This window comes from Siphateles boraxobius, unplaced genomic scaffold, assembly GCF_051911475.1.
Source record: "Siphateles boraxobius isolate OS27281-9 unplaced genomic scaffold, OSU_SipBor_1 1, whole genome shotgun sequence".
NCBI classification, from domain to species: Eukaryota; Metazoa; Chordata; class Actinopteri; order Cypriniformes; family Leuciscidae; genus Siphateles; species Siphateles boraxobius.
The window spans coordinates 29,091,725-29,232,500 of NW_027508699.1; the positions used below are offsets into that span (position 1 = coordinate 29,091,725).

General features: G+C 38.3%; 6 protein-coding genes and 1 long non-coding RNA gene across 9 annotated transcripts in view; 3 read left to right on the forward strand and 4 right to left on the reverse strand.

Moving 5' to 3' along the window:
• Positions 1-32,609: 32,609 nt before the first annotated feature.
• Positions 32,610-33,180, forward strand: LOC143739838 (uncharacterized). The gene is made up of 2 exons (XR_013204559.1): positions 32,610-32,798; positions 32,911-33,180. It is a non-coding gene; the product is annotated as an uncharacterized LOC143739838 (long non-coding RNA).
• Positions 33,181-34,486: 1,306 nt separating this feature from the next.
• map1sb (microtubule-associated protein 1Sb) lies at positions 34,487-46,260 on the reverse strand. Its single transcript, XM_077231995.1, has 7 exons — positions 46,087-46,260; positions 44,604-44,705; positions 43,311-43,393; positions 39,497-39,637; positions 36,181-39,304; positions 35,896-36,101; positions 34,487-35,598 (listed from the first exon to the last, which is right to left on the reverse strand). Exons 1-7 carry the CDS (start codon positions 46,232-46,234, stop codon positions 35,440-35,442), a joined length of 3,963 nt encoding a protein of 1,320 aa, XP_077088110.1. The 5' UTR covers positions 46,235-46,260; the 3' UTR covers positions 34,487-35,439.
• A 4,728-nt stretch (positions 46,261-50,988) lies between these two features.
• Positions 50,989-52,720, forward strand: gadd45bb (growth arrest and DNA-damage-inducible, beta b). The gene is made up of 4 exons (XM_077231996.1): positions 50,989-51,184; positions 51,291-51,392; positions 51,486-51,711; positions 52,044-52,720. The coding sequence occupies exons 1-4, from the start codon at positions 51,141-51,143 to the stop codon at positions 52,146-52,148; spliced, it is 477 nt and encodes a 158-aa protein (XP_077088111.1). The 5' UTR covers positions 50,989-51,140; the 3' UTR covers positions 52,149-52,720.
• Positions 52,721-67,395: 14,675 nt separating this feature from the next.
• Positions 67,396-101,653, reverse strand: gng7 (guanine nucleotide binding protein (G protein), gamma 7). Its single transcript, XM_077231997.1, has 4 exons — positions 101,186-101,653; positions 97,750-97,811; positions 71,294-71,415; positions 67,396-70,380 (listed from the first exon to the last, which is right to left on the reverse strand). Exons 3-4 carry the CDS (start codon positions 71,372-71,374, stop codon positions 70,255-70,257), a joined length of 207 nt encoding a protein of 68 aa, XP_077088112.1. The 5' UTR covers positions 71,375-71,415; positions 97,750-97,811; positions 101,186-101,653; the 3' UTR covers positions 67,396-70,254.
• A 3,945-nt stretch (positions 101,654-105,598) lies between these two features.
• On the reverse strand, positions 105,599-119,713 carry diras1b (DIRAS family, GTP-binding RAS-like 1b). Of its 2 annotated transcripts, none has more exons than XM_077231999.1 (2): positions 119,503-119,713; positions 105,599-109,086 (listed from the first exon to the last, which is right to left on the reverse strand). In XM_077231999.1, exon 2 carries the CDS (start codon positions 109,049-109,051, stop codon positions 108,455-108,457), a length of 597 nt encoding a protein of 198 aa, XP_077088114.1. In that variant the 5' UTR covers positions 109,052-109,086; positions 119,503-119,713; the 3' UTR covers positions 105,599-108,454. The 2 variants fall into 2 exon arrangements, with proteins under 2 accessions (XP_077088114.1, XP_077088113.1); XM_077231998.1 differs by lacking the exon at positions 119,503-119,713 and adding an exon at positions 115,607-115,754.
• Positions 119,714-122,401: 2,688 nt separating this feature from the next.
• LOC143740028 (receptor expression-enhancing protein 6) lies at positions 122,402-129,501 on the reverse strand. Its single transcript, XM_077232059.1, has 5 exons — positions 129,121-129,501; positions 126,265-126,358; positions 125,958-126,096; positions 124,435-124,603; positions 122,402-124,260 (listed from the first exon to the last, which is right to left on the reverse strand). The coding sequence occupies exons 1-5, from the start codon at positions 129,236-129,238 to the stop codon at positions 124,226-124,228; spliced, it is 555 nt and encodes a 184-aa protein (XP_077088174.1). The 5' UTR covers positions 129,239-129,501; the 3' UTR covers positions 122,402-124,225.
• The window catches only part of slc1a8b (solute carrier family 1 member 8b), a 17,571-nt gene continuing 5,519 nt past the window's right edge, over positions 128,725-140,776 (forward strand). Inside the window, exons 1-8 of one of the 2 annotated variants that reach the window (XM_077232002.1) lie at positions 128,725-128,756; positions 129,440-129,535; positions 133,163-133,198; positions 135,217-135,437; positions 137,488-137,738; positions 138,551-138,630; positions 139,021-139,236; positions 140,686-140,728. In XM_077232002.1, the coding sequence (XP_077088117.1) occupies positions 137,496-137,738; positions 138,551-138,630; positions 139,021-139,236; positions 140,686-140,728 (582 nt within the window). In that variant the 5' untranslated portion in view covers positions 128,725-128,756; positions 129,440-129,535; positions 133,163-133,198; positions 135,217-135,437; positions 137,488-137,495. Of the gene's footprint in view, positions 128,757-129,439; positions 129,536-133,162; positions 133,199-135,216; positions 135,438-137,379; positions 137,739-138,550; positions 138,631-139,020; positions 139,237-140,685; positions 140,729-140,776 lie in introns of those variants that run through there. The other variant, XM_077232001.1, reaches the window with a different exon arrangement.

Below are 140,776 nucleotides of genomic sequence, written 5' to 3' on the forward strand. Positions count from 1 at the left end.
GAAAGAAACTCTGCATACCTAAAAAGCAAACCTTCGTTATTAAAGAGCTGTCTAACATGAAATATTCCATTACTGAACCAGTGATTATAGAACAAATACTTATTCTTAAATAAAATATTCCTATTTTTCACCGTTGAGGAGAAAAGTTATGCTTGTAAATGAGAGTCCATGCCAAAAGAACTTGTTGGTGAAAGTTAGATAGTTTGACAGGGAGTTTATAAATATCATAATTACACATTAGAGCAAACTTTGCACCACCAAGTTGCGAGAAGGTAAGCTGAGGGAAAATATTCCATAGAGGTGGGGTTTTTAAGGAACCGATTAAGCCCATTTATTTTAATTGTGTTATTTAGTGAACTAAAATCAATGAAGTTTAAGCCACCCTTTTGATAATTTAGTATCACTGACTTTTTCAAATAATGGGATTTGTTTTTCCATAAAAATTTAACTAAGATTTACAAGTGTGCTCATCAATGTGCAGTGACTGAGCGGCATAAGTCAGGCGAGACAGACCCTCTGCTTTAACCAGCAAACCTCTGCCTTTCAAAGAAAGGTCTCCCTGCAGCCCGCAGTTTTGGGGTTTCGTTGTTTTTATAATAATTGGGTCCAAATTAGCAGAGCATCTAGAGTTATCTTTGGTTATTTATTTGTATACCCAAATATGTAATACAGTTTTTAACTGCAATACCACCAATTGAAGAGATCATACTGATCTTTATCGGAAGTAATTCACATTTATTAAGATTAAGATGTAGGCCCGAGGTGGCCTGGACATCCCTGTCTCACTCCAAGGTTTAAGAAGAATCTGGGAGAGGTACCGTTACTCAACTTAACGGAGCTACTATTCATATACAGTATTTTGACAATATTACAGGAGTCACCAAAGCCAATTCTAGTGCTTGACACAAAAACTCATGTTCTAATGTGTCAAATGCTTTAAAGTAGTCTAAAAATAAAATAAACTTTCTTATGGGAGTAAATATGAATAGTCCAATAGATCTAATATTAAGCGTTATGTTGTTTGAAATATGTCTGTTTGGCAGAAATCCTGACTGTGTTTCATCAATAATTGAATTTAAAACACATTTGGCCAGAACTAAAACTATTATTTTGTAGTCATTATTTTGTAAAGTGATTGGGCGCCAATTATCAATGAAAAGGAGATCTTTATTTGGCTTTGGAATTAGGGTTAGGCCTATTATTCCTTGACATAGGGTGGGGGTGGGGGGCGGGGCATTTTTTATCTATGCTTTCTCTAGAAACCTCAAATAGAAATGATGTTTTTTTTTTTGCTAAATAGTTTATAAAAATCTGAAGTGAGCTCATCAGTGCCAGGAGATTTTCCATTTTTTAATGAATTAATTGCTTCTAATCTCATTCATGGTAAAAGGAGCATCACAAAAATCTTTATTCAATTGCTATCCTAAAGAGACTCAAAGAAATAAGTTGCATCTTGGTGGCAAATTTTAGATGTATATAAGTCCGTGTAAAATTTAGAACAGAATTTTCCAATTACTTTTTGATCTTCATTTAATATTCCACAAATCATGAGTTTCCCCTTTATTATTTGTTTTAGCTTGTTGTCTTTTTAAACGAAAAAAATAAACAGGGCTTTGATCACCTTCCTCAAGCCATTTTCTGCATGATCGGACACAAGTTCCTTCAGCTTTATATTTATATATTTTATCTAATTGGTGATGCTGTTCAGCGAGTTCAGCTTTTTCAAGATCAGTAATATCTTCCACATTTTTAGCTAAAAGTCCAGCAATTTTACAAATAACATTACTCTCATTAGACTTCCTCTTTTTTAGCCAAGTCACTACTGAATTTTCGAAAATATTTACAGACTTCATATTAAGCTAACTCCCAATTACTGCCGTAGTTATCTTCTTCCTTTGCTTTGTTCCAAAAATGTGTAATGTCATCAATTTTGTTTTTAACTTCATTATAGGCGAGAATTGAGTTATTAAGCTTCAAATAGGAGGGAGTACTATCTGAATTAACATTAGTTGAAAGAGGGATGCAAATAGAAATACATTTATGATCAGATAATGGTGAAGATATAATATCAGTTGAAATATTATGCAGCTCTTTAGGAGCAAGCCATAGGTCAATGCGAGATAGGCACGAGAAAGATTTATTATTCCATGTAAATACCTTTAACAATGGATGAGTTTCCCTCCAGTACCTATCCAGAGACGCTTTAATAATGTGCAACGTTAAAGTTATAAACAGGGTTAAACCCTAAAAGTACAGTAACAAAATACCTGACTTAGTTGCTTTGCGTGCATATGTACTCTAGTTCATATAGAAGTCCTGAATCGACAAAAGTGCAGTTTTACTACAGAGTGAAGCAAGTAAATAAATAACGTAGAAGGAAACTCATAGTTAGGGAAAGTTAGGCATTTCTATTGCCAATCTGCAAAAAAAATTCTTACCAATAGCTTTTTTATCATGTGTTTCTATAGGTTTCTAGTTACACCTCCCAATTTATCCACGGCCAAATCCTCGGGGAAACGCCTGGAGAGGCAATCAAAGTTGGGGTGCCCAGGGGGCCTGGGTAAAAATAATGTTTTTTTTAACCAATATTAGCTTTTGAGAAATATACCAGGGTATTCATGTCCCGTATGGAATCGAAGGGGTTGACTTCCTCCAACTATGACGTTAACAGCATCATTGTCTTTCTCCATCTGGGCTCTTGTGATGTCTGTGTGGATAGGTCCCCAACGTTTGTACAACGTTGTTGTGAAGGAGTAATCCTTCAAGCTCCTGGTGAATGGTGTGGTTCAGTGTCTGAACCCAAGACTTATGAGCAGATCTTTCTCGACGGGGTTCAGCAGCACTACCGGGGACGCAATGCTGATCAGGCAGAGGAGGTTGGCAGAGCCATACAGACCAAGATGGATGGGAAAACTGTTCTGGATACAATGGAAACCAAGCACAAGGTCAAGTCATTGGCAAGCCTCAGATCTGCTCCCAAAATCAATGGAGAGAAGCTAATCACTGACTCACTCAAGCTCTTCAACCGCCTCATCATCATTAGTGAGTGCGAAGTCAAGACCAAAGAAGCTCTGCACTTTGAGTTGACGCCAACACCAATGTCTCTATTTGACATAAATCAGAAGTTGCAAAAGTCAGACAAGGCTGCCCTAGCAAGGTTCCTGAAGGCACTTGTGGAGCCTGTCGAAAAAAAACACCTGCACAAGCCAGGTGGTTGATGGCGGTTGGTTCCTGCACAGCGTCAAATGAGAGGCTAACCTCACTTGGAAGGACATCGCTGAGAGCTACCTCCGGTTTGTGATGTCCATGAGTAGCCAGCACCTCCGGATCACTGTGGTCTTTGACGGATATGGTAGCTCCACCAAGGACCATGACCACCTAGTCGTAGAGATGTACAAAGAATGGCGCTGTGACATTCAGATTCGTTCAGACTTAAAAAACATTGTTCCACGAGAAAAGTTCCTTGACAACAAGCACAACAAGGCCCAGCTCATTCTGCTCCTTACTGAGACCTTCCAAAGAAGTAGGATCAGTGTACAACAATGCTCTGATGATGCTGACACTTCTATCGTGTGTGCAGCACTAAATGAGGCAATAGAGTCCTCTGTTGAGGTGAGGGCAGAGGACATAGACGTTATGGTTATGCTGGTCCATCATAGGGCAAACCACCCGGTCTTCCTCATGACAGCTAAAGACACATCTTACAATGTCAGAAATATCTGGGAGGCCCTCCCGGAGAGGTACCGTAAATATCTGATCTTCCTACACAGCTTCTCTGGCTGCGATACCGTATCAGCAATTTCTGGGTTTAGCAAACCTACTTTGCTCACCAAGCTCTGCAAGACTGACAAAGCAGATGGGGCCATGGATGTGTTCAATGACATCAGAGCCAAGAAAAGTGACATCACCAAAGCTGGCTGCAAACTGTTCAAGCTCATATTCTGCGGAAATCCACCTGAAGATTTGGAAGACTTAAGATTTGATATCTTCAGCAAGCGGTCCGCAGTCGGGAGCATCAAGCCTGCGAAACTGACTCCGACTACAGGAGCTGTAGCACAGCACTCTCTGCGGGCATATCTCCAGACCAGAGATTGGCTACTGCTTCAAAGTCCATCACTGGATGTCCTTGAGTATGGATGGAAACAAGGAGAACAAGGTTATGCACCAGTCCCTACAACAGATCCCATTGCACCAGACTACCTTCTGAAGTTTGTCAGCTGCAACTGTGCAAGGGACTGTGAAACTCTCAGGTGCTGCTGTAAAAAGCAAGGAGTCAAGTGCATTTCTGTTTGTGGGAGCTGTCAGGGTAACTCTTGCCAAAACATCAACCAGCCAGATGATAACATGAGTGAGAGAGATGCAGGGGGGTTGGATGAGGTTTGTTCAATTTTAAACTGATTAAGGAAGATTTTTTTTCGTAATTGTTCAATAAAACCACTTTTTACTTGGAGTCATTTTTATTCAAAACTAATGGATGGGATAGATTCAGCACCCCTAAAAATCCGTAGTTAGACATCTCAAAAGCTAATATTGGTTAAAAAAAAAAATTCATTATTTTTACCCAGGCCCCCTGGGCACCCCAACTTTGATTGCCTCTCCAGGCGTTTCCCAGAGGATTTGGCCGTGGATAAATTGGGAGGTGTAACTAGACACCTATAGTAACACATGGTAAAAAAAAAGCTATTGGTAAGAATTTTTTTTTGCAGATTGGCAATAAAAATGCTTACCTTCTCCTAACTATCAGGGGTCTGGGGCCCGTTCTTCATACTCGCTAAGTCACTTAGCTGGATTTGATTGTTGGCGATTTGGCATGATCTTGGATTGTTTGGTTCTTTGACGCTCATCCTGGACTTGCTGTCATAGCAACACGTGCGTAAGCTTAAACCTCGGGCTTTAACAACAGCACAAAATGTTTGAATTGCCCTAAAATTATTTGCGAGTGGCTCTTTCCTTACACCATTGGAGATGCGGAGAACTTGATTAAAAGTGCTGTCTGTCGTACCATTCGCAAAGTTTACCTGGCGCTCAAGCAGTCATTAGGGTTTTTTGTGGCATTTGCAAGCCAATTAAGACCCAAGATTGTAAAGCGGGGTTTTTTTTTTTTTTTTGCCAACGCAGGCATATTATAAATTTTAATTAAGATCATGCAATCATGACCATGCCGATTATGACTTACAGTATGTCCCTCAGGCTTCATTAATGTGATTGGTGCCATAGACCAGTGGTTCTCAAACCTGTCCTAGGGACCCCTCACCACTGAACATTTTGTATGTCTCCCTCATCAGACACACCTAATTCACTGTACTAATGAGCTGATAAGTTGAATCAGGTGTGTTAGGTGAGGGAAACATGCAAAATGTGCAGTGGCGAGGGGTCCCTAGGACAGGTTTGAGAACCACTGCCATAGACCATAGACTGCACACACGTTCCCTTCAAGGCCTCAATGAAGGGGATTTTGAGAACAGAAAGAAATCTGTTTGCAAATTCTGTTTTCTGTTTGCTAGCTGATATGAAATCTGCTTGCAACTGTAACTCTTTCTCTACGCGGATGATTCAGCCTTGTTGTTCTCTCATAAGGACATAAAAGTAATTGAGTACCATTTGAGTGATGAATCAAAGAACATAAGTGAATGGCTGATAGAGAACAAACTGTTTTTACATCTAGGGAAAACCGAATCTATTCTATTTGGTTCAAAAATAAGGTTGAGTAGGACTCCTGAGCTCAGAATTTATGTGGGTGATACCCAGATCGAAGTTAAAAACTGTGTTAAATATTTAGGTTGTGATTTAGATAGTTCTTTGAGTGGAGAAAGTATGGGTCAAAAGTTTATCACTAAAGTGAACAAAGAATACAATTTCTGGCACGTAAGGCAAATTTTTTAAATAAAGAAACCTTAAAAATGTTAGCAAATGCTTTAATTCAGCCACACTTTGATAATGCCTGTACTACATGGTACAGTAGCACCCCCAAGAGGATAAAAGTTCAACTTCAAAGGCACAGAATAAATTAGTTAGGTTGATTTTAAACCTTAATAAAAGGAACCATGTCGGCTCCTCTGAACTTAGGAATTTGAAATGGCTGACAGTCGAAAATAGGGTGAGACAGTTGAAACTGAGGTTAACACGAAAGATTTTGTATTGGAATGAGCCAAGTTATTTTAAAGATTATTTTAAGCGTATTAGGAACTCTCATAGCTACTCAACTAGAGGCAGTGCCACAGACATAGTACCTTGTAGATTTAAGAGCTGTTCTGGGAAAAACACCTTTTTGTACTTAGCAGCAATGGAATGAAATAAACTCCCAGTTGAGATTAAGTTAAGCCAGTCGGATTGTTGTTTTAATCGAGCATGCAGTGAATGGTTGCGTACTACTAATTTGATTTAGTTTTTATGTAGTCTTAAGGAATATTTATTATTTTAGTGTATGTATATGTTTTGTATTTGGATGTGGTTGAGTATAAAAGGTACTTTTTAGTCAGCTGTAGCTTGTCTGGCCATCTTTATCAGACTACAATGAGCACCACAATGGAAATAAGTTTGTAACTTTCTTGTGTTATCCTCGACAGTTCTGATAAATGTATAATGTTACTGTGATGCCATCTTGCTATGCATTTATTTTTGTTACTGTCTAATAAATCAAATCAAATCAATATTTACTATTACTATTACGATTCTTAATATTCCAGATTAGTAATATCAAATTTTAAAAAAGGCAGTTGACTGACTAAAATCTCTTAGATGGTGTGTGACTATATCCATATCACAATTGTGAAAGCAAAATGGCCAGGATCTGTGCATGACTCAAGAATTTTCAGAGATTCACATTTATGCACATTATTTGAACGTGGTAAGGAAAATTATAAAAATCAAGCTCACTGTATTACATACACTTATGCTGATCCTAACAGAACTGCATTTTTCCATTATACAGGTGATTACAACAGGCAGGATCCTGCTTGGAGACAGGTGTTTTATGACCCCATTCCCTGACCCAAACCGCAGACCAGTTACAATGCAACTCTAGCCAGGACAAGGGCACACAATGAAATGAACTTTGACCAACTAAAAGGACGATTTCAGTCTCTGAAAAGCCTGAGGGCTGCACCTGACAGGGCCTGTGACATTGCATGTGCCATATTACACAACATTGCCAACATCAGGAAAAGAAGAAAAAAAACCTGTTTCATTAAATGTTTAATAAAAAGACAAGACAAATTTGCTTAGTTCCTTGAGTTTTATTTCAATTGTTCTTTGTAATGAAAAGCCAGTTATCAAGTCATATTTTGCCTCCAATAAGAGATATTATGCAAGGTCAGCAATAATACTCTGTGTGAAATAGTGTATTTGCGCTTACTCTGAAGTTTCTTATGAAGCAACTCTATCTCGAGTGCCATTTTTTTCAAGTTCTATTTCTCCCCCTGATTTTTTTTTCTTCAAAATACTCTATTTTCTGTTGAAGACTCCTATTATACAGGGAACAAATATCACCCTGTGTCATTTGTGAGATGTTTGTGTCACACATGCCTCATGCAACAAATAAAAAGGAAAAGTTGGCTGTACACTGCCCACCTCTGTATGCCTCCTCTGTGCAGACTCTTCTGTAGGCCTTTCTGTATGTGGACTCCTGCAACTCATATTACAGTCAGAAATAATAGGCACACAAGTATAAATTACCGGTAAGTAAAGTTATTTATGCACTTGCAGGTAGTCTACTTCCTCCAAAGGACATTCATCTGAGAAGGTTTCTTCACTGTCCAGTAAAAATGGAAACAAATGGGTATTAAAGTGTTGCACTTTCTTCCCTTTTGATGTAAAGTTAAAGTCCACTTACTGCAAATGCCTCAGCCAGCACTTGCTTGGGAACAGATAAGAGTGTTGGTGTAAAACTGCACAAAAGAGAAAAACACAATGTCATTACAATGAACTACACTGGGAAAAAATGTGATCAATAACTCATGGCAAAATATTTTTACATTAACATAAGTTTATCAGTTTTCACTTTCACAAGTCAAAGCAATGTATCATTACTCAAGATTTAACCGTTGAAATGACTATATCAGCCAATTTGGATTATAGGCCTACTTAATTTAATGCAGCAACAAATTATTTTACAGTGTACTAAGACAATTTAAATCTCATTTACCAGTAATGAATGGAGTTGCTGCTACTGGTCCCTGGATGTGGGTGTGGAAGAGCTGAACGCAGTGATGCCCTTCAAGTGTGTGTGTTAATACACAGGGTGTGTGTGAAGCGCCTAGTGCAGTAGTAGAGTGGTGTTGGTAGTTAGTACATGCTATGCTGTGCTCTCTGCTTGTTACTCTCTGCTTACAGCTGTTGCCGCTGGCTAGCCTTCTTGATAGAGGGTGAAAAGAGGAGCCGAGTGCGTAAGCCTCCTTCTGCCAGTACAGAGCCTCTCCACCACCAAGGCTCCTGTAGTGCCTCCTAGGGGCCACACACGGAAACTGGGTATCATACGGTCCCAGGCTAAACTACAGGGGATCTCGGAGCAGCAGTGGGCCCCAGAGACGCGGTGTGCAGGCCCACCACTGTGTGGACAATGCCCTGGCGCCCGTCAACCACTGTCCCAGCTATGGGAAAATAGCCCCACTGCCTTGTTGGTAGTCTGTTGAGATAAGGCTAAGGGAGCATACCCTGACAGGAAAGCAATGCGCTGGAGGTGCGCAATAGGCGGGCCTTAACAGACGAAGGACCCGGCAGCCTCCTGCAGCCAAGATGGGGGACCGGTTGTCCTGGGACTACCCTTGCCATCGGGACTTACCTCATCATGGTGAAGATAGTGCTACTGGGGATGGCGCACCTCCTTTGGCGCTTTAAAACCTTCCTTGCGCAGGTCTCCACCTCTGACCACGGTGACAATACCTCGACCTTACATATGGTTAAAAGTCTGACGGCGATGGGGAATCTGACGACGGGGGCAGGTTTGAATAGACTGGGAGCTCTTAGTCAGAGCCCTGCACGGCAGCGGCACAGGGTATTTGGTCGCTATCAACTGGGATTGAATGGCAGGTGTTTCGGCAGACCCCTGTGCGATGGAGCAGCCCTATTTAGGGACCGCACTGCTCTACCTCATTGGGGAAGGGCCTAGAAAAGGTGGCCTAAAAATTGCCCATTCAACCATTTACCTGGATAGATTACCGCGTCTATCGGGTTATTCCACTACTGCGGTCGAAATAAGAAAAATAAGAAACAATACAATATAAAATTGGCAACATGGAATGTAAGGACTCTCCTGGACTTGCATGGCATCTCTGACAGACCACACAGGAGAACAGCCCTGATCGCTGCTGAGCTGAGCCGCTACAACATCGACATTGCTGCCCTGAGTGAGACTAGGCTTCTGGATGAAGGATCTCTAACAGAGGAAGGAACGGGCTATACCTTCTTCTGGAAAGGTTTGCCCCCAGGTGGAAAACATCTTTATGGAGTAGGACTGGCCATCAAAAACACGCTTCTACCAAGTCTCACAGAAACACCTATTGGCATTAGTGAAAGGCTAATGACCCTCCGTATCCCCCTGGCAAAAAAGCGTTATGCCACACTTCTCAGTGCATATGCACCAACTTTGCCATCTGAAAATGAAGCCAAGGAATGATTTTATCAAGCACTGGATGAAAGTCTTCGCCAGATCCCTAAGAGTGATAAGATCCTCTTGCTTGGGGATTTTAACGCTAGGGTGGGACAGAACTACAGGATATGGAGTGGAGTACTAGGTAGACATGGCATTGGCAGGGAGAATGCAAATGGTATGAGGTTACTTACTCTTTGCTCTGAGCATAACCTTACCATAACTAACACCATCTTCCGGCAGAAGGCAAAATATAAGACCTCGTGGATGCACCCTCACTCTTAACATTGGCACATGATTGACTTCATCATGGTGAGGAGAAATGACATCAAGGATGTTTTCATCACTCGTGCCATGAGAGGTGCAGAGTGCTGGACTGACCATTGTATGATTGTGGCCAAGCTCAATATGGAAGTGCGTACCCCTTTGCGACGGCAAAAGTCCAAAAATAAGAGGCTAAATTGTAGACGCTTTGGAAACATAGAAGCAAGAACTGAGTTTCGACGTCTCCTAGCTGAGAAGCTTATGGAGTCTGAAACTTGTCTGAGCTCAGAAAACACAATGGAACAACAGTGGAACTATATTTGCTCTGTGCTCTATGAGGCAGCAGCCAAATCCATCGGCTATAAGAGCAAGAACCACCAAGACTGGTTTGACGATAACTCAGACATCATCCACAACCTGCTTAAGGATATGCGGAAAGCACACCGGGAAACATTAGATAACACTTCATCCATTAAGGCTAGACAGGATTGGCAGGCAGCTCGGGGGAAAGTGCAAAAGGATATACGGGCCATTCTGAATGAGTGGTGGACTGAAAAGGCACATGAAATCCAATTCTTTGCAGATAAATATGACATGCATAATTTTTATAATGCTATCAAATCCATCTACGGTCCAACAAATCGCTGTGTCACTTCCCTGAAAACAGCTGATGGGCAAACACTTCTGAAGGATCAGAATAGTATACGACTGAGGTGGGCTGACCATTTTGACACCCTGCTTAATCAGGACTCTGATGCAGACCCCACCATCCTGGACGAACTGCCTGAACTTCCTCCCATCCACGATCTCAGTCTACCACCAACCTTCCAGGAGGTTCTATCATCTGTCCGTTCCCTTAAGAACAACAAGTCCCCTGGTACTGATAACATCCCTGCTGAGCTACTGAAGGAGGGAGGGTACATATGTATGCGCACGCTCTACCAGTACATCACTAAGGCCTGGACTGATGAGAACATCCCACAGCAATGGAGAGATGCAAACATTGTAGTCATCTACAAGAACAAGGGTGACAAGGCCGTATGCGGCAATAGCAGTGGCATATAACTCCTTTCAGTTGGTGGTAAGGTCATGGCCAAAGTGCTGCATAAGAGGCTTATTAATAACATCACTGAGTCAATGCTGCCAGAATCACAGTTTGGGTTTAGAAAGAACAGGAGCACGATCGACATGATCTTCACAGCCCGGCAGCTTCAGGAAAAGTGCCGGGAGCAACATCAGGACATGTTTATGGCATTTGTCGATCTCTCGAAAGCATTCGACACTGTGCAAAGAGAGCTCTTATGGGATGTCCTCCTCAGGTTTGGATGTCCAGATAAGTTTGTTAACATCCTTCGCCAATTCCATGATGGGATGACTGCTCGGGTGACCGTAGGCGGACAAGAGTCTGAGCCGTTCCCTGTTCGCACAGGGCTGAGGCAGGGGTGTGTGTTAGTGCCAGTGCTCTTTAACATTTTCCTCCTGTGTGTCACCAAGCTTCTCCACAATGAGATTGAAAACAGCAGTGGTGTGGCAGTGGACTTCAGATTAGATGGCAACTTTTTTAACATTAGGAGGCTACATGCAACAACAAAAATCAGCAGAGAGCAGGTCCTGGAGCTACAGTATGCAGACGAATGTGCTTTTGTGGCCCATACTCCGGAGGATCTTCAAACTGTCCTTGCTGTGGTGGTGAGGGCGTACAGCAGGATGGGGCTGACTGTCAACACCACCAAGACAGAAGTGGTCTGCCAATGGAGTGCCAATGTCCCACCCACATCTCCTGCCTTCACTGTTGGAGATGAACAGTTGTCAGTAGTGCCATCTTTCAAATATCTGGGTAGTTTTCTCTCTGAGGATAGCAGCATCGACAATGAAATCCAGAGCCGAATTAAACAGGCATCAGCTGCCTTTGGGAGACTTCGATGCAGAGTCTTTCATACTAAGAACCTTCATCCCTCCACAAAGGTCGCCGTATGCCAAGCGGTCTGTGTCACCACCCTCCTCTATAGCTGTGAAGCATGGGTAACCTACTGCCGTCACATCAAGTCCTTAGAGCAATTCCACATAAGCTGCCTTCAGCGCATTCTGGGAATTACCTGGCGTAATCAGGTACCTCACACTGAAATACTTAAAAAGACGAACTGCAGAAGTATTGAGGCCATTATTACCCAGCGCCAACTGCAGTGGTTGGGGCATGTGATAAGGATGCCCCCATGTCGTCTGCCCCGCAGAGTACTATATGGCCAGTTACATCATGGTCGACGCTCAGCTGGGGGTCCGAATAAGCGATATAAAGATCAGATGAAGAACGCCTTGAGAAAGTGTAAGATCAGACCTGAGGATCTGGAGGATGTTGCTTCTGACCGCACCATCTGGCGACAGCTATGTGGAGAGGGGGTTTGTACACTAGAGATGGAGAGGACAACCAGAAAACAGCAGAAGCGAGCCAGGAGAAAGGCAGCCATAGCTGCCAATGTGACCACTACCACCATCACATACATATGCCCCACCTGCAATAGAGCTTGTGGGTCCAGGATAGGACTGTTTAGTCATCAAAGATCTCACCGTTAAAGGCGTGGACGTCATCATCGGATCTCGATGGACAACCGAAGAGATGCCCTTCACAATAGGTCAATTCACATTCAACCCAAGGGCCAGCTCTTCTGCCAGGGTGCAGGAGTACGGGTTTTTTTTTTTTTACTCAGCCTTTTTCTTGGTTGCTTTTATAAACAGACAACCATTTATTTAACAGTGCCTTTTTAAAAGAGACTAGTAGGCCTAGTAAAAATAACCATTATGTAGAATATTCTTATACTTCACATTCACCATGTTCTAATGTGGTGAATCTGACATGACAATGAACAAAGTAATTATGAAATTATTCAAATACAAAAAAATAAACTGTAATAAGTTATAGAAACATCTAACGTGGCCTCTACAAACGCAATTAATTTATCTGCTACTTTTTGCGGTGTTCTCTCGCATTTTAATAAAGATTTCAAATTCAGCATAACCTTCAAGCAATAACTCTTGCTCTGCTGCGGAGAAAAACTGAATGCGCTTTGGCCATGGTGAGAAGTAGGGATGGGACGGTATGAAAATTTCATATCACGATTATAGTGACCAAAGTTATCACGATTATCAGTATTATCAAGGTTTTGTTAAAATGAGATGGAAATGTTCAAAAATAACTGATACACACACTGAAAACATTTCAACAAGTTTTATATTTGAAAATCAACTAACAACAAATACAATTAGCAGCTATATGCACTTTTTTTAAGCATACAATTAAATTAACATTAACATGGATCACTGAGAGTGATAGGTATAAGTTTTCCTAGAAATGGCATCATGTCCTTTGCAATGAAATATGAAATAGCTGCAGTGAGGTCTTGTGCATTTTTTGATGTGGATGCATAAGCAGTCTTCCTTTTAAATGCTTGTTAAAGTGTCTGTGTCACAACTGTAGATGAGGAGGGAGTCGAGGGACCAGAAGCATCACTGGGTTTGCCTGCTGCACGCCCACTCTCTAAATAAAGGCATAGCGAATGTATTAGTATTATTAATAATGATAATAATATTCACTCACTTATCCGTGTGTGTGTATGACTGAATATTAATAATATCAATAATTTTAATAATAAATCACTTTTTCTCTCTCTCTCAGACACACATCCTTTAAATGATCAAAATATGTTGGTTGGGTCAGGGTGACTAAACTACTGGAATACTTATAATGACTGTTGTCAATAGCAACACATTAGCAACGCAAACACAGCACACATGTCTCGGATCACCGCGGGCGCGATCTCTGGTTTAATTCAAATGTGCATGTCTTGTGTTTCAGTTTTGGATTTTATTGAAAATGAAATCAGAGTAATTTAGTATTAATACTAACTTTACTATAATATTGTTGTAGTGATCATATTGTCTTGACGATTGTTTTGTACACTGTAAGTTAACTTACATAATTTATAAACCGGTAAGATTTAAAAACATTAATCACAATTCAATATTTTATGTCCCTAAAATTATTTCTGTGGTAAAAAAAAAAAAAATCGGTGTAATAAGTTTACTATGAATGAATACAATACATTATCATCTAAATGTCACCCTTCTGAACATGTTCGTTCGTCTAACGTTATGGCTCAAAGCCCTTGCTGTAAAACTTTTTCTTCGTGGAAGCTTTGCGTTAATTACAAGTGAGATAATGAAATATTTCACATCTAATCAATATTTTTTGTCCAATTATTTGCCCAAGTTAGTTTTGGTATTGAGGTAAAAGTTAACTTGCCTTGCATTCGCTATATAACAGTGGGTGGCTGTCACTAAGATGATTTAAGTTAGCAGATTTGACGTGTTTCCTTCACCCTTTTGCAGCGACTTTCCTCTTGCAAGATCTGCAGACAGGGTACCCATCCTCGATTAAATTGCCCTCAGGACTATTGTAATAGCCAAAATATGACCACACCTCAGATTTTGTCCTCTTGGATGGCTGAAAAATCTCCCGAGCGCCGTCACTGGCTTCCGCCATGTCTTCTCGTGCAAAAAAAACAACGTAGCAGCATGCACGCGCAGCATCGCGCCTGCGTCTGCATCAGACTGATTCTGGCTGTACAGGATTTACCGCGAGTTTTCAAAATCACGATAATCAAACGCGGTTTTAATGATAATTAAATTTTAAACGGTAATACTAACCGTTAGGACATCCTATCGTGGTTTATTGCGAAACCGGTAATCGTCCCATCCCTAGTGAGAAGCCAATAGCAGCGTTGCTGATCAATGTTTCGATCTACTATCGATACATATCCCCTTTTAAACCAGCGCATGAACACGGAATTATCTCAGATAACTCAATCCAGCTATACTAATCATAAACGGCAGGTGTGTTTCGAAGAACCCAATTAGCAAGATCATGGGTGCTTCTCAATATCCCTCCTTGTCTCCTCGCTCCTCTGTCCTCCATCCTATGACCCGGGAACCAATCAAGCACAGCCATCTTGAAGGACATCTCAATTCTCTAATTGCACAGCGAGGAGTCGAGGATCGAGGAGGCTTTCAGAGGAGTCATGAGCGGGGATACACAGGTGTATCATATGCGGAAGTGTTTTATTGACTAAACGTGACGCACGTATACATTCTCCTCCCCCTTCAAATCGGTCACAATAATTTGAATTTACACTTTACCCTTGCAGTTTATATAAACCACATATCTCACATATTTCAACAGGGTATCTTGCTTTATTATTATTCATTTTGAATTTCTTAAATAAAAAAACTTCAACAACATAAGGGCAGATCCTTTGAGCGCTGCTGATGACGCTATGAAGTATTCCAATGTATAAAAAAAGCTTTCATTCGATTCCTCAGTCCTCATTTTCTTTCCTTGAGTCCTTCCCTCGCATCCTACAGGGGGAGGAGCTGAGGCGCTAGGAAAGGAAGCGAGGAAAGGAAACGAGGATGCACAAATAAGAAATGAGAAGCACCCACCGATTAGCCCGATGATATCATCATGGATGTCTCATTTGATCTTGGATGTTTTAAGCAACGTACGAAGAACGGACCCCAGATTGCAAAGATTAAATACAACACTGGGTAGAAAGTCTTCTTTTAACAGAAAAGATCTATGTTGAATAAATTCAACATAATAGTGCAATGACATTTTCATATTTTTGTTTTTGTTGAAATCTCATTATTGTTTCACCATTAAATGTGGTTGCAAACGAGATTATAATACAACATCACTTCATAACATTGATTCAGTGACATTACCATTGTTTTATCTTATCATGGTTTCAACATTAATTCAGGGCTCTCAAGTTTTATCAAAAGTTTAGAGTGAGATTTAGGGGAGGAGCCACCCAAATATTTGCAGCAGCGGTCCCTCGACCCAACCAAATTCCCTTCAATTTTTGCTAGCAGTTCAATTTTGCCTATTGTTCATAATTGACCAGCACAAATGGAAATTATAACAATTGTTAAACCTGATAAAAAGACAAATTCATCCAAATATAAATAGTTATATTTAAAAAATACAAATTTATTGAAAAATAAAAATACATTTGACCCCAAACAAGTCACCTGAACATCAGTGCTCAATGTACATAACTTTGTGTCATAACAACTTGCCCTGAGCATGTATGTCAAGACCTAAACCGGTCACCTTTACAGCGGTCATCGGATGCCCATTTTCCACAAGTTGGTATGATTCTTTTGGGTCTTCATGTAAAGGTTGTAACATACTTTGGTTACATTTCTCAATGGTTGTGTAAAACAACACCCTTTTTACCTCTTCAAAAACAGCTCTGTTCACAGTGACCCGTTTCGGTGCATGTATCTTTAAATGATAATGAGCAACAACTTTTTGGCTTTTTGAGGATTAAAAAAAAGTGAATGGATTTTTTGCATTGCATGATCATTGTGTCGACACACTGCAAAGACACATTTATTTGCAAATACCTTATAAAAGTGTATTTTGCATCCGATGACCCCTGTAGGATAACACATTTTATTTAAATGTTTAATTTAGATTTCCAATACAATAGTATTTTATATTGAGAAAGTTTATAAATGATGAGACCAGGAAATCTCTGCAAACGGTAGAGGTTCATTGTTTTACCGGGTGAAGAGTCATGCTGAGCAAGTTTGAACACCTGCTATTTTATTACTGAGACCATTTGTCTTGGAGTTCTTATCTCAGTGCGAGAAGTCCTGCACCGTTCTGTTCTCATGTTTCAGCTCATTTACATGCTTTGTTCCTCACAATGTAATCCCTACCCCTTGAAATGTATATAAACTACAATGTAAAGTTCCCTTAGTTAGACGATGTTGGAAAGACTGCAGCTACCGACAAGCAATAAAGAACTTCTGCTTGGAAAACTTCCGTCGTCTCCTGGTCTGAGCTTCTAACTTTTCTACAAAGAAAAAGATCACTACACCCCTTTAAAAGCAGTTGGAGAGTTTTTGAATGCATCAAAAATAATTTAGCACGAATTTGGCTATACTCCTCAACATATGCTGATCACTGTCTTTGATCACGGGCAAGAGATATCGTGCAGGAATCATAAAATCAAAATGCTTAAAAAAAATAAAAAATAAATGAAGATGTCCGCAAACCGCATTCATCAGATCGTGCTCCTTCAACTTCCACTCCGTGTGAGCGCATGTTTTCTAGTAACGAACGTGCTTGCAGCGGGAACACATAATTTACCCGGAAACAACTAATTCTAATTTCTGATTGGCTGGTAGCTAGCATTTAAAGGGGTCATGAACTGGCTTTTAAAAAAAAATTATATTGTTGTCTGAGGTCAACTTATGACGTTCGCTTGGTTTTTACCATAGACAGTAAAAGAAATGGACACAGCGACCCCGTTGATTTCAACGGAGAGAGTTGAAGCCAAACATGGGCACTCACTTCCTGATAGCCAAGCGTTCTGCGCAGGCTCAAACTGAGCTTGATGACGTAGATGTCACGTGAGCAACCTGACTGACAGTTGTAAATCTTCTAGTAGCTGTGCCAAGAATATGTGAAGTGTATTAACAGTAGCATTATGAGCAGAACACATGGGTATGCAGTATGAACAATATAGACAGATATGTGCAGTTTAATAACAGTAACATTTTAAGAGTAGTGTGGGTGTGTGTGGTTGACCCTGTCAAAGCAGCCCCATGGACGTGGTTATAATAATTAATTTAATATAACATATTACGCTATATAATTACAATATGACATGATAAAAGAAGTGGCTAAAATCGACTTTAAAATAGCCTACTTTAGGATTGTAATCGTTTGAGTAGCCTATCTGCAGTTCTAGTAATTTTAGTTAGTTAGTTTAGTTTATTTTGAACATGTTTATGTATATATCCATTAGATTTAAATATTTGGCTAGTACACACACACACACATAATACAATCAAACATAACAGATAAATAAATGCATGTAGGCTACAGCACAATCTTCCAAAATTATTAAAAATGATTCAAATATAGGCACATATGCAAATAATTTTTTCCCTTCTTTTTCGTTTCCTTCTACATCAAACAGAATAATAACCCATCCAAAAACTACTTCTTAGTATGAGCCCAGGAACCATATAATAATGTCCCCTCGAGTCATTTTCGTATCCATTCAATATTACATGACCATATAATATTCCAATATATAAAGAATTGTGAGCTAGGTGTAAAATCATGTAGTTTTGGCTAATAAATCACGGTCACAAACACTTGAACAAAACCGTTTTTCTTTATTTCACGTTATGTAGGCATTTTGTACATATGGCTTCCGAACGGGATCACATTCATCTTCAAGCGTAGATGTGTAAAAAAATAAAGGAACCCCGCCCCTAAACATACCAGTCACTGGGGTTAAGACCAATCAGGGATGAGTTCCCTAATGAATATTCATGAGTCTTCCCCTACCATCCTGTGAAAAAAAATATCGCCCCCCGGAGGCAGCTTCAACTTCCGGCTGATGGATTACCCCCTTGGTTTTTACATTCAAAAACATCAAAATGAATAAGTAATAGGCTATTTTCTACCCTAGTTTTGAGCCTAGCTCAAAAACGCTCGGTTTTTATGGGCGTCTCGCATTGAAGACTTGGAAGTAAACGCCCACTGCTGTGAGTGGATAACAGTTTTGCATAATAATGAGTTTCAACTCACTGGTCAGTGCACGTGGGGGAAATTGTTTTGAAAACTTCCAATGTTGTAAAATGGCAACCGGAATGATTCGCCCATACATGTTCGACCCAGAGTCCGATCCCGAATCGCAGGACAATGAACCAACAACACCTCAAATACAACGGATACTTCAGCCTGTGACAGCGTGGTAAGTTATTTTTAATTGTTTATGCTACTTCTAATGTAGGCTATCTTTAATGTTTTTATAGAAATTTTACTCAAATAAGTTTGTTGCACCATTCCTGTCGGATCCAATATAGAAGGCACAGCACCGTTTTTCAATCTTAATCGGTCTGCCAATCCTGTCTCGACCTGTGTCTTGTTTACAAAACAGTCCTCGGCGAAATGAAGCGAACAAACGGACAATGTTTTACCCACATCAGCTGGAACTAGGGATGGCTGACGCGAAACAGTCGTTCCGAAGCTTTGGGAGATCCCGAAGCGCAGATGTTTCGAAACGAGGGGTGCTTCTCAATATCCCTCCTCGTTCCTCTGTCCTCCATCCTATGACCCGGAAACCGATCGAGCTCAGCCATCTTGAAGGACATCTCAATTCTCTAATTGCACCGCGAGGAGGCGAGGATCGAGGAGTGAGGAGGCTTCCAGAGGGGTCATGAGCGAGGATACACAGGTGTATCCTATGCGGAAGAGTTTTATCGACTAAACGTGACGCGCGTATTCACTCTCCTCCCCCTTCACATCGATCACAATCTGTTTTAATGTATACTTTACCTTTGCAGTTTATATAAACCACACATTACACATATTTCAAAAGGGTATCTTGCTTTATTATTATTTATTATGAATTTCTTAAATAAACAAACTTCAACAACATAAGGGCAGATCCTTTTAGAGCAGCTGATGACGCAGTGAAGTGACGCTCGAGTGATCAAGTATTCCAATGTATAAAAAAAGCTTTCATTCGATTCCTCCGTCCTCATTTTCTTTCCTTGCGTCCTTCCCTCAAAACCTACAGGGGGAGGAGCTGAGACGCTAGGAAAGGAAGCGAGGAAAGGAAACGAGGATGCACAAATAAGAAATGAGAAGCACCCACTGATTCGAAGCGTGATTCAAAACCCCCATGTCACGTGACTATGGCCAAACGAAGCCTTGAGTGTTTCACTAAGTGTTTCATCAGGTGTGATCCGCCGAATCAGCGTTTGATTGACACGGTCGGAAACAGACCACACAATCGCACATCTGTATAAAAGTGAAATCAACGCATATTGACCTCGTGGGTTATTGTGAGAGGAGTTTGATTTTGAGATTGCGGATTTTTGGTGATATAGTGACATTTATAGTGCGATTTGTTTAGTTATATTTAGGCTTACATTTAAATTTACACAACACATTGACTGATAGGTTAGAGACACAGAGTATACATATAGTGACACATTAATAGATACATAGATATAAATATATATAGACAGCTAGATTAATAGATAGATAGATAGATAGATAGATAGATAGATAGATACATATATAGATTAAAGATAGACTACATATATAAATACATAGATAGATTATAGATATATAGATTATAGATACATATTTAAATACATAGATAGATTGTAGATACATATATCTAATTACATATAGGGATGCACGATATATCGACCATATATCGATATCGGCCGATAAATGGTCTTTTTTGATGTTATCGTTATCGATCCGATAAGAAAATTTGGCCGATATATCAAAGCCGATAGATAATAGATTATTTACTTCAGTTGAGAGATTCGCGCTGTTCGCCATGATGGTTCTGAATGATTGGATTCACTTCGAAAAGGAAGATACAGTTCAGTGCAACATGTGCAGCACACATCTGTCACATAGGCTTCATAACACTATAATAAAAACGCCTGTAAAAGAATGTTGTGAATTCTTGTTCGCCAGTGTTTCAGCGCGACGAGCGCGTTGTTTTGGAAAGAGCGCATCTATGGAGTTAAGCCTTCATGACAAGCATAGTCAAGTTCTCTTGAGCATTCGCAGCATTCTGTGCCATTGTAAGTTGTAATATGTTTATTTTGTGTATATATATCTGTATTATTATATATATTATATATAATTATATATATTATCCTATATTATTAATCTAATATAGGATGCGTTTGGTTGAGTTAATGAACGATGCAGTAGCGCTTCATTGTACCGGTGATCATCTTTATAGCCTATTTAGCGTGCGCGCAGCTCAAACAGCTGTAGTGTTTGGAGTTTTCCTGCAACTGTTCCAGCAAACTTTTATTTGTTCAATAATTAAATTGGTTAAATAGAATTCAAAATAATTACTTACATCATCAATATAATCTTTATTTTGTTCTGCAAGACAGGGAAAATATGTATTTTTGGTTATAATTAATATTTTGAGTTTGTTCTGTGAATGACGTCATCGGTAATGGACCGGTCGCGCGCGCGCGCCTGCTCTCTCTCAGAACAGCCTGTGACTGGAGAGAGTCAGCTGGAAAAGAGTGAACCTTGAAGGAGTGTGTGTTGATTGTCTGTCCTCTGTCAATAAACTGCAGACGTGGTCCACCGAAGCCAGTGGTGTCGTGGGAGTTTTTTTGTGGGGCGAGACGAGATCCGCTACAAATTGGTGCCGTGACCCGGATCAAGGGATCAGCCATCGCAGATCACCGGGAAAAGTCATCGACATCACCAGTCAACAGAACTTTTGTGGTAGATAAGCAGTGTGACTTAAACATGGACAGTTACGGATTTACACACAACAAAACACCAGAACACATGTCAGATGCAGATGTTAATCATGCAAACGTGACACCTATCTGTGTTAGGGATGGGCATTTGATTAAATTTTCTTAGTCGATCGTCGGGAGAATTAACGATCGACTATCAATTAATCATTAACATTTTTTTATTCAAATTCATTATTTATTTAACTTTTTATAAATTAAAATGGCAATGAAAATACAAAAATACAGCGTGTTTTCCTCGATTAGATCTTTATTACAAGATGATCAACTTGTGGCAGTAAAACTGGACGTTCGGTTAGGCTAAACTTGAAGATATATATGCGCTGCGGTGCTCGAAAGCAACGGAACCTGCAGCTGCGAGTTGGCGTTCTTAAACAGAGACCCTTGTTTGTTCCAAAATAATAAATAATAATAAAAAATCATGTTAAACAATAACTTAACCAAAAACATAATAATACTTAGATCTGACAGGTTTTGTCAAAATGTAACTCAAAACTATCCAAGAACGAAGTCGAGAAAGAGGGTGAGAGAGATTACTGTAACAATCAATTAGGCTAGGCTACTTAACAAAGCCTCATAAAAAATAACTAGTAACTCACATACAACTTCTACACCAGTCTACTGATTTTTGTTGAGAAAGATAAGCATGTTGATGACATGATCTGGGGTAAGACGCGACCGCAACTTGACCGTCAAGCCTCGTTTACACTTTCGCCTGGCTCTGCAGCGCGAGTCTCCGCAGACTGCGCGCGCACCTCCCCAAACAGACGAGGCGTTTATACTCGACGCGCTCGCCTGTGAAACACCGAATACCGCAATGACGTCATTTTTGCCGCGCTAACCTTCGCGCTCGTGCGGACGCCTCGAGTGTAAACAAGGCTTCAGTCCAGCCGCTGAAAACACCTGCTCTGAGGAGACTGACGTTGCCGGGATGCACAGGTACCTCCGCGCTAACTTGACCAGCCCGGGGAACACGTTCACTTTCCGCAGCAGCATTAGTTTAATGATAATCGATAACAAATTAACGTGATCGACGAAATTCTTAATGATCAATAATCGATCGTCGATTAAACATGCCCATCCCTAATTCACGCTGAAAACTAATGCTGCCGCTCATTTGCCAAAGACTCCGACCGACGGTGACGTCACGCGCACACCCTCTATTCTGATGAACAAAATCAAGTCCTGTCCTACATTTTTCTCGTTCGGGTAGCAGTTTCACTCAGACATTAAAAAGGGAAGAAAAGACTATCACAACTTCCGTTTCATTGCGACTTCAACTAAAGCAGAAAACAGTTTAGAGAATTTCATGACACATTAAAAAGAACCAGCTCGTATGAGTCATGTGCTATGGAGCCCTGCATTAAACACTTTTTGTATGCATAAAAAAATATGAAAAATGATTTGGTTTGCTTTTCAATTATATAGGAAAAGTTTCCACAGATGAAAAACAACCGTCCTACTCCTAACAAGTACACAATAGCCTTACAATTGGGCTCTAGTTGTTAATCACTACAATAACTAGCACATTATCTGGATAAACATCCCACAGTTATTGGTTCATTAGTCATGTTGAGAATTAAGGAGAGCTGTAAAAATGAAGACTAAAGAGCCTCCCAAGAACGGAGTCGAGAAAGAGAGTGAGATTACTGTAACAATCAATTAGGCTAGGCTACTTAACAAAGCCTCATAAAAAATAACTAGTAACTCACATACAACTTCTACACCAGTCTACTGATTTTTTTTGAGAAAGATAAGCATGTTGATTACATGATTTGGGGTCAGACGCGACCGCAACCTGACCGTCAAGCCTCGTTTACACTTTCGCCTGGCTCTGCAGCGCGAGTCTCCGCAGACTGCGCGCACACCTCCCCAAACAGACGAGGCGTTTATACTCGACGCGCTCGCCTGTGAAACACAGAATACCGCAATGACGTCATTTTTACCGCGCTCACCTTCGAGCTCGTGCGGACGCCTCGAGTGTAAACAAGGCTTCAGTCCAGCCGCTGAAAACACCTGCTCTGAGGAGACTGACGTTGCCGGGATGCACAGGTACCTCCGCGCTAACTTGACCAGCCCGGGGAACACGTTCACTTTCCGCAGCAGCATTAGTTTAATGATAATCGATAACAAATTAACGTGATCGACGAAATACTTAATGATCAATAATCGATCGTCGATTAATCATGCCCATCCCTAATCTGTGTAAGGAGTAGTGTTTTAAGCTCACAGAGGTTCTCTACTGGAATGGGGAGGGGGGCCCAGTTAAATAGTATGCTAGAACAAAACAGAGTAGCTAGTCCAGTACGTCTAGCCACTCCAGTACGTCCCTCCACTAGTAGCCCAACTATGCAAGGCATGAGTAGTGACACAACAGTGCCTCATGGAGAAAGACTATACAACTCCCCAGTGGGCGAACAAGTAAATCAGTGGCAAACAATGGCAGATTTGATGAAGCAACTGGGTAGTGAAATAGGGAACCAAATTTCTGCAAACCTGAGATCTGCAGGACCAAATGCTCAGAGAGACTATGTTGATGCCAAACAGCCTTCACCTCAAATTCCTGATTTGTCAAATTTTAACCTAATCGTTAGGCATCAAGATATCAAAGAACCACCAACCTTTAGAGGTGATAAGACAGATCGATGCACCATTAGTGAATGGCAAGAACTGATGCAAGCTTACTTGAACAAGAAGGGCTTCAGTGAATCTGAACAGGGCCAAGAGATTCTCGACAAGCTAATGGGCCATGCCAAAGATGTCGTGAGGACATGTATTCGCAACAATCCCCTGCTTGATGTGGCTAGAGACCCGCATGTCATATTTTCAAGTCTGAGGCAGCATTTTGGAGATGCAATTTCCTCCACAACACCTTTAAGAGACTTTTATGAGACCTTGCCAAAGCAGTCAGAGAGTGGCTTGGATTACTGGATCAGACTAAATAAGGCTGTTGACCTAGCTTATGAATGCCTAAAAAGACAAGGGAAAAGAGTTGAAGACCCTAGTCACGAAGTGACAATGATGTTTGTAAGGCATTGCCCTGAGCCTGGTCTGTACACCGCCCTTCGGAGTAAACCATTAGAAGGTTGGAATGCACATGAAATTCAAGCATTAATTGACAGCCACCACAGAGACAAACAGTCTACAAGAGTAGATAGGGAGAGAAGGGTTGACGAAACCTCATCTAATGCCTGGTGCATGACCCAACAGCAGTCCACTACTGTTAATCAGGCAAGTGGTACAGATTCTGTTCTCCTCGGGCGAGTGGTTTCTCTTCTAGAGCAGTTCCTTGTCAAACAGAAGGGGCAAGAACAGAAAACTGAACAGGTCAAGGCCGTGCCTGAAAGCTCTGCAGTCCCCTGCAAAATATGTAGGGCTCAAGATCATACTACAAAGACTCACTGTTTTAAGGAGGGACTGTGTTTTAGGTGTTTCAAGACCGGGCACAGGGGTTTTGAATGCCCTGACAAAAGACAAGTAAAACAAGTCACAGCCAGCATAGCCACTAGACCTGAGCACGATTTAAACTAGAAAACCTGCACTGTGGGGGGGACAGTGTGGGTGTTAGACAAGCAAAGACCCCAGAAAACCCATTAGCTGTTCATGTAACTACTAGTGACCACTTAAGTCAAAACAGTGCAAGTGAAGTAACTGCAGTTAAGCAAAAGACTCTCTGTGAGGCTCCAAAAGCTACCTACCAGAAAATTAATGATGAAGATGATCTGTTCTATGCTCCAGTATCGGTTGAGGGGAAAGTGAAACTATTAGCCCTCGTCGATAGTGGATCCGTTACCTGTACATTGAGTGAAGCAGCTGAACAGACACTTAAAGATTGGAACTTGATCTGCACAGATTCGAGTAAACCCACAAAAAAAGTACTTACTGGCTGTGGAGGGAATGAAACAAAACCAAAGTGTACATATGAGTTGAGTGTGGATATGCTTGAATGCAAGATGACAATCAACTTTCTAGTTGTCCCAGGTCAAAAAGATGAAATGATCGTTGGATCGAATGTCATCAGGCATGTGACTCGGCAGATGAGGAAAACGGAGTGGTACTGGAAAAGCTTATCTCAGCCAGTTCAAGATAATGTTCAAGAACCCTTGCTGAGTGTGCTTTCTATTGTTGACCGCTGGCATGGAGATAAGATACCACAGAGAGTTGGCACAGTAGTATTGAGACAATGTCTCACACTAGAGCCACAACAAGAACATTTGGTTTGGGGAAGATTAAAGGAAGAAGTTCCCTTGTCTGTTGGAAGCACTGTAATGCTCGAACCCTCCACTTCCCGTTCTGCACCAAGAAATGTTATGGTAGCTCGCAGTGTTTGCCCACTCTGGGGTGATAAGTGGATTCCTATGAGAGTGATCAATATGATTGACCGCCCCATTGTTTTGCGCCACAATACTAAAATAGCTAACGTTCACCCATGCCTCGCGCTAGAGGAACTAGATCTCGCAGGAAAAAGTACAGAATACCAGCAGGAAGGGGTTCAGCAGAATGTTGTTCAAGTTAAGGAGCTTAATGAGAAAAGCAAACTGCAGTCTGACTATAAAGTCAAGCTGAGAGAATTGGGGCTGACAGAAATTGACATTGAGTCTTGTGAAGTAAGTGATTACTGGAAAGGAGAGCTGACTGACCTCATAGTACAGTATGAAAGTACCTTCTCTCGTGACAAGCTAGATTGTGGTGAAGTAAAGAACACTGTTCATCGGATACGACTCAAAGATGAGAAGCCTTTTCGACTGCCTTACAGAAGGGTTCCACCCACCCATTATCAAAAATTGAGACAAACATTGGATGAGATGGAGGAGCGCGGTATCATTCAAAAATCAAACAGTGAATGGGCGTCACCCTTAGTCTTAGTTTGGAAACCATCTGGGGAGTTAAGGATATGTACAGACTTTAGGTGGCTCAACCAAAGGACAGAGAAGGATGCATATCCTTTGCCCCATCAAGCTGATGCCCTCGCATCATTAGGAGGAAATAGTTATTTTAGCACCATGGATCTAACATCGGGCTTCTATAACATTCCAATCCATGAGGATGATCGGAAATATACAGCATGCACAACTCCAGTAGGGCTCTATGAATATAACCGTATGGCTCAAGGTTTATGTAACAGCCCAGCAACGTTCTCGCGCATGATGACATCTATCTTTGGAGACCAGAACTTCCTTTCGCTTCTTTGCTACTTAGATGATCTACTCATCTTCGGTAAAACTGAGAAGGAAGCGCTTGATCGCCTTGAGATGGTGTTTTCCCGGCTTAGAGAGCATAACCTGAAACTGGCACAAAAGAAGTGCTATTTCTTGAGAAAAACTGTCAGTGTTTGGGTCATATTGTAACTGAGAGTGGCATAGCAGCCGATCCAGCAAAAGTGTCTGCAATCAGTGACATTAAATCCACTGATCTGATGGAAACAGACGGAAAGACTCCTTCACCAACCAAAGTAAAGTCTTTTCTTGGGATGGCAAATTATTATTCCCATTTCATTGAAGGCCTCTCGACTTTAGCGAAACCATTGTTTAAACTGACTGCCGGGCAGAAAATCGGGAGGAGACATGGACAAAAGAAGCCCTTCGTTTCCAAACCTAGGTGTTTAAGACCTGAAGACTGGACTGCAGAGTGTGACACAGCTGTAGAAAATATAAAACGTGCACTTTCTCATACCGTTGTTCTTGCCCACCCAGACTTCCACAGACCTTTTCTTTTGTCTACCGATGCATCTATGGATGGTTTTGGTGCAGTCTTGAGTCAGATTCCAGAAGGTGAGACAAAACCTAGACCAGTCGCTTTTGCAAGCAAGACCCTGTCAAAAGCCCAGTCCCATTACCCTGCTCATAGGTTAGAGTTCTATGCACTGAAATGGGCAGTTTGTGATAAATTCGCCCATTGGCTGAAGGGGACTCAATTTACAGTGCTGACTGATAACAATCCCCTGACGTACATTATGTCAAAGCCAAAACTAGATGCCTGCGAGCAGAGATGGGTATCTAAGCTTGCCCCTTTTGATTTTGACCTGAGATATATACCCGGTACCAAGAACATCCCTGCTGATCTTTTGAGCCGCCGACCTTTTGCCAGAACATTAGAGGTCTGTGATGCGCTTGAGATTAAATCTAAACATGTGAGTTCTGATACCATACAGGAAACTTTCCGGTTATCAGTGAATGTGCACCATCAAATGGGTGAAAGCAGCATGGATTCCCATGGTGAAAAACTGAAGGTGGTTAGTAGTGAAGGGGTGAGAGCTGTCTTTGAGTCCTGTCTCAACTGGGAAGCCAGCAGTTCAGTTCATAGTGTTCATCTAGCCCAGAATAATAATTTTGTCCTTGGAGGTGTCAGCTCTCTTCCAGTTTTCTCTATGGAGGATATACGGATGAAGCAGAGAGCAGATCCCACGGTGTCCCGTGTCGCGTTCTTTATCGAAAGAAAAAGGAGACCATCACGCAGAGAGAGAGACAATGAAACTGCTCCAGTAATGGAGCACTGGGAAACACTGGGAAAAGCTTGAAGTTAAAGATGGAGTACTGTACCGCAGGTCCAAAGATCGGGTCGGTAAAGTCAGGTATCAGCTTGTACTTCCACTGTCACTGAGAATTGTTGCTCTCAGAGGAACTCATGACGATGCAGGCCATCAAGGACAAAGCAGAACCCTTCATCTTGTACGCCAGAGGTTTTTTTGGTCTGGAATGGACACAGATGTTAAGAAGTATGTCTCGCACTGTAAACGATGTGTTGTCGGAAAGACGCGGGAACCTGAGGCTAGAGCGCCACTAGAGTCTATCAGAACGAATGCCCCACTTGAGCTTGTGTGTATAGATTTCTGGTCTGCAGAAGGAACACATGGAGAGAGTATTGATGTTCTGGTCATAACAGACCATTTCACAAAACTAGCCCATGCGTTCCCCTGTCCCAACCAGACAGCCAAAGTAGTTGCTCAGAAATTGTGGAACAACTTTTTCTGTGTGTATGGCTTTCCACAGAGAATACATTCTGACAAAGGTGCAAATTTTGAGAGCAAATTGATCGCTGAGTTGTTGCTGGTGTCTGGTGTTGAAAAGTCACATACCACACCATACCATCCTATGGGCAATGGTCAGACTGAGAGATTTAATCGCACTCTTGGTAGCATGATCCGCTCTTTGCCTCCTCGAGCAAAGGAGAAGTGGCCACAAATCATTCAGACACTCACGTTTTCCTATAATTGTACTACCCACGAAACAACAGGGTTTGCGCCTTTCTACTTAATGTTTGGAAGGATTCCAAGGTTACCTGTAGATGTCATGTTTGGAAGTGCCCTCAGAAATGAGGATGTTCAGACTTATGATGAGTATGTGAAATCTCTTCAGAAAGATCTCAGAGAAGCTGTGCATATTGCTAAAAGCAACACTACTGATGCACAGAGAAAACAGGCAAAAGGGTATAACAAAAGATCTAAGGGCGCTCCTCTGGAGGTTGGAGACCGTGTTCTCTTAGTAAATAAAAAGGAAAGAGGAAAAGGGAAGTTGGCAGACGTGTGGGACTCAGCAGTTCATGTAGTGATATGGAAAGATCCATCAATGCCCATCTACAGAGTTGAGAATCCTACAACAAAGAACAGCAAGGTTGTCCATCGTAACTTCCTCCTCCCAGTCAATTTCCTTCCATTGGAAGAGCCGGACATCGAATCGACAGTCTTATCAACAGTGTCGGAAGACGAAAGATATCAAACAGAAGACCAAAGATCTTTGCTCAGCATGGAAAGAGAATCGAGGATCAGTAGAACAGCTGCATGGATTTTTCAAGGTGTAGGCCCCAAAGCACCTCAGAGCACTGGAAAATGTGCCATGAAGAAGACCAAAGAACGTGTCACAGAGTTGGAAAAATCAGTCTGTGAAAGTCAAACAAGAGAGAAGAATCTTTCTACCAGAAGTGTATGTGAACACACTGAAAGTTCTAGTGATGAACATGAAGCAAGGGATATTAACTCTGACAGTGGAGCAGTCTGATGATGACAATGGTGTACATGAATTCGAACCAGATCAATTGTGCTGCAGGAATGGGGAAGGGCTCCAAGAATCTGTGAGCAACCAGAGTGTTCCAGCTGAATCAATTGTCATGTCAAATGATGCCAGTTCAATGAGCAGATCAGTCGGAAGCTTCAAGCATCCAGCCTCAAGTTGCAAAAGTGGACACGCACAGAGAAAGTCCCCAAGAACAGTGACTTTAGCAGATACTGCCTTGAAACCAAATGAAGGAACAGTGAGAACCAGGGCAGGACGGCTAGTGAAACCTGTCAGGCACCTGCTTGAGTGTATGAGTATGATATTGACTGAGTCGGGGCAGAGAGATCCTCTTGCAAAGTTGCTAAAAATTCTGTCAAATTTGGTAGAGTGTTGAATTGATCCTTGAAGTCAAATATTAAGCTGACCTTGAGAACCGATCAGAAATAAGAACTGAGTGAGCTTTAAATAGGTTTGAGAAGTACTTTTTGTGGGAATGTATGGTAATATGTATAAGGGCATATTTCTCCCGAGCAAAATGTTTTGCTATTCATTTGAATGACTATGGTCTGGGTAAAGGAAAATGTCTCTCCTACAGCCTTAAAGTTTGCTGAAATTTAGGAGGGGAGAGTGTAGTGTTTGGAGTTTTCCTGCAACTGTTCCAGCAAACTTTTATTTGTTCAATAATTAAATTGGTTAAATAGAATTCAAAATAATTACTTACATCATCAATATAATCTTTATTTTGTTCTGCAAGACAGGGAAAATATGTATTTTTGGTTATAATTAATATTTTGAGTTTGTTCTGTGAATGACGTCATCGGTAATGGACCGGTCGCGCGCGCGCGCCTGCTCTCTCTCAGAACAGCCTGTGACTGGAGAGAGTCAGGTATGTCCCTACCTTGCTCTGCATTTAAGAGCGGAAATATGCTATATTAAGTGAAGTTTTAAGTTGACATTTATTATAGAAGTGTCATAAAACGGGAATGAGTTTATGTATGCATTTTTCTGCCTACAGTTCAATGTATTTTCAGAGTTTTATAAACGCACGTGTTTGTTTTATGTTGCCGCCTGCGCGCCAAATTAGAGTGCAAATAGAGTTTTTTCCCTGTTAATAATTTTCTCCACATATCATTTTGGTGGATTGAGTCTGTGGAAATGTTGTTTAGTATATAAAATGTATGTTTATAGCCATGTGTGATCTGTGTATTAAATGAATTGCAGTTGTTGTTAGGGAGGACGGTACTTAACGTTTCTTTTCTCATACATCCTTCAGCTGGAAAAGAGTGAACCTTGAAGGAGTGTATGTTGATTGTCTGTCCTCTGTCAATAAACTGCAGGTATGTTTAACAACAACAAGGAAAAAAAACACTATACGATCTGACAAATTGAGACATAGGCTATTGCTATAATATTAATGTAAAAACATGTACTTTTGATGGAATTTAATTGCTTTAATTTGATTTGTGTGAATGTGAATTGTCATAAATGAGACGCAGAAAGAAATTAATTGTTGTAATACAAGACTTTATTGTAAAAACTGCTCTCAGAACAGCCTGTGACTGGAGAGAGTCAGCTGGAAAAGAGTGAACCTTGAAGGAGTGTGTGTTGATTGTCTGTCCTCTGTCAATAAACTGCAGACGTGGTCCACCGAAGCCAGTGGTGTCGTGGGAGTTTCTTTGTGGCGTGAGACGAGATCCGCTACACAGCAATGCACATTCCTAACTATAATTGGGACTGTCATATACATGCCATTATAATGAGAACACTATTGTAATAAAACGTTGTGAATTCTCTGGGTTTAGTTGCCGTGTTTCAGCGCGTTGTTGTGGGAATAGCGCGTCCAGAACAGGGATTACTACAACATTGTGACCAGCACAAGTTCGATTGTGCATTCACGTCATTTTGTGCAGATAAGTCGTAATATAAAGTTGATGTAAAATAAATATCTGATTAATCTCACATATGATGCGTTTCGTGGATTTAAACAGCCTGCTAGAAAAGTTTTTCAGTTTCCCGGTGCGTTCTCTTCAGCTTAAGCACGCGCAGATTGAACAACAATGCAAAACATTAAAACCTATGATTGGGACTGTCATATAATTATAATTGTATTCACTATTGTAATAAATTTGTAAATTCTTTGGGTTTGCATTCTTCAGCAACCGTTGAGTTGATTAACCTTCTAGCAAAGCGATTTGGTTTAACGTTCGTTCTCATCAGCTTCAGCGCGCGCAGCTCACACAGCAATGTCATTTGATACAGTAATTAAGCTATTCAATATTTTTACTATCACTGTAATATTAAAAATGTTAATTTTTTTTCAAAAACATTGTGTTATAATTAATAACTACCATTATTTGGTTCTCGTATTATTTTCATCAACGATATGGTTTGATAAAAATAATTTCCTTATTGTCCGTGCAGAGGCGATTCCATTTTATTGATCCATTTTGTTTCTTTATATGCAGCCCAATGTTATCCAATGACTTGTTTGCATTATTTAGGTATTTTATTTTTTGTTAGGCAATAGATTTTTTGATAACACTTTACAATAAGGTCTCATTTGTTAATGCATTAACTAACAGAGAGCAATAGCCTTTGTTATAGTAGTTAATAAAATGTGTGTGTTCATGTTAGTTCACAATGCATTGACTAATGTTAACAGATACAACTTTCTTAAAAATGTCTTATAAAATTGTTGGTTCATGCTAACTAATGCTAACAAAATTAAACCGTATTATAAAGTGTTACCATTTTTTTAATAAAGAAAGTTGCCCTAGGAGTGTAAAATTTATTTTAAAAGTTAAGGAATCTTACACTGGTTCAAACTAGGCTGTACTGTATTGTATATGTTTGATTTATGTTAAAAGTGTTTGAGACAAGGCTTTTAATGGTGAGCCTTTTGTTTATGTATACAGGCTATCAAAGTATATACATTTTTTTAATTAAGTTTTATCGGCCAATATATCGGTTATCGGCTTTCAAATGTAAAGAATTATCGGTGATCGGTATCGGCCAAAATGTTCATATCGGTGCATCCCTAATTACATAGATAGATTAGAGAAACATATCTAGATAGATTTGGATAGATAGATTAAATGCTCCCCAGAAGAGATGCCGTACATCTGTGCTGTGGGAGCATTTCCATTTAGAAACCCCAAATAAAGTTGTGTGTGTGTGTGTGTGTGTGTGTGTGTGTGTGTGTGTGTGTGTGTGTGTGTGTGTGTGTGTGTGTGTGTGTGTGTGTGTGAGAAATGCAACGCAGGAATCAACTGTACAATTAGGTAGGCCACAATGACCATACCCATGTAATTGGCCATAACTGTCATATTATTGTCATTATTATTATTTTTTTCTCCTGTTTTGGCTCATAGGCTCACATCTAAAAGAAGGTCTGCAGTCCAGATGTGGAGGTTATGAGAGTTTTAGAGCCTTGGCACTGGCTACACTGCTGGACCCAAGGTTAAAAAATATGGCATTTGGAAATGCTGCCAAAGCCCAGGTCGCTGAAAAGCAAATGACACTGGAGTGTGCTTCACTGATGCGTTCAAACACAAATCCTGGTGAGCAGTTTCAGTCTGTGTTATGTTATGTAATCTGATTCATGTACTATATACTTCATATATGCCGTCAGTTTAGCATTTGTTACTAATTGCTGTTTTCATTTTTATTCAGAGCCAGAAATGTCAACATCATCACCATCACCATCAACATCAACACCAGTAGAAACACAGGACAGTTTATGGGAACTTTTTGATACTCGTATCCATCAAACTCAGATGATACACAATCCTACAGCTGATGCCACAGTGGAAGTGAAAAAATTCATCAACGATGCGTATTTGCCCATAACTCATGATCCACTAACTTACTGGAAAGAGAGAGCAGTAATCTTTTCTCATTTGTATGTCCTATCTAATAAATATCTTTGCATGCCAGCAACAATTGTCCCTTGTGAGAGGATTTTTTCAAAGACTGGAGAAATTATCTGTAAAAAAAGAAGTAGGCTAAGTCCTTCCACAGCAGAGAAATTAATATTTTTGAATAGAAAATATGTAAAAAAGTGAGACATTGTGGCTTGATTTATTTTAATAATATTAATTTTGCAGGACCAAAATAACATTATGCACAGTGAGGAGCCTATAGGTTACACGATTCACATATTAGAAAAGTACAATAATAAAAAAACAACAAATTTTCATGGCTCGTCAAGGTTGTTTCAGAGCAACACCTGCAAGTGACCACTAGGTGTCACCGTTGAGAAGGGTGTCGGATTGATTCGAAGCCTCGAAACAATATGGACCATTTGGTTCAACTGTTTCATTGCTTCACGAAGCCTCGATCTGCCCACCACTAGCTGGAACCTCATTAAAAATCAATTTTAACCATGCATTCCTATTGGAATCCAGAGGAAGCTTATGCAGCGACTGTCTTCTTCCACAACCAGGCACTGCACAATATTTAGTAAACGGCATGTTTACTGCTCGGTAGCTCAATCCGGTTTGTCATCACGAGGTAGGCCTATGTTATTTAGCTATGCCTGTAATGCGCGAATCGATGGGCGGGGCTAAACCGGCCGTGTTGAAGTAGGCGTTGATCTTCTTCTGCGGGGGTGGTGTTTTATCCTCTTTGACGTCATAGTTCCCCAGTTTGAAAAACGAGTCGTTTGCTGAGCCTGGTGTCAATAAAAGCATTTATTGGACTAACAAGGACGTTTTCAGTTCTGAAACTGACAGGATATTCTTATAATATGGTGACCTCTTAGATGTCAAAAGCTCAAGGAAAATTTGATTTCTCAGTTCATCACCCCTTTAACTCTGTATAACTCGAGACAGATGCTATGAACTCGGAAGAGAACTTCGCTCCGTTTGCCTGCGCCTCGTCCATTAATTGTATAGCGGGACAAGTTCCCTTACTCCTCCGCGTGAGAAATACAAGGTGTGGCGTGTGAGCGTGTGAACGGGTGGAAATGCGTGTCTCACGCCCAATGCGTGAGACTTGAGAGCCCTGATTAATTGCGGGCAAAAAAGAAATATTGAACAAACATCACTTTTTAACTTTTATTATGAATAAACGTTGGCGCGTTAACTTTGTGTAAACATTGTATTAACATTGTTTAAATGATTGCTTGCTATCTGGGATAGTCCAATTTAATCATTTCTCTCAACTTTTAGCAATCTTTTCCACTAATGATGTCTGTGCATTCTGGGATTGTTTTATCCTATCACACTGACAAGGAATCAACACAGTATTTAAAATGACGTTTAAATGTTTTAATTCATATAATTCATATTACATACAAGTAGCCTATATTGCATACTTTTCTCTATGAGTGTAGCAATGCATGAATTCAAAATTATTTTGTGCCCCACAAACCTACCATACACTTTATAGTGCTGAATTAAGGAAATGCATCTAGAAAAATAAAGGAGCAGTATGCACTATGTCAGTAACAGAAGCACAGTAGGCATACAGTAGATATCATAGGCACTGCAGTTACAATTTATACTTGGTGTTACACAGGTGCCACTTCTACTCATCACATTTCCAAATGGGATAAACTGAAATTGTCACTTACATTAAGTCATATTTATACAGATTTCATAGTGATTTTCTATTATAGTGCAGTACATTTATACCATATCTGTGTGAATTGGTGTGAAGCTACTGGTCCTCCTCATACAGTCAAAGGGACTGGAAAATTGTATAATACTATCCTTTTCAGAGCAATGCAATGGTCTACATGCACAATGGCATAATCAATGCAATTCTCTAGCTCAGTCACCCGCATTAACCAAAATAATGCATTTTCCAAAGAAGTGTGTATACCTCTTCCATAGAAAGATCTGAACTCGGGATCTATGTTAAAGTTTGCAGTATGTTATTACTACTGTCTACTTTTGTGTAGTGATAATCTATTAAATACTCTTCTTTAATAACAAATCAGTGCAATTATACTCCTAGAGTAAATACATATATTGGTGTTGATTTAATACTCGTGATTTTACTGTGTATTTTAGTCCTTAGCTACCTGCTTAGGAATCCTTCACGAACACAACATATTTTGGTTTGTGAAGCATCTGCCCGAGAACATGCCGAGAACTGTACATATGAATCTATGGTAGTGAAATTTGTGTATGATGCCTTTAAATAAGCATGAGATACAAAGATGGAAAATGTAAAGCATTAGTTATCCCTGTCCATCTAGCAGAACTCTACTTTACAAGCAGGGAATGTTTCCTCCTGCATAGCCACAGTACTGTTGCTGCCTAGGACTGTAATGCCCAGTTGCCGTTGTTTTTCTTGAGTTTCCCGATACCACTCATGCATCATCAGTGATTCAAACGTGGGAATCAGGGTCACCTAGAAGGTTACACAAAGATAAAACAGACAAAAATATGCTACATTATCCCCACAAAAATGTAGTAGCTTTTAAAGGTGCATTACAGAAGATTGTTTTGGGTCCACTCTGATATGGTGATCACAGGCAACTATAGGTATACCTATCCGTGTAGAAGTGGCATGACAGAAAGTGGCATGACAAAAAACAATTCAAGTAACTTGCAATTATATGTTTAACCACAGATGGCGATAGAGAGGCCAAAGTTTTGTGGAGTTTCTTTGAATTGACTTCTTCTGCATATATCTACTCATACATACCGGCGCATCCTCAGGCCATACAGATTTTCCCTCCAATAATGCATCCAGAATGGACCTCATCAAGCTTTCTTTGAGTGTGTCGTCTCCACTTATTATGTAACAGGATGATCGCAAGCGACAGAAAAACTCGACATCAACAGTGGAAGCTCCATGGCCTGACGGAAGGTAAGCCAGGTCCAAGTATACTGAAGCGCCAACCTTGCTACCTGTTGATGTATTATGACTCCAGTCAGTACCAGATAAATATATTTATACAAAAATAAACAATGTGAAATCAGTTCAAACCTGCTGTTGTCGATCGTTTAGAAGCAGAGCCTGTGCTACGACTAGCCATTATGTCTCCTGCCGAGCTGCTTCTTGAGCCGTAAACAGAGGTACCTTGACTGTCAGCCCTGGTTTTTGTGCCTTGTGTTAAAACACTAGAAGATGTTAACTGCTGTGTAACTCTTGCTGCTTTTCTGCCTTTTGTTGCACCAGGCTTTATGTTTCTGACAGGATCAGGCATACAAGCACCAGGCTGAGGTGGTAGAGGAGGTAAGTCTTTCAGAGGTGCGGGTGGGGGATCCTTCGGCAAAGGATGATTCCCTCTGCAAGAATTCACACCATCATTTAGGTTCTGGGATTGCAGGTTGACATCCCCTTCTTCATCAGAATCCAGAAGTCCGTCTGCAGTAATGGATGGGCAGTCCTCTACACCAGGATGTACATCTGGGTCTGTTGCCATGAAAAAATAGTCGCTGGCAGAAGTGAGAGGGGTCTCCTGAGCTGGATGAGTGGCCTTGTTACCTGAACATGAAAGTGGAAGGGGCTTTGCTACATCTTGGGAGTGGTCACTATCATCAGAAAGGTTCAATGGGCTGGTGTTACTAAAACCTAGTGACAGTGGATCCTCTTGATCGCCAACCTGCTTGAAATGTTTGAACTCACATGGAGAGACCAAGCAAAGGTCAACATCGTGGGTACCATCAAATACTAGACAATGCGGTCCAGATGAACACCCTTCCGGGCCATTATGAGGTGCCCTCTGGGTGTGAGGCTTCTTTAAAGACAAAGACAATCCTACTTTGAAATCAGAATTGACATGGTATCCATTGGAGTAAGATGTTTCGTCTTCGTTGGTGGACTCGCTCACTGTTGGCAGCACTTGTTCAAAAGACATCGACAATGATTCATCAACCTCAGTGGACTGTGGTGAACTTACTTCTGCAGGCATTGAGTGTGTGGTGGTGGTAAAAGTGGGAGATATATCAGGCATTATATCCTTGAAAGAGCTGAGAGACAGGAAACTAGAATGCTTTTCTTTGGAGGAAGTTGAGATACTTTCTTGGTTACTTTTGGGGCATCCGGACTCTGAAAACTTGGACAATCCCATCTGCTGGCTCTCTGAACCAAGACACATCTTAATGCCAAAACTACTATGACCTTTTGAGGCCCAGGTCTCTTCAGGTGACAAGTGATAAGGAGTATGACCAGCACTATTTGGACGTGATCTAGGAGATGTTAACTCTAACGTCTTTTCATTGGGACTGACACAAACTTCCTCATGCCCATCTTTCAAAGCCCCATTAAGCAAAGTATACTCAGTGGGAGTGAGGTCTAGATTCACACAAAGCTCATTTTTTATTTTTACAAAGGGTCTCGCAGATGCTCCGGACTTGCTAGGGTTTACTATGCTACTACACATAGACTGCAGATTACCTGTTGAGATATTTTTCAGGTTCCCAAAGTCAACAGTTTGCCTCTTCACAAGTAAATCATGTTGTTCTTGATCCATTTCCAGAAAATCTGCCGTCATATCTTCTGGTGAAGACATAATGGAGCAATTTATATCTTCTGAGTCTGTTGACAACTTCTGATTCTGCTGCTCCTTGTTAGATTTAAAGTTTTCAGCTTTGTCCGTAGCCTGTTTGTGTAACTTTGCTTCGTTTTTTATGTTTCCAGGCTTATTTGAGTTCAGTAGTCCTGCAGAGGTTTTCTTGATATCTTTCCCAAGAGGCTTTGTTGCTTTTCTCTCTTCGGGTTTGCTCTCTAACCTTGGTCTTCTCATTGAAGCATTTTTGCTACCTGACATTTCTCTTTGTCCATTTTCTTGTTTCTTTGTATCTGATATGTTTATTTTTCCATTGCTCTTGTCCTTCAAAGACTCCTTCCTTGTAACTAGTCTGGGGTGTTTATGTTTCACATTGCTTTCTACAGATTTCAACTTTTCTTCACTTTTCAGATCATTCCCATTCATGCCTTTGGTTTTGTCTTTTAGCTCTAGATCTCCACAAACAGCTCGGTCTTTTGAAGCACCATTACTTGGTCTGGATTCATTTTTGACAGATTTGGAACTGTCCTGACTCTCTGCAACTTTTGGATTCTTATCTGATTTTGATGTTTCAAAATCTTTTGAGCACACTACAGGGCGCTTAAGAAACTCTAGATGCTTCAGTCTCTCCAGACCATCCATTATCTTTCCTTGTGGTGTAGAGCCAGGGAAGAGAACTCTAATGATTTTCTCCATTGGGTTAGCAGGATGCCAAACAAGCAAAGCACATATAGAGACCAAAGAGGTTAGGTGGCCATCTAAACTCTTTGATTTGGAGCTATTATCTGGCCAGTTATTCATGAAAGACTCTACTTCTTTGCTACGTTTGACTGGATTTAGGATGTAAAGCTCAAGACACCCCACTCCCATTTTCTGGAAAAGAATAACTGGTTCTATGGAGCCACATGAATTGCGAAAAAGCGGTTCTGGTGAGATCTTTAGTTTTTCCAAATGCTGTAAAATAAGTGCTGCTAGATCACTGCTTCGTAGTACATTAGGATCACCCTGAAGTTTTTTAAGTCTGTTTGGGGCATTTAGGAAAACCACACCAAGCTCTGGAGAGATTAGATTCTTTGCCCATTGCTCCTTTTCCTGTGAGTCAGTTTTATTTTCCTCAAGCTCTGCGACCTTCCTCTCCAACAGACTGTTAACTCCCGGCAGGTTGTCTGTTCCAAGATGTGTAAGCAGCACTGAGTCAACACGGTCCAAATGCCTGACAAGTTTCCAGAAGCAAGAGCGTGGATCTGCTCCACCATTTACCAAAATATTGAAACCATTGACCGCAAAAAAGGCGCAGTCTCCTCTCCCTCCTGGAAAGACATAACAGCACGGACGACATAGCTTGAGAAATCCTACTGTGCCAGGTGGCTCTAAGAGATCAAATGGAGACTGTGGCTCTATGGACTCAAAAATGTGGTCGGTGAACTCTTGAAGGCCCCCCATTTTGGGTAGTACCATTAGAGGATTCACCTTAATGTCGATAATGTCATGTATGTTGTGCTTCCCTAGCACTGAGTTTTTCCATTTTCCAGTTTTTGGGCAGCTTAAGGTGAGGTTTGCTTTGCCATGTATGCTTATAGAGTTTAAGAGAGCTTGAATCTGTTGGAAATGTACAGAAAACAGCATTAATTCAAATGCATGAGAAAACAGCTATTGCAATAGAGTACAACATAATCATTTGTAATGCTCAGAAGAATCATTATATTCAAATATAGCTACTTTTTCAAATCCACAACTAATGTGAGGAAAACACTTTAAAATATTGGCATACACATTTACAGTCTGGCAAACCTCTTCATCTGAAAAGATCTGGATGAAATCATTTGGAGCGAACTCCCCCGTGTGCAGGACCAGATCCCCAGAGTCCTCAAGAGACTGTCCCGTGAGCACCAGCAATTTGTGCCGAGGTATGGATGATATCAAGCTGTGGACCTGAATTCCAATATATATATATATATATATATATATATTTATATATACCAAAATTCCCATATATATATTCCAATATAATTCCAATATATTCCACAAAAAAAAAAAAAATATATATATATATATATATATATTAGGGTTGGGCGGTATTTCGGTAATATCGTATACCGCGGGGTCTTAAAATAGCAACGGTATCAGTTTCAATACCGTCATTACCGGCACTTATATATAATAAATAAATATAATTTATTCAATGCCTAAAAATGCTTATGTAGTTGTCATCAAGTGACAGTGTGGAGGAGAGAGAGAGAGAAGGGAGAGGCGGTAAATACTGACTAGGCAATTTGTAAATGTTGCAATAAAAAAGGTGACCGCGAGAGATGGAAACACCTCTAACCTAATGTCGCATCTCCGAAACAACCACCCACTCAGTGCTGCGAGGATGCATTTTGCCCCGAGTTCATTAAATAAGCGCATTCGTTTATATTTGTTAAAATATTATAATGTTATTTTTTTTTACGTTGATAATGAAAACTGAACAGCACGAGTAAGATGGGATGCATCGGGAGTCAGACATTGACCACTTAATTAAGTTTCATTTTGTAAAAGGCCTTTCTTTAAAGTGAATTTCGTTTTGTATAAATTGTATCCTAATTTTTTTTTTTTTTTACCAACCAATAATAAATAAGAATCAAATATAGCAGACAACATAATCATGACATGATCGTTCGCTGGCGCGCCGCGGTCACTTGCATTGAAATCTCATCATAAATTAACCGAAACTCACATGTATGTCTCACAGACATGACAGATATCTAAATAAAGCTTGAAATTTCATTAAACGAAACAATTCAAAATGAAAAGAAATAGGCCACTCGCTGATTATTTAATCCATGATGTGCATTTCTCTCTATGCGCGTTCTATACGGAAATGGCGATCATCAAATTAAACGAAACCATTCCAAACGAAAAGAAATCGGCTAGCCTACTCTCTGATTATTTAATCCATGATGTGCATTTCTCTCTATCGTTCACTATGGAGATGGCGATTCGTCAATTTCTTTAAACGAAACAATTCAAAAGGAAAAGAAATATAGGCAGCATACTCTCTTGGCTCGTTTCCACTGAGCGGTACGGTACGGTACAGTTCGGTAGGGTACGCAATTATTTGCGTTTCCACTGTCAAAAGTTGTGAATGGTACCAAAAAGCCGAACCGTACCGTACCACTTTTTGGGTACCCTTCCGTTGGGGTACCTAGCACAGTGGAACGGTACTAAAGGGTGGAGCTAGACTCACTGCAGAACGCTGATTGGTTGACAGAGTATCGTCACTTGCGCGAGCTACAAGGGGAATGACAACAAAAGCAGCGCCATTTTTTTAATATACAGTTGGAATATAATAGTATGGTTATTCTTTCACGAAATGTAGTTTTAAGAGTTTTTCAGACGAGAATGTAGTTGTTTAAAGCTCAAATCTGTGGTTTATTTATAATGTTTTATGATAATTTGATCCATTCCAGGCGATCACCGGGCGCTCGGCGCTCATGTTCCCCGCCTGGAACAGCCTTTCCTCGGCTAGTCGTTCTGACGTTTGCCGCTGACTCTGTAGTGGTAATTCGTCTTGTGTATATCTAACGGGTGATCTTTGGTCTCGTGAATCGATAATTCGTTCCCTGGCCAATCGTTTTGGCTGAGGGTTAAGTGAAGTTTCATATATTTAGGCTATTTAACTTTTCCGTTGTAACGTTAATGTTAGACCAGCGCTGAATTTGTATATTTGACTGAATTTTTTGCTTTATCTCTTATTGTATAGCTTCTTGTAACGTTACCTTTTACTTATACTTTTATAATGGCTATTATTGCTAAAACTGAAATTTAACTGGGTTGAGTTTTGTCATTTTTTATTTTATTACAAGATTATCACTGTAATGTTGTTTATTGCAACATTTGTACAAATGCAAATATTGCCAGGAATATGTTTAATATTTTTAAAATTTAAACGAAAAGATGCAGGGTTGTGTTTTATATTTCGTTTTGTTATAAATAGGCTAACGTTAAACATGCAGTAAATAATATAATCAGGTCTATACATTGCCTGAACCACATTTGTGTGCCTATAATGTTTAAAATGTATTTAAATGAAAACGAAAAGGGACAGAGTGGTGTTTTATAATATATTTCGTTTTATTGTTGCCTAAAATGTACATGAAGAGCGAGCTGAGTGCCGCTTTCACGAATGCGCTGTTCCATTTGGAGAATTACCGGACTCGCGTCCTCGGGAGTCATTCTGCTGAGAACTTTGCGTACTTGTTATTGAGAAATGCCTAATGTCGGCGCTTGTCTTCTTGTGACAAACATGCCGAGAAGCAAGGACAAGATCTGCTGTATGCCATCCATTAGTGTTTACTTTGTCGCTTTCTTCTTCGCGCGAAAATGACGTTGATCGCTTCTTTCCTGCAAACACCACGCCTATCAAGTAGGGTACTGTTGGCGATGGAAACGCTAGCCGGATCATGGTTTACTGACCCGACCCGAACCGTACTGTACCGTACCGTACTGCTCAGTGGAAACGAGCCATCTGATTAATCCAGGATGTGCATTTCTCTCTATACGCGCGTTCACCACGGAGATATCAATCGTCAATTTCTTTAAACGAAACAATTCAAAACGAAAAGAAAAAGGCTAGCCTATACCTTCTGATTATGTCATCCATGATGTGCATTTCTCTCTATATATGCGCGTTCACTACGGAAATGGCGATCGTCAACTTAATCTTTGCAGCACTGACAGAAAAGTTGTATTAATAAAAATCAATGGACGCGTGTCACCGGATTTACAAATGCACTTGTTGCTTGTTAATTTAATTTAAATGAATTAATAAAATGAATACAATTGTCATAATTAAAATAATTAAATATTATTAATTTTCCCATTTTTGCTCATTTATAAATAGTATTTATATCTACAACCCCCTCAGCACCTGGGTTAAACAATTATTTGGCGCCACCATATTATAACGGCCCACGTATTAAAAATAGTCGAGTCTAAATAGGGCTACGGCTCATATTACATTTAATGCCGTCAACAGGGATCAGACACAACGTGCACGGGTTGGCCTTGATTTTTTTTGTGTGTTTTTTTATGCCCGATCTGGTATTCAGTTTCTGAACGGTGTAGACACAAGCCAACAGTTTGGTGACGCTGTCTGAGCCTTATGTCATAATTTTTAATTAGTCACGGTAATACCGTATACCCCGGTAAAATAGGGAGGAGGTTTGACGGTATCAAAATTTGGATACCGCCCAAGCCTAATATATATATATGCAAAAACGATGTGATCATCGCAACTGGCCCACCATTACAGCCATATTATTTATATATATTTAATATATACATAAATAAACATATGCATATTGTCTCTACAAAGTGAACAATGAATACAGCAAATATGCAGGTAACACATTTGTGTGTGTGTGTGTGTGTGTGTGTGTGTGTGTGTGTGTGTGTGTGTGTGTGTGTGTGTGTGTGTAATATTTGTTACAAATGTTTACGTTAAAAACCCACTAAATTTAACCTTAACATATCTAATGTAACCCTTGTCATTTATTGAATATTGTGTAATACAAATAAATAGAATTGAGGAAGAGAACAATAGATGCCTTTAACAGTCACACACCTCAGAGTAGAGAAACTCTTCAGATGGATTTACTACAACTTTAATGTCCAGTACATCTGAACTGAAATTAAATGTCTTCTGACCTATGATGAGATTGTAGGGAGAGAGAAAAAATGGGTCAATAAGGAAATAATCAGAATAAGTAGACAAAGATGGCATGCATATATGGATTTCTCAACAGCAAACATTAATGCATGGCACAAAAAGAATGCAAAATTAGGTAAATCAAAGCAAACTGCACTAAACTCGAAAGTAAAAAATATGCACCCTGTGTAAAAACTTAAATACTTAGCTATTCTGTAATATTTCTAAATCATGAGTCAAATTTCAAAACGTTTTGATGCAGCCATAATCTAAAACAGAACCAGAGCAATGTAAAATAGAAGAACAAGTTTTCCCTGAGTATTATTATGCAAATGTCTATCTATGGTTTGCCGGCAAAATCACTTTCAAGACTAATGCAAGAGAATGTTCCATTGCTGTTTTTTCACTAGCAGCCAAAGTCTGAACAATTGGTAGAAAGCACTTCCTTCCTGTCTTTCTGCAGTGTGTACGGAAATAGAAAATTAGGACCAGCACGCCAACCTAAATACCACATTTACTGAATAATAGAAACGGGAGGTACAGAAGTTGCGATGGTGCACAGTACACAGATTATACAGTCTTCATTACACAATATAAATATTAAAATTATAATTAATTAATGATTCCCAATAAAGCAAATAAAACATACTTCTGCATTTTTACATCAGACAGGCTATAATAAAATATACACATATTCTAAATAGTACATAAATATCCGCTATTCTCATAATTCTTTTAACATAAGAATATGCAGTAGTTGTTTTTTTATGTTTTAGATTATTTGAAACTGAAATATTTTCATAATCATATTATGGTAATGGATTTAATGAGTTTACATAACTCATACACATTGAAAATATGACCATTTTTCATTATAAGTGGAATAATATTGTGCATGTCTGATACCTTATATGGGGCTGTACTGGGGCTGAACTACACAGTTGCTTCTTTGTTAATTCATAAGATTGCATGCCACACGTATATCATGTGCTCCAAATGGGCTCCAAAATATTCCCAACAGTGTTCTTTAAAAGTGTAGCTCATGTCTTTCACTGCCAAACCAAATTTGCTTCTTTCTGTATACCTCAAAAACGTATCTCTACTGTATGACTTTGAAAAAGACCCCCCCCCCCCCCCCCAAAATAAATAAATAAATAATTGCATTCATAGTCAGTGAATATTAGAAAGCAGAAATAAAGTGTTCCTTACCTCTAATGTCTTTTGATTCATATGAAGAATGCAGAGAAATAAAGAGCTTCAGCTGCTCATCCAAGTTACACACTGCCAGGTCCACATCCCATGCACGAACACCTATGTAAGAAGCTGCAAATATCTTTACGAATTCAAAGCATTATCAAAACTCCATGAATTAAAACGTGCTGATGTTCTTATTGACACTTACTGTACTGGGTTTACAAAAACAACGTTGATTTGAGAGCAAGCAGGCTAAACCCACCAGCATGTCATTGAAATATCATGTGAGACACATTGTGGCTTTCAGAGACAACTGAGCTGGTTGGTTGACTGACCATTAAAAAAGTATTGTTTTGCGGCATTGGTCTCCAATAATCATGAAATATAAACGCCTCTGAGATATGTTCTCATCTAATTATGACCTTAAAAAAGCAGACTCATCACTTCTTGCACTGAAATAAATAAACAAACAAACATTTAACAATGTCGGCATAACCAGCAGTAAATTCAGGAATATTTCCTGATATAGATAGGAAAAAGGCTGGACTAAAAGCCATACTGTAATATTGTAAGAAAGATTTAAAACCTGACATATTACTTCTTTGTGAAGAACAACTTAAATGAAAGCAAATATGAAAAAGAGCTTTTATTCTTATTTCTTTGTAAACAGATTTCCATTTTTGCCTGCTCACCATGGAGACAAGCTCTTCTCAGTTTTTGATCACTCAGACATCTGTGGTGTCGAAATCTGAAATTTTGTTAATGCCTCATGTGACTATGGTACCCGTCTCTGTTGTTGAAATGTTGATGTGGGAAAATCCAGCTTACACTGGCAGCATGTAGGTGTCTAAGGTGACAAGCTATTTTAGACCAGCTGTTCCAAAACACAACTCAATTAAGTTGGCTTTCTCATCAGGGTGATGGACACTAAAATGAATTTACATGTAACTGTTAAGCAAAAAACGACCGCTGGTGTGGGTGTGAACAACACATCATTAGCCTACTTAAAATACGAATTCGTTTCTATATAACGACTGTCACATACTAACAACTATACTTCAGCATACTGGAAAGGATGATGCACAAGGTGGCTATTTTTTTGTTTACTGATGTCATAACACTGCAGTGCAGGGAACAGCTGCGCGAATCTTGTACCAGAATAAACATGGTATTATTGTTTCAAAAGCTATAGTAGAGGCTACAGTATATGAGAGCTTGTTGAAATATGCGTAAAAATGTAGGCTGTTGCTGAACGCGAGAGATGGTGCCTGGCGCAATGAGTCGCACTGTGTTGATCGTGTTGTTTCATCCATCTCTAGGCTATTCACCAAAGAACGCTGAATAACAAAATCAAAGAATGGAATATCCAGATGCTCAAAACCAGAACAAAACACATATATCAGAGATAATGATAATATCAAATAGCCCACATATTATAACAGCTTGGATTACCACAGTTATTATTATTCCTAGAAATCCAACATTTAAAAACGAATACCTCGTTCAATCTCCACCACAATATAGTCCAGTATGTGCGGTCTATAGAGCGCACCGATTACAATCAACATCGAGTATTTGTCATTGCTGAATCCAGGATGGGCTGTCAGGTCCTCTGATTCCATTGCTGCCGTTACACCCGACGCCATGTTGGAAAGTTATTCTTATGATGTAATACACAAGCATTCGATTCAAGCGTTATTGAAGGAACAGGCGGATCATTTGAATGAAACTGAAGCTGACCAATCGAAGCATCACTAGGCTATTGCAGCAATCTACAACATTGTGTTTGCATTTAACTGGAATCAAATAAATACACGAGTTCAGTAAAATGCATTCATTCAGTTCAATAGTTGATGATGAACGAAAAACAACTCAACCATTCAGTAACTCTTTATTTTGAATTTGCATGTCACTTTACACAGCAGTAATAAATGGGGGGGAAAACATCATTTAGCAATCTTAAAGGGTTAGTTCACCCAAAAATGAAAATTATGTCATTAATGACTCACCCTCATGTCGTTCCAAGCCCGTAAGACCTCCGTTCATCTTCGGAACACAGTTTAAGATATTTTAGATTTAGTCAGAGAGTTTTCTGTCCCTCCATTGAAAATCTATGTACAGTATATTGTCCTTGTCCAGAAAGGCAATAAAGACATCATCAAAGTAGTCCAGGTGACCTCAGGGGGTTAGTTAGAATTTTTTGAAGCATCGAAAATACATTTTGTTCCAAAAATAACAAAAACGATGACTTTATTCAGCATTGTATTCTCTTCCGGTTCTGTTGTCAATCCGCGTTCACGAGGCCAGTGACGCTGCTGACGTAAGACGCTGCTGATGTGTTATCTGGTGCGTCCGTGTATTCGGGTTCAAATAAATATGTCTGGTTAAAAAAAAATTCAAGTCTTCCCCTGTGTCGAAATCCTTAGACATGTTTGCAAAGATTGTTTTGTTTACAGCGTGCGTCTCCCTCAGACTGTAAACGAAGCTCGGGCGCACCAGATAACACCTCAGCTCGTTTTACGTCAGCGGACTCATGAACGCGGATTGACAACAGAACCGGAAGAGAATACAATGCTGAATAAAGTCGTCGTTTTTGTTATTTTTGGAACAAAATGTATTTTCGATGCTTCAAAAAATTCTAACTAACCCACTGAGGTCACATGGACTACTTTGATGATGTCTTTATTGCCTTTCTGGACAAGGAAAGTATACCGTACATAGATTTTCAATGGAGGGACAGAAAGCTCTCGGACTAAATCTAAAATATCTTAAACTGTGTTCCGAAGATGAACGGAGGTCTTACGGGCTTGGAACGACATGAGGGTGAGTCATTAATGACATAATTTTCATTTTTGGGTGAACTAACCCTTTAAGGCATTTTAAAATAACAAAGAGTCATCCTTGTGGACAGCCACTTACGGCGTTATGTAGGCCTACTGCACAATGCTCACATGTAGGCTATCACACTTAAGATAAAAAAGAAGACTTGATGGAACGATGGTCAATAATAAGAATGCAGGAACAATACGAACATTGCAGTGCATGATATCATGAGACTACATCTGAGTATCGCTGTAAAATCGTTTCAGCTAACTTGTAATAGCCTGTCATTTTGTTTTCAAAACGTTATCTTCAGCAATTAAAATCAAATTGGTCGAAAAAGTGCTCATCACTTATCACTGCAGGACAGGTTGTCCTTTGCACCATTTGAATTTACTTTAAATTTAAGACAATTAAACTTAAGATAGAATTTTAAAATGCATTCAAAGCTATAAGTGAATTTACTTTGTCTCAATCACAATCATTTCTATATGAATAGTTAAGCATATAGTGTAAAAGAGTGCCACGACATTACCGAAGGACTAAACTTTTTTTCCAGTTTCCAAGTTGTTATTATTCTTTAACTTCACCAGAACCTCTTGCTGTTCCCCTATCTGTAAAAAATAAAATAAAAAATGTTTTATCTAAATATGAGATTATTCAAGATGGTTGGTTCTCTTCGTTTATTTTTTCCAATTTCCCATAATGAAAGACAGAACTTTAAATCATTTTTAAGTTACATTTATGTAGCGCTTTAATGGGTAGCCTACTCAAAGTGCTTAACATATGGAAGGGGAAATCTCCTCAACCACCACAAATGTGCAGCATCCACCTGATGATACGACAGCAGTGCCAGAACGCCCACCACACACTACCCTATTGTTGAAGAGGAGACAGAGTGATGAAGCCAATCAGTACATGGGGATGATTAGGAGGCCAATGGGCAAATTTGACCATAATGCCGTGGACCCCTACTCTTTTTTCGAAGGACATCCTGGGATTTTTTTATGACCACAGGACCTCGTCTGACTCTCTGTGGTCATAAATGAGACATCTCATCCGAAACAAGGATGGTGCTTTTTGATAGTAGTGTCCCCATTACTATAGTGGGGCATTGGGACCCACACAGACCACATGGTAAGCAGCACCTCCTGCTGGCCCCACTAAGACCTCTTCCAGCAGCAACTTAGTTTTCCCAGGAGGTCTCCCATCCAGTTACTGACGAGGCTCAACCCTGCTTAGTCCTGCAACCAGAATTGGGCTAGATGCTGATAGCTGCTGACCATTCAATATGGAAACTATAGCAAACTTTGGTAACACTTTATTTTACAGTGTCCTTGGTACATATGTTGCATGTAGTTAGTAATAACAGTAAATTATGCATAATTACATGCAACTAACCCTCATCCAAACCCTAACCCTATATATAGTAAGCACATGTAGTTATTAAATATTACTCAGTACTTAAATATATAATTACACTGTAACAATGACACCTTAAAATAAAGTGTAACCGAAACTTCGATTCACTGTTTCTGTTTTTACATTTATACGCTGATCTGTTAAGCATGCATGTTATAAAAGGTTATTTGAAGAGTTACTGAATTTCTGAGTTATTTGCACATTTTTAAAGAAACGTTTAGCCTGTATTTAGTATTGGCCTATCTGGTCTCTGAACCCTGCAAGACCTTCACACACCGCCAGGGGTCGACCTCCGAATGACTACTAAATAATTGTGTAAAAATCCAAAGTAAAAAATCTAAGTAAACCATTTAAAAACATATTGTTTCATTATAATTTTAAATAAAATATCAAATCACAGAAATGAATACATAAAATGTATCTGTCTATCTATCTAGATATAAAAGTTTGTCACAGCACATCAAAAAGCATTCAAAGCTTTAATGCTTTAATGTAGTACATAACTGATATTATAAGATGTGCCAAACATGAACGGGAAAAGGGGTTTTAAAGCAAAGCTAAGAAATAGCCGAAATAGTTTTGATATAGTTAAATATTTTAATGAAGTGTATGCATTGCCTATAGATGTTATGGAAATCAAAAGAATTAACAAATATCAAAATGTAAAAGTTAAATTGTGTACAAGGCTATATAAACTAAGATTGCAATCGACAGACTGGCCATTGTGCTATAGGCTACAATTGTAGGCTACAATCTGCTACACCTATAAAACGTTTATGCGTTTATCATTTAAACTGAGCTATTAACTCTATATGTTTGCAAGGCCTATGGTATTGATGCCACCTGAAAAGGATTAAGATGATAAACACGTTTTCAACAGATGATTTATGGTGCAACAAATTTTGTCCCACTATAATCTTAATGAACTGATGTAATCTAATCACAACAGCCCTGGTTGAACTGATTATCATGCAAAATGGCGAACATCTGACAATAAACCTCCGAGCGTGTTTCGATCCGCAACTCATCTTTATTTTGTTATAACACATTATCACCACCTGACATAACAGTAAAGCTAAACGATTTACGTTAATTATATCTGACCATAAGCAGCGAAACCAACGAAATCGCGGTGGTTCTTGTAATTCTCAGATCTAGTTCTGATGTAATCAGAAAATGATTAGGCCTACCTGATCAACTTAAGTTCTGGCTACGTGCCCGCACATGCCCTGTCCCAGTGCTCAGGCCTCCAGTTCTCGCCGCCAGATGGTGCGCTGTACAATCGAGAAAGTCAGGGGCCCATGATGACTGTTGAATAATGGCTGTTCAAAATAGTAATGCGAATTGGGTGACTTTTGCATCAAGCAATACATTATTATGATTATTATTATTATTATTATGTAGATTATTATTTGAGACAAATGAAAACCATATAGATTAGTATCAAGGTTAAATAATGCGTAGGCCTAATGTTTCATATAGCCTATTTTATTACATCCTTTTAATGAGCAATTTCGATCTATTTTACAGTCTGAATGCAACCGTTTTAATGTAAAAGTGCACTGCATTAGTTGACATTATAATGTATATTTTTTGATGAAAGCCTATGTAGGCTTTTATTATTATCATTCCTTTAGCGAACTTTTTGCAATGCCATTGCAAAATAGACAATTCTGTGAGAATGCAATTGAAATGCCAACTGCAAAATAAACAACATATAAAATAAAATAATACATAACTAAATGTAAACACAAAAAGTGAAAAATGAACATATAAAATAGGCCCATATATTATATCAAATATTATACAATGTATTTTTTTCTTTTGAAAGTTTAACAATAGGTTGAAATCTCAGAGGGTAGGCTACTTCATTGGGGTATCTTTAAATCCATCTATCAGCAACCATTTATCAGTATTAATGAGTTTTCATTTTTAACAGATTAGTCTGCAGGATTTCATTATGGAAAACAGCTCACTGATCGTTCCCTACACAAAGACAACTGTACATGACACAATACTTCACACACAATAGGAGACTCCATAGAAACCTTCGTGGGCAACTAGCTTGAGGTTTCGACTGCAGTTTCAACCACGCCTACTACTCTACTCCTGCTATAAAAACCTCGGCTCCCTCCCACAGCTCGAGACGAGTCAAACACGAGTCGAGACAGTATCGGAGCATTGCGAGAGAGAGAAACCACTCGAAATCTCCGTGGATTACTACCCCCTTCAAAGATCGACATATTTTTGGGAATTATATTATTTGGAGGAATTTCAATTTCTGGATTATACTATAATTTAAGGACAAACATGACTCTAGAGGAAGTTGTTGGATGCAGCAGCACTGACAGAAAGTAAGTTAGGCTACTTGTTACGTATAACTAAGGAGGTTCAAAATATTTTTTTCTTCTCATTATAACTTTCATAAATTAAAACTGACAATTGTTTTTTCTTTTAAAGAATGGAGACAGTACGTGAAGCTCTCGAGGAGCTGCTAGTGGCTGCGCAAAGACAGAACTGTCTGACAGTTGGAGTCTACGAGTCTGCACAACTCATGAATGTGTAAGTATTTTACTCAATTCAGTGACATGCATTAGAGCAAATTGGGAATACCGAATAGCATATTAAATTAAATGCATTTGTTAACTTTTACAGTGACCCAGACTGCGTGGTCCTGTGCGTTTTGGCGACCGATGAGGAGGACGAAAGTGACGTTGCGCTTCAGATCCACTTCACGCTCATCCAAGCTTTTTGCTGTGACATCGATATCAACATTGTGCGTGTGTCCGGCATGAGGCGTTTAGCACAGGTTCTCGAGGAACCTCTCTCCACTGATAGCAACGCCAATGAGCCAAGAGACCTCCACTGCATACTTGTAACTGTAAGTATTTTTAATCATATGAGTCTACAAATGCATATTAACAGAAACAGTGTGAGAAATTTAAAAAGTGTTCCGGGGGGATGGGGGGTGCAATTTGTTCATATCGCTTTTTGTTGTCGTTAACTAACTTTTTTAGCGTTATTTTGTGATATGTTTGTTATATGTGAATCTTGAATGAATTATGCAAGTTTTAACATTAAGTGCGTCTGATAATAAGTTTGGCTAAAAAAACGTGTCCCGAAGCAATTTGCACCCTTAACACAAATCAGGGAAGTGCAAAACAAGCTATAGTGAAAGTTTTAATACTAATCATATTTCCTTCCTTCTTATAGAACCCACAAGCTGAGCATCTGAAGCTGAACGAGGTGGGGAGTTACTGCAAGGAAAGCCGTTGCAGAAACCAGTGGGTGCCCTCCATTGCCCTGCAAGAGCGCTGAGCTATTCTGCACTGAAATGTGCTGAAGAGAAAAGGAATATTGATGTCGTCCTTCTACTGTCATGAGGACACAATCATCAATTAAAGGGGACTGTCTAATAGTCCATTCCAGAGCTTCCACTTCCATGTTTATGGAATTCGAAGTGTCAGAGGATACTAGAGACATGCGTCCACGTTCGTCATAATGCATGGTCGGTGTTATCGGCCTTTGGAAGGACCAAAGGAGTACCAAGGGTGGTTGTGGACTGTGTTGTACCTCTAAAGGGATGCAGCAAGGATGCTACGGGATATTTCCAGATGGCGGCGTATGGCTTGCACTTTGCACGCCACGTGGGGAATGAATGAATAACACGTGACTCAGATCTGACATTATTGTGACAGGTCTACAGAGGAAAAGAACGTCTGCTTTTTACAAGAGACTGCTATTTAAGGACTGAATTTGTCTTACCATAATGTTTTATTTATGCACAACGTTGATGTCATTCAAAACAGATAATATATTTGGTTATTTATAAATTTACAAATGTGTACTTTTTCTTATGAAATAAATTTTATGCCTAATGGTTCAAAAAATTAACAGTTCCTGTTGTGTTTTTTATGCCAGATTTTAAAATCAGAAAGTGCATATTTTTGGACATTGGAGCAAAAACTCTCACAAGGACTGACATGAGTTCAGTTCAGAGCTGGTCATAAAAAGACAAATTAGTTAAAAATACTCTTGCTTCCTTGTTGGAATAGCCAAGTATTATCATTTCAGATGTTATTTTAAGGACACAATAAGGAAGAGAGGGACTTAAATTGTTCTGTGGGACAACAGACAGTTATGATTAATAATAAAGAAACACCATGCCCAAGAATATTGCTGTTCACATATTGACACCTGTTTTTTCCCCCCTGCCTGCATCATAAATCATGCAGCCTAGATGCAGCTCTATGTGTACAAAAGTGAGAGGTTCCTTATCTGTTTCTCAAACACGGGGCTTTGTTTGCAAGAGGTGCAAAATATACATGAGAACACAGCACTGGATATAGACATTCTACACTTGTTTTTTAATATCTTCCTGCTCAAGAGGATGAAGGAGAAACTACAGTCAAATAAATCACAATAAACTGCTTAGCTATTTTTTTACACTGATTCTAATATTGTCCTTCAGCCAAAAAAAACAAATTGTCACAGTCATGTAGTAATATATTGTTCAAAGAGAACAATCAATGTCTTTATACATTGGACATGAAAACATGCACAAACATATTAGTCACAGACTTGTGCTGTTTTCAGAAGACCAAAAAAAAGGGGGAAAATAGCTTGATCCCTTTGACTTCACTGACCTTTTCTTTGGTGACTGTGAAAGGTCAGACTGCCTGCAGGCCACAGTAAACATGCAGGAGGGGTACGTTGATCAAATAGCCTGTGATTTTCCCATTAACTTTGCAGACAGCTAAATGGACTGGTTGAAAGAGGCTGCACGTGACAGACCCCACATCTTCAACACCATGACTTTCCAACAAGACTAATGCACTGACTCACACCATATTCCTTTAAAGATCAACTGAGACATCTGGGCATGATTCCTCTACAACTTTAGTAATATGAAGTGAATAATGTCATGACTCATACATCAACATCTGCAAAGGCAGAGTATCAACCTTTTCTTGAGAAAATATAATGCTGTACAGAAGGTTTGAATGGCATGTCTGTATTTTCACAGGGAGCTCTGTTCTTACATGTGGCAGTGTTTACAGTTCCCTTGTGCCAAAAAAAGTTAACTTACTGGAGAGGGGTTAAAAAAAAACAATGGCACAATTCAAGAGGGGTGATGAGAAAGTTAGTGAGCAATAATCACCCACTTTATGAAGTCATCAACAGGGGCCATTGTTTAGGTGGGGTGGATCAGTAAGCAACTGACAGATATATTTGTGTCTTCATTGTAAAAGCCCAAGAGAAAACAGTGTTTTCTGACCTGGGGCACTTGTCCGCGCACAAAGCCGACGTTGATGGGCTCCTCTGCAGACAGACATGACTAAACCATGGTGCGTACCCTGGGCGGCTGCTGGGCTGAGCTGCGCACTTCAGGACTGCGCTGACGTCAAGCCGGAGGGAGAAAATAGAAGAAAAACAGGAACAGAAGGCTCTTATTTCCATGGCAGCAATAGCACAGACCTTTAACAACGATACTCGCTATACTGAGGTAACAGCCACTGCCATGAATACTGCACGTTCTATTCTTAGACTATGAGGAGCTATATTTGAGCATGTCACTGACTCAAATATTCACTGAAAAGCAAAAAGTGGAGCATGGTGGGGTTTTTACATCAGACATAAACACTATAGTCTGAATATAAACACAGCATAGTAGAATTATGATGTTTGCAGTGTGCATATTCAGAGGGCAATCTATTTAAAGATTATAAAATGAAGAAACTCACAGGCTAAAATGCAGGTTTAGACATCCTTTTCCATATTTATTCCAACAGAAAACATCTTTGAGCTTCAGAAATATGCATGATTAACTTATCCAAATGAAGCCACTGTTGTATGGAGCTTGATAATAGTCAAGTCGCTTTTATTTATATAGGGCTTTATACAATACAGATCGTTTCAAGCAGCTTTACAGTAAAATAATGATTCAATGATGCAAACAGAATTTAATTCCGCTCTAAAAACACAATAGTAAACAGTCACTATTTATTTGAAATCAGTTCAGTGTTGATTCATTTCAAGCCAGACGTCAGATTGTGGATCTAGCATTCAAAATAGTTCTAAAATAGATTATTATTTAGAATTAAGAATTTGTTTCCACTTGATTCATGGCCATGTTTTATTAATTGCTTCCCTCATCTTAATTAAATCATGACTATTTACTAATTTGTTCCCTTGATTTAGTTAAATAATGGCAATGTTGTACTAATTAATTCCTTTGTTTAATTTCAGTTCAATCGTGCCTGTGAAATAACTAAAATGAGGGAAAGAATTATTAGGCCTACATGTCCGCTATTTTACTAAAACGTGGGAATGAACTCTTAATTCGTGGTCATGGCTCTGTACTGTTTATCAGAAAATATAAAGAATAAAATCCCACACTGATTTTTGAAATTATTTCAATAAATATTTGTAAAAATTTTTGTAATAAATGAACACCCCTCACATGCCTGAATGGTTGCATCCAATACTAATTGAACATTTAAACCTTTATAAATAACAATAAATATTGGATTCAACTATTTAGATGTTGCTCGTAGAAAGTCATTATAAAACATAACAGGTTCACACGTGCTATGCATGCTTAACTGGGGTCATGGATGGCCATGTGATGAAATGAACGAGAGTCATGTGCAGCTGGGTCACCCCTCTCTGTCTGACACACTAATGACTTCATGTGTTCTGCTGAGCCAAGGTCAGGGGCCGCGAAAAATAAGACCCTCTCATCACTCCGTTCCTTATGAAGTCCACTGTTGTGCAGTAGCAAACAGAGCAGTCACATGACTTTTAAGACTCACAAGACATTTCATGTCTGTGAGTAGTTTAAATTAGTTCTGACTGAATGCCAAGGTCTGTTTAACTATAACCTAAAGCAGAATAGTACATTTATACATTTGTACAAATCAATTCATTAATTTCATTTGAATGTATATTTGTATAATGTTTGGTAACATTTTATATTACGGTGCCATTGTTACATATGTAACATGCAGTTACTATGGTAATAACTAAAAATTATGCATAATTACATGCAACTAACCCTAAACCAAACCAAACCCGGTTACACTTTATTTTAAGGTGTCTTTGTTACATTGTAATTATACTGAGTAATATTAAGTAACTACATGTACTATAGGGTTAGGATTAGGGTGTGGTTTATGGTTAGTTGCATGTAATTATGCATAGTTTATAGTCACTACTATAGCAACTTGTAACATATGTAATAATGACACTGTAACAAAGTGTTATCCCAAACCCTATTCATAACCCTATGTAATAAGTTCATGTAGTTAATATTACTCAGTACTTGTATAATGTATAAGGTTACAGGTTAAAAAAGACACCTTAAAATTAAGTGTAACCTAATGTTTTAACCTAAATAAGTTTCCTGAAACACAGTAGCATAGACAGAGGGCATATAGGACAAGCCTATATAAGTTCAGACACACTTGTTTTAGAAAATTCAGGTGATGACAACAATCAATCGATCAATCTTAGAATAATTTTATTGCTTTTCGCCTGCTGGATATATGCATCCTTTTTGTTTATTTCTTGCGTCACATTAATCGTGGAATCCAAATGCTGCATCCACCCACCGTTGTTTTTGACGCAATGGGACCTTGTTGTCAAAATCTGTCCTATGGTAAATAAACTCATCAGCAAGTCATTCACAGCTTTATAGCCCACATTTCCTGTTGTCACCAGAGCATGTTTCCTTTTACGATATTGGAGATTAATGATCTGCAAATACGGAAGAACCAGCAAGAATAGCAACACAAACATAGATTTTTGCGACTGAAGGGCACCAGTTCAAAATCAATACAAATTACTTTCTTCATTCTCCAAAAACAGAGTTCATATCGATAACAAAAGGTGTATCGTCAACTTGTCAATTAGAGCATACTTCAAATAAATTTCCCATTCTACAATGTATTTTGTGTATAATTTGCTAAGTTAATTATTGTCTGTGTTGTGCGTGTAGACGATATTTTATGACTACTACTTTCTGTGATGCCAGTGAGTGCAGACCATACCTTGATAAGAGCACTCAGTGGTTTCTCCACTTCCTCCACAGTCTGACAGTCAGGAAACACCATATCTGTCTGACTGAGGGTTACCGTTGGTAACAGAGATTCATTCATTAGTCACGTTAAACTGAAGGTGGGAACACATGGACTCCCCCCTGGGACTGATTGATTAGCAGAAGTTAAGTGCACCGGAGCCAGTGGGAAGTCAGGCACGCGCCCGTCAGCTCTGAGTCTGTAATCTGACAGCACACATTGCACAAAGACAATGCCACACACAAAGCCCTGATCAGATGAAGTGGGCCACAAAACCTAGCAGAGCATGTCCACTTCACAAAGACATAGAGAGCGTTTATTAGCTTTAAACAGTGTCACATGCTCCAAATCTTCATTTTGTAAAAATGTCTGTTTGCATTCTCCAAATGCAGGGCCTTATCAAACTAACCTGATTTTCATTTGAAGTTGTATTGTCACTTCCACTAATAATCGGATCTAACTTCAGTGTTGCCCGAAACTAATCAATCAAGCAAATATTTCTAAAGCCACGTGTTGTGCTCATATGTGAAAGTAATTATTAGGCTCCTGTTTCCTCAGCAGAAATCAATCAGTCTGGGGCAATCAGCAGTGGCGGAGAGAGACGACCGCTAATGCCAAACCTAATATTTCTGCAGGGCTCGGGGTCAGAACCACAGTGGCAGAAGGAAAGGCAGTCACAGGTTTTAAGAACTACTCCAAACACATGGCCTACATTGCACAACAGTAATTATGGACAAAAATATCCCTTTCAATCAGATCTGAAATGCAACATCTCTAGATCAGGATAATAGCATATACTTCGATTATGCATCCGAGTCTAAAAACATGCTATTCCGATAATTATAAGTATAACTTTAAAGGTGGGGTATGTGATTCTCTTTTTTGTCATTTTTTTCAAAATAACTAGAAATCCTATTCCTAACCCACTTACAGCCACTGAGTTAGAAGCACTGAAATGAAAATTAAGCAATTTAATCAAAAGGACTCGAAAAACTCCAGCCAATCATTTCCAAGACCACCTAGAATCATTGGACAGTAAGTTCGTCAATCAAACGGTCGTACCACACCCCCCTCCCCCCAGCGCGCGTGACCCCCTTCGTGCGCATACTCAAAGCTTGTGACGCATGCGCATCTTGTCAGTAAAGCTTTTTACGAGTTTTCGCTCGTGCATGATTGCGCGTCCATGTTCTTCGAATGGGTGGAGTCAGGGCCAGCGTTGGAGGAAAGAAGGTAGGACCATTTGAATTGTGTTTTTTTTTTAAATCTGCGGTTGTTTTCCAAATCACATACCCCACCTTTAAAATATACAAATATTTGTAGCTACAATCATATCATATAATAATACAACACTGTGAATATTTTTATGGTAAAGTTCTGAACCATAGCTTCTAGATGTTTTTTTTTTTTACTGTAAATGTAACAAGAAAATGTATCTAGAAAAAAAAGGCATAGGAAACACATTTACACATTTGCTTATTTAGCTGTTAGCAAACCTATTTTTTCTCTTCCTTGTCTTCTTTAAGCACTGAGGTCAAAGGCCACCTGATCACTTTAGGTCATCAAAGGTCATCTTATTCAATGAGTCTCTCCAAAAGTCTGTGTGAGCAGGTCATTTTAACAGTGCTTGCTCAGGGGAGACAAAACAAGAGGCTGGCTTAACTTTCACTTCCTGCAGTTGAGTTCTCTGAATCGTCTCTAAACTAACTGGAAGTTCAAGGGTCAGTATTTTTTTTTTTTTTAAACAATAATGGAAACAAACAGGCAGCCAGATGCAAACAAACATATCTTGTACCGTACTATTCCACGAATGCTATTGGATGGCGGACTAGAATCATGTTTACAGTGTTTTCAGATTGTTTGATGCAAGTACAAACACGTAGATAGAGAAGATAGAGACACTTCCAGCAAAGCATATTTTATCCAACGACCCATACAGATAACAGACTGTTCCAAACAATCACAGTGACCCAATGCTAAAAATCAAACGCTAGGTTGGTAAAAGCTAAAACCTGTTTTCACCATGCTGAGAGTGTGTTGAAAAGCGTATTTACAATGTTCACAGCAGGCCGTCTGAACCTCCCTGACTAGCTGGCTCGCAGCCAGGCGTCTGTGTGCATCGGTGTCTGGGAGACTGCATGATCCGCAACGGTTACAGCCCTGATCACGCAGTCATCACAGTGGCTTAACAAACCTTCAGCGGCCCCAGCTAACTGTCTAAGTCTGGCAGACTCCAGCTAACTGTCTGGCTATGCAGGTAGTTCTTGCACTCAAGAGACAAATTAGGCAAACAGGCTAGTAATAATAATTGTAGTGTGTACTGTCTGTTCTTTTGGTGTGAGTGTGTGTGTGTCTGTCTAGTGCATGTGTAAATCAGACACTGACACAGATATAAGAATGACTTTGTGCTCTATCTTGCAGCTATACTGACTCACAACACAGTGTTCGCTTTGAAGGTGCCAGAAGATAAAAACAAAGTATGAAAAATATATTGAAAGCTTGAGTTAAAGTACCAGGTGTTATATTGTGTGATTAGATTGGTTGTTCTTTAGTGTAGAGATCTCACTCTTCCCAAAATGGCATAAACAAGTAGAAAAAAGGATTACAGCTAAAGAGACAACCAAATTACATAGTTGCTTTCTCTTTGTCTGAGCTACGTAGACACTTTCTGACAATGTCATTCCAGAACAAACAATCTGAGTAATTAGACACTCCTCGCATTAGGACTTTTTCTGTGATTGCATTTTTTTTCTTCACATTTACACATCAAAGCTATTTTTGTAAGGATTTGTTTGCATGCGGTACCATTCAAAAGTTTGGGATCGGTAAGACTTTGTAATGTTTTTGAAAGGAGTCTCTTATATCCTCACTAAGGCTGCATTTATTTAATTAACAGAACAGTAAAAACAGTAATATTGTAAAAAGATATTATTACAATTTAAAATGCTGTTTTCTATTTTAATATATTTTAAAATGTATTTTTAAAACAGCATTTGTTTATTAACATAACTATATTTATAATTTTTTTAACTGTCTAATAGGGCTGAGCTGCATGATTGTTACTCAGGTATAAAATGTCTATCGTTAGAGATTTTGCTATATCGCGGTATGTAAATATATAGCACTCTTGACACTTCATATGAAGAAATGCATTATAGAAAATATAAAGAGCAGGACGTACTTGATGTTAAAAAGAATAATAAGCGACATCTCTCAGTAAGCGATTGAATTCAGTTCTCTTTCATATCTTATTTTGCTTGAATAGTCGAATACACATGCAATTATGTCAAAATGCCCATCGTGTGGAGTATTCATGTAAACACAGCCGGTTATGTCTCAAGTGAAAGTAAACAGTTGGTTGTAAACCAGATGTATCAGTATAATGGATTTGTGCATTTGGTCTTAAAGTGACAGCATCCTAATAAACCTGCATGCTGCTCTGTGTCATTAATGTTAATCAAACAAAAGTAAAAATACCTTAGGCACCACTCTTGACTGAATAACTTTTTTTTAGCTTTAATAAGAATAAATTTAACATAATAATTTAAATAAAATATAAATATAATAATTTTAATAAAATTAACCTCTACTGTCTGAATGTGCACTCTGCCTATCAACCGTATATGAAAATACAGTCATATTGCAATTTCATTGTAAGCCTAGGGATTCTCCAAATGTACACTCTGAAATACAAGCCAATGACACTTTTTCCAGAAACTGTCGCTAATACCACGTCATTGAGCTAACAGGAAGTGGTCTTTGCTTGCTGAGCTGCAAGGGTTCCAGATAAATGGTGACAATGCACAGAAAGAGGGAAGTGGCTCTTCTCGCTTCTTTTGTATGAGAGGTTAATCCTTGACTTAATACAGATGGCTAGGGGGTGACCAAATCTGGCTTGGCATGGGCGTCAAAGGCTCCACCGCACACTACAAACATACAAGCTTCATTATAGAGTTACTGGCTGCACAAATCCAAGTTAAATGCATCTTGGTAGCAAGATGCAAAAAAAATCATCAAATTAGACCCCAAAACTAGATCTAATTATGTTTAAGACCTTCAAAGACACACATCAAAGACAAAATGTACGGCTGTGGTAAATTCTCTGAAGTGACTTAATTTATAAGAAAGAGGGAACCCTTGAGGTCAGAATTCCACATCACGCTGTCAGTAACACACGGCACAGATTGCATTCCAAACATTCCACATTCCAAGGGTCACTGCAGGAGGCCGGTATACAGTACTGACTACACCCTGAACAAGTAACTGCTTGATATGCTATTGTACAAGTCAGGTTGCCTCCAGAAGTTTGTGCAACGTGTTCAGCATTCCTGTCATACATTAGATGACTTTGACCATGCTAATTGCCTAATTTCATGAGTTTAGATGTCTATATTTAAATCAATCCTAAAAGGCTCCCAAAGCCTTGATAATTGTCTTGTTTTTTATCTCTTTTCCCAAGGTGTGGAAGATCGGCCTCTTTTTATTTAGCAATGATCATGTTAGCAAAACTGCAGTCCATTTTATACTTGACTTTTTTTACTTGTCAACTTATAGTGGTTTAATACAATCAAAGTGCACACCCTCAAAATGCAAACAAATCATTCACCCACCGCGTAAATACACACATTAGGCCTTAAGAAGATTTCCAAAGCTCGGTGTAAAAGCTGCAGTTCTCTAAAAGGGATAATTCACCCCAAAAAACTATTTACTCGCCTTCAAGTCCTTCCCAACCTGTATGATTTTATTTCTTCTGTGTAACACACACACACACATTTTATATATTTGAAAAATGTCTGTTTTTTATAATTGTTATTAATTAATTTTTTGACCACACAATGAAAGTCAATGGGGTCCAGTGTTGTTTTGAACCCCATTGAATTTCATTGTATAGATAAAAGCAGTTGAAGCATTCTTCAAAATACCTTATTTTGTGTGTTACAGAGAAAAGGATGTCATACAGGTTTGGAACAACACTTTCAATGATGAAAGAATTTTCATTTTCAGGTGAAACTATGAACTATGCCTTGCCGTACAGACAGTTTGTACCATCATATGTCAGTAATTCATAGACATACACATAAATGAAATATCCGGTTAAGAAATTTTCAGGTATTTCTACTTGTTCATTCTTATAATTCTTTATACATGCCATTGATGCGGTTTACTCAGTTTAGACACATGCCGTTACATGTTTTACTGAAGCATAATTGTTAACAGTTACCCATATATGGGTGTCATTTATAACAGAAACTTCCTGGTATTTTATCGTCTATGTTAATAATTGACTGTGCGCAGGATGATGGAAATACTTTATCCCTGAACCTTTTCAAAACATGCTATAAAACTGACATGAGCTTCGGAAGAACTGCCATCTATGGCAGTTAATTTTAGCCCTCGCTTATTGGGGCGAATGTGTTTCCTTTTTAAAGCATTTTAATTATTGCAGAGAATATGGAAGTGCCCTTTGATGGATTCCAGTGTAAAAGACTGTTGATTATTGAGCAGGCAGAAGACACTAATGTAACTCAGTGTCAGCAGGGAAGCCCACATGATCAGCTATGAGAAGACATATTGATCATTTATGTAATCTTCCATGTGCAGTGACTGGTGTTAGCAAAGTCTGCTAATAACACTGGAATTAAGCATCCTAGCGATTTATTGTTTGCTTTGATTATCATAATGATGCCTATAACATGAGTGGAAGATTTTATTGCTCTTTCACAGCTCAGCCGATGTGAGTGTGTTCTACACTGTCATTGATCAACTTCGCCTCTGATGTTTCTCTTCAAATGTGATGTTTGAAGCAGGAGATATAAGCCTACACTAAGAAATTTTTTTTTTTCACTGGCCAGTAGTGGCACAAATTTATAATGGTTGTGACTGGTCATGTGATCAAATATGTTGGCTCCCTATCGGGAGACCCACTCTATGTAAAAGAAAACCTTTTAAAGTCCCCCTGTATTCAATCATTTTATCCCTTAAAATTCATATTTGAAACGTTTTTTCCTTGAAAAAAAATCTTCATGCATTAAAGCTTGAATGTAACTCTACACCCTTGCCTCATTTAGTATACATGGTTCTACGAATACGCAAATTATCCCCGTCTCCACTCACTCACACCAGCTTAGAGATCCACTTGTTGACGATCAAACGTTGACATGATCGGTTACAAGGAAGTTTGTGACGTCAGAAACACCAGCGATTTCAAACCGTGTTTTTGAGACTGTCTTTCACTGCAGTTTTAAGGAGAAAATATTCAGTAATGGTGATGACTTATGAATGTGCACATGGTTTGTCTTAAAGCATATTAAAAACGTTACATAGACATATAAAAAAACATTAAAAAATGGATTTTCACCACAGGGGCATTTTCTAGTACATAATTGTACAAACATTATATAGAAATTATGCACCTTTAAACAAACGTCTCCAACAGCACTCCATCTTGCTGCTTTTAAAATATAAAAGAGATTTACTTTGATTTTCTTTCTTATTGTTGACAGCATTAACACATTGTTTAAAGGGATAGTGCTCACAAAAATGGATGACTTTCCTTCTTCTGCAGAACACAAAGAAAGATGATATCCTGAAGAATGTTACAATACTGGTCCCCACTAAGTTTCAATGTGTAGACAAAAAAAAAAAAAAAAGATTTATTAAAATATCTTCTTTTGTGTGCACAAAAGGAAGCAAGTCATGCAGGTTTGGAATCGTGTGGGTGATTAAATAATGAAGAAGAAAAAAAGTCATTTTAGAGTTATCTATCTCCTTCAGTAAGTGTGCTTTATTAAATTATACATTGACATTGACAGACTTTTTCCACTGCAGAGTTAGCATTTTACAGTCGGTTAAGGTAAAACGTTATTTTGCCAAAGTTATGAGAATAGGATTAGTGTTAAGGAGAAAATCAGTTTGTATGGGAGAATGTGCCTGCATGCCAACTAAGGCCTAGTGTAAAAGAAATGTGATAAAAACAAGCAGAACTTGTGGAGAAACAGCAAGCAAATCGAAATTCCAAAGCTTTTTGTTTCCAGCATCTACCCATGCCCATCCTTTACTAATAACGTTAGTAATGCATGACTTGTTAAGGCTGTAGAGGATAGTAGCCTTTCCTGAGGAGCCGGGGCAGGACAGCGATGGGTGCCAGGAGTGCATTTTTGTCATGAGACTAAATGGATTTTATGGGGAGTGTCAGAACTTACAATGTAAAATATTCATAACACGTCCTCTATAGGAAACTGTAGGTGGAGATGGAATGTGGCATGACAGAAAGCAACCGTCTTTCTCTTTCTGTCCCCCCATTCCCGTCTCATCCGCCCCCTCCACCCTCAGGTTTGTGCAGGACAGACAACAGGCTCGGGGAACGTCTGCTTTGATTGTCTGATATCGTAATAAAAGCGTGTTCTGTGTATGGCTGACGTAAAGCCATTCAAAATACCACCATCGATAAAATCATGCAGAATGTTAACCGAATGATTTAGTCAGGCTGTCCAACTGTCCCCTTATCTGCGTATCGCAAGCCAGCACTAACATACTGTACACTCTGCTTTGCAATGAAAGTATATGAATCACCATCACTCTTTATACTGTTGATACACATGCAACCTTTTGAGTGATGTACTGAACATTTGCAGTGAGAGACACATTGCACAATCCCATCTTTTGCTGTTCTGTAAAGTGTGTATTTGCATTGTATAGGGAATCACTGTTATTAAGTTTGGCCAAAATTAATAATCTGAGAATTATTATTATGAATAACAGATAAATGGCTGATATTAATGACTGGTAAAGGCTACTATTTTGTCAAAAATAATAATAAAACATTCTAAAAACTCAAACATTAAATGCTATAAAGTGATTATGCCTCACAAGATTATAATGTGCAGTATGAAAAAGACATATTCATTTTTAGATGTGCCAAAAATTACATTTAACAGTGTTTTTATATTCTACGCATTTTTAAAGATTATAAATAAGTGTAAGATGACAGGACTAAAACATCTAATATCAAATGAAATTTTCAGTCAGTTTTTGTTTTTGTTTTATTGTTGTATTGTTGTTGTCTTTTATCTTTTAGAGCACTTTGTCTATTTGCATCTGTAGATTTCAATTACAGTATAAAGCCGTTTTCTCGAAGTTAGTTTTTCCTCCTACATTGAGCCAGAAATCTCCACTTCAGTAACACTTACATACACCAAACTTTACAGTTTCATTCTTATCCATATTATGAAGGTTTTTACATAGGGGTTTGTTCATATATAATATTCCTGATTTTCTACAACATTTTATTAAAAAATGGTGAATATTTAATTCTTTTTGGCTGTTGACAATATTTTCTGATTTGTGGAATGATAAATAGAGATATCTATAATCCTCTCTGTAAAAATCTTTGGCTCTAATATATCAAATAAATGAAACAATTTTAAACCTGACTTTATCCGATGTTCAGATTTTTGTTCTAGAAATGTTTGCAAATGAGTGCATATTTAATTAGACACCTCATTTGCATATTTAAACATAACATTTTAGAAAACTTGTATTGCAAAAAATGTTTGCTATTATTAATCAATCAACTGGTGAAGTATGGTGATATTTTTTTTACCCTATTAACCTGCGGTGTCTCGCCTTAAAATAGAAAACGGTTATTTTAAATTATATTAATATTTCACTATTTTTATATATCAAGAAATGTAATGTAATGTTATTGCATTAAATGTAATTTTAAAAATCTATAATATTTTATATAGCATAATAACTAGATTGGCTAATTAGCAATATGCATCCCTAGCATTGTACTTCATTATTAAAATGCAATTAGACACATCATGAAATATTTCTCTCAAAACTGCTAAACTATTTCTAATGATTCTTATTTCTGTTGTTGTTGAAGTTTAAATCAAGTCAAAATGCGTTTTAGAAATTAAGAACTGTCAAAAAAGTTATACAATCCTCTACTTGGCTGAAACTTTGTTTTGCTCTGTTTTGGCTGCTCTGTCCGACAGGCGGTTTTTCCAGTGTCTGCAGCACACTAGCCGTAGTAAACAAAGGCAAGCATGCATACACTTGCACATGCTCACGGATCAGTCTTAAGCCCTTAAGACGTTAACTATTGCTTTGCAAATGCGTGTTAATGATACAGACTCAATCCTAAAAAACCAACACCTTTGCTGTGTGCAAAACAACAACAGCTGATGGTGGTCACTGTCATTTTTCCACCACAAAAACACTCTGTCCCTCATAATCCCCCCTGTATTTTCTGCCCCACCCTGCTGTATGTTTTCTCTTCAAGCCTTGTGCATAAAGATCAGGTATTTTTTGCACCGATTAAAAGAGCAAAACAATACGGAGGACAAATGTCCCCATAGTTGACCTCAAGAACACTTTTTCTTTCTCTCTGTCCTATGGTCTGCACCTATCAATGTCTGCACACACACACGCCACTTATGTAACATGCCCAGTTTCATGTAGCACCCTGAGCTTTGTTGTTCTCCCCTGAAAAGAGAGGTGTTTTGGCCCTACCCAGAACTTTCCTTTAATGTGTATTTGACACATGCTCAGACTCCACTCCCTTCATACTCACATGTCAGGGAAGAATACTACGTGAACAGTCACACTCTCTCACATGCTGCTCCTGGTTGTTTACCATTTACCAGCTGCTGGTTGGCTGAGTCACTCTGGCTTTATTTTAACAGACTGTTCCAATTTTAATTTTGCACCTCTCTTTAATGTCTTTTTTTTTAATAGTTGTGCTGTAGAACAGTGACTTACAAGGTGACCTACAACATCTAGAGCAGAAAAACAGAGATTGGCAGATTTGTTGTAGACGCTGTCATTAGGAATATCTGTGCAAGTCTAAAATGAAAATCACAAGTCAACAGTATTATATAAGATCTCATCTATTCCAAGAGGTGCATAGCATGAATGACAAAATGCATTGCAAAGCATGTGCCCTTAAATCTTAAATGTGCCGGCTTATTTATTTTGTAGATAAATCGATAATATTTCAGATACTGCATTATTGGTTCACAACATTGCCATCTGGTATGTCTATAACCAGAGTATCACCATGAAGCATCATTTTACTACTGTGTTGAACAGGAAACTAAAAAGTTCACAGAAATTCAAAAAGTGAATTAATGTAATATTTCTATGGAATTATGTGATTTGTTACATATCCATTCATGCTTAAATTGTTATAGAAATAGTTGACATATTTGAGCTAAATCATTATTCTTATAATTTGGATGGATGGATGGATGGACGGACGGACGGACGGATGGATGGATGGTTTGAAAACAATCATTACTTTTGCAAATTAATTTGGTTATTTACAATAAAAATATATTTGAACAACATATTTCATTATTAAATAAAGTTCATCTGTTTTCATAATTGTACCTTACCACACTAAGGTCAGATAATCGTTTTGTGTGACACCATTTGCTTAGAACAAATCAGTCAAGCATGTTTAATGAACAGATCCACATCAATGCAGTGTAACATTTTGTCTTTATTTTATTTCATCTACTTTTTCCGATATCATCATTTTTAAACAGCAATATCCACAAAATATTAACATTGTGCAAGAAAACATGATTTATGGCACATCCGAGAAGAACAATTACAAAAAATAGATATATTTCTTCATAATCAAGGCAGAAAGATACATATGCATACACAGGAAAAAAAACACAAAGTAATGGGACAGGCTGAGATTGAAATCTACTGGCTAAGGACTCAGCTACAGATATTACCCACACAAAGCCTAAATCTCACCTCTCATGGTCATGAAAGAGCTTGATGGTGTGTGAAGTCGAACAACGTTAGGGGACGAGGAATTGAGGTTAAGGTATCACGGCCTTCTCAGCACCTTAAGTATTCTCGCTGCGCGCAACGCTCACTTGTCCTAGCGCTCGCAAACAACAGGTCTCGCAGCGTAGCAAGACGTTTTCTCAGCTAAATAATTGCAGGGTCTTATTAATCCTAACTGCGGGGAGTTGTTAGTGTACTTAAGGTCAGCGCTATACTTCGGAGCACAGTGCATCCCGACACTGGGACAAGAGGGTGGAGAACTCAATTCTTACAAGCTAACTTAGCTTAACTGACTTTCACAGTGTTTGCTCCAGTGTAATATTATCAAATGTGGCACAGCGAGTTTGGTGGTTGGTCAAAAAACCACTTCATACTTTGCCTGAAAGATTTGTTCCTAAAGCGGACTTCAAAATGGCTCTTCCTTTGCAATAACATGGTTAGCAATGAAAAGTCTGGGACTTTTGAAGTGATTAAATTATAATCCTTCATTATATGATATGGCGCTTTTTCTCCTGAAGTACCCATCTCTCTCAAATTATTTTGAACTGCAAAAAGTCACTACACTGCTCTGTTTTGTATTGACAGGAAGTGATGTCGCCGGAGCAGCTCTATCCACTGAGCAACTCTGTTGTCCGCTGACCTGCTGGATGACACACAGCATCTCGTGCCCTTCCTTGCCCTTAGTCATTCTTAATACAGGAGCCGATGATAGCATCCCGTGGACCGCAGGGAGCACAAACCCCCTCTGTCTGACAACGAGACCCTTTTTCCTGCACTATGTTGTTATTTTCCAGCATACGAAGCGGGACAGTGGGGGAATTCTGTTTTTAGCACTTATCTGAACACTGTGAGTGACTGTTTGGGGATCATGTCACATGCAAGACCGTCACTCTCGGTGGCCCAAAGACTCTCAAATGCCTGCGAGCATCATGTGCTGAGTGCACATTGGACAATCAGAGTTGCGGGTTGACCTTGCCACTCATCTTTTGCATGTGACTGCTCAAGCCGAGCCAAACCGAGGACCTGTTGCATAACACTAAACATCTTGCCCTTTAGATAGATTTAGCAACACGAACCACCTCATGAAATGAGCCTCGAACAAAGCCATAAGCACCTTGTGTGGGCATTGTGTCAACAATCTGTTCCACATTCCCTCACAGGAAGCAGGTAACTCATTTACTATCACATGTACAAGCACTGAAGCCGTCCATCAAATCCTTCGCTCGTGTCTTTTGCCTCGCCTGAAAGAGGACTAACTCAATGGTTAAATATGAATGATGGAAGAAACGGAAACATTACACAAAAGATTACAAAAAGATCCACAAAAAAAGAAAGGATGAGCTTTAGTTATCAAACACTGTACAGTTTCATACTCAATGACCAGATTCCATGTTTCCATAGAAAGAAGAAATTGGAACAAAAAAAACCAAACAGCTATTCTCAAACTTAACACCTCTGAAGATATCCAAAAGAAAGTTTATACATTTTTTTTCCTTCTGTATGGATTTTACAATCAAGTTTGGTTTCAGAGAAAAAAAAAAGGCCTTTGCAGGGGCTTTGACTTTAAAATTACTCAATTTTATGAGGCATTTCCAAGCCTCTGCTATTAAGATTGTAAAAATGTATTATTATTTGACAACAAATTTTGGCCTCCACAGCAAATGTTGCAACATTTTTTTGTATATCTCATTAATATTTCAAATAACAGGGCTTAATTTCTATACACAACTGCACTTTAGGAGCGGGCTGGGAAGGATAGTATTAGGTAAATATATTTTCTCCATTATAGAAAATCATTCCTTTATAACTTAGTGATTGAGAATTCTGAAATATAGTATAAACATTAGAAAAAAACAAAGCATTAAGCCTAATGAGTTTTAAAAGATAAAAAAAAGAAACTACAGCTCACAAACGGACTGAGAGAAAAAAAAAAGTAAAAATATTGGCAACTCTGGTTAATGTCTTGAATCCCTTTGTAAAACATGAAATGTGCTGTTTTGATAAAGGTAAGCATACCTGGATTCAATTTTGGCCATACAAATCTAAAATGAACCTTTAGCTTGCAGATTCGACGTAACAATGCAGGGTTAATACGAATCAACCGTTTACCACAGTGTGACTGGGCTAGCCAGCTAGTCAGTCAGCATAACCATGACTGTCTTCCTCTACTCTCCTCCATCACCTATGGTAACAAGGTCAGCCGCTGCACTGAAAAACATGCTGGAGTATCTCTCAGTCTCGGAGTAATCTTTTAAAACAGTTTAGAAATTCCAAATCTGCCACCTCCAGTTAAGTGCGTCTATATGCATGAATGTAAACAGGCGTGCTGTGCAGATTCATTCATCTAGATTCACTCAACGCCGGGCTACATGACGCTAGGTAATACAGATATTGCCCCTTTTTGTTTTTACCGAGAGAGTGTGGCGTTTATTTTCTGGAGAATACCAGGTGAAAATAAGTGTTGGACTGAATTGCCCATTGACTGGGGATAGGCATCGGTTAAAGTGGGACTGGGATAGCTGGGCTAGACAGGGTAGCTATAGGATGATGCAAGGCTTCTTGTCTTTGAAAGGATTCTCTGAGGTGGGAACCCCCACCAGCAGAGGGTCGCTGCGGGCATGTTGCTCACAGTAACTCATGAGGTCTGCAGCAGCCTTAGACACCTGAGAGAGGAAGAGAAAGAGATGGTGATACAGAAAGAAAAATCATCTAAATCTGAGTACAAGTGATAAAAAAATCTTTCTTCCAATTTTATTTTTGTCACTTTTACTTTGATAAGAATAACAAAATGACTGGAAATGAAAGAAGAGGGGGAGGATTTCTTGTCATTTTAACAGAAAAATACTGTTAAAAATGCTGCAGTAAATACCTGTTATCTGGTTACAATATAGAGTGAAAAGTTGTCAATGATTTAATATCTCATATGTCAAATTTATGGTTTTAGTTAACGGTAAAAGGACACTCCTAAAAGCCCTACATGACTCTACACATTTTTTCTTATTATTTTTATCATCAGTAATGTACATTATGTTTTTTTGTGTTCCATTGTTTTCTGTTTATTGCATTATTTAGTGTCATATTTGTCAACACCCTTGTGGAATTTTGTATTTGTGTGCATGAGCCTGTGCATGTCTATATGCGAGTATTGCTCATGTGTTATGGACAGGCCACTTATGATAAACTCTGATTCATCATGTTGCTTTCTATTGTGCCACCTGTATTATTGTGGTGGTAATCAGTACATATCAGTTTCATATAAAAAGCATATTTCAGTAAGGTGATAGTTGAAATACACAGTTATAAGCTGTAAGAAAACAGGCATCCCGTAAAATCAAAATACATTGTCACAGAATTTTATATAGTGAATTTCTGTCAACCACAGATGCTCTCTTATACTGTACATTTAACAAGATATTTTTTTTCAATGTAGTATTCAAACAGTTTTTCTCATTTGAGCACCACAGTTTAAGGTAGTAACCACTATGTCACATCTCCAATGCATCAATAAAAAGCAAAAAAGCTTTTGCTATTGGCTGGACGCAAACATGTTTCACCGAATAATGAAACCTTGTGTACCTTAATACGTTCGAAGCCTGCCTCGATCCTCAGCTGCTCCACCAACTTCCTGGCCTGGGCTATGTTATTACTCGTCGACATTCTCTGCCATCGGTTATCGTCCCAAGTAAAATTAGAAAATTCTACAAGAAAACAAAGATGAAACAATATTCAAATGGAAGCAGCATTTAAAGCACATACAGTATGACCTATGGAAAATCTATGTAATAAATTAGATAACACGCCCTTCGAGGTGCTTTCAAACTCACTACATTTAGAAGACATTAACAAAACCTAAAAATGGCATGCAGGGACAACAGGGAGTACAAATAAAAGTGTAATAATTAAAGGGATAGCTCACCCAAAATTAAAAATGGTCATCATTTACTCGCCCTTGTTGTTCCAAACTATAATGTATTTTGCAGAAAAGATGATATCATATGTTTTTTTTTTGTCCATACAATGAAAGTCAATGGGGTCCAATGTTGTTTTGAACCACACTGACTTTCATTATATGGGCGAGTAAACAGAATTTTTATTTTTGGTTGAACCATCCCTTGAAGTTACAATCATATCTTATAACTTGAGAAAGTCAAGCCTCTAGAAAAGTTCACCTATATAAATTATATGTAAATCAAGATATTTGTCAGACAGCTCCGACCACACAACTACCTAGAAACAATAGTCCAGACCACCCAGTTCAGGGGGCCCATCAATCAGACTAACGGTACGACTGAAAACAGGTGCGGCTGTCCTCTGAGGCCAAGCACACCGGCTTATCTTCTCCCTCCTTATTTTAGGACCAAACATTCTGAAAACAAAATGCGTGAGGAAAGATGAACGCACACCCTTAAAATAAAAAAGGGATTAAAAAAAATAAAACATTTCGATCATGATTTCTCAACTGTTTTTCAATGGGATCCAAAACAACATTGAACCCCATTGACTTCTACTGTATGGAGAGAGGATCTTATTTTGTGTTCCACAGAAGAAAGTAAGTCATACAGGTTTGAAACAACATGAGGGTGACTAAATGGTCCCTATTACTTTAAAGCATAAACTGTTTCTCTTATCATGCGATTTGCTAAATACAAATTTCCTTTCATACAGCTACAACCTCCAAAAGGTCATTTTAAGAACCACTTAGCAGCATCGAGTAAATTTTAGTATCAGCACACCCACAGAGAGGTGACTATCAAAGTAACCGCAAAAACAGAGGAAACTCTGGAGGCAGTGAAAGGTTTGGTTCTTTCTGGAGACAAACACACTCCTTATACGACCCCCTCCCTTTGCTCCATGCACTCGCTCCCAAACCAGCGCTGCACCCCTGGCATTCCAGGACGTTCCTAGAAGGGGCCGTAGTTCTAAACACATGTTGCTTAGTGCCTGGGCTTTGTCTTCTCACAGCAAACACAGTCTCTTTCACGGCTCCGTGTGCTGCATTCCAGGAAATATGCACAGCAGCCCTGCATACATAATTGCAGCACTCTAGAATACATTGGCATATTCATTCAAACATACAGGACTCATAAAGGACGATGTCTCCCTTCACAGTTTTTTTTTCCAACCACATCTTCCTTTTTAAAAAAGAAAACCCTCACAGGAAAACTGCCAAAAGGCACAAGCTTTGGATACACAGAGCAATAGTGTGTACCACGTAGGCTCCATGTAGGCTGCTGGGATTGAATCTTATCTACTGGAAAGTTTTACATTGACAAAAGCGACTAAATACTTGGTTATTTGATTTTAATATTCACTGCAAATTTCAAATTGACTAAGACTGCCACTGTTTTTGTAGTTGGCAACCAGAAATGTGCTAGAAATTATGATTCTACACAGATGCATGCATTATACTTTCACGTTATGTAAGCATGTTTACATTTTCAGCTTTTATCAAGCTACAGCTGTTTTTTGCGTAATCAAAATAGTCTTCATCTTACAAGCATACATGACACGATGCGTAATCAAATATGTGAAGGATGAAATACATGTCCGACGTGCAATCGCATTGCATCTAGATCTGTGATTTCACTACCCTTGTGAAAATGAAATGTGTTTAATTGTATGTAATGTGCAATTGTAGTGTTCTTCAAAGTATACATTTCTAAAATTGCATATAATCTAATATTAGTGAAATAAATACCACTTAAGTATCCTTAAAGAGAGTACACTTTCAGGACTGAGTATTACCACAACTTTTAAAAAGTGCAATTTTAATAATGTAAATTTAATTCTAAAGTATATTTTAATTCAATATGCTTTAAAGTACACGTATTCTGGTGTGTTGATTAACATATTGAGGCACTGTAGTGGGTTATGAAATACTGCATATAAAATATACTCTAAAGCTATTTGCATTTAATATCAATATAAACTTTCATATATTTTTATTTAATTGCATTAACATTCAGATGAGACTCATTTATTTTCTTAATATATTATTCATTATTTTCTTAATATATTATTCCTTATTTTATTAAGTATATTATTTCCAGAATAAGTACTCTTTAAAATTATCCTAAAGTGTACCTTTTTCATAAAGGGTTGCCAAAGTGTGGTCACAGATTTGCATTTATTGCCATTTTACAATACAGTTACTCTACAAAAAGTGGTTTAAATCCAAAAGGTTTAAACTATGTCACAAGGCACCACTGAGTTTATTTTCTCCTCAGAGTCAGTCTCATTATCCATCACACACACACACACACACACACACACACACACACACACACACACACACACACACACACACACACACACACACACACACACACACACACACACACACACACACACACAAACTCACACACACACACACACACACACACACACACACACACACACACACACACACACACACACACACACACACACACACACACACACACACACACACACACACACACACACACACACACACACAGACACAGACACACACACAGACACACAGACACAGACACAGAGCTCATTCTCATTCTCTCTCTGAGCTGAAATTAACCTCACGTGCAATCAAACCATGCTCTTTCGCATAACTGTGGAGAGTCTCTAAAACAGGCATCTCTTTCTCCACTCTGTGGAATTCTGATCCAGTGAGGAAGAGGAGGAAGGGACACTGGAAAAAACTGCACCCCACCCTTGAGTCCCCATGCTCCATTTTCAACCACATTGAGGTGTTGCATATTCAACAATAATAAAAATGTATTCAGTAAATAGATACGTTTAATGAATTGAAATAAGTTAACTAACACTGAACAACACTTTTACATCTAGGTAAATGTAAATTTTTATATATACACTAATGCATTTTTAAATTCATTGTTTATTGTTCATGATTTCTAACGCATTAGCTAATGTTAGCAAAATAATTATGCATGCTTCTAACCCATTTGAAATGTCCCTGAAGCATCTAAAAAGCAAAAAGCACTGATAAATCAAGGATACAGCATGTAAACAGTGGTCAAGTGAGAATCCGAAGTATGCATCATTCTGTTTGGTCACAGTCTGTTCTGATATGTGCAGCATTGCAGGCAGACGTTTTTCTTGAGTTCAGTTCCCGCCAGCTTCACAATCAAGCGGTAGTGTTAAATCAAAAAGCCCTTGCCTCTAACGGACACCTGGTGGCAACGTGCCAGCTCTCTCAGTAATCTCACCAGGCTCCAGATGCTTCCTATACATTCCCGCTCTTTGAGTGCTCGGCGGGAATTCCGTATATGACTGTTCTAAACAAGGAGAGTGAGGGAGGAAAAGAGGGGGAAGAGAGAAGAAAATAGCGAAAATAGTTCTGGCAACAAACCCTGACCAACGGTCCTTTGAGTCTGGCAGGGAAAGATGCCTCATACCGACAACCAAAAGAAAATTTGAGCCTGGGTGATTATGGCCACTGGAATTTGTGCCTGCTCATTGCTTAAGCATGTGCAAATAATAGCTGCTCCATCATTGCTAATACCAGTTTATGATGTACTTAAACAAGGAGTTATAATAATATTTAAAATAGCTTAGAACAAAAATGCAATCAAATTCATCATCTTTTCAATGAGCAGCAGTAACCACTATGGCCATTCGTGAGCTAAAGCTGATGTTTAACGTACTGTGCAAAAGTTTGGGGTCAGTGCGTTTTTTTCTCCCTTATACTCACCAAGGCTGCATTTATTTTAAAAAATTAAAAAATTATATATATATATATATATATATATATATATATATATATATATATATATATATATATATATATATATATATATATATATATATATATGATTAAAAAGTGTCAAGAGATAAGCCAGAAAGCAGAAAATCTAAAATCTGTGTAGTACAGTATGAGTCATCAGTATTTTTGGTCAGTTTCCTGTCAACACTAGCAAACTGATTTGCCTCAATGCTAACACACATGGACAAAAAGCAGGCTAACCACCAACTAGTAGTCAATGTTGAAAGTATGAAGTTTTGCACATCCCTATTATATGTAAGCCAAAATGGCATCATACATTTTTGTGTGCGTGCTTCAGACGTCTGTTGCACACAAAAAACTTCTCACACAGCGCATGGGTATTGAATCGAGTTCTCTTTCATGTCATTTTCCGCTTGAATATTTAAACTGCAAAGGCTTAAACACACGAGCAAATGACAAACTTTTACGCTGGCCACAGGGCATAGGGCAGTCCTTATTGTCAAGCCCTCTAAAGGGATAGTATAAACCTATAAAAACCTATTCAAAAACATTTATTATTTATGCAATTCTGTTTGGTGACAACAGTGGAGTGAGAATTACACTATATTTTATGCACACTATAAGAGCAGGGAGTTCATGGCAAGATCAAAATGTAGCCGTGCTAAACAATTGACTCCAAATGACTGTTACGTTCCACACCCTTCGACGAAACTGGCAGGCTCAGTCAGCTGCTGCAAAGCTTCTTACAAGAAAACACATACAGCTTGATCAGCTGCCAACAGAAATGCCAGAAGTGTTTTCCTCAGCTTACAGGACTTTCCAGCATAGCAGCACACTTGAAGGGGAGGGAAATGAGGGGCATGGAAGGAAAACGAGGAGGAAATGAATGGGATTTCTCATCTCCCAGCTGAGATCAAGTGAGGGAGTGTTTTCTCACGTCAGCATGTATGTGCACAGAGGGGTCACAGAAAATGTGTGTGCTTGCGCCTGTGTGTCTGGGTGTGACCAGTGGGGACGGATCTGTAGAGAGACACCGAGACGGACAGACTCATGACCAGGCAGACAGAAAAATAGACAGAGGTACAAATGACTGAAGTGGGTGGAAATTGTTTGGACAGGCTTATACAACGTGTTCCCTGCAGAACAATTACTTTACAGTCCTGGCAGACACATGGGCCATGCAAAAATACAAAGACCCGACACTGTAAAAATGAGCATTATGGAACTGTTCTCAGTGGCCTTTTGTTTATAAAAAGTTTCCAAGCATCAATATAATGAGCTTACAAGTGAATTATAATGATGACTATGTTGAACTCTTGAGGTCAGGGACCGGTGCAACATCTCCAACACCCCACTGAAAAGTTTGATCAGACAGGTGGAGCTGGCATTGCCGGTGTGTGCATCACTCCGTGGTACCTACACCACCCTGTTAAAAACTTGTTTGACAAAAAGGCGAACAAAAGAGAGATGTGAAAATGCCTGACTAGCTCAAGTCAAGCCACTTTATGATAATAACTTTAAATGGTCATACAGTGAAAAATGGTTGCTAATGAATTCCTTAAGCATTTGTTTAAACGTTCAGAGGAATTGTAGGAATGCGGTCCGATGCAATTTGTGTTGAACGTTACAAGAAGCAATTGTGGCCACAAATCCAGTTTTCACAAGACATGTAAGCCATAAATACTCCTAATGGGATGCTTAATGCAACATACTAGTGAACATACTTTAAAACAGGGGTCTTCAACATTTGTAGGTCCATTGGTGTATAGAGAGATGGAGCAAAAAAACAATGTAGCATTTTGAGCTTGGCCTTTTTCTTTTAGCTTTGTCTCTTATGCTCACCAGGGCTGCATTTATTTGATCCAACATACAGTAAAACAGAAATATTGTGAATCTTTGATGAATTTTAAAACAAAAGTTTTCTTATATACAAATATATTTAAAGTAATTTATTCCTGTGATGGCAAAGCTAAATTTTCAGCTTCATTACTCCAGACTTCAGTGTCACATGATCCTTCAGAAATTATTCTAATATTGCTTGATTTGGTTCTCATGAAACATTTCTTGTTATGATGAAACATGATACTTTTTTGATGAACAAAGTTCAGAAGAACAGCAGTTATTTGAAATTTATTTGAAGTTTTTGTAAGAAATCTTCTATAACATTATAAATGTCTTTTTTAATGGATTTAATTGATCAAAGTTCAACAAGGAGAGTAAATTTATTACACACACACCAAAAAAAAAAAAAAACTATTTAGAAGCCAAATGCAAAGACAAAGCGTTTGATTTACATCGTTATGTGTCGGCCTAATAATTTTGCAGATTAAAACCATTTGGAATATTCTCTTAGATCACCAGAAATGGAATGGAAATAGAAAATAAAAGAGAGCAAGGCCATTTGTATGCAAAACTAACTAACTAACCGATATATGCAATATGCTTATTTTTTTTCAAACTTACAATGAGAAAGTAAATTTGTAAGCAAAAACATGCAAACCGACAGCTTCTGTCAAATTGCACATTGAAAGATTCACTCTACCAATGACAGATACTGAAAACAGATGCAAGGTTGAATATGCACAACGCCCCGTGTCTGGAAAAACGTACTCGGTTCTCTCTAGAGAGGGAACGAGTACTGCGTAATATCTTACGCTATGGGGAAAACCTCTTTTCCACGAGATATTGAAGCCAAAAATTATCCTTAATTTTTAATCAATGTAAAACGCTTTGCGACAGCATGCAGACATATGCAAGGCAGCTTGCGTGCCTATTGGCTGACCTGTGGCAAAAGCAGCAGCCTATTGACAGAGGCCCTGTGAGACATGACACCCAATGGGGCACTTCGCGCCCATACACGTCACGTCCCGCCAGAATAGGCGTGGCCTTGGCCTATAAATACAGATCGATAGGCTGATACAAACTGGTTTTCATCGCTGAAGCGAACCAAGCTGTAGTATGCACGGCAAGATACGCAGTACTCGTTCCCTCTCTACGTTCTCTTACGAGAGTATCTCTCGTACTGCGTAATATCTTACGCTATGGGGAACACAATGCAACACGCCGTGCGTACTGGGATCCGACACTAAAGTAGCTCGGGGCCCATATAGTGCATAATCACCGTAGACTCACAGAGAGTCGGGGAAGAGAGGCTGCAAGCATCATTCCCCATGAAATAGCATCCTACAGGAGCTAGTTATGTTAACAGTGTTCCAAACAGACAGGGTGAACTTGTTCACCTGAACTGGGTAACAGTACGGGTTATTCAGCACCCATGGAGCTGTTTTCTCGATCAGTGTGCATAAGCAATGACTCAGTATTCTGCGCCGGCAAAGCGGGACAGATAATACTGAATTCTAGACCGACAGCAGCTTAGCCTGTAAGGCGAGAACCTCTAGGTTATAACACCTTATAAATGTAGACGGCGAAGCCCAGCCTGCCGCCATACAGATATCTTGCAAGGAGATCCCGCTAGACCATGCCCACGACGAGGCCATACCTCTCGTGGAGTGCGCTCTGACAACCAAAGGACACTACAGGCCCATAGAAGTGTAAGCCAGCACTATGGCATCAACTATCCATCTGGATAGGCTCTGTTTTGATGTGGCCAGTCCCCTGGAGCGTCCGCCAAACAAAACGAAGAGCTGCTCTGTCTGTCTGAAGACCGACGAGTGGGACACATAAGGTCACAGTGGGATCAGAGGAGACTCGCATCCTCCTCCTCATCACGAGCCGGGAGGGCGCACAGGGATATAACCTGGGCCCTGAACGGTGTGTTGAGAGATTTGGTTTGAGTATGACTTTCGAGTCATTAGGCCCAAACTCCATGCATGACGCGCTTACTGAAAGCGCTTGCAAGTCCCCTACACGCTTCACTGAAGCGAGAGCCATAAGGAATACCGTTTTGAGAGACAGATGTTTCATGTCTGACAAATGGATTGGCTCGAATGGGGCACCTTTCATGGCTTCCAAAACCGTAAAAAGGGTCTGGGAGGATTTAGCCTCCGGGCTCCCCTGAGGAATCGCACGACCAGGTCGTTTTTCCCCAGTGGCTGGCCAGACGTCGGTTTTGCAAACGCCGCTATGGCCGCCACGTACACTTTGAGCGTGGATGGGGTCCTGCCCTTATCCAGCAGCTCCTGAAGGATGGAGAGCACTTCCGTAACCCCGCAGTCTGCGGGTGAAAAGCCCTGAGCTTGACACCAGGCAATGAATACAGACCACTTCGAGGAATAGAGCCGTCTAGTAGACGGGGCTCTAGCCTGCGTGATTGTATTTAACACTCCCTGTGGGAGGTTAGCGGGTACCCGTTGATGGCCCATGCATTTAGGGACCATAAATCCGGGTGAGGATGCCAAATCGAGGCGTTCCGGGGGCCTGCATCTTCTGAAACCTTTTGAGCGGCACTGTAGAGCCGCGGTGGAATGATTTTGCGGCGCGCTGAATGCCCAGTTCTCGCTCTGGCGATAGACGTGCTGTCATAGACAGCGAGTCCAGCACTGTTCCCAGAAAAGAGATTTTCTGGCTGGGAAACAGCAAACTTTTCGCCCAATTGACTGTGAGACCCAGATTCTCGAGATGCTCGAGCAATGTGGTCCTGTGTTCTATGAGCTCTGAATGTGATCGAGCTAGAATCAGCCAATCGTCCAAGTAGTTCAACACTCGCATGCCCCGAAGTATCAGGGGTGCGAGAGCCACGTCCATAGCTAGGGGTAGAATGAAATCCGGGCTCTGGCCGCGGCATTGCAGCGGTTGCAGAGCGACGGTGTGCTGAGACATAAACACTGTGTTTACAACGTGCGAGGCGGGAAGCGCACCGATCACGGCGGGCAGCCTGAACGCGCTCGAATTCTCTATGACCGGTTGTGGAGAGAAAGCGAGCGGGACAAACCCCGTGGGGATGAGCGTGTCTGTGAGGGAATGTGGGCGCGGGACAGCGGGCACATTCACTGCACTTATAACACCGTCGGCTTGTGATGACTGAATGTGTGTCGGTTTCGTTTTTACAGAAACCGAGGGACACGCATTGTGTAGTGTTTGTGGGCACTGTGTTGTGGGCACATTCACTACATTGTTTGCACAATCGACCTGAGTCGATTTTATTTGTGCTAGCCCTGCGCTATGGCGGGCTGTGTCTGGGTGTGGGAATGGGCACTGGGACGTGGGCATTCTTACAGCACTCATAACACCATCGGCCGTGGCCGGAACACCAGAAAATACACTCTTTATTGGATTTATCTGGATAGCCGTAAAAACGGCTTTTGTGTGCAGGCAAGCGGGCAAATGAACCGGCTTGTTGACTGCTAAATACACTGGAACAGTCACATTGCATGGAACTGGACGAGCGAAATGTTTTGGTGAAAACCCGGCCGCAGCGGGATTTGAACACCGTCGCTTTCCTAGAGAGGCTAGGAAGGCTTTGAGACCTCGTGCTTGATTTCGATCCTCGGCCGGGGCCCGCGCTGAGGGGGGCGGCGTCCGGTAGAGCGAGAGCGCGGTCTCTGTTCTCAGGCCTGGCGGCGTTGAGAAGCGGCGGGTGGTGCAGGCTGCGGCTGGGAGCTCCGGGCAGGCGGCTGTTTAGAGCGACCTGTTTCGGAACTAGAGCGCTTCGGGAGGAAGTGCTTCATAGCCTGCGATGTCTTTTGAACCTCTTGGAATCTGACCGCGAAATCTTTGACGCAGATCGGAGAGTTGACGAAATGGGCGCGTCGAGAAATACAGCGCGCTCCGCTTCAGTCATTTCAGACAGCGTCAACCACAGATGTCTCTCAGCCACGGTGAGAGAGGCCATGTTCCGCCCAATGGCCTGTGCAGCTGATTTCGTAACGCGTAGAGCCAGGTCTGTAGAGCTCCTTAAATCCGCAACGCTGATTGATTCAGCGCCTTCCTCATCCATTTTTCGGAGAAGGTCGGCCTGGAAGATCTGCAGGATGGCCATTGTGTGTAGTGCTGACGAGGCTTGCCCGGCGGCGGTGTATGCGCGACCGTGCATGGATGACGTCACTCGGCAGGCTTTAGATGGTAGCGTTATCTGAGCTCGCCGACCTGCAGAGGGCGGGCAGAGATGGGAAGCTACCGCTGCTTCCACTGGGGGAAGAGAAAGGTATCCTCTGTCTTTCGCACCGTCCACAGTGGAGAATGCAGCAGAGGCAGAGGTACGCACCCTGGCCGAGAGGGGGGCGTTCCAGGACCTCGCGACTTCTTCGTGAAGTTCAGGAAGAAAAGGGGCGGGTCTGGATTGTGCCGGCGAAGCTGGCGGGCGAACCGGCGAGCTTTGGCGGGCAGGAGAAGGCTCGGGGCCACGCTGTGCACGGCGCTTTTTACGGCGCGGCGCTGCAGCGGGTTGAAGTGCAGGCTCTGAGAAAGATGCCAGGCGAGTCCTCAGAGTCACCATAGGCAGTAGCTCACAGTGATGGCATCCGCCGTCGACGAGAGCGAGAGCCGCATGATCCTCACCCAGGCAGGAAACGCAGATGACATGGCGATCCTCTTCACTGAGTGTGGCTCGACACGAGCCGCAGGACCTATGCATCTTGAGAAAGACGCAGCTCTTTCAGGAGGGAGAGAAACAGTGAAAAAAGCGTGTGTCGCAGCGGCGAACACACACACACACTTGAATGGAAAGGATATGACGCCGGAAAGCTTAGCAGGTACGGCGGCTAAAGGCGGCGATGCCAGCGACTTCAGACTCAAGGCTCGTCCCGCTGTATGCTTTTCCTCAGACGGCGCGGCTTCTCACTCCGGATCCAGCAATGCAGATGCTTCGCTGAAGAGATGAAAATCAGTTTGTATCAGCCTATCGATCTGTATTTATAGGCCAAGGCCACGCCTATTCTGGCGGGACGTGACGTATATGGGCGCGAAGTGCCCCATTGGGTGTCATGTCTCGCAGGGCCTCTGTCGATAGGCTGCTGCTTTTGCCACAGGTCAGCCAATAGGCACGCAAGCTGCCTTGCCTATGTCTGCATGCTGTCGCAAAGCGTTTTACATTGATTAAAAATTAAGGATAATTTTTGGCTTCAATATCTCGTGGAAAAGAGGTTTTCCCCATACCGTAAGATATTACGCAGTATGAGAGATACTCTCGTAAGAGAACAGGCAGTTAATGCCAGAAAAGCACAGAAAGATGTTTCTCTATTGCCTTGGGAGGAGGCCCCTATTTTTACAACTCGCCAAAGTGAGGTTGAGGTTAAACCTGAGCGGGAGGAAAAATGAACGATAACCTTGCCCCTACAAAACCTGAAATGAAGGTGACAGGAGGATGAGGTCAGGAAGTGCATCTAGTCAAAACACAAAAAGCGTGTGTGGGAGAGCCATGTCCCCTCTGCATCTACTTCATAGGTGCCTTTTTTTCCAGTCATGGATGGAAAGAAACTGAAGTATACTTTACCAAATATTAGATTGCACCAAAACCGGATCTAGAAACGCGAGAAACTCTACGTGACTCAGGAAGGTGCATGAGCTGATAAACATCTGCAGTGGAACCAAAAAAAAATACACATCCTATTCTAAGAATTGGGTATTTACGAAATGGCACAAATCATAACAGCCTTTTCATGATTCACTGACCTCCAGGAGAATGTTAGGCGGTCAGACCCTTTGTGATTGAGTGACTCTAGAAGTGGGAGACTTGGTTTACTCACAGGGTCACTCATGCAAATATGTGGTTCTAGCATGATGTGTGTGCACATTGGACACAAACAAGGCCTTTGAGGTTGGAATCAGAGCCAGGTGCATAGTAATTAACCATTGTAATCAGACAGTAAACAAGCATACAGGGCAGAACAGAGAAAGTGACTAACCAGCCTCTTTCACAACAACAGACTTCCTCCCCCAGTCCGCTTCCTTATAAGGGCAAAGGAAGCTGAATAGACGGAAATGGGGAACTCCTAGGGGTGCAATGCAGCTTACAGTAAGTATGATTGGCTCTTATCTGGGGATTCTGGAGTTGACTTGCCCATTACCAAATATAGCATTCTGTCTGTTTTCCAGCTCCTTGAAGTCAGCAGCCGTTTACACTGGAAAGTCTGCAACATGTTGAGCAAATATGACACTTTGATCATTATATCATTTTGAGCTGTGAATAAGGACGACACGTGGAGGAAATAATAGCCATGTTCTCCTCAATGTCTTTCAGAGCTGTGCCACCTACGGAGACACTGTGTTTGGACTGAAAGAGACTAGATGGGACAGCGTGGTTGGGTCTGTCCTTGTGGGAATATACATGTGTGGAGGTTGGGAGATATTTGAGATGACGCGAGACATTTGCGGTCAAGGCAGCCTGTGACGCAAGAGCACTGAGAATGTCTTTCCTCTTTTACCCTCTGATAAAACTACAGCACTGTTGGGAACACCGATAACTTAATGTCTCCATGAAATCAAAATTGAAAATTCTTATTTCTTATGGAATATAGTGTTTAGCATAATTAAACCGTGCACATTTTTTTTTTCATTTGTGCCCTATCAATCTTTTAACAAAAACATCAACTTCACTTTCCCTTCACAATCTCTTCATGGGGGCGAGACAATAATCCCTCCCCTCCAGCAGCAATTAGCAAACAACAACAATCCAATGATCCAATCAATTCCCGATAGAAAAATAAAGTCCAGCCCAACATTTCTGTGCTTTTAAGGGTGTATTCACACCTGCCTTGTTTGGTTCGATTGAATCGAACTCTAGTTCATTTACCCCCTTGGTGCGGACCTTTTGGGCAGGTGTGAATACAGCAATCGAACTCGGGTGCGGACCAAACAACCGAACCGAGACCTAGCTGAAGAGGCGGTCTCGGTACGGTTCCAATGAACTCTGGTACGGTTCGTTTACGGTGTGAACATGAACCGACCCAATTGCAAGAAAGCACTGCGCCTTTGAGTTAACAGGCTTCCGCTGTCTGGCCACACGATACTGTTGCGCGTCTTTTTGCGTGTCGTGTGTGCATCATTGGAATGGAATGAATGAATGAATGAGTGACAGGGCTCTCAAGTGTCACGCATTGGCGGGAGAGCGTGACAAAAGACCGAAATGAGTGACTGTCACGCTCTCCCGCCACACATTGTATTTCTCACGCTGAAAAACTATTTGTAATATATTTAATATGCCGCGGCGCCCAAAACTCTGGCCGCGCCGCTCTCACTGTGGAACCGGCAAGAATCAAGGGCGTCTCCTCTGGTGTTGTTAGCAAATCAGAAAATAGCACTATTGTATCTGTGTAAGATTAAACGCAACAACCAATGACACCGAGTCGGCACGACACACGTGTGGTTTTGTTTACAGATTTTGGTTCACTTGCAAAAAGAGCAGTGTGAAAGCGAACCGTACCAAAAAAAACAAAAAACAAATGTATTTGGTCCGGACCAAAGCAAGTGAACTATCGGACTTTCCTGGTGTGAATACACCCTTAGATTCCATTTTGACGCGGATAACTCAGAAGAAAAGATGATCGCAATTTTTGGTTCATGCAGACTTCAAAGGAATGACATCATCCCATCACTCAAATGTAAATATGACACTACTTAGTGGGATAGATTAACAATGCACGACGATATAAAAGTTTTGTCAGATGCTGGTAAGCCAAAAATTATTTTCATGTCATGGTCAATAAAAAAAATCTTTTTAAACAATTTTAAGTTTAACTTAGACATCACAACATTTTTAATGTACAGTATGAAAATCCATTAGAGCTGCACGATTCTGGATAAATTGAGAATCTTTCTTCTTTTTTTTTAAATAAATAAAATAACTTTTTAATTTAGTAGAGGTTCTGACAAAATGTTAAAAATATAAAAGAAAAAGAAAATTAAAATATTTTTTTAAGTATGCACAATGAAACATATGTCCAAAAACTACCTGGAATTATCCCCACCCTGTTACAGCGCCCCTTTGCAGAACACCTGCAAAAGGCTTAGTATAATTTATGACTATACAAACTGTCCAAGGCTACAAGAAAGGCCAGTTTCATCTTTGATCCAGAGTATTGCATTCTTTCTGGGAAACCCTTCCTCTTCTTCTTTAATCTGATAGTATAACTCCAGGAAGTGACCGTGTTTTTCTGCAGTGCCCACAGAGGTTGTCTAGCTCTCCAAACACCACACTAGATGACCTTTGTGATGACCTCTGTGACATCTCACAAGTGCCAAAGTTCTGCTGACACCCTCCCCCGCTGACCGCTGTACTGCTTTACTTGAATCTGCACTCCATGACGCACATTACACGCATCTCCCTCGAGCTCCATGTATAGAAACAAGAGACAAATTAGCATGGTTCAACACGCGGTTCAGCTAATGTTCTCCATTCCTTCTTCAAATATAAATACAGACCTCTTCAATGACTATGGCATGGTCATAGACAACAAACTCTTAGTGCTTTATTTCAGCTTGGCCCACTCGTTGCAATGAAAAGCTGCAATGAAGCGACTCAAGGAAAGCATTCTCCTATTGTAAACATGCACAGGTGATTTGTGATTTTTAAGCACATATGATGACTCAGTGATGATTACATAATTTACAAACAGTTCAGGGTAATCCAATGCCAGGAGAACCCACAAACTACAACTGAACAGACAAACGGAGGGTCTAAGGATTTTTTTTTAAGATTAAATTTTTTTTGTACAGGGATGTGAATCGATAATAAAAAACTAATAAACCCCATGGTTTTATGTACACCAGTGATATTTTTGTTAACTATTTCCCCGCCATTGATGGAATTTTCCATCATTAATGACACAACGCTTCCCCGCCATTGACAAAATTTTTCGGCAATCCATGTTTCACTGCTATACCTTCTGAAAGAGTACAGAATCTCTGGATCAAAACACAGGCGAAGAAGCAGCAGAAACAAGCGATCGAAGCATTGCTTACGCACATGTTAGCTAACGCAATCATCAAACATTAGACGGCATATAAATCAAAACTGTTTTGATCATCTTTAAGATCCGGACGTAGTCTATGAGAAAAACAAGATTTTCTCAACTTTTTGTTCACATTCAAGTGTTGATTAAAAAAAAGAATGCATGCTAGAATAAATGTGTGTTTCCTTTTTTGTTTAAAAGCAGAGGCTCTGTTCTTTCTTTTGACATATTGTATGATCAGATATTCATTCAACAAAATAATATGGTGGCCTTGAAAATGTTGTGAAAATTATCAAATTCTGGTGCTGGCTGGCAACTTAAAAAAAACGCTGACAGGGAAAGAGTTAACTAAAACTAAAACCATTTTTAAAAACACTAAGAAGGAAAGAGTTAACTGAAACTATTATTATACTATTAACTATTATTAATTGAAATAAAGCTGAAATAAAATAGTAAATATTAAATGAAAAAAAAGTTGGAATACCAAAATTACTAAAACTGAAATAAAAATAAATATTTAATAACTAACATATAATAGTATTTGTTACTATTGCATACTGCAAAATGACTAAAAAATAAACAAAAAATTTGAAGGAAAACTAAATATTCAAATAAAAGCTAATTCAAAATATTAATAAATACTATAATAGTATATAAATAATACTAAAGTAAAACTAATGTGCACAAACTATGCAAATGTATCTACACATTGAATCCTAAATTACTAGGATAATTTATAAAACTGCAGTAAAACAAATCACGACAACAATAGCGGTGCAAGATTATTATAATTACTGTCATTTACCTAGACTTTTTTATTAAGTTAGCAGAGAGTTCATTGTTTTTGTACCTTTCGAAAAGCATCCATCTCACGCATGTGTAAATGGACCAACTAATAGCTAGGGCTGGCGGTATATCGAGTTTGTACAATATATCGATATTTTTTATCCCCACGATATGGAATTAGGCAATAGCGTTTATATCGATACAGTAGTTTGTTACGAGCACATCTGAAAAATAGCGGAGGACGCAGTGTGAACTCATGCAGTGAAAGTACATGGTAGCCTACAATTTGTCCTAAACATGACACAAGCTTATATTAAGCGCTTTAAAATAACTGGTAAGATATAGTTAACAAGTTTAAAGCAGCTTGCCCTTTCAGATGCTCTGACAGAAACTGTTGCTGACTGACAGATAAATAACGTTACTTGCGCTGTTTATGCGTTTGAGACGTGGTACTTTCCTCAGTGCTTAACTTACATTTCACATGTATATTCTCCATCTGTAAATTTTAGAAAATCAAACAAATATGTCCATTTCACTGTCAGGAGAGGACGAGCTTCTGCAAGTGAATCTCCGCTAAAATTCAAGCTTCCGTTAAAGAGCACCGCCGCGCGCATGCGCGCCAAACAGACGAGCACAATAGAACAGTAGCGCAATAATTCTGACTAAAATATACATAGGCTATTGCTAAAATATTTGTTGTTGGAGACAATAAATGTGCCATATGTGGAATTTTAAACCTACAAGTATATTTTTATGAAAGTGATCATTATAATGGGGTAATCAAATGCAGGCTAATATAATTAGTTTGTGCTTTTGTTTTTATTTTCATTTTTAGTTTAGCCTTTAGTCATTTTAAAAACAAAAAAATTATATTTGTTTTTAGTTTGTAATGTTACAATGTAATGTGATTTTAACCACCTTTTTGCACATAATATATTGCATAGCCTACATTACATTCACTATATTTGTTTCCATATCCTTCAATATCAACATTGTTTGGAAATCATTGAGCAGGATGTGAAATTTTTTTTTTTTAAATAAATACAGATTTTCTTTATCCAAATAGAAAAACGTAGAAAGTACCGAGATATATATCGTATATCGCCATTTAACCAAAAAATACCGAGATATGATTTTTTGGCCATATTGCCCAGCCCTACTAATAGCACAGTTCCCATTCCAGAGTAACTGATTTATCTGTCATGCAGTCAAGTATAAGTCACAAAATGATTAAAATGAATACGCTTAGGTAGAACAAGTCATTATTGTACGAAAGACGTTTCCTAACTGAAGCACATGGAATCAATTGCACATGACTTGTAATGGAGACAAATCTTGATAATTACTATGGCAGGAATGGAGGCAGCTTTAATAAAGTGACCATTCACTAATGTCACACAGTTTTATAAATGGTGACCAGGGGGGAGAAAGAGAATGAGACGGAATGTTTAGAGTCGGTCTAGGGTCGCTCTCTGCGTCTGTCGCTACCTAAAACAGCAGGGCATTAGGGAAATATACGGCAGGCCGTTTCACACCTCTGTCGTGAAACTGCGTAAAGCAGGCGGTTCACATGCATGGCAGAGGATTTCTGACCTGGTCCCCATCGGACTCCCGCTGAGAAGGGCTGTTGCAGATATCAGCTGCATAGGTGTCAAACCTCACTCCTGCTTTCCCAAACAAGCCACCCTCAGTGCAAAGGGTGTAACTGACTTCTCTATCCAAACAGGCGGGTGCATGTGGTAGAGCACAGGGAACCAGGACTGTTTACATGCAAAGGACCTAAGTGGAAAGGCTGCTAGGTTGATCCAATTAGATATGTTATCAGGACAGGTGACTAGGTGTGAAGTATTTTTGTTGTTGAATGCAGTCAGAAAAAAACTCTTCCAGTAAATGTTTTTTTTAAAAAGTCAATACACATTTTATTGTGTATGCAACATTTCCTTGACCGTAAACAAATGACAAACCGTCTTAGAGGCGCTTCCTTTATTGCAGAACTACCTGTAAAGGCCTGGTCAAGTGCCTACAATGCTGTTTTTTTTTTCTCTAATGCATGATACTGAACTATTCTATCTTAAATTAAATATCCTTTCTCTTGCATTTTGCATTGATCAAACTAGGGCTGCACAATTAACTATAAAAACAACAATGCTAAAAGTGATAAAGAAAACAGCAATAATATAATGCAGAAATAAATTTAACAATCATAATTGTTATCATAAAGTATTCTTTCAATAATAAATTCAATGTAATACTAAATTACTAGTAAATTGTTAAATGTATTTGTAAAATATTTTAATTAAATAGAAAATTATTATAAATTATTAAATGTACCACTCAAATAATGCAATAAAGAACATACTACTCAAGGAGAGAAAAAAAAAAAAATATATATATATATATATATCAATCATGCAGCCCCAGATCAAACTGAAACCCATGAAAACTGTTTTTTCCTGAGTATTTATGTATGAGTGCTGAACCTTTGGCCCTGTATTGCAGGACAGTACTCAGTGTTGGGAAGCCACACCTCTTCCCTCAAATCTTCCACATGTACAGAGTGTGGAAAGGCCATTAAATTAGGTCAGTCACGCTCTGGGAGCTTAACCTACTTGCTTAAGTTCGAAAGGAAAAACTGGATTTATCACCTCACCAACATATCTGCCCAGCCTATAAAGGTGCTGAAAGAAAAGGTGTATGATTAGTAATTTCATATAAGAGAGCCATACAAGAGAGTTTGTTGTTTCAAGTGTTTGGCCGTGGGACTGAAAAGTGTGTTGGTGGCAAAACACCCAGGTGTCAGTTGCAGCACCCCGTACCCGTGACTGTGCTCTGGTGGGGAGAGTGCGCACTCAGCCAGGATTCCCTCGTCTAGTCAAGGGAAGGGTCAACTTGTGTCAGACTTGGGTCAAAGTTGAGTCTGGTGTGCCAATGGTCACGGGTTAGTCACCGCAATATCTCCCGCTGCATAACTAGCCTCGGCACACCTGTGAAATTTTCATTCTCATTTTTAAACGCCTCAAATGTGAGAAAGTTTGCATTCATAAGGGAATCTATGATCACTTTTAACCTCAATTACAAATTCACAACTGATTTTAACCAGCTGAGGAAATTTCCCTGAGAGACACTGCAAGAGTAACCTAAGCTTTGCTGTCAGAGGTTCATCTGTGCTGGACATTCATACTCCTTACTGTACATACTGTATCCTGCTTTTTGTATGAAATAGCACATGAAACCGTATCCAACAATAAATATTTAATAATAATTAATATACCTAATACAATAAATTATACTATGTATTACTTGTTATTTTAATGTAAGGAATAAGAATAAATAAAACAATATAAATTTATATTATATACATTTTAATATTATATTATTATATAATACATTCATTTAAATGTATTAATTAAATTTACAATAAAAGTAAGATTAATTATTAATAATACTTAACACTAATAATATTTTTATACATTTTCCCCTTTTTTGTCCCCAAATGTCTGAACTCAATGCAGCCGGATCCAATAATGAGAAAGGAAATATATATTAATACATAAATAACAATTGACATCACTTTCACTTTGCTACACTAGCAGTGGAAGGTCAAGCAAAGCACATTGCATTATGGGATACAGTATTTTATGGGTTGTATGCACATTTTGGTATAATCCAGGCATTCTATGCATACAGTAGGCTAAACATAATGCAATAACATAATGAGTTACAATATATGATGGTATGCAATTTTGAACATCCCCCATGCTCGTAACATGCAGCATAATGCAAAACAGTTCCGAATTCACATGAACAGTGAAACACTAACAAACAGCATGTGTTCCTATATTTGGATATCAGCTGACTTGCGCATTATACAGCTGGCTTACTCGGAAAGGTAACAGATAGCAACATGAATGCTTAGGAACTTTGAGTTCAATGATGCTGCAGAATCCTTACATAAAGGATTAGAAAGCAGGACAGACAGTAGCTTAAAGCTAGTACACCAGACAAGACATTTAAAACACTGATTATGCTATCAAATCAGCTAGAACATGGAGAGAATAATAGGATAAAAACAGTTTGTTATGTTTCTAATGTAATAATCAACTTTGAACATATAATGCACCTCCTGGACGATTCCTTTCAGTTGTGCAAGCCAAATCAAACAAAAACTAACAACTGGCTAAGCTTTAGTTTTACAAAGAACGAATGAATAAATTTCCAGTAAGAGAAACAGTGAAGAGAATTACAAATGAGAGCGGCATTCCTGCAGCGCTTCAGTAGTTCATTGGAACTTAAAGCTATTCAAACTATGCGTCTTTCCTCTAACCAGAAGTGTAGCACGGACATGGATGAAACCTTCCATGCAAATTATTTTTTGCAATGCAAACAGAGCCTGGGGCAAGTTATGACAGGAAACATTCAATTATTTGCTGTAACACTTTATCGAAATACTAGCATACTGCTGTTTTTAACTATTCCAACAATAAATGCTTTATGATAATAATTCATATAACACTTAAATAAGATAATGCATCATGTTTATCATTATTATTATAGTTTTATTATAATTTTATGAAGCTTATTTTTTTAATAGAGTTGGCTTTGTGACGAATCCCATTATGCTACTAGAAAAGCATCTGCTAGTGCTTAATGCATAAATGCGACTTAAAAGTAAGGGTGCTCCGATTGATCGGTTGCCGATCATAATCGGCCGATAATTGCTTTGGGATGTGTGATCTGCAGTCTCTATAAAGGTCGATCAAGAAAAGCTGATCAGATGACGCAAAACTCGCGAGACCTGGTAAAAATGGCTTCACCGGTCTGGCAATTCTACAAGGTGTGTGAAAAAGACAATTCATTAACAATCAATCTGTAATGTGTGTACCATGCCGCTGCCCGCTTGTCAAACTGTGCAGCCTCTCCGTTCAACCCGTGAATAAATCCATCGATCCGCAAACTACGTTTAAGTTCTTAAATGGTCTAGTAGTAGATCCTTTGACAAGTGTGTCAGAGGTTACGGGTTCTAATCCGCACTCAAATAGGTTTTTTTCTCTCATCAAAACTGAATATGTTCATCAGTGGTTACAGTATATCTAGCAGGGACACGTTTGTGTGCTTTTTATTTTGTGATTTCGCCGGAATGAATAAAGAGTCTCCACAACGGCGATAGATTGAAGCGCGCGTCCGAGTGAAGACTGCGAAACTCGGAAGAGAAGAGCCACAGAGAAAACTGTATCCATCCATGCAACTGATCGCCGTGGCAACGAGCGCTCAGCTTTAGTAAAAAACAATACATTTTAGCGCTAGATTTCACATTTTATAGCGAACTAAATGAATCCTCTGCTAGTTAACTGGAGATGTTTTATTTATTTGTATTCGGTACATCCGTGCGTGCCTCAATGTTACAAAAAGTGATGAGGGGACAATATCGATCCTTAGAAACAATGGTGGGATACGACTTCACTGAATCTAAACAAATCAATCTAACCATTGATGTGAGTGTGAAAAGTAGTGGTGGCTTTCTTAATCTGTTTAAAATAATTGTTCAAGAACCTTTGCAAGGTTCGTGCAAAAAAATAAATAATAATAATAACCAAAATATTGATGCTTAGGCTAAGAAGTATTTTTATTTGCATTTTCTGTTTTTGCTGTGGACTTTACTAACTGTGGTCCTTTTAAGTGTATTATAAAAACTGATGGCTGACTGACTCAAAACATTAGTTTGGCTATAGCCTTTATGTTGCAGTTTTTAGTTTAAAGTAGTCTAAAGCTAAATTTAAAGACTCATATGTTCTGTCTTTTATCTTTTTTTATTTTATATTCTACAGGAAAGTTGTATTTGTCAAGTCCTAAGCTGCTCCCAATAACCAAGCACAGGCTGCTAAGTTAATATGCTGGACATGTTGCTTGCAAATAAATACACAGGTGTCAATTCAGGATACGTTGTCTTCTCTTAATTGTAATACTTAATGTACATTGATGTTAAATATACTGTTGTTTAATAAATAATGCTACATGGTAAATAGAAGGCTTCAAATAGACCCTGTAATCGGTGATCGGTATCGGGTGATCAGCTTCCAGCAATCGGGGATCGTGATCGGCCCCAAAAATCCTGATCGGAGCACCCCTACTTAAAATTAATAATGTTATAGAAAGTAATGTTGTATTAGTCTCACTGTTAATAATGCAACTATGAGATCCCTGCAAATGTGCATAGCAACGTATTTTGCCTACTTAAACACCATATAGAAGGAGGAGGAGTGATGGAGGCGGTAGTGCGCTAGTAGTATGTGATGCATGAGCTAGAGTGGGCCGCACATGTAGGTGAGAGTGGGAGACTGATCTATATGCTGGGGAGTATGTGAGCGCAGCATGAGAGGCAGGAGGAGGGAGTGCATCAGCGACCGTTACTCACATTCCCCTTTCAATGACAAAAATGAAAGCGAGTACAGAGCAGCAGGAATGCAGCCAACTGTCGAGCTGAATAGGGATTACTAAATGCCGAGGAGATTGTGAGAGGCAGTGGTGAACAGAACAACGGACTCTTAATGCTACAGAATCCAAATCCCACATATTAGTCATTATTTTTGGATGAGCTGCTTGGATAAGATGGTTGCATCTCCAGCACTTGGGATGCCACTCTTTGTCTTAGATGCAAACCTATTATATAGCACACTATAAAACCTGCTACATAATCCTGCCACGTGAGGCTGCTACAGGGATGTGATATAAGCTGTTACAAGTTGAGTGAAATCCCAAGAGATCCACAACCGACTCGTTATGCAACAATTACCGGCACATGCCATGTACCTGAGGAATATGAAATGATGTGCATGTCAGTTAGTCAGTTTTTCATCCACTCGGCTGGAAACGGGGAGGAAAAAAGCTGAGGTGCTGACTCATATTTTGAAAGCTCACTACATAAATAGCACAGTCATCATGACCCAGCACTTTTTGAACTGTTTCTCTCGCCAAGCCTTTCATAACACGCTCAGCTCTTTCACAACACAGACAGAGAAAAGGACTTAAGTGTGGGGTATTCACCACACATCCATCTGTTTGAATAACAACCTTGCAAAACATTACAAAATCTATCACAGGTTCTAGCTATTTTCAGCACTGCCCTTTCTCATATTTTGAGCAATCTGAAAAGTTAGAATTGAATTTACTGCATGTATTATATCACATGGTAGCTGGAGAGTTGTTATGTTCCATATGGAATTATTCAATAGCTCATTGTTTAGTCTGTAAGTCCGAGCAAGAAATGCATGAACGACAGTCTATCAGTCACTGACAGGCGTCTAGTCACCGGATGGCAAAAACAGAAATTACCACAGTCCCTATACAGTATATTTCCAGTCTGCCTCAAAAAAGTCATCTCTAGTAAAAAAAACAGACACCGTGTTTGTGTAAAATTCAGACTGAAGTCTCGGAAGGTGTTTTCCCTGAAGCATGTTGTTTCCAAACGGGACCCCATACTTTCCCCCCACAGTCTGTGAGTCAGTCAGCTGACGCAAGACGGCAGGAATCTGGTCAGGGGTTTTGTCCCGTCTAGACCGAGCAGGACGTAACTAGAGATTGAATCACAGTGGAAAACAAAAGCAGAGCCTCTGCAGTGAAGTCCTATACTGCCACTCTGTGGTGTAGTATATATGTGACACTCTTTATCCATGACTACTGAACTCTGTGGATGGTATTTATATAATATTAGCATAATTCCAAAAAAAATTGTTAAATGTGAATTTACAACTGCAAATTTACTCTAAAGATTTTCAAGATATTAGGACCAAATTATATATACAGTACAGGTCAAACGTTTGGAAACATTCCTATTTTTAATGTTTTTGAAAGAAGTCTCTTATGCACATCAAGCCTGCATTTATTTGATCAAAAATACAGAAAGAACAGTAATATTGTGAAATATTATTACAATTTTAAATAATGGTTTTCTATTATAAAATTTAAAATATAATTTATTTCTGTGATAAAAGGCTGAATTTTCATCAGCCATTACTCCAGTCTTCAGTGTCACATGATCCTTCAGAAATCATTTTAATATGCCGATTTATTAATGTTGTGCTGCGTAATATTTTATTTCAAGATTCTTTGATGAATAAAAAGTTAAAAAAGAACAGCATTTATTTAAAATAGAAATATTTTGTAACAATATACTTTCTAAAGTTTGGGTTCAGTATTTTTTTTTTTTTTTTGGAATAATTTTATATATCTATGGACTATTTTCACAGACTCTGATGATGCGTTTTAACTGTAATCAGCATCGTAAATCCTGCAAAGTTTTTTATATTTCATTTTCTTTTAATTTATGTACATTTGTAACACTATACTTATTATATTACCTTAGCATCAAATTACAAAAAACTAGTTAACGCTGCTGTGAAGGTGTTTCTAATACAGCGGCTGTGTAAAGTAGCTATCTCTCTCTCTTCTAACTGCCGTTATCCTCTTTTTCCTCTTTTTGAAAGTTGTGAAAACACTATTGTGGAGTTTTTCTTTTGCTATTTGAGCAAATTAGAACACAAAAATATATGTTATGTAGTCTCTCATTCACCGCTATACTGTTTTCTAAGTCCATTTTAAAAACAACTACCTGCTATAGTGGTTCGTTTTATGGACTATTTCATTATTCCAAAACAATTAAAACCTAAGGAAAACTGGTGACTGGTAATCATTAATGTGCATGATAGCAATGAAAGTTTTCTGAGGGGGCATTTACACGACACCGAAACTTTTTAAGCGTTTTGGCTGTTCATTTACACGACGATGGCATTTTGGGGGCCTGAAAACGCAAACTTTTGAAAAGGGGGTTTCAAAGTGCAAGTTTTTGAAAACGATTATCATCTCTATGTAAACTACAAAATGCTCATGCGTATTACATCGTCAGTCTATAGCCGCGTAGTTTTTCCTTACCAACTGACAACGCCATCTACTGGCCTGGCATGAATAATACAGCATTTTTAGTCATTTTTGTGGATCTATGTGACTGGGGATCGTTTTGACAACAGTGCCGTCTTTACGCGAAAAACGTAAAAGAAAAACTTTTCTGTTTTTAGTACATCATTGACCTGTAAACGTACCCTGATTCTACAAAAAAAACGTGTAGCTATACATACAAAAAAAGCAGTTGAAGTATGGTCAACATAATGAAAATTCAAAATGATTGTAGCTCTCCTTTCATTGTTTCATTTCTAAAAACAAAATGACAAGAAATATGCAATATGCATATAGTGTTAGCTATCATGAAATCAGTACCACTTTACAATAAGGTTTCATTAGTTAAATTTGTTAACATGAACTAATAAAGAACTGCACTTCTACAGCATTTATTAATCTTAATAATATTAATGTCAGCATTTACTAAAACATTATTAAAATCAAATGTTGTATTTGTTAACATTAGTTAATGCACTGACTGTGAAATAACATGAACAAACAATTAACGTGTACTATTATTAACTAAGATTAACGGTAACACTTTATTTTGATGGTCCCTTTTGAACATTCTGTTAACTATAAGTAACTTTGCCACTACATGTCAACAAACTCTCATTAGAGTATTAGTGGACTATCTGCTTCATATCTGCAAACTCTTTATTGTGATGGTCCTCCAACAGACACTCTACTAACTATAAGTAACTTTGCAACTACACGTCAAATTATTCTATCCCTAACCCTACCAGTCTACTAATATTCTACTAATACTCTAATGAGAGTTAGTAGACATGTAGGTGCAATGTTACTTATAGACTGTACAATGTGTTAAAGGGACCATCAAAATAAAGTGAAACCAGATTTACAAATACAGTAACAAATGTGTTGCTCATGGTTAGTTCATGTTAGTTAATACAAGAATAATAAACAAATCAACCTTACTGTAAAGTGTTACTATGAAATCAAAGATATAAATTCCTTACAATTTAGAGTTGGACATGGACTTAAGATTTCATTTCACTAGATGTATTTCCCCAACCTAATAACACTTGCCTTGGATAAAAACGGATGACTTTGTCAGACTCAGAATGCGGCTGAAATCGAGTTATACTTTTATTTTAGTTAAGCCTAACTCGCATGCTGCCGCAATTTTTACAGTAGCATGGTAGGATAAATGCAACTTTTCCATATTATCTTAACGTTACCTGCTGCTCCTGTAGTTTGAAGACTGCTGCATACATAGCGCTACAAAGGAAACTCCGCCTACTACATCTCCGCCAAAAAAAAATGTATATACGGTAATATTTTTTGTATTATTATTGTAAGTGGCAATAGTGTATAAGTTTATTGTTATCTATTATACTATTTGTAATAATAATATAATTATTATTATTTACAGTTATCAGAGAGGGACACAATACATTTTGAGACAAACCGGGCATGGGCTTGAGCCCCCCCCCCCCCCCCCCCCCCCCCCCAACCCCCTGTGCACGCCACTGATCAAAACTGAACTGTGGACTGGGTGGTTGCTATGGACACAGCTCAGAGAGAGTATAGGACATAAAGAGTATATGCATGAATCAGTTAAATATTGTTACATTGACACCCCCATGTGGTCAAGATGCATCAGATTACCTGTATGCCAATATATAAAATTCCCTGTCAGCTTAGTACAAACATAACCTGTATCTGCATTCTTAGTTATAACTTTTATTTGGAATTTGTCTTACCTGGATTATGGAGAGGCTGTAGACCAAAGCTGGCTCAGGTACTTGCAGGTAAGTTTGCTTGTCTAGAAAACACAATACACAATACTTATATCAATTATTGGAACAAGAAAATATTAATGTAACATGTTATTTACCCATTTGACCATCTATTTGAGTGGTCCATCCCTACATAATCTTACTCCATATTAAAATTTGATGTGAATAAAAGTAGGTATTGCTACAATAATTGATATATTGCAAGTGTGATATAATAGCTACGGAACAAAAAATGTTTTTTTTTAAAAAGCACATCACAACCAACATATCAACACGTACACTAAAAACCATAGCAAAAAAAATATTTAAAAAAAATAATAATATCACATTTCATAAACACTTGTTCGTTAATACGTTAAAAAATGACTTAAATATTTTCAATTTGATTCACTAGAGGGCAGTGTCCTGATCACTAATAAACTTTATATAATACAGATTAGGAATAAGAATTAGCAGAATTATTGAAATTTTGATCTGCTTTTAGTAGCTATGCAGAATTAATCTGCCCACCACCGTCTGTAAGGTTTTGTTTTTATCCCTCTCTAATCATGACACAGGAACATACTCAGACAGGCTTTATCTAAGCAAGTGTAAACATACTGTAAATTCTACCCTTATATTCAAATGGGTTACTGACAGTGAACTGGAACACTTTGGTTTACACAATATCATAATTGTGAAAACCTTTACTTTATAATCCTCTTGTTCTTTGCAACTATTAATGACAATTAAATGTTGAATATCATTGACTTAAATTATATCACTATGACCAAAAATAAATAAATAAATAAATCCTATATATTCCACACTAAAAAAGTATGTACTAGTCTAAGGGACTTTTGTATAAATAGTTAAACAACATTTAGCAATTAATCAATCCAATGAATATGCAATACTGCATTAAAAATAAAATAACCCAACATAATTATAGTCTAATCATAACTGGCCGAACTTTCATCATACAGTTTCAAAGTTGTACACGAAATGGTGAAATAATGTGCGTTCCAGCTATAACCATTATTCATGTTGTCAAAACAAATGTTTCCAACCAGGGCAACCAGAGTAGAAAGAGAGCGAGAGAGAGATGTGAAGCACCAAAATCAAAACCTATGAATTATTAATCTCATCTAATTCAGTGGAGCTCTGAGTATGATCCTAGCCAAGCAAAACAAAGTGGCTGGACCAGTTGATAACCCTACTGCATTTCACTAACCATCTGTTACTGTACACAGAAAATGTATCTACTGTCTAAAAGAAATTTATGTTTTAATTAGGGTTCCTGTGGAATAAGTGAGTGAACCGGTTCTGTAATTAGTGCACAGTAGCAGGTCCAGCTGTAATTATATTCATGTCCCTGGAAGACTTCATACTGGGAAAATATAGGTCGCTTCAAGCCATCTGATTAGCTTGAGCTAATTGATTTTAAAGAATTGGTATGTTTGGTAATACCATCAATATATACACTACACAATTTTTTTCTGATAATGTGTATATACTGTGTATACATATATATATACATACATATATACACACACATACAGTACATTCACACATTCTGCACATTACCAGAAACTTTATCAGATCAAATAACCGTTCTTTTACAAAGCATGAGTTCCGAATGAAAACAAAACCATTACGGGCATTTGCCTTTATATAATTATGTGTTGTACATACAAAGGAGGAGGAGGTGGTCCTTGCACCTGCACCTAGACAATGCGACATAACCGCCCTGAAATACATTTAGCATCTGTCAGGAGAGTATAGAGCATTAGATACATTGATAAGTCATGGCAGACTGGACTTTGTAGTGAATCTAACCAGGCCAAGTTCACTGTGTACTAACACACTGTGAATTCTGTGGCTCAGTATGGTAATATTGCCAAAATCGTGATAATGGCTCACCATGAGGTCATTTTCTATAATAGGCAAACAGGAGCGATACATCAGCTCTGCAAATGTAATACATTCCATTGCATTGACCAGAGCAAATCAAATACTTAATCTGTTGAATCTACTTGCCCTTTCGGTTTGCGGGGAGTCTAGTTATTTAAACCCACTCTGAGGTCTCCCTATGAAGGAGAACTGTGACAACAAAATAACACTTCTTGACACACAGCACAAAATAAACATTAGACCAGTTGAGAAGTGTTGAATGTAAAATAATATTTTTCATTAGGTACAAGCACAAACGTATATATACAATGTATGATCATATATATATATAAATCATTTTTAATAAAACAAAATGCTTTATATTATATTTTATTTTTAGAGATGCTTCTCTGACCACTGCCTATAAATTATTCATTATCTTTAAGTTATCTAAATGTGATTAAACATGACTAGTAAATACCATTACCACTGTGCAACTCATTTATTTACATTTATGTAAACTAAATATTTGTCATATGCACACATATTGTAGGAGGCTGGGCTCAGCGGAGTCTGGTTCTTTTCAAGGTCCAACCTCCCCCTTCACCTAAACATCTTATGGAGTTTTTTGTTCCCTTGCCACAGTGGGTTCACTAGATGACATTCTGTACAGCAACTGTGAACGAGATGTTTGGTGAAAAGTGATATAGAAAGAAAACGCGCGTACCAATTAAATTATGCACGACCTTATAAGTGAACTACAGCATGAAAATAAGGAAAAGCAGGCCTGTGGAGCTGTAACTGGTGCTGCTCGGCTGTTTCTGGGGTTTTATGTAAAGTCCAGAACAGTATAAACGCATTCAGCCAATATCATGACATCGTCACATTAAATCAGCCCAAAACGATGCAGAAGTGCAGGCAGTTGCACATCTGCCATAACGCACAACATTTTGCTCCAGAGCTCTGTTGCTGTTGGTAGGCCTTGCTCACAGTGATGGAAAGACAATGCGGGCATTTTGACAAACGGTACACAATGTACGCCTCCTTGCCTATAGCTCTGAAGACTCCTTCCAAACGATGTATACAATGTACAAACCTATAATGACCCGGCGCTGCAAATATCTGCCACAGAATTAGAGAATATAAGGCGTAAAGGTGTTGACAGGAGGCGCAGGAAAGCTTCTTCTCGCCTGTTAAGCTTTAGTTTGAGCCAGAGCGCAAAGATTGATTCACGCAAACACCGAAATGCCAATCTTGCCCTCGCGTTTTTTAAAGCAGAACATATAAAACGCACAGTCTACTAAATATTATTGATGCGAAGCCCACTCCCCACCCCACCGGACAACGCTCAGAAAATTCAAGCGGTTTTGGATTCGTGACACCGGTGGAGTGGAGCGCCGCGCGCCCTGTCTTTAACGCAAACGCGTTGAAAAACACAGGCGTCTAGGTAAAGCAAACGGATGCTCGATTACAAACCTGAAGGAAGGAAGCGAGCAAGGAAGAAAATAAGAGCTTGTTGTATACTCACCTCGTCTACAGTGATTGTGGAGGTAATTTAAAGGGCCAGGTTCGCGCAGATTGTTACCCCCCCTTCCAAACAAACACCACCCCCTCCGTGCACCAGTGTCCACCCAGTCAGTCCCCCCACTACCGGTGACAGCGTTCTCGCACACAAACTTGCTTTTCTCTCCTGGGAAAAACCTGAGTCGGTTGTGAGTCAAATAAGGCGGCTCTTCGTTAAAATCGAAAACCAATCAGTTTCGCCAGCTCTGCCCTCTCCACCCTCATCGGGTGCCTACGGGTTTGGTTGCGTCCGTCGGTGAACTGTTTCGCTGCTCGATGGGATTTTTGGGGGTATTGTGCTACCGAGCGGTTTAAGAAGTACACTTTACGCAGCGGTTCATCGACCCAGTCTTCATTAGCCAACACATTTGAGCGCACCGAACTCGATCGCGTTTTGCACCGCAGTATGCAGTAAAGCCTACTGGCCCAAGAGGGCGCTAGTGGGCTATTCAAACTCTGTTCACACATTTAAGAAGAACGACGAAATATATGAATATTTCATCAATCTTCTTGTTCAATTTTTATTAACATCAACGCAGATTATTGTATTTTCTGCTTGCCTATTGTTTATTATTAGGCTACCTATTTACTTAGGATTTCTTTAACAATGATCAAAATATGCAAGTCCTTTATCTTTTTCTTTAATATTTGCTTTAAAAAATTAAAAATTTTAAATTCTGTCATCATTTACTCGCCCTCATTTCATTCAAAACCTCTATGACTTTCTTTCTTCTGTGAAATAAAAGATGATATTTTGAAGAATGTTGGAAACCAAACTGTTTTAGTTACCACTGGCAACCATTGTATGGACAAAACCAGACACATTTCTCAAAATATGTTATTTTTAATGTTCCACAGAAAAGTAAGTCATTCAGGTTTGGAATGACACGAGGCTGAATAAATGATGACAAAATGTAAATCTTTGGTAAACTATCCCTTTAAAAAACTCTCAGAGTTCCCTTGCAAATTGCTATTCCATTGCTATTATTGTTGCCTACACAACTGCAAATACAGGCTTCAGTGGGATGTATTCTGCTTCTTTGAGTAAGCCCTATGTGTTAGAAATAGGCTACTGTAGGTGGATCTGCACTTCCAGGCAAATTTGGCACTTGGAACTTGATCAGAGTCAGCCAGCCTTAATAATAAAGCCCTACGGTTCCCATCCGAACTAGGTCTTTCAAAGGTTTTAAAATGCAGTCAGGGCAGTTTAAGAGACTGTACCCTGTGGCAGTTCAAAAGACATTATTATAGGCTGCTAATCACGTAGTGGACTGTTAATCTAACATAATACCCTTTTAAGCACATAATATTGAAAGAGTGTCCAATGGGAGTTGCATTTACATTCACTGTCCAATCAGGAAGCAGGTTTGAGTTTGTGGTTACCTGTTTACTAAGCCATCTGAAATTTAAAACAAAATCAATTTTTAATTATGAAATACATAAAAACTGACCCATGTACCCACCTGAGTTTTGTGCTCGTAAATGTTAAAGACGTTTACCTTTATCTGTTTGCTTTGAGACACTCTACTGTTTTATTCAAGGACTGTGCAGACGATTTGTCTTTTCTTTCTGCTTCACTTCACAGCCTCCCTTACGGATCCCCAGGATTCTCAAAGGTCCCAAATGAATTGTGCTAACATTTGACTTGGCACAGCATTGCTGTATTTTTACAGTTGGATATATTAATAGTAAATGGGGATGGTAGATAATTTATTGCATTGTGTCCTCTGGAACAAGAAATTTTGCTGATGGCAGTATATTTTCTATCATATTCTCATGCATTGAAGTCATGCAGTTCTCTCTCCTCTCTCTCTCAGAAAGCAGCAGTCCATCTAACAGTCTGCATGGAAACTGCAATACTGCTGAGAAAGGAATGAGGTGGTGCAGTTGTTGGGACGCGGGGAGAGAGAGAGAGAGAGAGAGAGAGAGAGAGAGAGAGAGAGAGAAGAGAATGAAGCAGTGGATCACAGTCAGGAGAGTTGATTCATGCACTATCCCTGCATGGCAGCCATTGTTTTGTTCTGTGCTGCTGGTTTGATTCTCAAAACATCTTGAAGCTCTTGATTCAACTTGCCATGTTTCTCCTCTCTCCCTGCAGTTGCGTGAGATACAAAGGCAGTCGATCATTCAAATCTTTCGAATCAGAAAGAAATTGGCAACTTTTTACATTTGACATTTACACAGTTTACATTTGACATTAATATAGGGTTTGCGCCCAAGGCTATAAGACGGTAATTGCTTGTTGCTTATGAGTTTTTCCCCTTCATGTTGGATTGTCATGCCATACTATTAATTCACGAGTTCACACGTACATGAAATCAGATGTAGACATTTATGCGTATTTGGCGTGCTGTCCGGGAGAGGGCCTGAGCTCGAAATTTGGCCCGAACCCAGAGTACTCCCCCTGGGGTGGTGGAGGGATGCTGTGAAACTGTCATGGGACAGAGGTGAGGGAAGGCTATTTTTACATCGGCTTCCTCTTGTGCTGATTTGTTGATTACCTGAACGTGCTCCTCCCGAACTTTGTTTCATAAAACTTCATTTATTAAATGATAACCATTTTTTAAATTACTTTTCCCCTGAAAGACTAAAGTAAGGGATTACTCTTATTTTTTCTATATTTTACTTCTGATGTAATTGCATTAAATACTGTATAGACTATAGAATAATTCTATATAATGTTAATTTAATTTAATAATTTAATGTTAAAATGTATGTTTTTAATGTAACCTCTCTTTAAATACTTTGGTCAGTTCAAGAATAATTTATGCAATTTTATATTATCTATTTAATAGAATTAAAAGAGCAGTTTCATGTCTATCCTTGTATTGTTCAACTGGTCGAGGTTGATATTGTTCTTAATTAGTACAGTTATCATTGTTATATATATAGGCCATTCTACAGAATTGGTTCAAAGTCAGAGTTGGAAACGTCTTGAAAAAAAGTTGTATTTGCCCACAATTTTTTTATGTATGCAAATTTATATTTTGTTTACATCTACCTTGTAAATATATGTTTTGCTATTTAAAAAAAGGTAAATCAATAACAATTACAATTTTAACAATATTTCAAGTGTAATTTATTAGATTTGTTGTATTTGAACCCAATCTTTCTTTGTAAAGGGCATTAAGTTAATCATACTGATTTCAAAGTTAAAGTGCCCCTATTATGTTATTTCAAAGTTTCCTGTTTTGGAGTCTCCTACAACAGGTTTACACATGCATCAAAGGTCCAAAAAATGTTTCTTTTCCTCCTATAGGCCTACATTTGCAGATTTTGCACATCACCACATTTTCATATGATTCTCAAACGACTCGTCTTATGAATGGAACAGAAACATCAAGATGGCTTTGGTGTAATAGTTTAGGATTATTACTGCTGTGGTATTGTGGTAACGATGAATTTTAACCACTGATTCTTCACATGCTCTTCCTTGGGCAGTGAAAAAAAACTGTCTTTACCTTCACATTGTGTAGAGCACAGCGTCTTCTCGACTTCTCGGCTATTCAGTATCCACAGGAATCAGCTGCAGGTTTGATGTTCAAGTTTTCTGTAGTGACAGTAATGTTTTGGTTGCGACCACATCACATTACAGAATTTTAACTCGCCTTCAAAAACACTACTAAAACATACTAAGATACTAATGATTTGCATAACTGTACAAAAAATGTGTTTATTTCCCCCAAATAAATGATTATGTGTTCCCTTTTGTTACTACCAAAACAATGATGGCATGTTTCGGTAATGACTGTTCGGCAGTGACAATTTAAGATACTTTTGAGCCTAGTTCAAAGATGATAACCAGCAAATGGTTACCTAGCACAGTTCTGTACAGTTGTACACACATAAAAACAAAATTTTATGGAATTAAACCCAAAAAAGTTTCCTTAGTTGCAGAAAAAAGGGTGTTTGGTAGTGACGTCCCTTAAAGTTACACACAGATTTTCAGACTTTTGAACACATTTCCCTCAAAATGATGGTACCTATCTACAATGAAAGAGAGGCTATGAGAGAAAGGCACACATAACACTTTTGGAACCTATATTGAATGATTATAAAAATCATTTTAGGTTCCTTAAATTAACTTTTGCCTTATAGCATGCATTTCACGCCTTTCTGCAGCACTTACTAGAAATATAGGACACTTTCAGATTTCAACTTTACACTGACTATTCAGTCTTCTTTGTCCCATAAAATTGTTGACTGCATGCAGCACAGTTAAGGCTTTACTGAATCAGCCTTTATGCATTACTGCTTTGTAAATTCCATCATTTGTGTATCTGAGCATGCACACCTGGGTCAGCTGTGATGTTGCCATGGAAACCAGGTTTAGCACAGGGGGTTACAATCAGATGTTTTGAAGGAAGGAAACAATAGCTTTGCTTTAATTTTTTTATTATGAAAATCAATTTGCAGATTTATTAGAGAATATTTGCAGGTATATATCTACACATATATTAGTATATGTACACAGTATTTTCCTTCATGTCTTAGGAAGACTATTGCTAGGGCATATCATATTAGTTGCTAATAGCTATAACCAAAAATTGCTTTTGTAAAATATTGTACAAAAAAATAAAATAATAAAATGCAGAGGATTTAAGTTGAAAAGTCACTTCACAGTTTTGTAGCTTGCCCTCATGCTGGCTAACATCAAGTGGGACCATGCGTAGTCTGAATTATGAAATGGAGGTCAACATTTACATACGTTTCACAGTACATTCCATTACCCTTAGGCATTTAAAGTGCTCACTGTGTAAACCGGATTTAGGATAGCAACTATGCATGAATGAGAATCCAGATAGATGTACAGAAAGTCCCCTGGGACTCCAGCCAAACACATGAACAGTGATTAAAGAGCTTTAAAAGGAATTGTGTCCATGACTCATGTCTTTACATGTAGTGTTATATTCTTTACATACAATTTACAAGTATTTACAATAAAAAGTGCATGATAAAATGTGGTTCACAAACTGATTTTATACAGGTTTTGAACTGGTGGGCATTGGCATTGCGGAGGCAAGTCCATGTTGTCAAGCCAACCAAGAGGATCACAGGTAGCTGACACTCTTCAGAGAGCGCAGACTTCCCGTGCATGTAAAATGCAAGAAGCTCTGCAATTTTTCTCTCATGCAGCTTGCAGTGCCTCTAATGGTATCAGCAGTGTGACTCATGCACCAGCTGAGTGGGCTTTATAGAGATTGGACACACAGATTCGGTTACAATGGATCTAAATACAGTCTAAACTTCAAACAGAAGATGGATGAGGCGTTGTCCCTAAATTAGAAAAATCGGCAAAACTGATAAAAGTGCAAAGTGATAAAGATGGATTTATGACTCTATAAAGCATGCAGAGCAGAACTACTGTCACCAGTAGGGAGGTGGTAAATTATAGCACCATTTTTAAGGGATGAATGTGTTGGTGGGGCATCCAGGGAACGTATATTAAAATATTAATCATATACATCAGTCAGAGGCAACAAGCTGTCATAATATTAGCTGACAGTAAACCGGAAACTATATATGAATTATGTTTTCAGTTCTATTGCAATGCATGTCACAGTATATCAGTAGATATCATTAAAATTTGAATTTAGTTAGGTGCATATAATGTTTGATATATACTTATTTTTAATAAGTTACTTTTTTTCATACATGGTTGTTGTTATTATAATAGCAGGTGTCATTCAAAATGCTTTATTTACAGGACAGTTCAAACAACTAAACACTTATCTACACACTTCTGGTGAACCCTGTTCAAAATCTAGCTTTTTACATAGCATAGCATGGATTTAAGAAAAAAAAAAACGTTTGTCTGCCTTTAATGCACAACCTGAAAACATATTAAAGGGGCTCTTTAGCGCATTTTTTGTACGAGGCAATCAGCTGGTTAAATAAAAATAAAATGCTATACAATCAAGGCCCATTTTGAACTCCAAGGTTTCTTTTGTCAAAGGCTGATTTGCAGGGTGATTGCATTCTCTTACTGAAACTGAAACAAGTTGGCGGTATTCCTAAGGACCACGGACACAAAAACTGAATTTGTTTCGATCCAAAAACTCCTGTAATGTCTGATACTGTGATATGAATAAAATGGTTCATTCTGGAAAAACAGTTAAAATCTTTGAACAATAAATGCTTCTTTATTGTTAAACTTTTTTAACTCTCATATAACACTCTATCTAAACTTCAATGTTCACATAGTCTCTGATAAATTGGGTGAGAAGACTTGCTTGTGTTAGGAAAGCCACAATTTAGTTTTGCAACCAAAACACACCTCCTCCAAATGCATTCATTTCCTGATTGATTTTAAGAGAGCTACATTTGTTATTGTCTCAATTATACTTGAAAATATGAGCAGTTCATCTTGAGAAAAATTGGATGGAGATTCTGGCTCACTCTAAACTAGTGGGGAAGCCGTCTACATTTTGAGCAGCTGAATGCCAGAGATGATGATAATGAAGATGATGAAGATGATGATGAGTACTTGCTGCTTTACATAAGCATGAGTGCATCTGCATGAAAAGTGAAGTGTCTTAATGCTTTCAGATTTTAGAACTACCTTGATGTCACTGAAGGTAATAATTTTATAAAGCATCAAACATTTCTCTGGCATTTTGCTCATGTTTAACAAAATTAGTGTCCTAAATATTGATTGGTATTATTTAAGAAATGAGGACATGTAAAAGTAATCATCAAAATGTTATGAGGATAACGAATAAAAGTGGATTCTACACAACCTGAAACAAAGGATTAAAGGGTAGTTTGACTATTATTGTTAAATACTGACCTTATTTCCTCAATCTGACAAGTTAAGCAAAGTCTTATGTATGGAAAACATATAAATATAAAGTCTGTATCTGCTTTAGCAATGCAGTTGGAAACCATTCAATAAAAATATATGCAACATGAACTCAAAAAGGGCTGTGTAGCAATCGATTGCCGTCTGAATATTTCTCAGATGTGAGAGATGGTGGTGATGCTCTGTAAAATAATAGAAACAGACAAGGCAATGTGAATGAGATAGGGCTTGTTAAGGCCAAAGACTGATAGTGAAGAATGAAATCTATGAAGTCAAAGTGAAATCCTTGTTATCGGAAATAAGCTTGAAATGTCAAATAACACCATCTCCATTCATTTTTCTCTCCTCTCTCAGTTCCTCTCCTTTGTCATTTTATCACTCTATCGCTCAGCTTTATCTCACTACGTTCCGGTTCTGCCTGTAACAAGCGGTCTACATGATGCTGCATTTCCCTTTCAGCTTGTCAGCCCTACTTTGCTTCCCAGAACGCTTGCCGTCGATGTTCAAACTCATGTTCCTCTTCTTCTCCAAGTTGAGAAGCTCCTGGAACAGCTCAGTGACATTGTGGTTAGTCTTAGCCGAGGTCTCCATGAAAGCACACTTCCAGGTCTTGGACTGGGCCTCTCCATCCTCGGTCTTGACTTCCCGTTGAGTCTCGTCACTCTTGTTCCCCACGAGCATGATTGGGATGGTCTCTATGTTGCCTTTGATAGCGAGAATCTGCTGGTATATGGGCTTTAATTCTTCCAGGGACTGCTTACTAGTGATGGAGTAGACCAGGATGAAGGCGTGACCCTTGGAGATGGACAGACGCTGCATGGCAGGGAACTGGTGGCTGCCAGTTGTGTCGGTGATCTGCAGGGTGCAGACGCTTTTGTCACAGCTGATCACCTGCCGATACGTGTCCTCCACCGTCGGGATGTATGTGTCCCGGAAAGTGCCTTTGACAAAACGGAGCACCAGTGAGCTCTTCCCCACACCCCCTGCTCCAAACACCACCACACGGTAGTCGTTGCTCTGCTCGGGCATCCTGAGCTTTCAATTGAGCCGCTCGCTTTTTAGACCTATTAGAGAAAAAATAAACATTTAGATGATTGCGTATTGAATAGCCTGGGTTCTCAGACTTTTTGATGCCAAGGATCACCAAATATGATCCTCTTCCTAAAAAACAAAAACAGCTATTTAATTAATATCTTAAGTGAATATGTTGATTTTGAAAACCCTACAAATAAATTTCGAGATTTTTTGGCCCCGGCCCCTAAAATTACGTTGTAAAATACTATGGCTGCGTCCGAAATTGCACACTTCCCTACTATATAGTAAACGAAAAACAGCATGTGACAAAATAATTATGTCCGAATTCACAGTACTCATAAAAGTCTAAAAAGTACCCGGATGACCAACTTCTGCTGAGAATCTGAAGTAGTATTTTCAAACAGAGGCTGAAATCACACTATCTCTTGAGCATATGGTATTTATTTTGAATAAGCAATTACTTCACAACTGCTAAAAAGTACGTTCTATATATTATGAATGTGTGTAATATGAATGTAACGTATAAATCATCTCCCGTGGCCTCGATAGTAAAGTGTCCATCGTATGCATAGTTCAGGTTCAAGTCACTTTCGTCAGAGTAAGATGGTGATGTACCTTCTTTTTATTAACCACGAAAAAATACAACAAGGTTTTTAACTACATAGGTACAATTTAACATCTAAGTCATTCCTTAAAAAAATAATAAAAATAATGCGGAATTGAATAGTAAGTGCTAAACTGCTAATACATAATTTTTTTAATTTTTTTAAATAGGGTCCTAGAAATGCAGTCCTGAAACTGCAGCCTTGCAGTATTGCAGGAATGCCTTAAGTATGACACGCAGACAGTTGTATTGACTAATCAGAGGCCAGGACCAGAAGGACAAGAAATAAAAGCTAAATTCTTCATAAGTCACCCAACATTTTGTCAGTTGTTTATAGTTCTGACGATGAGTAACCATCCCCACTATGAAACCTCACTCCTAAAAATCATACATCATACTGTACATCACATTTATTCTGATAGGCTGTGAATGTACCACGTCACAGCATGTTCAGTATACAGAAGAATTGCTAGTGACTAGAAACACATCACAAATATTTCAAACACACTATAGTCCTATTTAAATCTATCATGCTTTAAACATTTAACATGATCGTAATTTATTTACTGGGTATTTATCTTTACTTCATCAAAGTTACAGGTATGACAGACAAGCACATTTAGTAATATTTTGCTTCTAGACAGGACTCAAGTGGCTTTTCTGAAGAAAGAGACATGAGCCTTGTCATCCATCATGCTATGAAATCACAATGCAACTCATCATAATGTATCTGTGCTCTGCCCTTAGACACTCTCTTGCTTTCACTGCAGTTTATAACAGTGCATTATTTATTGCCTTAGAGCCAAAACAATAATTCTAAACAGTTTTCTGCTCCTGAGCACACTATCATTCAGATGGTGGCACTATCTATCTGTCTGAGTGCAAAATGGGTTTTAGATTTTTTAAATGACCTTTTATATGTGCAATTTAATGTTCTCATGAATAATTTACCCAAGACACATACCATATCCATCAGTGTCGAAGAACCGCAAACATAGAACACACATCGAATCGTGTAAAGATTATGCAGAAGCAAGCAAGAACCCAATTTCCAGGCTTTAAGTTTACACCGATTTTATCCTCAGTAATCAATACCTCAATTTCACACTAGCAGATGATGGATACTGAGACAACTTCAGTGAAACTACCACACTTTTATCAAGATTGCTGCTGGACTTCCATCAAGAAGTTCAGATTAACCTGGAATGTGCATCAGACATACTATTCAAATGAAACTGTCATGATATGTGGAAGGGTCAGAAATCTTGAGCTGATTATATAACATCTGTGGTGGAGGGATTCTTGTCCATTTACAGTTTTTAACAATCGCTGTGGCACTAATATCAGAATCTTGATGTGATTTTTCAAAGCTCTAGACACAAAACTCACAACTAGTGATCAAAACGCATTTTTTTTTCCAAATAAAACACTTTTTTCAATTGCTTGAATACAAAGTTAATTTGTTCATTGAACTAAAATCACGTGTTCAAATGACATGACATAACATCAAAATATTACCATTTCAAAATGCAATACTTTTCAAAATCGCACACTATATCTGAGATGACTTTAGATTAATTATGAAGATCTAACTGTGAACGGATCAATATGATACTGTAGCATTACTATTAATGCATAGTTTAATAGAAACTGAGAAACAATTTTCCACGTTTAGATCATGAATGTTTCAGGATAACAAGATCCATTAATACCAATTACCATATAACATGAACCAATTGTAATACATTTTCTATGGATGTATACTTCCTCATTATTCTTTATCAGACACTTTCTATGGTCCCATGTACCACATTTCCACACAATATTTTCATTTTTGGCATTACTGTATGATGAATTCTAAACAGTTGAGAGTGCCATTCTTGTTTTGTAAAGTAATTTTACGACGGAAAAAACTGTGTAATGCTACCTGTTGTTAGTGGGTTTTGTTTTTTAGTATTTTGTTTTATGAGTGACAAAGCGTGTTTGTTGGGTGACAACCGTTGCTAGTATTGTGGAAGAATGGCTTGATTTTATTAAGTGTTTTGATAGTTTTATTGCATTTTGAAAGTGAATCTAACTGCTGTGCCAATTTGAAAGTTAGGGTGAGGAGAACTGTGTGAAGAGTTTTTATAAAAAGTAATCTAGATATTGAGAGATCTTAGTGATTGTAAAAAATAAAATAAAAATAAAACATCTCAAGACCTTGCGACCTGTTGATATAGTGTTTAGGCCACTGTTTTATGAGTGACAAAGTGTGTTTGTTGGGTGACAACCTTTGCTAATGTTATGGAAGAAGAATGACTTGACATGAAAGAAGAATTTTGTTCATTTTAAGTGCATTTTGCATGTGAAATTTGCTGCTGTGCCAAGCTGAAAGTTGGTGTAGAAAACTGTGTAAAGAGTTTTTAAAAAAGTGAAGTAAGTATTGAGAAATCTGTCATAGTGATTGTACAAATTTGTTGTACCAAGTTATTTAAACCAATCATTCTGCAAGTGCAACATTTGTTAAAGATATGAATGCACAATGCAATGTTTTGAACATTGGACAGCCTAAGTGATGATTATGTTGAGTTTTGTGTCCAGAGTTTTGAAAAATGACTTCAAGATTCTGAAATGTGTGCCAAAGTGAATTTTAAAAAAGTAAGGTTACAGTTGCTTCTCAAAGCTGGCTGCCCTCTAAAAATTCTTCATATTTTCATCCAGCATTATGACACCAGACTACTTACAGTCAGGGCTTAAATGTAGCAAACGTGCTTGGCAGGGTGCAGCAATCCCAACAGCAGTCAAGCTCTCATCTGAGAGAAGCCCTGTGCATCTCCCCCTCTCTAACACCCCGTGTGCTGTCAAATCAATGAGCAGAGGACACTGAGCCTTTGATCAATGCTGGTGTCTGCGGATTTCAGACCTCTGACAGGCTGGTGCCCCCCTCTCGCCCCTCTTAAGGTGTCACGCTTGTTTCTGCGCTGTGATTGATGTCAATCTCACTCGGAGTGCCGTGTTATCTATTCTAAGTCCTTCGCGGAAGGACCGGGGAGCTGCCGAGCTTATTAATCCTGTTACAGCGCCTCGTTATTCAGCCAAACTCTATTATATTTGTTTGGCACGAGGAGAGATTATAATGCATGTGCCTCATTCAAGGTATCCCAAGCACTCTTGCATCAATGTGCTGATGCCACCGGATTTGGGAATGACCTTGCTTTTACTGAAGTGAATTGTGGAATATATCACTCAGACATTAGGATTCGAACGGTAATGTTTGCTGAATAGCACACGGGCATCATGCCACACGCTCTTAAACAATCACAGTAAATGGAAGTGTGGGCTCAGTATCCTGGTGGTTCCACACAGTGATGTGCATAGAAAATGGAGTTGGAAACAATAGTATACAGACAAATTACTCTGTTTTTCTGATTTTATTGTGAATCATTGGTGCATGTTATTCCAAAGAAACTAAAAGTTTTTCACAGTCTTCTGTGTTCCTGTTCTTTTGAATGACTTTACCTTTCTGCTGTTATCACATAGCCTAGGCCTTACTAGATAATGTTAACTAGCTAAATGTTATCTAGGCGTTAGTTTAATAAACTCGCATTTGGTCTGGGCAAGCTGGTAAACATGGCTTCATTACTGACACCAGCATCTTTCTTAATTGATGCCATTAAAAATATTATTTATTTATTAAGCGTATTTAAAATCATGTTAATCTTAATATGTCACATTATGAAAGTAAAATAGATTGTGAACCGGAGTTATGCGGACTAAGAATGCCTGAATTTTAATTAATTTTGAAGCAAGCAGAAATTTTGAAATAAATTTCTAAAGTTTTGAGAAAAACCTAACTGAAATTTCAGTTTTTGAAATAGCAATCTTACATTTCTTTTTAAATTACAATCTTACCAATCAACCGCTGAATATTTCCCAGTAAACAATTTAGAGAATGTTAAGAAAAGATTTACCAAAATAATCGAAATTCATACAACTGCAGACAGACAGACAGACAGACAGACAGACAGACAGACAGACAGACAGATAGATAGATAGATAGATAGATAGATAGATAGATAGATAGATAGATAGATAGATAGATAGATAGATAGATAGATAGATAGATAGATAGACAGATAGACAGATAGATAGATAGATAGATAGATAGATAGATAGATAGATAGATAGATAGATAGATAGATAGATTGATTCCACGGGATGCCCATCCAGCCGAGTCCATTAGCCAGATACTGCTCTAATCTGAGTGAGAAGCTTTGCCGCATAATATACTGTAAAAAGCTGCTTTCTCTTCATCAGTCAAACCAGGCTTTCACTCTGCCATAGATGGCCGTTTCTATTGCATATCTGCATGAATACCAATATTCTATTGAAGAAAAAAGGATTTTCAATTCAGAATTGACTCATTCTGTGGGAAACAGATATGCCTCACTTTACTGCATACTAAAGATACTAACAGGAGATGGAGAGGCATATGCATACACACATTACTGTTCACATGTTCACTGGGCTGAGAAGAGAACCACGGTCAGAGTCTGAGACCAATTGATCTCTCAGTGCTCTGGGAAATCAAACTTGGGTAAAAGTGTTTGTTACTGCACAGACAGAAAGAGAAAGATTTTTCTGATTAGGAAACAGAAAAATAGCCAGGGTTCCATGAAATAGGCCTACGTGATTATTATGTCATTATCTTTTTCTTGTTGTGAAAATAAAAGCTATAAGCATGCTTTTTGTAACTGTGATCAAAACTACAATTTCTAAACAATGACCAAGTCAATCAAGGAGGAAAAACAGATCAATGAGTGTTTCTTTTGGTTTCTGTTCAGATATAATATTCAGATGCACTGCAATAATGAAGACATTTATTTTAGAAAGCTGAAGAAAAATATTTTGTGATAAATCACCCAAAAAGGAACATTCTGTTATCATTAATTCATCATCTTGTTGTAATACTTTTCATTCATCCAACCTGTAAGACTTTTTCTTTCTTTCAGAATATCTACATTTGAGTTCCACAGAAGAAAGAAAGTCATACAGGTTTGAAACAACATAGATTTTCAATTTTGGGAGATCTATCCCTTTAAAATTGATGGGTCTTTATCCCACATATGTGTGTTTGTGTATTACATGGTGTTTACAGTATAGCAGCTACAAATTCGGACTCTTTGGGGAAGCAGGGCTACAGACTAAAAATACCCCATAAACCATCTGCCATTTCTCTGCACCAAATGTTGCTGGATTAGCCGTCTCATTCATTCAGCTGTGCAGGGGCATGAGAAAATGCTGTCTTGATGTAAAACAGTGTTGTAAATAAATACTGGCCAGACTAAATCTAACACTCGCCTTGCAGAAATCAGTAGGGCCTATCAGATTCTATTAAACAAACTAGCATAAGAATTTTCGATGCAAAACATTTCCAATTAGGTCTAAATCATTGATGCATATCCTGACAGCAAAATTAACTTAAAAAAAAACATATTTTAATGACATGCCAGATTTCAAAATCCATCTTAAAGGGATAGTGCACTCAAACATTAAAATTCTGTGATCATTTAAAAAAATATATATATAAACTCTTTTTGTTCATTCAATGAAAGTCAATGGAGTTTAAAATAATGGACAAAAGAAATTTGTTCCACAGAAGAAAAAAGTCATACAGTTTGGAATGAAATGAGGATGATTAAATGAAATGATGACAGAAATTAATTTTTTTGGTGAACTCTACATACATCCTTACAATAACACTAATGGACATTAATGCACACACAAAAAAAACAGTGCTGCACAAGACGGCAAAGAGAGCAACAACAACAAAAATTTTAAAATAATTTAAAAGTAATAATATATAAAGTTAACAATATGCCTGACACCATATTGTAACACCTCATGACTATACGTAACTGCTTCAGCTGACTGGCTAATCACTCTGTTACATTTTACCTTACCATGAGTGTTCTGCAGTTTTACTGTTTCCAGCATTGCAAGAAACATCTCTCTTGCTCTTGTCGATCAGCCCGTCAAACAGATTGCTCCTCTGTGGACTGAGCTTAGAGGATAATCATTGCGCTTTACCTCGTCTGTCCTGCTGGATGTGCTTCCAGTGACCCAATTCAAAGGATTTAAAACTGCCAGCATGCATCCACGCCACAAAGCAAAGCTCCTGTGAGGCCGCAGCTGAGGGACAGAGTGCATGAAGGTCTGATATATTAACTATGAGATCATGCAAGATCACCGTAAACTGTATACTGTATACTGAGATAATAAGATGTGTTTTTGAGAAGCTTTGCGTTTCATCTCATGGCCTACGCACTGCCAAACAACTTGCATCTTAAAACCTTAATACTGATGCTCAACTATTACAAGACCGTCGGGTGTGGAGTGGAGCTAAATCAAATGTATGGATTGTCCTCCACAAATAAACTTGATTGATTTGTAGCTGCCTGAGAACTTGAACATGCATTTGGCCTAAGGCTGGTCCGGGAGCTTAGTAGCCTACCTTTTTCTCCATTATCTGCTATTCCTCAAATTAACTGTTAATGGCATTGCATCTCTTTTTCTCGGCTAAACTGGTGGGGTTGAGTGGGTGGTAAACTGTTTAGATCCTTAATCAGTTAATCTCTGTTGAGCATGCTTATTAAATTCATCATGAGCATTTCATTATTTTGAGGGATAACTGCAGCCTTTATGTGTGTGAAACAGTCACATGGCTTGTTCTCTTCCCTTTGAGCTATATCTGTCTTCCAGGTAAACTTGTATATTTAAAGGGAAAAAAGTGATCACAGATTTAGATAGATTTCTAATAGGGGTGTAAACCAGGCGTTTCGATATAATGTATCATGATACAATATTTGTAGATAGCTCAAAACAAACATGCCATGATACTATTACGATTGGATTGGGTTCGATTCAGGGGCGGCGATCAAAATATCGATATCTGTCACTATAGATTTCTGAGAGAAGAACAGGCCTAGTAAACCCACTAGTATAACACTTGACCCCTCTCAATTCAGAAATACTGTCTTTAAGGTGCACTCAGTAAGGGTGTGTCCGAAATTACCCCCTATACTCTTATAGTTGATATTGAGAGGACAGCCATAGTGGACAGGACATAATCGAGTGCACTCATTCAATCCCAAAATGCACCTCAGGAAAGAGTGCACAACCAAATATAATCAACAGATAGCTGTTGAAGAATACACAAGCACTAGTATTGTGCCAAATAAATTCCTGCTTCTTGCAGACTCGCACCACTTCTGTTGAACTCTGTCCGAATTCACTCGCTCATTTTCATTCACTCATTCAGTGGACTATATTAGTGGAGTAATGTATGAAATCATGAATGAGGATATAGGGTATTTAACTTTTAGACATGCATTCGCAAACTTTCCTGAGCACTTCCCCTCTGGAGAATCCCCACTGCCATTTTGAAGTGGGTTCAACTTCGTCAAGTGGACGTTTATTTGGACAGACCCTCGACCCCTCGATTTTGAAAGAGGGAACAGAGTCTACTAAACATACACTTCAGACAGATCCATAGAACACAATGCACCATGATTGTGACATCACAGCAATTTGCGCTTAATTTACCCCCACTCCACATGGATCTAGTGTATGATATTGCCATTATTTTGACATTTAACCACATTTAATAATTGTTGTAGCTACCATTAAGGTGATTGTTTTTTAACAGTTCTATTTTATTGTATTGTTATTTTCGTTAGTGTATTTTTTAATATTTAATATTTAATTTAAATATATTCATATTTCATATTTTTTAAAAAAATTAACAGCCCAAACATACCTACAGGCCTATAGAATGGTGCATAAAACAAATTCATAATGAAACAAACTGCAGTTCCATAGCAGAATTCCCAGCCCGATCACACGGCAATTCGTACGAATTTTACGAGGTGGCTAATTCGTACGAATTCATACGACCTCACTCGTACGAATTAGAAAGATTTTTGCTAAATCGTACATATTTTACGAGTTGCCCAATTCGTATGAATTTGTACGAATGACCTACCCCTGACCCTGCCCCTAAACCTACCCATCACGTGGGTTTAGACAAATTGTACAAATTCGTACGAGTGAGGTCGTACAAATTCATACGAATTAGCCACTTTTTAATCACTCGTACAAATTTGTACGAATTGGTCGTGAGATAGCGATGCAATTCCAAGTGATCAAGGGCTTAGAGTGTTCCATTTAAACACATTTCAAGGGTTCCACCAGTAGTGGCCATGCTACGTAAACAATGATTTACATCCGATTGAATGAGACGGAGGGAAGTTAGCGAGGGAAGGGCATACAATTTTGGACTTAAACGCCATCCTAAGCAATTATTTGCCTCTATACATAGATGCATGACTTTTCTGATGCTTTGCACCTTTTGTTTTATTCTTTTTTTTTCATATTTTGTCTCATTCTACACATCCATTCTCTGACTATGATCATAAATCCAGGCCTTTTATTTATTTAGTTTATTTTAGTAATTTTGTCAATTGCATGACATGACTGGTCATGTGATGTCAACATGTCGGCATCCACAAGAGGCAACCCCTTCTGTGTGGAACATAACAGCTTTGTTCATGAGTCATCTCATGTAATTGTACATCATTTTAATTTCATTTCTCATATGTAAAGCTCATTTAGGCTTAGTATGTGCAAAACTTTTTAATTAGCAAAATATTATATGGTGCACCCTTAAATCCCATTAAACCATTGGCCAGATGAGGTGAAGAGGTCTCAAAAAGATTTAAACACTACTAATAGGCTACTACTTCTGTTACTTATAAAAGCATGCTATAGAAAAGTGTTTTGACTTTTCTCGTTAAGCACGTCCAAGCATCCTATTATTGCCTCTGGTGCAATAGCCTACTAAAAACTGATGCGCGAAGTAGTCTCCATATAAATTGCTGCATTAGATTCCATTATGAGCGCAGCCTGCATCATGTTCCGCAACAAGACTGCCATAATAGTCATGCATTGGCTCATACGATGATATATTATTATACTAATGCATTATGCACCCAATACAACGTCAGCAGATCGCGGGTTCTCTTTCGCAATGTTCACGTTGCACAACCAAATCTTTAGCCCGTTTTGTCACTAAATTCTCGATGTAATGCCATTAATAAAAGGCTTTTTAATGATGCAGCATGCAGTGACATGAAAATACAATGAATATACATAGGCTATCCTATATTTCCCACTAAATGGATGACTGATCCTGTGCATGTGCTGGTTTACTGTTTGTCGCGCACACACACCTACATTTATCAAATATTGAAAATGTATGCTGCTACATATGCACAAGCTCAAGCGCGTGTAAAAGGAAATCTCCACGGTATAGCACGCATGTATATCTTATTTATATCATCACGGGGCCGGTTGTTGAACACAGGAGTAAACTAAGAGTTCAGCATCACCATATCATACGCAGCCCGTTTCATTCATAAAGAAGATCCATAGCACTCGTGGTGCTGTCATTCACATGTCTTCTTTGACGGATAGCTATATGTTGGCAGAACGCGTTCTGTTTAGAAGCATATTTTATTCATAACATTTTTCGTTTTAATTACTATTTGTTGTCAAAGAAAAAAACGCCATAATTACAGCTATTGTCATTGCCGCTAACACATGATGTCCATCCAAAACAGAAAATGCTGCAAGTAGCCTACTCAGCAGTCAAAGTCTAACTGAAATCTCTGTAGGCTACTGCTTGTCCGGGTTGCTTATGCTGTGCAGTAAAGAAAAGAGGGGGAAAAGACACAATATACCAAAGGCGCTAAATAAATTAATTGATTTCATACGTCGGCGCGCGATTCGACTCACCTACCTGAACTTAACGTAGCCTATCCCGCGTGACTGATCTTTGACTGACAGCACAGATGAATGGCAGACTACGCTAATAAGGTACTAAAGCATTTTAGACTAATAATGAAGGCGCGATAGACTCCAATCTCAACGGCAGTCCCCCTCTCTCTCTCTCGCTCTCTCTCTCTCCCTCTCTGTATCGCACTCACTCACACGCACACACACACACACACACACACACACACTCACTCACTCACACACTCCTCCTCAGAATCACCATGGCTTCAGATAGAAGGTGGGAGATTTTTATCATTGCCTACAGGAGGTGGACAAATTGTAGCTCCTAACAATATAGTGCAGTCTCTCAATGTACAATTATAATGAATCCATTCAGTACAATAATAGGCCTATATTAAATTATTTTAAATGTAAAGTAGGCCTACTGACACTTAAAATGTCATATAAAAGTGAGTTTCATATTATAAAAAAAACAATGAAAAAAACTATAAGAAATATTTTTTTACAAAATCCACTATATAAAACAAAGACAAAACACACAAATGTATAATTAAAAATACATGTATATATATATATATATATATATATATATATATACGGTATAATACATTTAAATACATTGAAAAGCTAAATGTAAATACTTTGAGGGGAAAACACATTCAAAGAAAAGTTTAAAAATTAATTTAAACACTTAAAATACACTTAAAAAGATTAAAATCAATTTTTTTATAATTTATAAATTAAATAGGTAAATACGAGGAGGATGCATATCACTATACAATAAAAAACATACTTGACAAAGCTTAAAGTTTAAAGCTGCCTCAAATACTGTGAACTCAAAGTATTTCAAAGTGCTTTTAAAAGCATGTCTATATAGGTTCTCCATGAGGGTTCAGCCAGCATGGCAATCTGAGGAAACACCAAATGGTGCCTCAAGCACTCTTTCATTGTTACAGTGTTTTGTGTACCATCTCGCTAAGCCAAGTGCTTTGGCTGTGCCTGTGGCTAACAAGGCAGACAGAAAAGTGTAGAAGCGTCTCTGTCACATTGTCTGAATCTTTTTGTTGAATCTTAGCGGGTAAAGTCCCTTGAGGCAATTCAGTTTTCTTCGTCTGGCAACCAAGGTCTGGGAAGGGTGGTGCATCTTAATCTCAGTTTTATATAATAACCCTTCACAAGGCAAATTCTCATAAAAGTAACTGACAGAATATAAAAGTCTGTATAATAACAGGTATTGGTATCAAGCAGCACAATTACAGTATTGTGCAGTATTCTTAGTCAAGGACTTAAGCATTAAATGTGTGTATAAACTGGAGTTCATTAAAAATGCAGAATCTTTTTGTGTGGAGAGATGGAGGCGGTAGACAACCAAATATTATCACGAAAGACAGGCTGGGCTGTGCAGTTTGATAATAGCTTGCAAGCAGGAGGCCAGGCCGCAAACAGCGTGTGGATATTAGTCACCTCATAACAATGTTTGTATATTCAATATTCTCCACTCTTTGTATTTCTTTCCCTTGCAAATGAAAAGAAATTAATTTGTAAAAAAAAATGCTAAGCAACAACCAAACTGAAAATTAGGTTAGGATGATTTAAGTGATCTGTTTGCTTCTTTGAGACATTTACATTTATTTCTAATGATGTTTTTTGTCCAATGGGTAGAGATAATTTTCTGTATTTGTGTTTCTCTCTAACAAAGCAGTATAATGTTTTTAAAGAGGTGCCTGATTAATTGTTGATTTGTCTTGTCGGATTACATCAGACATCACATTAAATCAGTGGTGCTGTTTGTCTCCCTCTTCCTGTAAGACACAGTACTACACGGTAAAAAAAACCGCTCGATATTATATTCAGAAAGAGAGTAAAATGCAAAAGTAGACATTATTGTCAATACTAATAAATAAATTCACTTTCCATTTATTTCAGACCAAATGCTTACAATCTTCTGTGTAAACTGTGCAAATCTTCTGTAAATGTATAGCCTACCAATTGCACAGCAGTGCGCATCTCGCAGTGCTAGGCTACAGATAAAGGAACATGCCATTAAACTTTTTGGAGTCCCTATCAATTGTCCCTTTCTTAAGCCATTTAAAAAAAAAAATTATGTTTAATGGAAACTGTCTGTATTAGTGCTTCAACAGAATGTTCATGGCATGGGTCAATACAGAACCAGATCTCAGTGAAAATACAGTTTGTTTAGGTGCACTGACACCACTGTCTCTACATTCGCATGGTCCTCTTGCAGTACAAAGGTAACCTGAGAATGCTGTTCCGCTAGCTCGGCTTTTAACTTGATTAAACAATCAGACAGGGATTCACACACCCTTATTTACTTCTTGCTCGGAGTCCCCGTGGTATACTTGAATTCCCACTTGCACTACAACTGTTGCCTTCCCTGAACAAATATTACACATACTCAGTGTCATTAACCAATAATACAACATTGCACACACTCTGTTATGGCAGATACTTGACCTCTGTATTTGCACACTCTACACTTGCACCGTTAATATGAAAGTGCACATATTATTTGCATTTTATATGTTACATGTATATAAATATATAGGCTATTAAATGTGTGTACATGTAGATCTCTTGTTTTCATTAATGCCAAAAAGGAAACATTAAGATCTTCAAGCTTGTGTATTCTATATTCTTAAAAAATACTAGTTTAACGGCAAAACAGACTCATTGTACAGTAAGATAATAATATACTACATATATAGTATATATTTACTTTCTTATGTAGCTTGAGCAGTATGAAAGTAGTATTTCAAGCACTGCACGTTACTATAGTATGTTGATTTTAAAGGGAAGGGTGCACAGACTCGTTAAATCAATTAGAACATTTCAAATGACCAAAATAACCACTCACTTTAACAATATAGGCATCAACACCAAAGTTTCTTTGTGGTTTCATTTAATCATTTCATTATTTTAAGACTGTAGACAATAAGTTTTCACAAATGACAAAGTAAATTTCTTATTGACAATAATTGACAGCCCTGGATGCAGTAAAAAGAGCATAAATAGGCTACATAAAAATGATCTATTTGATTACTACTTCCAATATCTCCTGTTGTAAAGAATGACTCATGAAGCCATGGCCTGTTTTCGTTCACTGATACTTGCAGCTTGAGGAGGTATAATTAGTCTTCTCAAGTTCAGCATACTGAAAGGGTGTAAAATGGCTTCATATTTCTCTGTCCTCTATGGAAAAAACGATTAATATAACAGCTTTGTTGCATAACATCTTAATAGCCAATAGGAAATATTATTCTGTTTCCCCTAATCCCCATGTATAACGCTTTAATATCCTATAACTCTTTAATATTGCACTACTAAAATGGAGTTATCCTTGGCAAGGGCAAAACTGGAGATACTGTATCTCCAAACTGCCGTACTCGTTTATGGAGTTCATTTTTTAGGTTTCATTTTCTGACCTCAAACCCACAATACTACAAGTATGAATTACTCTAGCAGCAATCTACAATAATCAACCCCGGACCCCTGTAGTTACGTCTCAAACTCTCATGACATCATCTTGGATTCGGCACCCTCAATCTGCATCATGAACCAAACCGGGGCTGCATCCAAAATCGCATACTTACAATAGTAGCCGCAAAACAGTGTCACAAAAGTAGTTAGTCCGAATTCACATTAAGAGTAGGCAAGAAATACCCAGAATGACACACTTCGTCCGGTGAGATTCTGAAGTGTGCATAATATACGATGTCCCAAGAGGCCACTGGAGAGGATTTGTGAATGACAGTGACGAGACTCAATTGATACTGTTAGGTCACATGATAAGGACAACATGGCAAACATAGTACAGCCAGATTACATTAATACTATATAGAACATACTTTTTTAGCAGTCAAAAAGTAATCACTTATTCAAAATGAGTACCTACTCAAGAGTATGCAATTTCAGACGCAGCCAAGGTGAGCCTCAAACTGCCCAGACAGTGCAGACCCAGGGTAGGGGACCCAGGGTGAGATTACAACTACTTACATCACTGAAGCCATGGGCCTCTAGACCAACACAAAACCAACCCTACAGGCCACAACTTCAAAAGTCTGAAGTTCAATGTCACAATTTAAAATAACTACACCTCAGCATCAACCTAGAAGCACATACATACACACACAGACCTTGATCTTACAGAAAGGGAGATATGATGCATGAAATTTGACAAATTTAGTTATCCATGTGACACCCAGAGCTAGACAACATAACAAATACACCATCATTAATCAAAACGTTGGTCATGCTTGAAACTAATACACTGAAAAAGACAAAATTATGAAGACAAGTCTATTTCATTTTTCCTGAGACAAAACAGAAGCAACTTAAAGTTCAACTTTAAGTAATATTTGGTGTAAATAAAATGAAGACTACTAATATAAATTTGGAGAACATGGTTTATATTTAGGCATAGCTCTGTCCAGTTTTATTTATTAAAAGACAGGGACTTAAACATTTTCTTTCATTGGTCAAAGTGCTAAAATAATGTATAGGATGAACACAAAATAGTATCCCAAGAACGTTTGTGGACCATTTGAGAAATTTAAGAACTTTTAAGGGCCATCTTGGGATGGTTGCGCTGCGTGGCTCAGATGCAGTAAAGATGAATCATTTCAGTGGGTTTTAGTGACTAAATAAATGAAACAAATGTAAACACAGGGCTCCTGGTAAAAATCATTCTTCATATCCCCACCTTCAGATCACTTATTCTTATCACTGTTCAGCAATGTCAAGCCTGTTGGAAAAAGGCAGAGGAAAACAAACCTAAAATTGAACCATACAGATAGCTGACAATGCCCAAATATTGATTAGCTTACACCAATGCAAAAGTGAATGAATTACATAAGACACAAGCACTAATTTAATAACAGACTGAATATGGATTTCTGATGACAGAGTTATCGTTTACCTTCCTTTGCCACACTCTCTGCTGCACTCTTGGCCTTGCCACTTAAATCGCTGACAACGTTGTCAAATGCTGCTTCATGCTTGAGGAAGAAAGGTCTCACCACACGTGTGTATATGATCTGAGAGCCATTCCATGAGAACGGAGCCATGCACCACAGCAGAAACAGGCACTGAAATATGGAAAATGCAATCATTTTATTTTTCGTCCTAAAGAAATTAATACGTTATTACGCAAGAATCCATTCAATTCAACAGCTGTGACAGTAAAGACATTTATAATGTTCAGAAAGATTTCTATTTCAAATGCTGTCCTTTTGAACCGTTTTATAACATTTATCAAAAGAAATGTTCCTTGAGCACCAAATCAGTATATTAGAATGATTCCTGAAGGACACTGAAGACTGGAGTATGAAAACTCTCCAGAGACTGATGCTGAAAACTCACCTTTGCCATCACAGGAATAAATTACATTTTAAACAATTACTGTAATTGTAATATTTCATATCACTATTTTTGCTGTATTTAGCAACCATAAGGGACTTCTTTCAAAAACATTAAATCCTACTAACCCCAAACTACAATGCTCTAAAATGTGGTAACAATTGAACATCAGGTTATAGAAAACAGAATTCAAAATTGAGTTTTAAAGTAATAACTGAACATTCCTTGTGGTTTACATCAACACAGCTGGTTATTGACAATTTAGTGCTTGAATAGTCCCTTGGTCTTGACATAAAACTGAGCAACCTCAAACTAATCAATACATTGATTTAACATCTAACCTGTAACACTTTACACTAAGGTATCATTTGTTAACATTACTTTATGCATTAACTAAAACAAACTTACAATTAAAAATATATTTTACAACATTTATTAACCTTTGTTAATGTTAGTTAATAAAGATGTCCATTTTCATTTTAGTTCATAGTGCATTAAATATCAACAGATACAACTTTTGATCTTAAATATGTATTAGTAAATGCTGTTTAACTTTAGTTAACATTAACGATCAACAGTACTTCTACAGCATTTACTAATCTTAATGTAGTCACCTAATGTTAACAAATGAAACCTCACTAGTACTCTTATAAAGTGTAACCATCTCACCACATCCACATCAAACTATCCAAATTCATTAGACAGATCATGCCATAGTGATGAACATCTCATTAAATTTTAATTAGGAATTAAAATTGGGAAAAAGTTATCCATACCATGTAAGACCTCAGTTCAACTTAGTCAGCTGCTATTCATTTGTATAAATTTGCTATAAAGCACTCAGTCAAATTTAGAACATGGATCAAAATTGAAATGAGGCTGTTGGTCAAGTTGGCAGATAGTCATGCATGCTAAATATACACCATGCAAAACCTCCCAGCATGACCTACATACCAATACATTTACAGTTCTCCTACAGCAACCTAACATTCAACAAGGTGGATGGTTTCTAAAACAGATATCCAACAAGCAAATGCAATTAAAGCACAAATGAAATATATATTTGATACTGAAACACCATACCTTCCCAGCATAGTAAAAGGGAAACCAGAAGAGGAAGATATCAGAGAAAAATTCAGCCACGCTAAAGAGTCCGTAAACCACCCAGTATGTTAGCCATTTGGTGTCGTCATCTTTATTGTTACTCTCGATGGCTTTGATGCTGCATGAGGAACAGAATAAAAACAGGCCAATTCAGTGTGGGTTGCTCTCATTATTGTGCTGTGGAAACATACGTGTGTGTGTGTGTGTGTGTGTGTGTGTATCCAGGTCAAAAATCTTCACCAATAAGCATACTACATTTGTGAAATTTTATGTCACGTATACTTACGAGACATACGCTGGGTATACGAAACCAATCAAGTTGCAGAGGAGAGAGGCACCGTATCCAAATATCAAATAGAGTCCCACAATAGACACAGCACCTGCAGAACAAACAGAGACACGTGATCACTGCCATTATTCAAATGAAGAACGGCATTTAGGAGCACGGATGACTTTGCATTTGGTCTCATTGTTGACATCTAACAGGATAGAACAAGAACAAACAAAGGCTGCTCAAACACATTGTTTATATCCTCCTGAGACCCAAGCATAGACTTGTTTCATCTGTGAATATATTCACATTATATTTTAGTGAATATCTCAGACCATACATGTCACGGTATTAAGTCTGAATGTCCTGTAGAGACACATTCATAGCTTTTCAGAGATGCCGAATGTTTGGAGGTTTCACCAGGACAACTATGACTGAATGATCACATTTAGCACTCTTATGGAAATATGATAATTTTATGTAGGCTAATCATTTAAATCCGACTAATCTTCAAATTGTTTGTCATCAATAGACATCTCAGGAAAAAGTTATGGGGTTTCAATATCAAATCAGAATATGACTTTTACGAAACAGGGTAAATATTTCATACTCCGTAGAGGACACCGGGACTCCAAATCATGTTTATCAGGCATTTTGAGGAGACACAAGTAGTGAATAGGGAAAGAAATTATATATCAATATTCCAATGAAATATTCTTATGAAAATGTTGCTAATTTATAACTCCCATTATTACGCTTTTTCCCATTGCCTGTTGCCCCAAGAACACATTAATATGCAAATTAGATACAATGTAGATACATTGTACAGAATGGGACTACCCATTTATGGCCATTTTATCCACATATTGCATGAAGTCAAATAGTATATCAATTCACGTTGTTCTATCTTTCATAACAGTTGAGAATCACCTTTATACAAAGTTTGGTTAAAAAAAGCCTGAAACCTAAAAACTTATTAGTAAAATAAAAAAAATATGTTTTGGCCTATACGTGATCATGCCATTTTATTTTATTTCCCTGAAAATTATCCCTGGTGTCTTCTAGAGAGGTTGTGACATAAAATATGAATAAAATATATTTTGAACAAAAAGACAACTCAATTTGTTTCTTATGCTCCAATGTAAAGTTCACACAAAATCTGGTTCTCAGGAGGATATGTGAATGTAAAAGATTTTGTCCCCAATCAGACTATGTGGTCTAGCCACTGCAATTCAGCAGTGACACTTGAAGACTTGTTTAAAAATAACCCTAGGGAGTGGCTGTTGGTAGAAGAAATTAGACCCAGAGGCGTCTTGCAAGAAACAGCCACATCACACATGATTAGAAGGACATTTCAGGTAACCACACAATGCATTTGAACCACTGGACCCATTAACGCATCTGATTATGGCACTTTATAGATCATCTGCTTGATGTTTCGCATGCGGTTAAAACAAAGAGAAGTAACTGATAAACTGATGTAAATGCATCAGGGAAATGACAGATAACCCTCGGGGGAATGCTGTGTGTGCAGCATCTGTTCTTGCCACACACACACACACACATTTACATCCATCTTTGCGAGGACATTCATTGACATAAAGCAATCTCTAGCTTCTTACCCTAACCCTATAACAAACTGCATAGCCTGAACTCTTACCTTAAACCTGTACAATTGTACAGATATCTTTGTGAGGCCCGGTTTTTGTTGTACAAATATCTTTGTGAGGCCCATTTTTTGTTGAACAAATATCTTTGTGAGGCCCAGTTTTAGACCTGTGAAGCTAGGACAAAAAGTAAAGTGTGGACATTTTGGCTGGTCCTCGCGTTCTGAAACCCCTTTAGAGGCCTGTTTGAGGGTCAAGACTTGTTTTAGGGATAAGGTTATAATTGGGTTAAGGGTATGTTTAGGGTAAGGGTTCAGGTTATGCATTTTGTTATAGGGTTAGGGTTAGGGTGAGGAGCTAGAGATCGCATTGTCAATGAATGTGCTCATAAAGATAGATGTACAAGTGTGTGTCCAGAACCGACACTTTAATAGAACCGCTTCGGAGAAATGACTCGGACTTCCATATTCTACAGCAGACCCATGTAGGTGTAGGCTAAGTTAGCCTACAGCCAGTTATCAGTATGACTCGCAAAGCCCTTTGCACTCTTTTGCAACGTTCAACAAAGGCATGACATATGGGTCACAGTAAGTGACAGTAGAGGTGGACATGTAACAAAGTACATTTACTTGAGTACTGTACTTAAGTACGTCTTTTGAGTATCAGTACTTAAGGATTATTTTTTTCTGGAAACTTTTTACTTTACTACATTTGAAAAAAAAAAAAGTACATTTTACTCCACTACATTTCTGTCAAGGTCCATTAGTAGAAAGTAGTAACTCAGTCAGGGTATGATTTTGGTTGCAGGGGTATGGTTGACGTCAGAACCCGACTTAAAAATAAAGTTGGTATTGATATGAGTGTAGGTAGGCAGGCATAGATTCAGAGGCATAATGGACTGTAAGTATTACCTATATAGCCTACAACAATAATAAAACAATGCACTGACTTTACTTTTGATACTTAGGTAGGCCTACTTATAAAAACGAGTACTTCTGTACTTTTTCTTAAGTAAAAATCAGTCTTTGCAACTTTTACTTGTAACGGAGTAATAATTAACCAATAGTATCTGTACTTTCACTCAAGTAAGAAGTTGAGGCTACTTTGTCCACTACTATCCATTAGCCTACAAAGGACTTTAAACTCACAGAAGTCCATCAAAGTCTGACAGCTGATAGCCAAAGCTTGAATACATAATGGCTTACTATCCCTGACTAAATAATTAAAGCTGCTTCCAAACGAATAATTAAAACCATTCACGTACCTGTTGCAATGTACTGTTTCTGAACTCCAGTTTTTTTCTCTAAAACAAATAGAAAATCCGTTACCACGTTCTTCTGCTTAAAAAACGCTTCGTAACGTTCTGTAATAGTGTTCAACATTTTGTCCCTCCTTATTTATAGTAGTACAGCAGACCGTGACCAAGACCAGAATTGTAAACAGTTTCCCTACCCAAGCAAACTAACTTGAGTTTGTCCCTTAGCAGCAGCACGGGACTGGCTCGTAACAGTCGGGCGCTGCGCACAATATCTATGACAACCAATCGAATCTAATAAAAATATATGATTCCTCCTCCCTCACAGGTGATTACGATTCTGCTGCAATGCTGACCAGCTGCGCCTTTAACTGATAGCACGGTTGCATTGAAAGAAGAGGAGGCGTGTTGGAGAGTAATGAAAGTAGGCTATGCTTTGTTTCAGGAGAATAAAATGTTCTCTCATATTATTTTCCTCTTACTATCTTCATGCTACCCCCTAAATGCAGCCTTGGTTGTAGCCCTATAAGCACATTGTCTAATGCAAAGTTTCTGAATTTAAATTTGTTTAGCAATGAGTTTTTAGGCTAACTCAAAGCTAATCCCCAAGGTTCCCTCAGAATAGGTTTAGTCGTCATCACATCAACTGTAAAATAAATAAATAAATAAATAAATAATACAGAAAACGCACACACAGCTTATTAAAATTCATGTTTGAGTTTGTTTGTTTGTTTGTTTTTTATGTTTGTATGTATGTAATATTATATTGATTTGACTCATAGCTATAGCCTATTTAAAAACTCAGGAAATTCAAACGGAACCCATCTGCTCGATATGCGGAGACGCTGGGCTATGTGAGATGAAATCCTACATAATGTCAATATAAAAAGTCAGTAATCTTTATTAATCTTACAATTTAAATCACCTACTAATGGGTTTTGTAAAATTACCTAGCATTCACTGGTCTTTAGCTGTTTATTTCAGACACATCTGACTGACATCTTTTAAATGTACCAGAGGAGGGCAGTGTTCTCTTCGTTACTTTCGCCATTCAGCTCAGTTACACTGTGGGCTGGTCTCATTTTATGTCCCTAAAGAAATGTTTGCTCTTTTAGCATTTGCATTACTGTTTTGATTTAACTTCTAAATATTTTATATGACATTTCTAAAATTTGTAGGGAAAGTTCAGCAAAGATGGGACAAAGTTGGAGTTGTTGCCCTTTAAACATCTAAAAGCAATACATTTTAACCGCCATTAATAATTGCCACAAGAGTATGTCATCCTGAAAATGTTTTAATTTGCCTGATAGTAGATGTGATCAAACGTCAATATCCAAACATCCATCTTTGTAATAAAGGCCTAAGTATTTATTAAGAATAAAATAATCTGTTTTTTATTTATTCCATTCTAAATGACAAAATCTATAGCACAAAATTAAGTTGATTTATGTTTCAAATTATGTTTATTTATGTTTATGTTTTGAATTATGATTCATGTTTTTGAAGTTTTAATAGAAAAAATATTTTTCATTAAATAAGGATTGTTTTGCCCCATTCACATTTGACAATTTATCACTCATATCAGAAGTTGCTCGTATACTCAAGCCCCTGTTGTGCTACAGCAGAACAAATGAATGAATGAATGATATATGAGATTATGATTGGTAATAAAGTCTGTGTGAGATATCTCATATGACACTAACATTCAGCTATATTGATGTATGAGGAGTGTTAGGGATTTACTTTTAAAGACCCAAGGACCAGATATGACCAGGAGTTAGAAGTGCAGTCATTTTAATCAAATTAAAATAATTTTTTACCGAAGATAGTTTGCAGTTTCATCGGCAGAAGTCAGCTTCGTAGGCCGCCCCGCTTACAGTTACAAAGATCACAGCAGTTATACCCTTCACCAAAGTCTAAGCTACGTCCTTGATTCAGGTTGAATAATTCTAAATTTAGCTAAGAAATAGATAAACAAAAATTTACATGCATGGACTGATAGACTGAAGCATATCTCCATTGATTATGTGGCTGACAATCAGACCCTGAATTTAGGCATGTCGTAACCTTCCAGGTCGCAGATCTGGTTTGCTGGGCGCCAACATGTCGAAGAAAACAAGCCAGTCAATCTCCAATAATGCCACTTGTTCCTAACCTGTAACCAAGAATACTAACACACACAGACACACAGCTTCTTCAAGGTTGGATTTGGCCATGCTCTAACGATAAACAGGAGACTCTTTCCAAAACATCCAGATGTCCCTTCTCTCAATGAGAGGACACTTTAATCTAACACAGTAAAGATTTTAACCAAGAAATGGTCACTCAACTATAGGTTCCAGTGGCCCTTGTGACTTATAATCGTCATGGTGAGCTAGAAGAACAAATAGATATATATTTATTTATTTATTTATTTATTTTTCATTTTTTTATTTTTTTTACACGTTGAATACCTTTGTTAAACAAAACGAGTCCATATTTCTTTTCTGGAAGCCGGGCTAAATAAGCAAGCACTGTTGCTGTATTCCTAGCATGGGCTAGACCCACAGTCACCTCTCAGATACCAAATAGAGACATTAGAGAATACATGAAAAGAACATTTCACTAATCACACTGGTAACTTCTATAACCAAGTAAAATCTCATAAGTCTAGAGAAGTCATTCAACTTATCTGATATTTAGAAGGAAAATATTGATTAATACCTTGATTAAGATCACTCATTATAGATATACATTGAAGCAGCAGTAGAATCCACCCCTTCATGAGTTAATGGATAGATATCCAAAAATATACATAAAAACATAAACCAAATATATATATATATCTTTATCATCATGGGTTTAGCAGTGGTGAAAGCTTTTGTTTTGAATTAGTAATATGAAATCTTAAGCCACTTATACAACCCCAATTTCAGAAAAGTTGGGACATTTTTGTAAAACTGACAAAAGTACAAAGAAAAGATTTTCAAAGTTTTTTTCACCTATAACCAGTTCACCTGTTAGTTGTGGACTGTTAAAAAAAAAAAAAGCTTAACTTGGATATTCTATAATCTTTTAACTTTTATTTTGCCTCTTTCCCAACATTTTTGGAGTGTTATGCATCCATCAAAATCAAAATTAGTTTACATTTACAAAATACAATTAATTTGGCCAGTGAAAACATTGGACATTTTTTCTTTGTACTTTTGTCAGTTAAATAAAGTTTAAAGAGAATTAACAAATCACACATTTTTTATTGTATTACATTTTAGAATATGTCCCAACTTTTCTGGAATTGGGGTTGTAGGCATGCATTGCATAAATAATTTAACTGATTGATTGTGAATTAATGTATATAATTTAGTCATAACACATTCAGATCAATTGTTTTGTTTTTCTGTCCTGCAGTTATGCTTCATAAAATGTTCCATACACAGTAAACACTGTTTTTTTCTTTCATTTAATTTAATTTTATTTTATTTTATTTAGCTGTCACAATTTTGTCATGGTCAAATCAGCATTAATCCATTTAACCCTTTAATACTCAGCTAGACCAGTATTAAAACACCTTTGGTACACGCACACTCCTGCAATTAGGTGATCCATAGTTGAGTGTCTTAGTTAAATGAGACTATCATGTGTCTGCAAATCTCCCGACTGCTCGCAATTTCAACAATGTCACTAAATGGGACTGGCATGTGTACCCTAACTCTTAAAAAGTCACCAAACCAAATTGCAATGATAACTACTCCATGGTGTGTCGTCAGAGCATGTGCTAATTGTCCAGAGGACTTAATCCTCTTTTCACAGAATTGCGGAAGACTTTATACCTGATCATTAGCACAGTCATTGGCCATATGTGAGAAACATCCTGTTTAATATATATCTATTACTAAAAAATTATGTGTATATGTGTTTTGTCTGGACAGCATTTACATTTATTTGACTGAGTACCACTATAACATATGCATGTTATAGTATATTTTTATTAGACATTTTGGATATATTTGCAGAATATATGAATGGCCTCTGTGGTTTCAGGCTGTGATTTACACTTTATGTCTCCCTTTAGCTGAACTTGCCATGACTCTGCACCTGCATAATGATGGTAAGCTCTTCTTTTGGCCTTCAAGATGGTTAACAAAGCCTGCACAATGTCACTGTCTCACCTTGTAAATCCTTCTTTGGCCTTCAACATAAGATAAACAGGCCATGCCACTGTTAGGAAGAAGCTAAAAGGTTTTATAAAAACGGTAGATGCGCTAATTAAAAGAGTTGGAAAGTACTCAACCATATGTTTTTGGGCAGACTGTTTGAAGATGAAAAGAAGTGGCAAACACCTGTAGATAAGATCATTGGTCAAAAACAGTATAAAAATTAGAGTTAGAATACGAGTGTAATGTAAGATGCTCAGCTGGCTTCTCAGGTTTGTTGTTTGCTGCAATAAAGTCTAACTTTTGGCATCTGGAACTTCTTGACTGAGAAATATTTGCAAAGAGAGAAAATGTATTTGCCATGACAGTGTTTAAATACACTCTGAGTTGTCCTTCAAGTCACACACAGTCTCTAATGATTATTCGGCGTCTCCATTCCTGTACTTCACGCGGGGTAAAATGTCATGACGTTATTTAGGTTGACGATGTAGTCAGTGAATATATCCGCTCCCAAGAATTGGATTAGCATTTTGATTGCGAGACACCGCTGTCATCACCTGTGATGGTCTTCGTTACATTTGGAGAAATTCAAGCCTCTCATGTCTGATTCCACATGTAGTGGGTGGGTCAGCTTCCAATCAGGAAGTCACATGTTTAATGGTTTTTGCATGTACACCATAAAATGATCTATACACTGTAAAATAAAAACTGAAATTTATTTGTGTACAAAGATTTAGGCCTACTTGTAGTATTTCATTACTACATTACTATTTTTATTTCTACATTCATTACTATTTATTTACCTTCAAGAACACAAATAATTCATCACAGCTTTTGTATTCAAATTGTGTACAAAGTAACCAACATGCAGATGAGTTAGATGAATACAGTTTTGGGCAGGGTTGGAACAAATTTGTGGTGCAGTCCCATTCACCCAGCAAAATTATTATTTTTTTTTATTTACATTTTTATTTTTTTAATTAACAGTGTTGGGAAAAGTTGCTTTTAAAATTATGCATTACCATATTGCATTACTCCCTATCAAAGTAGTTACTTTTTATGCAAAGTAATGGGTTACGTTTTTCTCACCTGGGCTGGGCTGGGCTTGCTTGTTTTTTTGTTTTTTTAATGACAATATAGAAATTATATATATATTATATATTATATAATTATATTATATTATATATATATATGCGTTACTTTACTAGTTCCTTGAAAAAAAAGTAATCTGATGAATCTGATTATGATTGTAATGTGTGACCCCCAACACTGACTATAAAGTACACTATAATTTGGTAACACTTTAGTTTAGGGTCCAATTTTCACAATCAACTATTTGCTTATTAACATGCATATTACTAGGATATTGACTGTTTATTAGTACATATAAAGCACATATTAATGCCTACCCTATAAGTAAACTTAAAACTACCTTAAACAGAAGTTTACTGAGGCAAAAGTCGTAGTTAATAGCTAGTTAATTGTGAGAATTGGACCCTAAACTAAAGCGGGACCAAGAATTTCAAGAAAATAAAAACAATATTTTAAATAATTTCAAAACAAGGGACCCATCATACACTGGGGCATGAATAAACAATATAGATTCATTGTTTAACTGTTTGCCATTTCTATTTACACAATTGTTTCTGGTTGGGCTGTCACATTTAGCTGTAAATTTGTTTTCTTCTGTTTTATGTTGTCTTGTCAGGAATCATTTATTCATCTGCTCAAAATGATCAGCTAATCACCCATGTCGTGTTTCATGTACCCGTGTCTGATGTTGCGGTCTGCGTATGGCAAATTCTAAGCCAAAGTGTTTTATGTTCTTGTTTCAAAAGTCTTCATTTAGAACATTAGCATCTAGCCTTTTTGAAGTGACTAAAGAAATCAGCTTAGAATTACTATTTACTTTGTTCTGAGTTTGCATTTCAGATCTTGTTTCCATTAATATAAAGGCTCTTTTACCTTTCAGAACCAAAACACACCTTAATTTCCTGGACTGGAGTCCTTCCAATGCTGTCTGGTCATTAAATCAATACCTGCTGGACACGCTAGTGTCGGAAATGCCTGCAAAGTGCACCCGCAGAAATCCCATTAAGGCATGACGTTCAAACTAATAAGGGGCATGTCCTTGAGAGAGAAAATCCCTTTTCCATGTGAGCTAGGAGTGCTGTATAGGAAAAGGATAACTTGGTAATTCAATACATCTTAATTCATTCTTCTGAGCTGCTCCTTTTGCTGCATGGTTTACGTATATATTGTTTATTTGTTTTATCTGGAAGAGTAGGCCTATCTCATATATTCTGAATTCTGAGATACTAAGGAAAATTCAAGCCCACTCAGTAATAATACACTTTTGATGATTCTGTAGTTTAGATAAGGCGTGTTACATCCTACTAATTTTGTCAACTTTAAAAAATGTGTTTTAAAAAATCAATTACATAAAACTATGTTTTGGTAGGTTTAACCCTCATGTTGTGCTACAGGATTTTCTTCCCAAAATGCTAGTTAATGTTATCGCATTGGACTAAAACTTACTGACTTTGCTCACACAAGGTACATATAAAAAATTTATATTTTTTTGTGTTCCACTTGTGGTGTTCCTGGTCAAAAATGAAACAGGCCTACATCTCTCGTTATGCTGTTATTGCCCAATATTTGATATTAAATATTAAAATATTCAGTCTTTTTCCTCAACATGTTTTCTTTCAGTTAGGCCAGGTTTTCTATGTCTATTTGGAACTTTTTGGTCGAAGGCCTCATTGATCTGAGCGTATGCACCTCTTTTTCTGAGGTGAATAATCTTGAGTTAAGTTTTCTCACTCAAACACTGAGGTGCAACAGGTCAGATCAAAGAGGCCTATACAATCATTCAGATCCAAAAAGAAATACAAATTCTGTGCTATTGAAAGAAAGCAAGTTGACAAAAAAGAAAAAAGATAGATTTACAAACAATTTAGAAGGATGGTCATTTTTGACAGAGAACACCACATTAGGTAAAGGATTTTCAAAACAGTAAAAGGGTTATTATCTTTTTTTAACCCAAAAAGTATTATTTATTGGTAGTGCATAGCTTAATTTCAGCCAGGGGCCAGTTGGTCAAAAGTAATCTGGCCGGATTCCGGCTATCGGATTGGATCAAATCTTGAAAATGGGTTGTTGAAAAGAAAAAAAGGATTCTGAAATCAGATTAGATCATAAATTGAGTTGTTTCAACTTTTTAGTAAGATTGGGATACCAATTTGATACCAAAATCAGGATGATACTGATCCCAGCAGAAGGGTGGATTTCAGGAACAAAAATTTAATAAAACTTTAAAACTGGTCAAAAAATACAACATTTGTATCATGTAATAGACACACACACACACATATTTTTTTTTTATTTTGCTCTGGATTAGTAACTGTTAAAGTAAAAAATTAGAAGTAAACATTAGGCTACCATTGAGCCTTTCGGTAACCTACAGAAAAGTTAAAAAAGAGTTTTTGGCGCCATAAAACAAATATATTATATTTAATTCAAAGTGTTTATTTATCACTGTTTGTAAAATGCATTTGCACAATCATTAGTGATGAACCACTCAAAAGTTTTTTTGAGAGCAAACGCAAAGTTTCTCGGTGGACGCTATGCGGATCATTTCTGAGAGAACCATCACAATGTCCCTTTATGGGGCTCCATAGAGTAATCCAGATTTGGTAATCTGATAAAGTGTGTATCTGGATCAGGGTGATCCAATCTAATTTTGCTTTGAAATACCGGTACAAAAGTAATATGGATTACTCGATCCTGGATAGCAAAACATGGGATTTCCAAATCCAGATCATTATGATCCAGATTAAACTTTTTTGAACAACTGGCCCCTGATGTTCATCTGCTCATGTGGGTTTGAGCCTGTGTCAAATTCCCAAGTCATTCTCCCCCAGATTGCCATATTCATTGTGTTTCTAAAAATGGTTCTAAAAAATTTAACTTTTTATTTTTTATAAATCAATATTTTTAACCTCAAATTGTTTTTAAAATTAACCCCACACTGACCTTGGACTCTTATTCTAGGATTAGTGCTTCACCACTTCATCTTTCCACAGTCAATGGCCTCCAGACTCTTGGCTAGGTTCTTTTAATACCCTTGTAATCGCCTCTGACTTTACTGCCGTGAAGGCAGTGGTTTGGATCTATATTAACTGTTTAATCTGTTGTTAGAAAAGGTTTCCACTGAAAGGCTCATGCAACACTTCCTGCACAGGTCTAAGTATGGAAGAGAACCGGAGTAGCTCAAGGCCGGTGTCTTCACAGAGCAATTCCCCTCCCGTGAGTCCCTGGAGAAACATGGTGGAATATTTCAAGAAACTTACCAAGAACTCAATATCTACAAAGTTGCGGCAATGGGTAAAGGACTACTGCAAAAGGAACGGCTTGCTCACCTTATCAGTATTAGCGGTAGTGTCAGGCTGTGTGGTGGGATTCACATTGAGAAGTTTGAACTTGTCAACACAGGTAATTTAGCACCTAAAGATTAAATTTTGTTATTGCCTTTATGGGGAAAAAAAGTGTCAATTAACGATTTTAATTGTCTGTGCCTTCAAATTAGTGTTCAAACAAGTAGAGCCATAATAGTATTGTATTGTATTTCAATGTTAATTTATTTAACTTAATTTAGACTCATCACTCAGTTTTTAAATAAAATATGAAATAATGAAAAAGTTTACAGTTATAGGCTACATTTACAAATTATTCGTTTTTTTAGCATGTAAAACATTTGCATGAGACACGCAATGATATCATAAATTAACTGTTTACATAAAGTAGCCTGTGTAAATTACATTTGTAATGCATAACCAGAAATGCATTTACTAGAACAGTAGTGTTCGCTATAGACATCTTTACAGAACAAATAACAGAATTCTGTACATAAGAAAAGTGCTTTAATGAACTACACATTTCTGCTCTTTTTTTAAGTCTACATTTTTGTTTTCTACAAATTGAGGGATGACTCAAAATTATTGTCTGAAACTGATATACATCAATGTGGCATACAGACCTTATATATGGACTTAAATCCTGTTAGTCCTCCTGCTAAGGATGTGAGCTTCTGGGTTTTGTTATCTGTAAATAAACTCCAAACAACTTACAGAGTCAACTAGGATAAACACGAATAACTTAGAATAGTCAACTGATGCAATTCTTCAGGGATTTTACTGAAATAGTAGGCCTATATAATAAGTCATTCTAGTAAGCTTTAAATGTGAGAAATGAATTGAAATCTTTACTAGCAAAGTCACTCAGTCATGTTTTCCCTTTTACCTCAGGCAAAAATCTACTTTTCTTTTCCTGGAGAACTTCTAATGAGAATGCTGAAAATGTTGATACTTCCTCTCATCACATCCAGGTAACTCACAATGTCAGTTCTGTTTAGTTGCACTTTGATTCAAGATGTCAGCATTTCTGAGGCCAAACATACAGACTGTATTTGATATTTTTGAGAAACCAACAAAATATACAACAGAAAAAAAATGTTCCATCATAAGAAATGCTTTACTTCTGAGGTTCATCGGTTTTTAAAACCCTTTCAATCAATAGTGGGGTAGCTGATTGCTGTAGAGAGTATGCCTATATATTTTATAGTCTAACATTTACATAGCATTAAAAAAACCCACTAGATACTTCGACAAATCATAGAGGAAAAGGAAATTGTCTGCCTACATGGGTTAATAACATTGTATGTTTGACGTAAAGCTGATCACACCTATTGATTGAAACTCCTACACTTTCGTTACAGTTTAATGTCTGGCTTGTCCGCTATGGACACCAAGGCCAGTGGACGCCTGGGCCTTCTCACCATCACATATTACCTGTGGACTACCTTCATTGCTGTTATTGTGGGGATTGTTCTGGTGCTGATCATTCATCCTGGAACTGGCACAGAGAAAGAGGGACATAAAGCTGCAGGAGGGCCAGTGATGACGTCTGCCGATGCCCTGCTTGATTTGATCAGGTAACTTTACAGTAATATCAGATCTTAACTCTGGGTTTCAGAAATATTAGAATTTGCTCTCAATATGGCGGCTGTAGGAAAGGAAGTCCCGCCCTTCAATTAAATGAGCCAATCAGCTTATTAAAAGCTGATTATATTTGTTTTATTGCTATAGGATGCGAAAACACATTAGGTAGAGAAACCTGAAAACTATTATTTCAGCATTTTCTTTCAGATTTGATTGGTTATTTCAAATATGTTATTGCGGTTAGGTTGTCCATTCAAGCAGAAAAGAACTGTGTGTGCTTAGTTCCTAAACAAAAATATATGCCTAAGATCATTGCCAAGAGGGCCGTTGAGTGGACTGACTTACCTTGAAAGGGACTTAAAGTGCCGTGTTGGAGTAAAAAATGTTGACAAACAAGCTTTATTTCTTTTTCATCATCAAATGGCTTTCAAGTCAATATGAAATCAAAATGGACCACATTTATGTTCTTAATTCCTTAAATTCCATTCTTAATATTTCTTTCTTGGTCATAGTGTAATTCATCAGTGTTTTGTATTCATAATGTTAAACCAAAATGTAACAACTTGTCCATTGTTTACCTTTTCCACCTCACTGAGGCAGAAATATAGTGAATAGCCTATAGTGTTAACCAGTGGCCAAATAGCGGTGTATAGACATCGTTTTAGCAAACTAGCATTCTGCTATAATGTCTCAAAATCCCCACGGATAAAATAAGTTCTGCCCTGCATTATTTCTCATTGATTATCATGGTTCTCTCTGAATTACACACTGACTTCTCTCTTTTGAAATTTAAATATTTTACATTATTTATATGTGGAAAACCAGTAGTCCATTGGTGGAGACACCTAAAATAGTAATATTATTTCATTTGATTTAAAAAAAAAAAAGCAACTAATTTTTACCATTTGAACTATGAACTGTAAACAAGTTTTTTTAATCAGTCTAAGAAACACATTGAGAAACATGTTGAACTTACATAACTGTTTTCAAGCTGCAATCAGTCACTGGACAGAAGGATTGGAATTAGGTATATTTAGAAAGCCTCTAAAGAGGATGTGAATGACACTGCTTTTCTCGAGTGCGAAAGATGCCCCTGAGCTCCGGACCAGATTTAATTGGATTTTAGTCAGGGACACAGCAGTAGAATTCTTACTTTATAAATAAAGCATTAGCCAAAAGCCTCTGCCCTCCAAGTCTTTAGGCTGAGCAGATCTGCTTTTTGTTTCTTTACTTTTTAGCTAGCTGGCCGTGCCACAGCCTTGTACAATAATCAAATCCAGTTATTCTGAAAACAAACAAGAAGCCATTTTTGCAATGCATTGGCCTCAGAAAACAGGCTAATAGCATATACTCAGGAAAATTAGCTCTTTTGCTGAAATATCTATGATTGTAGAGTTTTAAATATATGGCCTCACGTATGATGGATTTTTTTCTCCCAACAGGAACATGATTCCATCCAATCTGATTGAAGCCACATTTCAGCAGGTGAGAGAAACACATGAAGAACAGGGGAATTAATCCTCTACTATTTCT

Coding starts and splice junctions, on each gene's coding strand:
- map1sb (XM_077231995.1), bottom strand. CDS start 46,234: ATGGCGTCGGGTGTAACGGCAGCAATGGAATCAGAGGACCTGACAGCC. Junction 39,638..43,310: donor AAGAGTTTCTCTACTCTGAG/GTGTGTGACTGT, acceptor ATTGGAATTCAG/GTCCACAGCTTGATATCATC. Junction 35,599..35,895: donor TATGGCCTGAGGATGCGCCG/GTATGTATGAGT, acceptor GTAACCTTCTAG/GTGACCCTGATTCCCACGTT.
- gadd45bb (XM_077231996.1), top strand. CDS start 51,141: ATGACTCTAGAGGAAGTTGTTGGATGCAGCAGCACTGACAGAAA. Junction 51,185..51,290: donor TGCAGCAGCACTGACAGAAA/GTAAGTTAGGCT, acceptor TTTCTTTTAAAG/AATGGAGACAGTACGTGAAG. Junction 51,712..52,043: donor TCCACTGCATACTTGTAACT/GTAAGTATTTTT, acceptor TCCTTCTTATAG/AACCCACAAGCTGAGCATCT.
- gng7 (XM_077231997.1), bottom strand. CDS start 71,374: ATGTCGACGAGTAATAACATAGCCCAGGCCAGGAAGTTGGTGGAGCAG. Junction 70,381..71,293: donor CAGGCTTCGAACGTATTAAG/GTACACAAGGTT, acceptor TTCCTCTCTCAG/GTGTCTAAGGCTGCTGCAGA.
- diras1b (XM_077231999.1), bottom strand. CDS start 109,051: ATGCCCGAGCAGAGCAACGACTACCGTGTGGTGGTGTTTGGAGCAGGG.
- LOC143740028 (XM_077232059.1), bottom strand. CDS start 129,238: ATGTTGAACACTATTACAGAACGTTACGAAGCGTTTTTTAAGCAGAAG. Junction 124,604..125,957: donor CCTTTTACTATGCTGGGAAG/GTATGGTGTTTC, acceptor TCCATATTTCAG/TGCCTGTTTCTGCTGTGGTG. Junction 124,261..124,434: donor AGAGAGTGTGGCAAAGGAAG/GTAAACGATAAC, acceptor TTTTTCCAACAG/GCTTGACATTGCTGAACAGT.